The sequence below is a fragment of the Acanthochromis polyacanthus genome, chromosome 8 (genome assembly GCF_021347895.1).
Source record: "Acanthochromis polyacanthus isolate Apoly-LR-REF ecotype Palm Island chromosome 8, KAUST_Apoly_ChrSc, whole genome shotgun sequence".
NCBI lineage: Eukaryota > Metazoa > Chordata > Actinopteri > Pomacentridae > Acanthochromis > Acanthochromis polyacanthus.
The window spans coordinates 21,468,226-21,569,308 of NC_067120.1; the positions used below are offsets into that span (position 1 = coordinate 21,468,226).

The window sequence follows — 101,083 nt, forward strand, 5'->3', positions numbered from 1 at the left end:
GTATCACATAGAGTATAGCTAGATATGTTGTAGTGGGTACTGAAATATTTCAGCATTTTCAGTAGGTTTACTGGGTATGCCTGAGTATCACATAGACTACACCACTAGGGGGCAGCCTACAAACCCAGCACTGTTGGCTTACCTTGTAATCCTCTCTGTATGGCTCCTTGGTCAGCATGGTCTCCCACAGGCCACTGCAGGACTTGTCCTTGAAGTTTTGACTGACCAAGATCTTGTCTGGATGGGATCTGTAGTGACTTTGCACATGCGCGATTCATCTGCCGTCTGGCCGCGGAGTGATGTGTGTCTTCATATCAATGTGTCCATCTCCTCTAATCAGACACTGGGACTGCTGCGGGGTTACTGGACAGGAGCTCACAACAGCACCTGCTGCTTGTTGAGGACAGTAACTGCAGAATGATCCGAGTTTTCCTGTCAGTCTTAAAAACGACAGAAAAAGTCGCTAGATTTGTCGCTAGTTGCTTTTGACAAAAAAAGTCGCTAGGACGCTTTGAAAAGTCGCTAGATTTAGCGAGAAAATCGCTAAGTTGGCAACACTGATCCAATCGACAGTAATGGCGTAGTTGACGTTACCTAGGTGACTGTCGTGAGGGGACCTTGTGTGGCTCAGATGTTAGTGCGTCATTACGTTTTGTAGCGTGCCGATGTGAAAAAAAGTTGTTGAAGAAGAAGGTGTAGGCTATGACCTTTAGTTTGATCCACTTTGTGTGGATTTATTTTAGGAGCAAAATGCGAATGATAGCGTTGACATCTGTACTCGCACGCGTGCTCCCTTTTTATTTTTTCTACTCACACCAATCTATTTTTAGGCGCATATGCGAGTGAAACGCTCGCACTGTACAGCCCTGTCATACAAAGTATGTAACTGTAAGTAAATCAGATTTTTAGTTTTTAAAATTGCAGATTAAGCTTGATTTTACAGTTACTGTTAGAAATACATTTTCATGTGATGTAGGTGTAATCTAAAAATAACTACTTTGGGTCATTTCTATATATACCCTACAAAATATGCTTTTTAAACCTTGATTTAGTTGCAGATATTCCTGGAAAGGATCGAACTGGTGCTATTTACTGCCATAAAGTTTGTTTTTATGTGCTTTTCTTAAAGCAGCCTTTCTTTGAAATGGATTTTTTTGGTTTTCAGGTACAAAAGTTATTGTACCTATTGAATTGTGTATAATAAATAAAAATACACATGAATGTGAAGAGGTGACTGTTATTTAGGGAGGGAGAAGGTGAATGCTGGGGTGGAGGTTGAGAGGAGAGTGGGGGGGTACACACAGACACACTCACATTGTATCTGTAAGACGAGTGCATAACATGTTATTTTGCTAGTTTAAGACATTTTCTTTGTTGCCCATCTTTTTGTAGCCTCCAGTTTCTAATGGCTTGTGGCAATAAGCTGGTATGCCCTAAGCTCCAAAGGGATCAGGAGCTGAATGGAATCCTTATCCATAAGGTGTATAAAACTAAGGTTGATGCTACAGGTACGGACCGTACCAGCCAATCACAAAGCGCGTTCATCAGCCGACTCATTAATATTCATGTGCGTCTCATTAATATTTATGGTAAGGTAAAGTGCCGTATCCGTAGGCCACAGGCTACGAGTACGGGTCCGTATCTGTAGACACTACGTAAAACTAAAGCTCTTTATGTAAGACCATCAAGGATGCTTTTGGTAAGTGTGCCTTTTTATTTGTTATTAGCATTTACAATCTACACACAAACATGCACACACACACACACTTTTTGTAACAGCTGTTGGAATTCTAATTTCCCTAAGGAGTTTTCCAAAGGGATTAATGAAGTACTATCTAATATAATATAATATAATCTAGACACACACACATACATGCACACACATCTGTATGTCATATGTAGGCCTTCTTTTCTGTTTCAGACTGACAGTGAAGACGATAGCCAACATTCATCCAATAGTATCCATTCAACGTCCCAAATGACTAGAAGGGTTAGTGTTTCCATACGCAATGGTGATGAAGATTGCCCTTGCACCAGCCCCAACAGCGAGGAAAGAAATGACTGGAATCCTGACACAAGTGGCCCTGGTGGAGGAGGCCTTGCAGGAAGTGATGGCATTCCTGACACCAGTGGTCCTGACCATGGTCCTGGGACAAGCAGCGCAAGAGGAATAAGTGGTCCTGATGGAAAGTGCTCTGCAGGAAATGATTGTATTCCTGGCACCAGTGGTCCTGATGGTGGTCCTGGCACAACCAGTACAAGAGGCATAAGTGGTCCAGATGAAGTCTGCCTTGCAAGACATAATGGAACAAGCTGTCTTGATGAGAACAACTATTCTTCTTATTTATCGCTCGTTGCAACCATTTCTGATGACAGTTCTGAAGATGAAGGATTACAGCAAGCAATAATTGCCAGTGTGGAGAGTCACATGTGAGTACTGCACACTGATTTGGAAAATAAGGATAAGGTTTGTTCTGATCGTTGACATATAGACTGTTTAGTCATTACATGATGTTATGGTATGGATAATTGAACAATTAATAGCTTAAATGTGGGCTAGTTCTATTACTTTACTGTAGGAGAAATGGGTTTTAAATTAATTGCTTGGTTATAAGCTATAATTTCACAAAATACAGGTTGTTAAAAACTATGTCAAATCTCTGTGTTTGTGATCGTCACTATTTTTTTTTCATAGTGTAAAAGATGTTCCGGTTAAGACGATACTGCTGGAACTGGCCAGCAAAATCGACATAAATCAGCGGTGCAGATTTAATAAATCTGCTGTCTGGGAGGGAGCCATTCGGGGATTCAAGAGATTGTCCTATGAGCCCCACCTGATGATGTCTGTAAAATTCTCAGATGACATGGGAAAAAATGAGGAAGGAGTTGATTGAGGGGGTCCATGGAGAGAATTCTTAAGGCTCCTAATAGAGAGCATTGCAAAGTCCCCCATGTTTGAGGGAAAAGAAAACAGCCAAAACCTTGCACTCAACAGTACTGGTACTAATCTTCTTTTTAATAAATAATAATAATAATAATAATAATAATGCCATTTTCATATTGTGACTTTCACATGCAACTTTTTCATTTTTGGACTGATTTATAATTTAAATTAATACAATAAACTATGATTTCATAATTGACGACCCTTTCAGGTCATCAGGTCATAAATGTCCTCTCCCAAAAGCTGCTAGAAAAACATAACAGATTCATATTTTTTATACTTTTTTTGCTCAAATCATTCAATCAACTTCAGACCTAATGAAAAATATCAAATATTTAATTATAGCTTTTATTTCAACTTTTTAAATACCAATTGATTACAGGGATGTCACTGTTTTTATTAAAAAAATAACTATATGGTTTTTTTCTCATAAAAACAGTAACATCATGTAATCAAATTGGCATGTAAAGGTTAAAATAAAAGACATGATTAAATATTTGATATTTTGGATTAGGACTGAAGTTGTTTGAATGATTTGAGCAAAAACATGTTCAAAAATGTTTTTATTTTTATAGCAGTTTTTGTGGGATGACATTTATGTCCTCTGGTGACCACATAGGGTCGTAAATTAAAGCGACCCACAAGAGTTAATGGTGTGGCATGGCACCTTTACTGATCTTGGAAAGTCTTTCATTGTGAGCTTCCCATAATTGGTTGGGGGACTGAACATTGTAGACCCTCCGCCTTACAGCATGGCAACGTGGAAATGATCGCCCAATGGGATCCACTCGATAAAGGCTTTCTCTGACCCGCCAACGCTGGATCCTTATGTGGCGTGATCTCAGGCTTCCAAGAACATAAGTTTCCCCTGCATTTGGGGTATTCTGTAATATCACAGTCACAAGGGTATCCAGTTCTTGATTTGACATAACTGCATATCTCTGTGGTTCAAATGCCAGTAGTTGTCTGTGTCTGTGCAGAGTTCTTCGACTTATCCCAAAGCAGGATGCAATTCTCTGCCATGTCATGCCAATAGACAGTGAGAAATCTGTTGACTGGTTATGGTGTATCTGGGATGACCAGGTTGACCAGTGAAGGTTGTTGGGGGTAACAAATTTGCATCAGCAGACCTCTGCCTGGCCTCGTGTTCTTGAAGCAAACACCTGTGCAGCGATTCAGTAGGTGACAGATGTCCCTATTTGAAGGATCATATCTGGACACCACCGCATGTCGAGCAGATAAAGTTCTTGTATAGTCATCAAGCACTCTTTTGAAATGTTCTTGGTCAAAATTATTGGGCTCATTTCTCTGAAGCAATTCAATAAACTGCAAAGCACTTGAAAAAAATGTATTACATTCTCTTCATTCCCTTTCACGTCATATAATAAAGTTTGCACTAAAAAACAAAAAAAACTAAAGACTAGATGAAAATTCATTATTAGCACTGTCACTTAACACTCTTCACGGCATTCCCTCCAGTGATTATCCACCATGAGCGTCCCCAGAATGCTTAAAAGAAGAAAAATGGCCTAAACTTCCACTTTTAAGACACCTTCCTGTTACACTGAAACACCTTCCTATTACACTGAAATCTCAGTAGTGTGTGAGAATGTTTCAGTAGAGTGTATGAGAGTGTTTCAGTAGTGTGTGAGAGAGCGTTTCAGTGTGTGTGTGAGAGCGTTTCAGTAGTGTGTGTGGGAGCGTTTCAGTAGTGTATATGAGAGCATTTCAGTGGTGTGTGTGAGAGCGTTTCAGTGGTGTGTGTGAGAGCGTTTCAGTCGTGTATGTGAGAGAATAATTTTTCAGTTGTTTATGTGAGAATGTTTCAGTAATGTATGTAAGAGCATTTCATATGTGTGTGTGACAGGTAATTCCGAATAATGTCCCTGACAGCCCCGCATAACAGCTCCTGGATAGAGGGATTCGAACCTTGACATAAATAAATACATTTACACCATAAACTGATGCAGAAATGGCATAAATGGTTGTATGAAAATGCATCATAATGCAAGAAATGAAGTGCTTGGCCGTCCAAACATTCTCTCTGTGTGTCTACAACAGGCCTGTGTTTGTATTTCACTGTATTATTTCACAAAGGGCTCATCTCTCTCCTTGCAGGCTGCAGTGCTGCAGTGCGCCGCTGTTGCCGCTAGATGGCAGTGATGACGCACTTTCAAACATAAAACTTTATTTAAAAAATTATTTGAAAAAAAAAAACCGTGAAGAAAAAAAGAGAAGGAAGGAAGCCAAACAGAGTGGCGCTGACCGGACATGAACTTTACGGTGTAGCTCACAACTTCAGTCTGAGTTGAACTACAGAAAGGCAGCGGCAGCTTCCTTCAGCTCAGTGGAAACAAGGAAGAGAGCAGCCCGCTGACTCCCTGCTGTCTCCCGCCGGTGAGTCTGTCTCCGTCGCTGGCTGTTATTCTTTGTGTTTTCTCCTCTCGGCGGAGCTTTGAGTCCTGCGGTCGGAAAAAGTGGCATTTTGCGTTTGGTGCGGTATGAACAAAAGTAGACGAACTGTTGAACGTGTGGTAGGCGCAGTGAAAGTGTCAGCAGCAGTGAGGAGTTAGCAGGCCGACGCACTGCTTTATTATGAGCGTCTTTTTGTCCCACAGGAGCCACGTTTTTCTACTAAACCTCCCACTGGTTCATTCATTTCGTTGTGTGGAGACGTGAGACCATAGACTGTATATACAGTCTATGTGTGAGACGCTGGTTGTGGTTTTAAACAGGCTGCTGGACACCTGTAGTGTTTGGTCCAGATGTGGTCTGTGAACCAGCACTTTGTCAATGTAAGAAACCTGAAGTATCACCGCTGACCTCTTAGTGAATGTGACTTCAGTGTTCAGAATATTGCAAAGTAGAGCCTGGCCGAGCAAGATATGTTGATATACGCAGATATGATTGTTGTTGTTTTTTGCCAAACATAATGCAGAAAGCAATGTTTAGGTTGATTCAGAAATGGTGTCATCATAAGGTTTGTCCAGCACAGGGGCTCCACTGTTTACTGTCTGCAGCACATGTAGCAGAGTGTGTATAGTGATGTGGAGTCAAAGGGTGTCTTCAAAGTAAGCTTCTAACTAGTTTATGAAATAAAATGCTGGAAACTAAATAACAGTGACACCATCACTTCCCCTGGTCAGCATTCAACTATACTACACACAGATCAGATATGACATTATAACCACCTGCCTAACACTGTGTTGGTCCCTTTATGATGTTAAAACTCCTTTGACCCAGTGGGGCAATGGAATTCACTGCCAACATCCCAGTGCAGTGAATTCTATTGGTTACAGGGTGGGACCTATCCTGGCACATCCCACAGATGCTCAGTACAATTTGGATGTGGAGAGGGTGGAACCCAGCTGAACACCTTAGCTGTGTTTGTTCCCCAGACCACTCCTGAACAGTTTTTGTGGTGTTTCGGGGTGCATTGTCCTGCTGAGGGTGGCAGCTGGCATCAAGGCCTGCTGTTGTCATGGAGGGTGGAGGGTTGGAGGGTTGCTTGAGCTGTTTAGGAGGGTGGAACATGTCAAACATCCACATGAATGTCAGGACTCAAGGTTTCCCAGCGAAAGGTTGCATTATAACAAGATGATCGATGTTATTCATCTGTTAGTGGCCATGATGTTGTGGCTGACTGGTGTATATACATATGCAAAACAAATATCAGTCAATGTATTATTTTATAATGTGATTTTTTTTTTTACTCTTTAGAAATTAGCATCGTTCCCCAAGCTCCAGTATTAGTCGGGTTCTACTGCAAAGTTAGTGAGACCAACACAACTAATTTGATTAATTGCTTTGCAAAATAGCTCCTTATGGTGAACACGTATTTCACTTTGCCTGTCATTCAGCCCTAATGCAAAAATTAGTAAACATGATTCAGTAATGACTAGCCCTCTTATTAGTAATGAAGGTCCTTAGTGACACCCTTGTGAAGACTCTGAGATGAAATGCGTCTGTTTATCTATGTGTTAATGACGGATTTCTCTATTTAAAACAGTGCTTGGATACTCTTTGGACTTGTGACCAATATTAAGGACATCATTAATAAGAAGTTCACATTTTTACTGAGGACTAGCCTTATCCTTCAAGAGCAACTGACTTTGTATTTTCTGCATTTTTAAACTGCCAACATTATTCTTCCTGACCCAGTACAGCACCACCAATTTATTTGTTCATAATTTATAAACCACTTTTAAAAATAAAAGAGCTGCTGATATGGACTACAGTGAAAGAAAGAAACTATAAGATACTCTGAAAAAAATAGACATTTAGACAGTGTTTCTTTGCCAGAGAACAATAAAAAATAATAATGCTACAACACCATTATAACAGAATGTCATATAAAGTGGTCGAAACGCTCCAGTTGCCGCTTTGCTGTCAAACTGAAGTGATAGAGGACTGAGAGTATAATGAGAGTTAAACAAAAAAGCCAGAACATAAACAACAGTGTGGTCTTATGACAGGAAAATTGAAGAAACCATAAAATGGTTAATAGAGGTTTATTTTATTTTCAGAGTACACATAAACACTATTGTAGTGTCCTAAATCAAATTAACAGACAAAAAGAAAACTATTCTGCATCACCCGTGGGTCTGTTGTTCTTTATTAAATGGGCAAAGATGATGTGAAATTGTCACCTGTGTTCCATTCTTCAATTCCATCTGCTACATTTTACATTACATTTTTTTCCAACTCATCTGTTTATCTTTTGTTGTATTTCTGTGTTTTTGTTGCTGCTGCTCTGATTCTCCAGAGACCCTTATAAAGTTACATTTTATTGTAGCTCTGAAAGCTGTGTACTCGACCAAAGTTATTAATCAGAAGGTCTGGAGTGGGAAAAGAAAGTCTTTTATCTGTCCGCGTTCCATAAATCATCTTATAAACCCTGCATAGCTCTCATCTCCAGCAGTGAGTAATGATTTGGTTGATCACTGAGGACTAATGGGCCTGTTTTGCAGGGCCTGTGGTGCACCAGCAGCCGTTTATGAGCTCTGTTTTCAGTAATGACGGCAGTTTGTAGTTGCAAACAAACCTAATTTCTGAAGCGTTCACTGCATAATGGATTTATGCGTTTGTAGAAGCTGCTGTTCCGCTGGTAGCTGTATCCTGATAACATCACCAGCATGTAATCTGTCCCTCGGCGGTGATATTTTCAGGGCTGATGGTCACCTGCAACTCAGCAGCAGGTTTTATTGGATGTAATAATTCACAGCTTTGTTAATGATTTAGTCATAAATGCTCTCAAGATAACACACTCCTCTCGTGGCTATTCTTTTCTTCATAATGAAGCTGTGCTGCTGGGCTTTACCTTGAAAGTGTCAGTTCAACTTTCTTTTTACTGACAATTGATGTCATTCAGTTCTTCTTTTTCTTGTTCTTCAGTAGCCAACAATCATTAAATCTGTGCACCAGATATAATAGTCCATAACTGACAGATAAACTGCTGCACAGGGCGTCTCCATGTTTTTCATTCAGTATCTTATCAGTGAAGCAGTGATAGTGAATACGAGCTAATGAGCAGCTCCTCTCCATTATACCTGTGACACGGGTTAACTGTGGCAGACAGTCTCAAAGGTTAAAAGCCTTTTATTGGAGTCGTGTTGTTGATCTCCAGCCTGGCTGTGATGACAGAGTTGAGTCATCCTTGGAAAAGGACCCACAGGTTCCAGCTGGGGATGTTTTTAATCCGCCGTAATTTATTCATGGGTGATAGAGGCTTCTATCTTCTGAGGGGAACAATATAACTGACAGATGGGAGACTGTAGCGCTTGTTTGTTTGCTGATTTTTGTCTGGTTCCTCTCTCTGCCTCTTTTGTTTTGTCTTCATTTAAAGGAAATGTGAGTCAATTATGTTTCCAGTAGAACCTGCTGGTGTCAACAAATGACTGCATCTCAATTCAGTCCTGAACGCAGCTTGTGATGGCCTGTAAAGCACAGAAACAAGCTGTACTTTCAGGACTTTCATTACATTAGGTTAAGTGTCGCATTGTACCTGCACTGATGGCAACGTTACATTTGAAAAAAAAATGTCATTTTGATCTAATGTTAACTAGAAAAGCACTCAGAGAGCGCGGTAATCCTCCAAGGCTGTTTATTCCTCCATTTAGCATTGTCAGAAATGCAGCATTTCTTTTTTTAGAAACACAACACTTGTTTATTAGTTACTGATGATTAGAAATTACCGCAACATAGAATGTGGCCTTTTAATTTAGATTTACTCACAAACAAAATGACCTTGCACAGAGCACAGACGTGTGTTATGCATGTGTACGTGATGTACGGATACCGAATCATGCAAATATCTAGCAGGCGGTGGGAATTGATGGGACTCAGAAACCCTCTCTTACAATTTAATCAGTTGTTCTGATGAATAAGTCCTGATAAGTCCACAGTGGTGAATTTGTAGTTGGATCTTAATCATGCAATCATCAGCAGGCAGCTGATGTAGTTTTCAGTTGTTGTCATAGTTACAGTGCCGCTATCTCACAATGATACAGGAATCTTTAACAAATCCGTGGATCTAAACTATAAGTCACATCACTGAAAAATCGAATCACTTGGTCCTTGTGTCATTTCTGACTTTCTCTGAAATTTTCCTCGAAGTCGTTAGTCCGTTTTTGAGTAATGTTGCTAACAGACAGACAGACTAATGCCGGTTGTCACATAACTCCACACCTTTCCTTGGTGAAGTAATGATACACATACTGTAAATAATCCAGCACCAATAACCATGTAGTTGATACTCCAACATAATAATGTGTATTAAATCATAACATTCATTGCCACCTGCCAGATAACAGAAAAGAACAAGATGCAGTTAGATAGTAGTTGCTACAACACTTTGCAGCGGCTGCAGTCATCCAAAACCATGTTGGAGGAGCTGACAGGTAACAGCGAGACACAACTGTGTTCACTAGTTTCTGTCAGTGCCTTTGTTTCAGTTGCCATAGTACTGATGGCAGATTCCTTGTGGATCTTTAGGTCATCAGTTCATCTGGTTGTCTTCTCATTGTCCGTTGTGTGTAGTTGTTCTTCTGTATACTTTTCAAATTTTGTTTAGAGTCGCTCATCACTTTCCTGCATCTGCACTTTGATTGTAATTAATTTCCCCCACAGTACCAAAACACGCAGTGAACAAAATTAAAGATGAAAATGATTTAAAGCCTTGATATTATTTATAAAATTTTCTATAGCTGTTGAAATAATACCCTCATCGGGAATTCTTATCGTTTTGTGACAGCCTCTCATTCGATGCAATAAAACGATATTTTTTTCAGAATATAGAATCGAAACATAGATTTTACTTTTCTTTGGGAAAATAGTTCTTAAAAAATGCTTATGGTGTTAGTGTAGGTATATCAAAGACATAGTGATGCTGTTTGCTTCAGTAAACTAACGTTTAGTTTCAAAGAAGAACTGTGTGGTTAAAAATAAGGCTCAGTTGGGTTACTGGCCTGGCACAGACCTCCGCCAGGCCATCTCTCAATTGTACAGAGTCCTTCAAAAAAATCATGGATCCAGACGGTGATCCGGATCACCTCCAAAATCTAATCAATTGTTACTTTTGCTCTTCTGGACATTCTGTAAAATTTTGGTGAAAATCCGTCCATGACTTTTTGAGTTATGCTGTTAACAGACAAACAGACAGACAAACTCCGGTGATTACATAACCTCCTGACGGAGGTAATAATCAAAACCAGAATCATAATAATATCAGGTTTTGTTATTTTGTTTCATGGATTCCCAAGAAAATATCCTATTTTCAAAATGCCCTACTTTGGCTGTAATACATCTGCCTCTCTATATCTGTAGTCCATCTATGGACTCAAGGAGCATCTCGCCCACATCATTATCTGGGTGCTTGCACGTTTTGACTGGCTGTTAGTCACAACGTGCAACCACCCAGATAATGATGTGGGCGAAATGCTGCTTGAGTCCATAGATGGACTACAGGGGGATGAATGGTAAAAGGTCTCTTTTTAAATAAATACATATAAAACATAAATAAATAAAGGCATTTTGTGTTGGCTTGTTTGTGTTATTTTCTCTTCTGACACCAAGATTCAAATTTTTACTAGAAATATACATTGTTTCCAGATATTGGTTCATATCACTGTAGGCCCTGTGAGAACCATAGGGGTCGACTATTTGTTTAAAATCCTCACCGGCAGTGTATTCTGTTCTTTTGCTAACGTCTCAACCACCTGGGCTCAGGAATCCCTGAAATAAGATGATTTTGACAACCTTACAGGAACCTCCAAGGAAACAAATACTAGTATAACACAGCAGGAGCAGAGCACACCTGAAGGTCAAACCTAACTTTGTTAACAAAAGGTGTAAACAAAAATGATGCATAGGTGTTGCATCACTATCTGAACTGGAAATAGCTCTTTTGATATTCAGGATTTTGAGAGAAAAAACTCACAATGAATAATTAAGACTCGTTTGGATTTTGTCAGAACGTTAACCACCTATGGGAGGTGAGCAGTGACACAACTTGTTTGTGCACCATGGATACCTTCTAGATGCAAATCAGGTGTTACAGGAATTAATTTTCTGGGGAAATGTTGTTTTAGTATTCCGTATACCTGGAAAAATTATAATAGTGGTGTTAATTAATAATGAATGAAACCAATACACCAACTCTTCTCACTTCACGCTTCTTACTTGTAGTTATTTTTATTGGCAGAATAATCGGATCTATTCTGGATGTTCATTAAAATGTGCGTGATTAGAAGCAGCTGGTGTGAAGTCTTTGCATACATGTGTTTCTGCCCATCATGCTGTGTGTTGCTTGTGATGTAGTGGCTCTTTATCTTGCCAGCGCCAGCAGCATGCTAAAGGTCATGTCCTTGTCACAGCTGAATACTCAGAGGCTCAGTGGGAACACTCACAGCAGCTATAGGTATTTATTTACAAGTTTATCTCCGTTAGTGTTCTTCAACCCCGGGCCACAAGAAGAGCTTCCTCTGAGTTTAGTGCAGCTTGTCATCACCTTGGAGGATAGTAATGATGAGTTATCTATGGGTAGCACTGCTGGCCCTTGGCACCCAGCCCCCGTGCCGCGGCTCCACCCCTCAGTTCCTGTCTTGCGGAAGAGGACAGTTATTTCTGGGTACCAAGGTTAGGCTGGATCTGAGGTGAGATTCAGCAGAGGTATGTCCTGGCAGAAAGTCCAGAACAAGGGAAGACAGTGTCTGCTGTTTAGCACACAGAAAATTTCGCGGTGGCAGTAAAGTAATCTGCACTGTATGTGAGTGGAAGTGACTTTAAATAAGGTCCGACAGCCATTTAAAGACTGCATAGAGTGTACAGTTGGATTGTGGGCCATCACTGAGAGGTGATATGATCCACCCGCCTGTTTCTGGAGGCTTTTCCCCTCGAGTCAGCTGTTTGGCATTGGTGGAAGGGTCGGCATGGCGGTGGTGTTTATGCTTATGTGACACATGAACTGGATTTGGCCGTGTGGAGTGTTACAATCATCAGTCGGTTTCTGCTTCTCGCTTGGCTTCGTATCACACATTGCTGAGGGGCTGTGGCTGAGTTACAGGGGAATGACACAACAGCTTTGTTTCTTTATTGTGTGGTGTCAAATCACCTAACAGATGAGCACTGACACCCATCACACCTGCAAATGTTTGATGAATTTTGGCCATTGTTCATAGATAAACAAGTGTTGGATTTCTGGCACAGTGCCCTAAAGAGAAAATGCATCAACTTCTGTTGCTCTAGTGTGTTTGTAAGATATGAAGTGTTAAGTTGTTTCTCTGTTGCTGGAAAATGTTTCAAGGATTGTTGTGCTTACACAAGACAATGTTTGTTAATTAGTTGACTCAAAAAATCTTGCCAAAATCTTCTAACGCTGAGACTTTTCTTGGTATGCTCACAGAAGACAGTGTGCATCTACCACAGATGCATTTTAGGCACCCTCAAAGAGATTTAACCTGCACCAGAGGAATATTGCCAGCAGCCAAATGATAAGAAATGAGATTAAAACATAACATGTCCATTTTTAGACCAGTTTTTATTAGTTGAGATTTAATTTCTTCATGCATAGTACAAAATTTCAGTCCATTATGTTTTAGAAAATAACAGCTAATTGAATATATTTCAGTGGAATAAGGTACACAGACTGATCATGCTGACTGTCATGAGAGTCACAAGGCCTGAATGATGTGGTGCAGATATCTAACTGCGATTTTTCTGGCAGATAGTGCAGCCTGTTTTGCAGTTTCAGTTCAGTATTTACTGTGTAACAGATTTAAAACGTGATGGAGTATTAGCACATGAAATGTCATCAAAAGCATGACTGTCACACCTGAAGGCCTGCATGGATTTAAACAGCTGAGACAACAAATTGCAGATTTGCTAGTTGCACGGAATTTCAAACCATGATGTTGATTTGAAATATACCACTTGCTTAGCCGTGGTAGTCGCCCACCCAAGGCTTGTTCTAAAGCAGGAGAAAGCCTGAAGTGAAAGTAAAAGTATTTTTAAGACAGTGTGACATTTCAGATTTGTCACTTCCCACTTTTTTTCTGTGCTCTTGAGGTTTACTTCTTGTGCTTGCAGTTTGTTTGCATTCAGTGCCTTGTCAATATTTTTTTCTTGACCTAAACTGCCATTCAAAAGTTGTAGGTTGCTTAGAAATGTTCTTATTTTGAAAGAAAACTGTTTTTTCAATGTGTAAATGACTATTACGGGTTCTCACCAGGATTTTTTTTAACAGCGTAACGGCAGGTCCTCCCGCACGCGCATATAGCTTATATATATATACCGGGCTTTGCAAAAGTTCTGTTACACTTGTTGAGACATTCACAAAAATGAACGCAAAGATTTTTTTGGTGCAATAAGATAAAACTTTTGGGTGGCCACATTTCTGATTAATATTATCATTAACACATATATTGAAATATTTGGAAAATAAAAAATTATCTTATTGCACCAAAAAGTCTTTGTGTTCATTTTGCTTGCATTTTGCAAGTGTAACAGAACTTTTGCAAAGCCCGGTGTGTGTATATATATATATACACACACATATATATATATATATATATATATGTATATATATGTGGAAATTGGGGTAAATGACAGCGTAACGGCCCGTTACGACAGCGTAACGGCCTGTTATGCTGAAATGCGCTGGCGAGAACCCTGCTATTGTAGCTGGAAATGGCTGCTTTTTAATGGAATATCTACATAGGGGTATAGAGGAACATTTCTAGCAACACTCCTGCATTCTAATACTACACTGTGTTAGCTAAACATGTTAAAAGACCAATTGATGGTTCAAAAACCCTTATGCTAGCACATGGACAAAAGTATGAGGGTTAGGGTTAGGGTTTCATGGAAAGCATGAGGACTGTCTGAGTGACCCCAAACTTTTGAATGGTAGTCTATGTATTTAAAGTACTAGCTGTATTTGAATGGTGTATTTGCTATTTAAGATGATCAGAATGCTGCTTAATCAGTAGAACAACAAACAGCAGATATCTTTGTTTCCATTTCCCAGAATGCCTCTGTTTAAAAAAAGAAAAACAAAACACGGAAGGGGAAATTTCAAAACAATTGCAGAATCAGCTTCAGTGGTATTTTAGTAAGTAGCGAAGCAGGCTTGTGATGAGCACAACCATTAAATGTATAGAAGAACAGCAAACCAACTCAGGGAAAACTGACAAAATACACTTTTACACAATTCATAAAAGATACATCTGCATTGTGGTTTAACCATCTATGCACATGGTACTGCGCCTACAGTAAAGGTTACAGGTTGAAATCAGTCATATTTTCAAGGAAACTTTTATTAATATTTTAATGGCTTTTGTTCCGCCATTAAAAGCAGTGTTTCCACTTTTACGTATACCATATTTTTTCATAACTATTTTTCATAACTGATTAGCCATTAAGTCATTTTTCAGGGAAAATACCTGCTCATTGCAACTGAAAGTATTTGTATATATCAGTGAGGTTTAGGTGTAGGAATAATTACAGAATGGAGGTTGTGCCTTTTAGCAAGGGCAACAAATGAGCAGAATTTCATTTTATTAGATATATTTTAGGTTAGAAAGCTGCAAAATTTAAAGATGTCCATGTTCAAGTGTTTAAAAAATGTTATGATGTAATAATAATCATAAAAGTAACTGCATCAAGGCTGTTGATAACTGAGCGCATCTGAAAGTGAAATGCAAACCAGAATAAAGCAGTATAAATACACGACACAATAGAGGGACAGTCTAGTTTAGGCTCTGTTGTCATGGCAACAACACACAGCAGCCTGTCTCTTTGGAAAATGAAAGAGTTCACTTGGCTCATGTGGAGTAAATGAGGATTTTGTGAGTGATAAATGTGTAAATGTGTTAGTGGCAGGTGATATTGATTAGGAAATGAAGTGCCATTGATGGAAATGATGCTGATGCTCGTTTCACCCAAAGGAGTCTGGCTGAGTGAAATTTAAATCACCCATGGGGCCATCATGGGCTGATTGAAGCGATGTCTTTGATGTGAGGGAAACAAACAAACAGGCTATTAATTGAATCTGATTTAAACATTTGATACAATATTGGAGTTCCCTTTTTTTTTGTTTACACATTTCTCTGTGGTGTACACAAAAAGAATAAAGCTGGCATTGAATTCAATAACTGCATTATCACTGTGGTATTACATTCTCATTATTATCTCTTTTCGCTGATGTCTCATCTACCAGCACCTGAACTTTAGTTTTGCTTCCAGTTTTATTTCTATATCAACTAATTTCCTATTTATTTACTTTTATGCGTACATTATGCATTTGTCACAATGTTGTGAATTTCACAGTAATTGCTACTTGAGACACTAAGTATTTCACACAAATAAATACTTTTAAAAAAGTAATACTTTTTTGTTTTACAAGATAAGTAATTTTGTTTTACTGAACCTCCCATTCACAAAACAGGAACAATCATTTATCTATTCCTCTACTTCCATTTTAAACCAGGTGATTTACATTTTCTGGTTAATTATTGTGATGTCTCTTTGATGATGCAAAAACCTTAAGTGTCTGTAAATGCCATTTGACTGTGGACCGGGAAAACGATCAGTAAATAAAAACACAGTTATCTCGCAATTAAATATTTCAGTAGTCAACAAAACAGGGATACTTGGTCACAGAATTGGCAAACAGTCAAATATTTCTTGACTCCAGTGCTGCAACACGCCAGTTTCCTCAGGATTCAATGAAATGCTCTCCTGTTGCGTTGCTGATGTTACAGCCTTGACATTTATTTCACAGATGGTGGATGTAGCAACACTGCATTCCCCAGTACTGTAGTTTTTCAGATCAGTTCTTCTAGTTCACTCACATTGCTGTAACTGCCGTCTGCATCTGCAGTTAGTCGTGTTGTTCTGTTTGGTGTTTTACTAGTTTTCACCAAAAAGTTGCTGTTTTGAACTGGTTGCTCGACAAGTATCTCAAATTTCTTTTGTGCCATGTTTCTTCCTAGGGCAAGAACAATGGTGTGCAAATGTGAACCCGTGTGAAGAAGCACTCCTAGGCAGCGACATGTTTTCTCCCAGACCTCCTCTGTCCTGACCACAGGGAGTTTTACAACCAGGATCCTGATTGTCTACCTCAACACACGTGGAGTCCACTCCCTCTTTCCTACCTCCTCTGACAAGCCGCTGCTCTTTTTCTACCTCAGCACGTACTCTGTCGAAAGCTGTTATCAGCCAGCTCAGAAACGCCAACAGGACCCTTCACTTTATCACCAGGCTCTCAGGTGTCAGTCATCTAGCTCCGGTACAACGCTCGACTGGGTTTTTCCTGCTCAACAGCCATCACCGTTATCTGACTCCCTGCTGGGCGGGGCCCCTGAAGCAGCCATGCTACGTCGGGGTCTGTTGATGTCCGAACCCTGTGACGGACCAGGCAAGGGGAAGAACAGGGGGCGGAGTCACAGAGACGTTCCTCTGTTTTGTGGTTGGCTGTGAAGATGACGAACAGGACATGGGCCAAATGGAGGCAGGCATGAAGAACGAGATGTTTCGAGAAGAGGAAATGGAGGATGATGAAGATAGTCGGTGAGTCACAGGGGTACATTCAGGTGTACACGCAGCAGAGAGCCAAGTTCTCCAGTGTACACTTGCACAGTGGCGTGTAGTAGTAATTTGTTATGTTGTCATTTTAAAATTATTTTATGGTGAATCTTTTTCAACAAAAATGAATGATCAACTGCTGAAACAATGTTTGTAACTTCAGATAAACACTCATGAGCAGCATTAGTATTAGCTGCACATATTTACTAATAATTGTTTATTTATGCTGGAAAAGAGGAACAGAAACAAGAAGCCACAGTAATTGTAATTTGTTAGGGCAGTAACGTAAGCAGATCTGGACATTTAAAGAGGAAAGTTTTATTTGAGGTTGTATAGTGGAAAAGAAACAGAGACAAAAATATACAAAGATTGGCAGGAGGAGAGTGCAGTAGATAAACACCGTAAAGCCTCTGGGCTGTTGTGTACTCATGTTGCTATAAAAGGACCTTAGGTAGTGTTGTGTTAGCTGCTTGATTACCAGCCATGATATTGTCTCTGTGTTATGTCTGTCTTTGTTTTACATGCTCATCCGTCTACTGGCTTTGTTTAACAAGACAGTAGCACAGCAAATCTAGTAACAGCGTCTCAATTAATGACAAAAAGCTACATTGTGAAAATAATCTTGTAAACCCATTACATTTCAGATGGTATGAAGGTTTCCTTAGCAATATATATATATATTTTTAGTAATAGTTTTAACATTTGTGAGGTTTCAACACAGTTGCATGAATTGTAATATTTTCAGGTTTTTCAAAAAGGAGCAATTACTGACTTAAAGGTCCTGATAACAGTCCACAGACTGTAGAACCATTAATCATGAAAAACTGAGTTTCTGAAAAGAATGAAAGATTAAAGTCCTTTAAGCCTTTCCAGAAGTTGAAAAGTGATTTGAAGTTTGGCCTGAGGAAAAGGTCACATTGTTAGCTAAATCAGAATGGATAATCTGCGGTGCATTGGTGCTTTGTGGGCCTCTTTTACTGGTCATGCTTGATTGTACATGATTAGACTTCAAGCAGCAGTCTGTACAAATTACAATCTTTGTAACAAATTTAGAATAGCAATTGACTCCAACACAAACTTGGTTTCAGTGGCTTTGTTTATTTTGCTTCTATTTAATTAAAATAGAATATGGGCTTGGGTAACTCAGCGGGTTGAGCCAGTGACCCATGAATAAGGGCTGTAGTCCCAGACACAGCGGCCATGGATTGAGTCTGACCCCTGGCCATTTGCTGCATGTCATTCCCCAACTCTACTCCCCAATTTCCTGTCTCTGTTTCCTGTTTTTATAGTAAGGCTAAAAGCCCTCCCAAAAACCCCCCAAAAACAAATAGAACTTTTCAACATTTGTCCATCAGTGTTTATAGTCTGTTGAAGGTAATATTTTTAATAACAATCTCTTTAGGCCTCTACATTGTCCAGCCACTTTGGCATTTTTCTCCGTTCTTAATGACCCCTCTCATCTCTCTTTATCCTCTCTGTCCACCAGCCGTCGAGCGACAGATTGTGGTTGGCATATGTGCCATGATGAAGAAATCCAAATCCAAGCCCATGACTCAGATCTTGGAGCGCCTTTGTAAGTTTGACTACATTGATGTAGTCATATTTCCTGAGGAGGTGATCCTGGAGAACCCGTGGAGAGATGGCCCCTCTGCGACTGCCTCATCTCCTTCCACTCCAAGGGTAAACTTTACAATTGTTAATAGCATCCTGTTAGGGGAAATGGTGGCAGGAAGGTGGCCTGATGTTTAAGTGGTTTATAGAGGATGGTGCTTTAGGAACTTCACCTACAGGACATGTGGTGTCACCATCCAGGTACATTTCTGCCTGGTTTAAGTTGGATATGGTCTTCCATACTTGGGATTTAATCTTATTTTATATACAGGAACAAATCCCCTGGATGCTTGTGACCACAGACAACCTCAGTGTAAAAGAATAAAGCGACAGTAGAAAGTAAGAACGCAGTCTTGACCTGAAGTGTTTCAATTCGATTTGTGAGAACATTAAATTTAGGGTTAAGTAGTAAGATGCTTTGCTGCTGCAGTAACCAGTTTATCTTCATACTGAGATGGGCATCTGATGCTTGAATGAAATTACATTGCAGTTTCTTTCTGCAGCAGCATATAAATCTGTTCTGTCGAAATAAATATTCCATGTCCTCTTGAGAAATACAAATACAAAAAAGATTTACCATATTTTAGAGAGCATGCCAGGTTTGTGTCAGGCTGACAGCAACCAGTACCAGTTTATGAGAGTGTCTCAGTGGGCAACATGAGAGACTTGTGAGATTGGAAATATCCTTTAAAGGCTTGTAATGAATTTTTGTCCTCAGGCTACCATGTCTGGTCTTCAAAAAAAGCCTTCCTAGACAAATATGATCGATGCACCTCTCCAAGTAGGCATTCTTTATCGTACATGATGTGAACACGTGGCACACACACATTTGCATTTAAGCATTAAGAGTTCAAACATGACGTTACAATGGCACCTGTTGAGATGCGGGCAGCAAATGAGCATTCAGTTCCTTTAGTTAGAAGCAGGAAAAAGGACAAGAAGAGGAAATGAGTGACTTTGACAAGAGACAATTGTGATGTCAGTATTCCCAAAAGAGCATGTGTTTTGTTCCCACTATGCAGCAGTTAGTACTTGCCAAACGTGGTCCAAAGAAGGATAGTTGGTGAATCAGTGACCCAGCAACAGGGTCATAGAGACCTGAGGCTCACTGATGTGTGTGGATGGATTTAAAGCTGGTCTAATGTGGTCTGATCGCACCGAATGTTGCACAAACTGCTGAAAACCTTAATGCTGCTATTATAGAAAGGTTGTCAGAACACACAGTGCATCACAGTGTCTATATACACTGTACCTAGTCGCATGAGTGTTAGTTCGGAGCTATGGAACATGGGGAATTTTCTGTTGGGAAACATTGGGTCCATGTCATTGTTACAGTAACATATAAAGCCTGTTTTTGGCATTTTTGTAGACGATTTACACCCTTCCATGGCAACAATATTCTCTTTCAACAGGATAATGTTCCCTGCCACGCTGCAGCCGTGGTTCAGGAATGTTCTGAGGACATGACGAACAGTTCAAGGTGTCGACTTGGCCTCCAAATTCCCCAGATCTCAATCCCATCAAGTATCTGTAGTATGTGCTGGAAAAACAAGTCTGATCCATTAAGAGCTCACCTCGCAACTTCCAGGACTTAAAGGATCTGCTGCTAAAATCTTGGTGCCAGATACCACAGAACGCATTCAGAAATCTGTAGAGTCCAGGCCTTGACAAGCCTGATTTTTCCTTCTGACACAGTGGGCCTGAGTCAGATCAGTTGGTCACAAGGGGCATGTTTTCCACTCTATTTTTAATTTCATGTAATGTTTGGAGTGTTGCTGTCGGTTAGAGGAATGTATGAATCCCATGTTGTTATTTGAAAGCTAATATTTCTTTAAAAAATTACATAGACATGTGTGTTGTGCTCTCAGTCAGAGCGGTACAGAGAATGTATGACAAACACCTGCAATTAGCTAACTGAACTCAAGACTTTAACATCAAATGGGTTATTTGCTACCGTATGTGACCAAAATCCCCACATTTGGTAACATCCCGTGAAAACATTACATTAAGAGACATTCAATCAATTGCTGACCCTGAATAAATGTTAATTAATTTTAGCCACATCAGGAACAAGTAAAGCACTCAGAGAGCACAGTGCTCCGTCAAGACTGCTCAGTTGTCGTATCGGTAAACAACGGCTGAAATCTTGAGAAAATTGTGCAGAAATCACAGCGCTATAGAAAGTGGTCATTTAGTATAGATGTACCCACAAACAAATTGACCTTGTGCTGAGCACAGGCGAATCCTGAATTGCGTGACCTAAATATGTAGCAGATGGTGGGAATCGATGGGACTTAGAAACATCCCCACTATCGAATCAATTGTTCCTTGTATTATTTCAGATGGATAAGTCCTGATAAGCCTTCAGTGGATTTGGAGTAGGGTCGCAATCGTGATCGTCAGCAGGCAGCTGACGGAGTGTTCACTTGTTGTCATAGTTTACAGTGATGCTGCGTTGCTTCTCGCGATGATACAGAAATCTTTAACAAATCTGTGGATTCAGACTATAAGCTGCAGCACTGCCAAAATCTAATCAGTTGGTCCTTGTGTCATTTCTGACCTTCCTAAAAACACCATCCAAATCCATTAGTCTGTTTTTTGAGTAATGTAGCAGAGAGACAGACAAACGTACACCTATCGCCACATAATTCCGCCGTTCCTTGGTGGAGTAAAAAATAGTGTTCATCGAAGTTTTTCATATGGAGTCTTTGTAGTAAGTATTTTTCTGCTCTTGAAATAAATGTAAGAAAAACTTACAACCAGTCTCAAATGATGATTGAATATGGTGCAGCAAATACAGTTGACTCAGTCTCTGTTGTGTATCAAAAATCATCATCCTCACATCAGTCATGTGTGAAGGCTGGTTGAGCTTGGACTGATGGACATAATGAATGGTTCTGATGCACTTTCTATTTTTCAGGTTTCCCTCTGGACAAAGCTGTGGAATATGCCAAGCTCAGGAATCCACTGCTCATCAATGATCTCAACATGCAGTATTTCATTCAGGACAGGTACGGTTTGAGCAGGCAAACACAGAGTTGGCTGAGAGATTTAAAAATAGGCTTTTTGTTGCTCATTTTTCCAAATGATTGAATCCCATAAGATAGTGGCCACACATACAACTCAAAATAGAACCCTGTGAAGGAATGCTTTATTAATCTCACACCCGGCAAATTTCTGCCTGCTCCAGCAACGTGTGTGTTCACTCCAGCCTGCACCCACAATTCACTCCTATACCATATGAAATTCCAGTGACTTTGTTTCTTCTCCTGTCTCATGGTTAAGACACATTATTTTAACTTGTAAATTTGATAAAGAGGTCTGGACTTTTGGTAATACTGTTGCAAAGTTACAATTTTATGACAATTTGTTACTCTAAGGCAGCAGGTAAACATTTCTTACATTTCTCTGTAGTTGTAGTTCTCTATCTTGTTCAGTCTGTGCAGGAAGAAGTGCTTTATCTTTGAAGGAGAGCTTGCCTTGACTAATGAGAACAGGGCAAATGTTGCCTCAACCAACAGCTGGCAGATTTATAGGAACAGTTTTATAGGAACATTTCGTACACTTGTTGCCACAAAGTCCTATTCTGTTCCATCTGTCAGTAATGAGTTGGAAATTCATTCATTTTGTGTCAACCTCTATCTTTCCGATGGTTTTCTATTCAGGATTCTTTAAGTGGTGAGTCTCTCCTTTATTGTAACTCTGAACGAGTACGATGAGTCTTAGTGGCCAAGAGCCATTTAGACACATCAGGAGCCATTTGTAGACTTTTTGGCAGCCTGAGGATAAAACTGTTCTGTAGAAACCACAGAGATCCCTAGAAATTGTGCTAAAATGATCTGAGTTCCTTTCATCCAAACCAGGATAGGAGTTCCACCTCCCATATTTTTTGTGTCAGTTAACCTGCGACAATTTTATTCTTGCTCTGGTGGCAATCATTTGTGAATATTAGCATCTGTCTGTCATGTTCCTCATGCAAAACACACACCTTCATTGAGTTCACTGTCTCCTGCCAAAAGAAAGGTTGTTGCTAGAGATACGTACCCGTAGCCTGTGGACTACGGATACGGCACTTGCCATTTGCCAATCAGATACGCGAGATCTGGTCACGTGACTCCCGGTAGACGCTAGCAGTACGGACCCGTAGCATCTGTACTACAGGTACGGACCCTAAACCTGACCCTAACACTAACCCTAACCTTAACCTTTGCTTACCTTTCACAGTTTGCAGTGGTTAGCAGCTTCTTGACTCGCAAGACTTGCGTACGGGTCCGTATCTGTCTGGCAAATGGAAAGTGCCGTATCCATAGGCCATAGGCTACGGATACGGGTCCGTATCTGTAGACACTACCAAAAAGAAAATGCAATTGCAAAATTCTTTATTGCGACCAACTTGTTTGCACTTGTAAATTTTTCCTACCTAATCAGACGAGCGAGTGGTGATGTGATGAAAATGACATAATTGCTGTTATCCCTTTAATACTGTATATATGCTGTATTCTATTTTAACATCGTTAAATTATGTTAAACACACACACACACACACACACACACACTACAGCTATTCACATTACCTCAAATAACTTTTTTCTTAGAGGTTATCTATAACAGTCTTTGATTCCCAACCAGGAGGGAAGTGTATCGGATCCTACAGGAAGAGGGTGTTGACCTACCTCGCTATGGTGTGCTAAACCGAGACCCTGACAATCCTGAAGGTGAGCAAGAGTTTTTACTTTGGGTTAAAAAAGGTACTTGTGGAGATCAGCCAAAACAAAAGCCATCATTCCATGACAAATATGTCAGATGAGTCATCTTTCAAAGAACAGTAGCACACAGGACATCAGTAACCTAATAATGAGCGAATCATTTTACTTTCACTGGTCAACACAACAACTAGAAGCTAGTTTGTTTGTGTACCGCTCCTTTTTGTCTCCCAACAGTTACAGACAGCTTTGGTTTGACTGCATACTGATAAATATGTTCAACATACTGATGTGTTTGCCCTGCTTGTATTATCACTGTTGCTTTTCAATATTGTCCTTGTATTTTATGGATCTTAAAGATTTCATGGCAAATTGAATTTAAAACTTAGATCTTGCTGTGTGCAGAGTGTAACCTCGTAGAGGGAGAGGACCATGTTGAGGTGAATGGGGAGGTGTTCCCTAAACCCTTTGTGGAGAAACCTGTTTGTGCAGAGGACCACAACGTCTACATCTATTACCCAACGTCTGCTGGAGGAGGCAGCCAGAGACTCTTCAGAAAGGTAACTGTCTCCTAAACAAAGAGAGAAAAACATCGCTGTCAGACAGCCTCATTTAGAGACTACAAACAAGGAAGCAAGAGTTCAAATTAAGTTAAGACACCAACACTTTTACAGTCACGCCAACACACCGTCCTGCCCACACACATACACACATCCCAAAGGGATCATTTTTACAAATTTGGCAGTATTTACAAAATTGACAGTTCATGTGTGTCCATAGCAGCAGCCAGTGATATAAAGTGCACATCAGTTAAAGTGACCTTGGGAACTGATAAATCATTTGAATACTGAAGCTAGAACTGAAAAGACTAAAATTTGTAATGTGCAGAAGTGTGTGTATATCCTTATCAGCATTCTGACAGCTTGTGGAACGAAGCTGTTGATCAGACTGGTGGTTCTGGCTTTAATGCTCCAGAAACGTTTGCCTGATGCCAGCAGTTCAAAGAGTTCAGGAACACACACAGATGATTTTGATGATGATTTTGAACTTAATAAATTAAAGATTTGCTGTCCCTATATGCCAGTAGGTAACATGCTGATGGCATGTGTTTCTTTCTTTAATGACGTACTAAAACAAGCAGGACTGCACTGGCAGGCTGTATATGCTGCAGGGTTAGCTTTTAGGTAATGAGCCAATCAGAACTGCATACCTGCTGTAAAGGTTGTGTAATGAAGTCAAACAACCTAAACACTTTCTTAATACCCTTCTTTGTCTCTTTGCTGTAGATCGGAAGTCGTAGCAGTGTGTACTCCCCAGAAAGCAGCGTACGAAAGACTGGATCCTACATCTATGAGGAGTTCATGCCAACAGATGGTACTGATGTGAAGGTACTGTGGATGTTAGATCGCTTCTTTTTGGGTGCAGGTTTATACCTTGTTGAGTTGATTTGGCTGCAGTGGCTCATACTGTTGAATCCTGCAAGTTAAGTATAAATATTCTGTATCATCTGCTCTGAGGCATTTTCTGTGTTCTTTGGCCTGTGTGTGTTGCAGGTTTACACAGTGGGCCCCGACTATGCCCACGCTGAGGCCAGGAAGTCTCCGGCGCTGGATGGGAAGGTAGAGAGGGACAGTGAGGGGAAGGAGATCCGTTACCCCGTCATGCTGACTGCCATGGAGAAACTGGTGGCCCGCAAGGTCTGCCTGGCCTTCAAGGTAAAATGAAATTACAAGATTCCCATGTTTTAATATAGTACAATATCACATGGAAACAAGGAAAGATCCATTTTTAAGGTGGTCAATAAACCTGATTTTTATTTTTTATTTTTTTGAAGACTGCATTATTTGTAGACTTGTGGTTCTTTTCTTGTCCCCTTTCACTGCTCCCGTTACCATTAGTGGTCACAAACTAGGTACATTTGAACCTCAATACCTGCTGGCATGTTTGAAAGGCGTGCTTATATTATAATGTTGCACTATTTATAATAGCCAGCAACTGTAAGAGCAGAGAGTATCACTGCTTTTTCCTACAGTCCTTGAACTATTCTGTGACGTGTCGTTCAGGAAACTTAAAGGGGAACTTCAGTTTTTTTCAACCTGGGGTCTGTTTTCATGTCATTTCATACATGTGAGTGATGGAGAAATGAATTTTCAACATAGCTCCAGTATTTAGCCAGGCAGGCAGCTTCGCAGCTCAACTAGCATCTCAGCTAGCGAAAAGTATGGGGCAAGAGGCCCCCCCGCGTCAAAGTCCGCCCTAACGTGCTTTTTTCCCCCACACTGACCGGCTCGGATAGTCTCAATGAGTGTCCCACAACATACTAGAGATGAGAAGTGAACGAAAACCTCCACATTACCTGGCGATCGCTCTTTGTTGTGGTCTGTATCCGAAGCTCAGGATGCTAGAAAGCAAATCTCGTTTCGGAACGAGATTTGCTTTCTAGCGTCCTGAGCTAGCTGCTCCTAGCTGAGCTGCTAAGCTGCCTGCCTGGCTAAATACTGGAGCTATGTTGAAAATTCATTTCTCCATCACTCACATGTATGAAATGACATATGAAAACAGACCCCAGGTTGAAAAAAAACGAAGTTCCCCTTTAACCAAGCCAAGACTGTAATTGACAATTAACCCTTTAAGCTTCAGTCAATTCCAGCCGTTTTCAGTACAAAAAATCGCTAATATTCTATTTTTAAATAAAAAAATTACGAAAAATACGGGGAATATTGGACGCACATCGCGAGGTGCATTTCCTTGAAAACGACCGATTCGTGGATTTTATACCGACTTCAGGACATGTTTTGGATAAAATAGTTTACTGGCTTGTGTTGTCTGGATGTAAAAGGTTGGATTATGGCCGTTTTTTGTGGAATCTTTTTTTTTGTGTGTAATAATAAACCCGGAAATGTGAGTCGCGCTGTGTACGTTGAAGCCGTGTATAGAGAACGGATGGATGAATATTCGTTTTTGTCGGACAAATGTGATTTTCTCACCCGCTGTGGTAATCGCATCTGAAAGTGGTTTATACCGGCGGATTCATGAGAATCTAAGCTTTCCATCGGCGTATAGTGTTTGTATAATCGTGTTTGCAGCCGTCGGACATTCTTGAAATTCCTATGCAAATTAGTAGGTGTACCGCCGGCGGTACACCTACGACGCACTGAAGCGTAAAGGGTTAACTAAATCACTTTATTCCATGTGTGCCATTTAAAACACACTGAAATGAAATCGTTTAGTTTCACCAGATTTTGTTAAAAAAAATAAAAAATTGTGTTTCATGGCACAGCCTTAAACCATTAGTGACACAGCTGTGTCAGCAAACATATAACAGAAATTCAGGGACTTTTTGTATTTTTTCTACTGCACGCTGTGTTTGTGGAGACTCCAAATTAAATATATAATATGATGCAAATACATCAAAACATTACACAAATGTTGTTGTTGAATAGGGGCTGCTGAACGCCTTTTTTTGTCCTGAAACCTATTGTCATCATATGATAATTATTCATGTCACTGTTTTGTACAACATAATACAGTGTAGTAAGCATACAAAACAGTTTGCTGGTGCTGACTCCTTTAACACTTTTAGCTCATTAGGGATGGCTCAGTCAATTAAAAAAAAAATGTCTGAACTCCCAACTAACAAGTAAACAGAGCTACAGCACAAGGCACAGAAATAAATCTATTATTCATGAGTCCTTGTTATTGTAAGTACAGCTCTTTGTTTTGTGATTATATGTGTTCTACATTTTCTCAAAGGCAATTGTTTGATTTTATTATGAGCCAAATGCAAAATGAAAACACTCAAGTTTATTAGTGGTTTCTATTTTGATGTTCAAGTCAAGTCAGTTTTATTTGTCAATTTACTTCACATGCATTAAACATACAAAGGAATCAAAATTGCGTTGCCCGCTGTCCCATACGGACAAGTGTAAAGACAGGACAAACAGTAACGTGCACAGACACAACAAAACACACAAATTAGAGAAAGAAAAAATAAGTAAATAATAAAAATGCTAATAAAGGCACTGTGGTTCTTATAAAAGACAAGATAAGATAAATATATGGTAGTGTACTGTGAGGTAGGTTTGTTGTGCACGGTCAGTGAGTCCAGAATCCAGTTGCAGAATAAGTTGCTGAGTCCCAGTTGACCAGTTTGCTATGGTGCAATGGTGGTGCAAGGTCAGTAATAATTTAGCAGCATGTTGACATGCTTTGTGCCAGATGTTCACTAATTGTGCACGACAAATCATCATTCCAGACAGTCATTTTGTGCTTTTTTTGTTCTGTTCTTATCATCCTTTACATTCAAAGTTCTCTGTTTCCTTCATTGCTTGATCCCTTTTTGTGTGTGATTTTAGCAAACTGTATGTGGGTTCGACCTGCTCAGAGCCAACGGCCATTCCTTTGTCTGCGATGTTAACGGCTTCAGCTTCGTCAAAAACTCAATGAAATACTACGATGACTGTGCCAAAGTCCTGGGGTAGGTGACCACAGTTTACACAGTATTAAACACTAAACTGTCCATAGGCAAGAACACCATGTGAAACAGCCAAAACAGAAAACACGTGCATAGGTACCGTAGTGAGCAAAGACCATTTAATGAAGCTTTAGAAAATACATGTACAATACATTAAAAATACTGTGAAAAGGTAGAGTGACATCAACAGCCAGTCCAGAGCCCACAGAAAACATGAAAAAATGTGTTCATACAGAAAGATCAGAGTAGTGATCAACATGTGTTCCATATCCTGCTGTGTAGTCGTCCCTCTTTGGTTCAGGATTACCTGACACGTCTGGCCCTTGGTAGCATTTTCATGCTGTAGCTCCAAACTAAATATTGCCTTCATGCTGTCATGTTTTCATTTATCAGCGCTCTGGGCAGCTCGGAAGGTCCTGCTGTCAGTTTTGCAGCTTATTTTATTTCTGATTTATCACCTCTCTTCCAGGCAAAATAACTGAAGCTTTATGACTCATAAATTTTCCAAATTGAAGCTGTGAGACAGGAAACGTAGCTTCCTTACAATGATGGATGCTCATGTTGTGGTGGCAAAGCCCTCTCAGGAACTCATCTGATTTGTTTGGCACAAAACAGGCTGGAGCTCTGTGCAAACACAAAGTTAACAGGACAATATTTTGGTTGCTTTATAACGTGCAGTTTCACCAGTGAAATCTGAGCTACAATTTTGAACCGTGAATCAAAATATTAAAATGAATCTGACAGACACAAGGAGAATGAAAATGTATGTATTTGTCTCAGTCCTTTTCCTGTGTAATATTTATCTTTAAACATGATTTCAGTGCTCTTTTTATGTATGTTTTTGCTTTTGTCTGGCTCACCAGGAACATGGTAATGAGGGAGTTAGCCCCCCAGTTCCACATCCCCTGGTCCATCCCCATGGAGGCTGAAGACATCCCCATCGTCCCAACAACCTCAGGAACCATGTACGTACTGAAAAACTAAATACTGCTTGAAAAACTATTTCTTTTTAACTAAATGTTCCAAAATTAAATGTTAAATAAAGGCTGTTCCATTTTAACATATCTGACATTACCATGATCTGTTGACTTAAAACTAGTTTCAGTTGAAAGGTTTCTTGCTGTTTTTGTCATTCTTAGTCAAGTTTACACTGAAAATATGTCTTATTTGGATTATACAAATTTACAAGAGGACACCCATGCTTTTGAGTTGGTTGGACAAATAATGTCACTGGAAAACACCTGTCGCACATTAACAGGCAGGAATTTGGGACCACTCATCCTCTGACCTCTTCTCAAACTTACAAACTCTTCAGTTAGTCTTAAACCTCTTCTGTCACGCTGATATCAGTGACACTCTTCATGAACAGCAGTCTTTGTGTTAGAGCCAGTGAATGATGGTCCAATAGTAATATTTTTGCTGCTTTTTCTTCTCCCTTTAATGTTTTCAGGATGGAGCTGCGCTGTGTTATTGCAATCATCAGACATGGTGATCGCACACCGAAGCAAAAGATGAAAATGGAGGTTCGACATCCTCTGTAAGTCTCCCAGATTTGACCCTAAGATGTCTCTCCTTCTCTCAGTAAATACAACCATTCAACTAAATATTGACTTTGTTGTGAAATGTTTTTGCCAAACAGTGCGTCTACGGGCAGATTTATTTGAAAGTGAATTGTGTGTTAACTGAAATGTGAAAACTTAAGGACTTTAAACCCCTTAAAAGTATTTTTTGGGTGTATTTGCTGAACCTAAAATGTCTTTTGAGCCATGTAGCAAAATTATAATGCCATAACTCTACAAAATCCATAATTTTTTGTTTCATGACTGTTAATTGCAGCTGAGTTAACCCTTTTAGCTTCAGTCAATTCCAGCCGTTTTCAGTACAAAAAATCGCTAATATTCTATTTTTAAATAAAAAAAATTACGAAAAATACAGGGAATATTGGACGGGCATCGCGAGGTGCATTTCCTTGAAAATGACCGATTCGTGGATTTTATACGACTTCAGGACATGTTTTGGACAAAATAGTTTACTGGCTTGTGTCATCTGGATGTAAAAGGTTGGATTATGGCCGTTTTTTGTGGAATCTTTTTTTTTGTGTGTAATAATGAACCCGGAAATGTGAGTCGCGCTGTGTGCGTTGAAGCCGTGTATAGAGAACGGATGGATGAATATTCGTTTTTGTCGGACAAATGTGTTTTTCTCACCCGCTGTGGTAATCGCATCTGAAAGTGGTTTATACCGGCGGATTCATGACAATCTAAGCTTTCCATCGGCGTATAGTGTTTGTATAATCGTGTTTGCAGCCGTCAGACATTCTTGAAATTCCTATGCAAATTAGTAGGTGTACCGCCGGCGGTACACTGAAGCTTAAGGGGGTAATAATGACCTCCTCATTGTGTCAGTTAGCATATTTTCTGCTATCACAATAATGAATGCAAACATGGCATTTTTGGCAAAATTTTCAATGCGACGTGGAGCATAAATTGACAGATGATTAGTTCATCCTGTTGTTTTGCTCTGTTTATCTGACCAGATTCTTTGAATTATTCGAGAAGTACGGAGGATACAAGACGGGAAAGCTAAAGCTCAAAAAGCCCAAACAGCTGCAGGTGAGTGAGGCTGGCTCCAACCTCTTGCTTCTTTTTCTCACGCTCGCTCCCCTCTCCTCTTGTGTCTGTTTGTTGTCACGTTGTGACTGAATCATTTTTAACAATAACAAGGGGTTTGCAGACAGGATATCGAAATGCTCGCATATATTACACTATGTAATTATGATCCCTTATAATTATTACGGATCGCAAACGATTATTGTTTTGTTGTCTAAATATTTATAATGAGCTGTCTGAATCCACTCACACACTGCATTCATCCTGTCATTGCATCAAATGTTTTTAAACTGCCATCTTGCTTGCCTTTCTACTTCTATGATGTTCAGTCAGAACATTCCCGGAGTGTGTGTTTACTCTGGGAGTGAATGTAGTGTAATAAGTTTAGTGTTCATGTTTGGATTTTTATCTCAATTAAATGTTTAAATGAAAGTGTAAAATTTATTCATTCTTCTAATTTTCCATTTTTGCGACTGAAATCTGTTCTATTGTCCTTTTCTGTGTATGACGTTTGAGGCACATTACTATGGTAGCCTACCAACCTTATTCCTCTAGTGGTATCTGTGTGTCTGCTTCTTCCACTGTTCCATCTCAGTAGACTAGGCAGACTCAAAGGTCTGGATCACAGCAGGTCGTCTGCTGTACCTGCATGGTGAATCTCCCTCAGCACATTTTAGAAAATGTGAAATATTATGTCCTTGTGACTGGACCAGACCATTAGCGCCCAGAAGAGCACAGCCAACCACAGACCCAGTAGCACAGCCACATTCTGTATGTATCTGAGCTTGCACTATTTTACCAGCCACTTTATTTTTGGAGCGTTTGGAGACATATGAACATTAGTCATAAACTGGAGCTTCATGCTTCATGACTAACGGCCATCAGCACATGACCATATACATAGTATATAAGTTAGAAAAAAATGATAAAAGTTAAAACCTTTGCACAGCAGATATATCATAAGTACAAAAATATTAATGTAAATAATGAAAAATGCAGACACATTTACTTTTTAATTATTTTATTAATGCCTAACATATATAATACCAGTCAAAAGTTTGGACACAACTTCTCATTCAATGGTTTTTATTCAGTTATTTTCTACAAGACATCCAAACTATAAAAGAATACATATTGAATTATGATGTAAACAAATAAGTCTTAATCTTCAGTATTATTGTAGAATGTAGACAATTATACAAATAAACAAAAAGCACTGAATGAGAAGGTGTGTCCAAACTTCTGACTGGTAGTGTAGGCTAAGGCAATCAATAAAAAATTGCCTGGTCAGATGACCTATATAACAATAACTATTATATGGCTGCACAGCTGGGTCTGTGGTTGGCTGTACGTTACTCCCTTTGGAGCTAATGATGCATTCCAACAACAGCACAAAATGCAGAAATGGAAAATATTAACTTGTTTTTTGTCAAATTCTGAAACAACAATCCAAATGTGAACATTTGAGAATTAAATTGGGAGCCCATTTGTCATTTGGTTAATTTTTATTTTTAAACAAATGCAAAGCGTCAGCTGAACTAGAAAGGCCTCTGTGTTTCCAGGAGGTGCTGGATATTGCTCGCCTGCTCCTCGTTGAACTGCGTCAGCACAACGACTGCGAGATTGAGGAGAAGAAATCCAAATTGGAACAACTGAAGACAGTTCTGGAAATGTGAGTGACATTTCACAGCAAACACACACTCTTACAATAAACACACACCACGAATCATCGCCCTCCTGTTTCCTGCCCTCATCATTCATCAGCAGATTCTGCAGCATCTGCGACTTACGATGCAGAACTAGCTTCATCTTTCAACACTTCAGCAGGGTTCAGTCATCTTTGTCCTACTCACATCCACACACATGTTGACCATGAAAAGGCTCCCTCCCTCTTGTCTTGTCTTTAACTGCTTTATCTTTTCTTCCCTCCTGTATCCCTCTTCTCTCCTGCCCACCCATCCTTCCCTCTTTCTCTCCAAAAGGGAATCCAGCTTGAATGACACTCAGTACGCACCCTCTCCCTTCTCACTTTAAAGGATGAGGTTTTACCACCCTCCTTTTCCTTAGTCAACCTAGACAACGTGTACAAAGTATTAGGAATATTGCAAATCTGTCTCTGCCACAGACCAGCTGGATCAATCTAGGTAAAAGCTGGGATTATTTTTCTCAGTGAATGATGGGTACAATGAGATAAAAAAGACAGCTTAGTCATGGCTTCTACTGCATTGATGTTAATGTTTGGAAAGTATTCCTGATGTTTTGTACACTGACTATCATTTCCATTAAACTCCATTCATTTTTATCCATTAATACTGGACACATACACAGTCAAATGTCTTTGATGATTTCACTGTGGTTCTGTGTGTGTAAATCAGTGTGTGCTGTGTGGATTAGTGTGCATGCTATCCTCACCACATATCAGCTAGACTCGTCTCCTCTTGCCTCTCATCTGCATTTACGCTTATTTTAGCAATTTGCAGATTATCTTTTCCAAAAAGACTTAAAGGATAGAGGATATTAATATAATAATTTAAAACGAACAAGAGAAGAAAAACATTTCTATGCCATGAAGTGAGTGGGATTTGCAAAAGTGAGAACCAGGGAGTAAAGGCTAAAAATCCACTTCAGTGAAACATGGTTAGTTTGTCACTTTATTGCTAGCTTATATTCCACAGTAATGACCCAGCTGAGGGTACGCCTGCCTCACTTTACATGAGTTCAACCCCTATGTCCTGATATTTTTGTGTCAGAACTTCAAAAAATACTTTTTGCGATCACCCCACTGTATGGTCCCCATGCACATCTGAACAGCAACATTGATTCTCTTTAATAAGTTGGCACAAAACTGTGATGTCTCTGGAACACATTTCTGTAAGCATCTACAGCTCTGAGGCTTTTTGACTGCTTTTACTTGTGTCCTCCTTCATTCTCTTTAGACCGTTTTAGACTGAAATAATCCAATAATCCAGTAAGCCCTGCCTGTTTGATTTTATGTGTGGGCTTCTCTCACCGGCTCAGATTGTCTGGCTCTCTGCCACAGTTATTTAACCTGGTTCAGGGTCCATCATCACATGGCTTTTTGATGGGTCTGCTCAGCTGCCTGTCTGTTAGAGAACACTATGCGGTCATTAGTCTGCGGGATGTGCCAAATTCTTACTACAGCTGGACAAGTGGAAGCGCCTGATATGTGTTTGTGTTTGCTTTATCTTTCTTTCTTATGCTCACACACACACACACACACACACACACACACACACACACACACACACACACACACACACACACACACACACACACACACACACACACACACACACACACACACACACACACACACACACACACACACACACATTTGTACTTCTATCTTAGTGAGGACATCCATAGGCGTAATGCATTTCCTAGAGCCTTACCCTAACCTTAACCATCACAACTGATGGCCTAAACTTAATCCTTACCCTAACCTTAACCAAACCTCAATTCATACCTGTTCTCTAAAAACAAGTCTTCACCCTCAAACATGGCTGTTTCAAAGTGAGGACCGGCCAAAATGTCCTCACTTTGTAAAAATGTCCTCACTTTGATAGTTAAATGCAGAAAATGGTTCTCACAATGTAGCAAGTACAAGAACACACACACACACACACACACACACACACACACACACACACACACACACACACACACACACACAGTTACACACTAAAACCATATGCACAGCTCTACAGGAGCTACAAGTCAGTAATGTTAAACTCATTAGTACCCGCTGAGTGACTGAATTATCATTAAACCAACTGCTAATACTGGTTTTTATTTGTGTGTATGACCAGTGTGTCAGATTGACATAAGTCGTTGCCTTGTTCTTTTCTTCTTTTAAGCTTGTGTTGTAATAAACATGGAATGGAGGTCAGATGTGTGTTTGGTGTCAAACTTTAAAACCAAATTCTTGAAGATGGGAAAAATTCTATTTGTCTGTCAGTCTGCATATCAAACTTTGGTGTGTGTGTGTGTGTGTGTTCATGTCCACCAGGTATGGTCATTTCTCAGGTATCAACAGGAAAGTCCAGCTGACCTACTTGCGTAATGGCCAGCCGAAAGCTTCCAGTGAAGAAGAAGGTACAAATAAACACACACTCTAACCCTATTACACGTGAAAAGATGACACACATCTCGCTACAAAATTAAAGGTGACTGCATCTTTTAATTCATATAACGATAACTTCAAATAATTAAAGACTTCAGAAAAATGGAAGGTGCATAATTAGGGAAGCAGAACGAGGCAAGAATCTTCTGTTAAAAAAGAAAAAAAATGATTTATTTTTTAAATCTTTTTAATTGACATCAGAGAAAGGGGCTTCAGTTTCATACCAACAGATCGAAATTCTGTCAATTAAATGGTAGAAAGGGCTGCTGGGCCATGCTGCGCATATGAAATAGAAAGTAGCAAAATAAAACTTAAGAAAGAAATGCAGAACTTTGTATTAATAAATCTGCTGTCACTGAAGAAGCACAATTTCTTTTAAGATGTTCTGGGAACATTTTCACAGGCTCCATGGTAGAAACTCAGCGCAACAAAAGGCAGTACACCTTTCATTACAGAAATTCAGTCTTCCAGCATGGAGAATACCAGTGTTGCATCAGGAGAGATGTTCTGACATTCTTAAGATACTATTTTTTTGTTCTTTCCTGAATGGGTTGTGTTGATTTACCTCACTCTTTAAAATATCCCAAAGGTGTTCTGTTGTGTGATTTTGGCAGTCTGATTTGAATGGTTATCATGCTGGAATATTTCTCCTCTTCTAAGCTTCTGCAGACTGGGAGTCATCTTATCAGTATTCTGGCATGTCCATAGACATTCAAGGTGCCATCTGTAAGTGAAGAGTTAATTTGCAAAAACGGGTAACTCCGTTTTATAAATTTTCAGAAAACTAATTTTTTTATTGTTTACTTGAGATAATAATAATAATAACACTAACAATTTATTTTTTCTCTATTTTGTCATGTATTTTTCTACTGAGTCAAATCCACTCAACTTCAGTTTGATTGATATTATCTCAAGTAAACCAAAAAAAAGTTTTCTGAAAATATATCAAAACGGAGTTACCCGTTTTTGCAAATTAACTCTTCAAATGTCATCTCCAACAACTTTGCACTCATGCGCCTCATATCATCACACTCCTACCTCCGTTCTTCACTGTCACAACTCTGTATTTACGGTGGCAATCTTGACCACGTTTAAACACGCTGGACACGTCTGACTCGTACAATTTTAGGGAGAGGGACGTAAGAAATGGTGGATTTTTCCTGCTCCCATGGCACCTTGACCCCAAATAAGTGGAAGAAGACACATGGATTTACTTTGTCACGGATCTTCCTTTATCATTTTCCATCTTTGTGAAGTTTCAGAGGAGTTTTTTTTTCAGCTCCTCTGACAGTTCCATATGGATCAATAGACACAGCCTGTGGGTCCAAATATTGCATTTTATAAACATGTTCCGGGGTTCTCACCAGGATTTTTTTTCAGCGTAACGGCAGGTCCTCCTGCACGTGCACGCTCATGCACATGCGCATGCGCAATAGACGGGAACGGGTCAATCGACAGGAAAGTACGGCTGAGGTGGGGAAACAAATTAACCTAGATAGGCACCCAGTCGATAAAAACAAACGCACATGGCGTTATCTGTCAAAATAACAGCGCAGCGGCCCTAATCACAGTGTTAACCCTTCCTGTTCGGCCCCCGACCGTGGTCAGGAAGCCCGGGGTTAACCCCCTTCACTTCCTCAGCAGCCGTAGAGGCAAAGACACAGGAGCCCAGCCGTATCGAAGAACACTGCAGCCTTTATTGTCTATCAACAGTGGCTGAACCGCACAGTACCGCCAACCCAGCAACTACACACCTTCTCTCTTCCTCTACCGAACTGACTGCCGTCTCTCTCGCTCGCGCTGCATTCAGGGTCGCTTGGACATCTCACTCTCCCCCTCTCTCTCACACACACACACGCTGCTCTCTCTCTCTCTCTCATGACGGAGCCACACACTCTCATAACAAAAGCGTCATCTTTGAAATGTGCTGGCGAGAACCCTGATCTGTCGAAAAAGCAGCGTAGCGGCCCTAATCACAGCGTAATCTTTTAAACTGACAGCGTAACGGGCCATTATGACAGCGTAACGGGCTGTTACGCTGAAATGCGCCGGCGAGAACCCTGTGTTCATGCAGTTGCAGCTTGTGTGTCAGTGGTCACAGGTGTGCTCTCGTTTGTTGAGTTTCTGCTTCGGGGCCTGTATTTTCTTTATAGACTTTCTAATGTGTTTATTTAGGATTTTTCATTAGGAAACACTCTTCATGTCAACCTATAAATAGTGCAGCTTTTAAAGGGGTGAAATACCAATCTGATTACATTGTGAAGGTACGTTTTGCTGCTGTTTTTCCAGACTCTAAGAAGGATGGACCATCTTTGCTGCTGGTGTTGAAGTGGGGCGGGGAACTGACCCCTGCAGGCCGGGTTCAGGCTGAGGAGCTGGGCCGGGCCTTTCGTTGCATGTACCCTGGAGGTCAAGGTATCAACCGGACACACATTCCACCCAGTATATGTACTGACAGGATCCTACTACTTTCTTGTTTGTTTGGGGTTTTTTGTGCTTTGGATAAAACACCTTTCTAGTGGGAAAAAACACTTCTTTTCACATTATTTATATTTCCAGGTCTTCTCAAGTTAATTAAATTAAAATGTATAATTCATTTAGCACACCTTTAAATTGTTGCACATTACAAGCTGTGCAGGAAAAGTTAATAGCACAGCTGTACTGCTGCACATAAATAGACATGTTTATCCAGTAAAGTGGTCAGTGAGTATAGGTTTAAATTTTGAACAAAGCTTGTTGCAACAACTAGTTTTTTTTTAGTATTTATTTATTATCAGTTGTGATATTTATGAGAATGTTAATTCACCTGTACTCCGGCTTCCTCCCACAGTCCAAAAATATGCTGAGGTTAATTGGTTATTCTAAATTGCCCGTAGGTGTGAATGTGAGTGTGATTGTTTGTCTGTATATGTAGCCCTGCGACAGACTGGCGACCTGTCCCCTGCCTTCGCCCGAGTCAGCTGGGATAGGCTCCAGTACCCCCGCGACCCTAGTGAGGATAAAGCGGTGCTAGAGAATGGATGGATAATTCACCTGTACCCAGCCTGAAAACACTGCTCCCGCTGCCTTCCAGCAGCTCCTGCATGTTTTCTACAGCCTGTGCAGCACTTTCCATTGACCCTTTGTGCAGCAGTTGGGTGTGGACTTGAGAACAGCTGAGCACACCTAACCACAACCGTGCAGTGTGTTGCTCACAGTGCCTGAGACACAAATGCAATTTTATTTCATCTCCATTTAAAATTTAGTTGGCCGTTACTCTAATGTTTGAAAAGATGACACAAAGCAGGTTCACCCTGATTCTCTTAGCCAGACTGAAATACCGTGAGTAAGAAGACAAACCCTGTGACATGTTTCTTTCCACTTAATCTCCTGCAGAGCCTTTAATTGAGCAACACCTCAGTGTCATTCATTTATTCAGGCTTTCCTTCTGAATGGGTTATGTCACTGTGTATGCAAAACACACCCCAAACTGTGCAACCTGAAGAACTAAAAGTATATGCAGCGATTAGATGCAACTTGTCCTTTTGTTGCTTCTTTTTTGTGAAAAGAAGGTGATTTTCCCATTCCACCTACTGTTTTCATACCTTTTTCTCCACCAGAAGTTTTGTCAATTAACTCTGCTCTTCTCTTCTTACCTGTTGTTGCTCTGTGTAAACTACTAGCCGGTAATCGCCGGTCCCTTGGCTGTGAGTCCCCTATTGACTTTGGTAAGAGAAGGGTTTCCTGGATATCACCGCTCTGCCACTCCTCTCTCATTCTGCGCGTTTGTCGCTGCGTCCACTAACGTGCACTGATCTCTCCTCATCTCATCATGATTTTGGTTAATTCACCTGGCGACTAGTCCTGTTTGTCCTGTACTAAGATTGCTGTGGATTGTTTGTGTCGCTGTTGATATGTTCCAGAGGTGATCCACCACAGCAAACATTGTTTTGGTCATTTGGTTATACATCTACAAGCAGCTCAAGTGACTGCAGTATAGTATTCTCAGCTAACGCGGGTCATCTCACACTAATCGTAAGGCATTGTTTTTTTCATGAGTTCCTGAGATGTTGTTTGTTTGATATAGACCAGTCTGTTTTGGCCTGGGTTAGTGTTTAGAACAGAGATAAGTAAGTCCCCAACATGTCCGCTTGTCAAATACGGCATGATAACAGAATGTATCAGTAGGTTAACATGAGGCTTATTGGCTGTTGACTAAAGAGAAATGCATGAAGCATCAGTGTGATTTAATCTGTAGCATTAGTTTGTATCCACAACCCACAACCTACGAGACATTAATTGGTGAATATTGCGCATGTTAAAAGACTTTTATTGTCTCTCTCCAAACAGGTAATCTAAAGTATTTGATCTCATCTGCAAGGGAGCTGTCGTCAGTAATTTTTGGGGTTTACTCAACATCTCTTCACTTCACTTTCACTTCATTTTATTCACAGCTTAAACCACACGATTTGAATTCTCATTTAGGTGAACTGAACCCTGTCCAAATCTTACAAAACATCTTGAAGGCCATGCATTTGAACTGAAAGTGATGTTGCACCTGCACAGGTGCTGTATTGAATATGTTTAATGGAAATCTTTGATACTCTTGGGTGTAATCAGCACATCATGTTTTTCCTCCTCTCTTGCAACTACCTTACCGACTCATCCGCTGCATAAACATTTTTGTACTGTATATCTCAGTGCTGTGACCAGGCCTGTTAACTGTTTTGCTCCACTCTGTGTACAATCTTTCAGGTGACTATGCCGGTTTTCCTGGCTGTGGCCTCCTGCGTCTGCACAGCACTTACCGTCACGACCTGAAGATCTACGCATCTGATGAAGGCAGGGTGCAGATGACAGCAGCTGCTTTTGCCAAGGTAAAAAAAAAACTCTGGTTCCTACCTGGAAAACTAAACTTTGTGCAAATATTTTATTTACGTTAGCACTTGACGCGCTTCTCAGGTCATTGATGAAGCTCCTATAACACAACTCTGTGTATGAGTGTTATATATGGCGATTTTTTTAACTGTTGTGTTTTTGAACAACTTTTTTTTTTTTAAAACATTCTATGAGACATACCTTTTAAAACCACTGGTGTATTTGGAGGCTTGGAAAGTTAAAGTGGTCCTCTCAAAAATTTCCATTTTATTTAATATCTGTTTCTATTGACAAATAACATAACATGATGGCGATTCAGCCCATGACTGCTGGGATCTCTGAAAAATGAGCTTCAGAAACACACCTGCAATTACTGCTTTCTAAAGAGAAGCAAATGAAGATTTGCAAGAATATCGCTATATTAAAATTAAACACAGAATTACTGGGAAACCATGCTCAGGCCACATCCAAGACTTTTGTATTTTTAAAAGCAGGAGATCCACAAAAAGGAAGATTAGTGTTCTTGAATGTTCAACGTCCCTTTCATTTGCCAAAAGACTAAGTTCTCCAAAGTAAACATTGTTCTTTCAGTTTTTTTCTCCTAATATTTCACGATAGCTTTTTAATCTTTAATTTGTATGGGTTCTCTGCAGGGTCTGCTGGCTCTAGAAGGGGAGCTCACCCCCATCCTGGTTCAGATGGTCAAGAGTGCCAACATGAACGGGCTGCTGGACAGCGACAGCGACTCTCTGACCGACTGCCAACAGAAAGTGAAGGCCAGGCTGCATGAGATCATGCAGAAGGACCAGGAGTTTTCACGGGATGACTATCAGAAGGTATTTGTTAAACACAGAATCATGAAAGGAAGGTTTACATTACATAATTTGAGAAGCTGAGTGGCACGATTTCTTTTTTATAAGTTTATCCCCACAAGTTCAGTTTAAACAGTTGGACGTGCTTAAGTCTTCATTCCAGAAAAGATTTAGCTTATCCAAAGAATTGTGAAATTATTGTTATGCAAAAACTACCCATGAATCTAAATCCTTACTGACTTGAGTCTTGGACATGCTTTTGTAGAGAAAATATTAACCGTTTCCCTTTGTTCTGTGTCCATTGTGTCCCAGTTGGCCCCAACAAGCAGTCCATCACTGGTGAACTCAATGGATGTCATAGAGAATCCAGTCAAAACCTGTGACAAGGTGTATGCACTCATCCAGAGCCTCACTTCACAGATCAGGAAGAGATTGGAAGACCCAAAGTCTTCAGGTAGTGTGAACCTGCAGTGACTACGTACAGGTTTAAGTGTGCAGAAGAAAAAAATCAGCTGCAATTGGTTGATCAAAACAGATCGGCATATTTTACTCTTTTAAAGGTGCAATCTTTGTTTTAGTCTGCAGGCTTTTGTCAGCATGAATGAGACAGAAGAAGTTAAAATGTGTCACTGTGGGAGACAATTATCTGTGTGTTTCACCTAAGGTGAAGATGATAAGATTGGTCATCCTGTGCTTTTCCACAGACTTGCAGCTTTACCACAGCGAGACCCTGGAGCTGATGCTGCAGCGCTGGTCCAAGCTGGAGAGAGACTTCCGCACGAAGAACGGACGCTACGACATCAGCAAGATCCCGGACATCTACGACTGCATCAAATACGACTCGCAGCACAACGCCTCGCTTAGCCTGGAGGACACACTGGACCTGTTCAGACTGTCCCGAGCCCTGGCTGACATAGTCATACCTCAGGTTAAAGCAGAACAATGTCACTAATCACTGCCTCTGGCCCTTATAGTCATAGTTCTGGGTGCATTAATACGGAATCTCTTGTTAAAATGTGTATTCCTAACAGGGAAAATTGGTGTTAAATTTTGTAAAGAAGTCTTTTGGAGCTTTTTGTAGATAATTTGTATTACAATCAGATCTGGCTTTCACAACCACTGCAAAAAATACAGTTGGTGAGTCTCACTGTTTAGCTTTTGAGCATTGAATCAAAAATGTATTGATCCAAAAATGTGGCAAGATTTAAGTGTTGCACCAATAAGTGTAAGCAGTGAAACACTATCAGGTGAAATGAAGTTTTCCCCTGTCATTTTGGAAAGTCACAGAAAAGTCAAGAATTCTCATATTAAGCCTTCTATGCATGAATATGTCACTGATATCTGTGTGATTTCTGTTCACTCTGTGGTGCTGAATCTCTGTCTTCTCTCCCATCTTACTCTGAAATAAGCCTCCATATCCCAGTGAAATTAAGTAATTAGAAGTAGATGAAAGTGTGAAACTGACTCTGTTCTCCCACATCAGGAGTATGGCATCAGCAAAGCAGAGAAACTAGACATCGCTCAGGCTTACTGTGTTCCTCTGCTGAAGAAAATCCAGCTGGACCTGCAGAGAACCCATGAGGACGAGGCCGTCAACAAGCTGCACCCCCTGTGAGAGGCTGACACACACATGTATTTGCATGTATATAGGCTACACACATACAGTGTACAGTATATACAGTGTGTGTTTATGCTGTGTAATGTCCCCTGGTGTTCAGGTATTCTCGGGGCGTGATGTCTCCTGGTCGTCATGTCCGCACACGCCTCTACTTCACAAGCGAGAGCCATGTTCACTCCCTGCTCAGCATCTTCCGTTACGGAGGACTGCTGGATGTATGTGCTGGTTTCTTTATGTATTTTCTGATGGTGATTTGCTAGAATGTGGATCTATAGGGGCGTATTAATTTACTTTTACTAATGCAAACATTTTAATAGTTTGCTTTTCAGAGTGTAAACACTTTTTGGGTTTGGTAATTCTGTAAGGAGTCAGCCTGAGTGTAACTTAAACAATACACTTTTAAATAAAGTCTCCTGATGCTTTTTTTTAAAAAATTAAGTATTTCTTTTGACAAATAATATTAATAATAAAAAATACTTTATATACATAGCATCCTTAAGAACACCGTTCACAAAGTGCTTTGACAGTCAAAACATGCAAACACAGAGACAATCAAGCAAGAGATAAGGAGACGAGGCAGAGCAGTCAGTTAAATAAATTGTAAAAATAATAAGTTAAATCAGTAATAAGCTAGATTAGCACTCATATCAAATAAGGGAACTAGGCAGTTTAAAGATAAAAAATGAGATTGAAGGTTAAAAATTAGAAATTAAAAATGACATCACACCAAAGAATTGGACAGCTAAAATTAAAATAAACCAAGAGAGAACATATAAAACAAACAGGACATCATTTAGAATAGAAAACTAAAACTAATTAAAGCTAAAAGTAAGCTTCACAGAAAAGCAAGTCTGTAAAAGTGAATTCCCGTTAAAGTACGGCGGCCCGTGGGCGGGCCGTTTTTTATCGGTATACGCTTTTTTTTAAATAGAAGGACACTGCAAACACGATTATACAAACACTATACACACATAGAAAGCTGAGATTCTCATGAATCCGCCGGTATAAACCACTTTCAGATGTGATTACCACAGCGGGTAATATAAACACATTTATCCAACAAACAACAAGTCAAGTAAACGTGCACAGCTCACCTGTCGACGCAGTTTGGACGCTCGTTTCTGGTCATAAAAGAAGATAATCCACAAAAACCGGCCAGAACCCAAGCTTAGCCATCCAGAGGAAACAATCCAGTATAATACTTTGGCCAAAACATGTCTCGAAATAGGTAAAAAATCCAGAAAACGATCGGCTCCGTGCGCGTGCACGCGGCGCGTGGTGGCGCTGTGCGTTTCATATTCACTGCATCTTTCTATTATAACTTTATCATACACGGTCCTATTTTCTTTGTTCGCGATTCAAAATGGATACTGGAGGCTTCTCGACCGCTTCAAACCGGACTTCAACCAATCAGGTGACTCGTTTCCGCCTACTTCGGCGATTTAGCCAACCATGGCCGAGTCTGACAGATATCGATTACATCACTTGATTGACTTGTTTCTCAGCAAATCACGCCGGAGGAAACGTTAGATTGACAGGCCTGGTAGCCAATGAGCTTGCTGAATGGCTTGCCTATAAATCCCGCCTCTGCCAGCGGCTTTATATGATATTTCATTCGTGAGCTCCGGGGTCCACCTGCTGTTTCTCTGTATTCCTCTCAATCTGTGTGTGTGATCGACACTGAAGCCTATCTGAAGTGATTTTTTGAGTTCTTTATGAGTTTTTGGAATGAAAATGAAGTGGAAAATGAAGTGAAAAGGAATTTATACCATTCTGTAGAGAGTGTGCACAGTGTATAAAGAGTGTATCCAACATTGACAGGGGCGGAGCATATCAGTACAAATACATGTGTGAAACACTCATTTCTTGTAGTATTGCTCTGAAATTTTGACCTGAACTATGTAAGACCCCAGGCTTTTGCAATATTGTGTTTTCAAGCTGTTGCAGTGCTGCCACACTGATTTTCAGGTGCTTTATTAGGGAAAAAATGTAGGCGAGAAAAAAAATTCATCCTAATTCAGTGTGTTCCAACATACATAACTCTGTGCCAGTAGCACCTAGAGTAATTCTGACTGCACTGGGTGAAAATTCAGGTTGTCAGCTTTCAAATGAGACCCCAACCATGCATGTACTCCAAACAGTTCAAGAACAGCATTCAATTTACTTTCTGTAAATCTCAGTAGAAATTTCGGGCGGAAATTGACCAAACCTTAAAGGGTTAGTTACCGACTCTGCAAGCCTTATCTCCTCAAGCAGGTTGTTCCAAAATCGAGGGGTCCTGATGGAGAAAGCTATTTAGACCTCGACTTTGGAAGGACCAGAAGAGATCCACCTGAGGATGTAAGGCTGCGAGCATGCTCATAAGGGATCAACAGATCATAAATGTAGCCTGGAGTGAGACCCTGGTGACCTTTAAAAGTGATCAGTAAAATCTTAAAATCAATTCTAAAACGAACAGGGCGTCGGTGAAGGGAAACCAGGATAGGTGTGATGTGGTGTCACCTGTTAGAACCAGCAAAAAGCCTCGCTGCTGCATTTTGGACAAGTTGGAGGCAAGGGAGGAGCTTTACAGGAATGCCAGAAAGGAGGGAGTTACAATAATCAAGATGGGAACAGATGAGTGCATGTCCAAGTTTTTCCAGGTCTAGATGTGAGAGCGTCGACTTAATCTTGGAGATTGTTCTGATTGTTGTGGATAAGTGTTTTTGATATGGGGAACAAAACTGAGGTCTGGGTCAAATAAAACACCTAGCTTTCTGGCAACAAGCTTTATGTTGGCGGATGATGGGCCAAGGTTGTTGCCAGTGAGACTGCTGTGTAGGTTAGGAGGGTTAAAAGGTAGCAAATGTATCTGGGATCATTTGTCTTTGCACAACATGCATAACTTATGTAATGTTTACAGCAGTAATGATCATAGGTTGGTGATAATCAAAGATAGTTGTATATTACAAATTAGTTTTTGTCTTTATTGTATGTAATATGCAATGCCTTTATAGTTTTGTTCATATAAACAGTATATTACGTCAAATATGTTACTGTTGTTATATTAATTTTCAGCCATATCCACTAGCTTTAGTACTTACTTATATATTGTTTTGTATTCCTGTAAAGCTTGTCAACTGGCCTAACTAAATGAGATTGTAGATTGGTGTTCACGTTGTGCGTGTTGGAATGTGTACACATCCAGACTGTTTCCTGCATGCTTCTGTCACTGTGTTTGTTTGTGTTGCAGTCACGTTTTTCCTTTGCCCTGCTTCCCTCAGGAGGAGAAGGACCAGCAGTGGAAACAGGCGATGGACTATCTGAGTGCTGTGACTGAACTCAACTACATGACGCAGATAGTCATCATGCTGTATGAAGACAACAACAAGGTCAGCCTGCTGAGTGCTGCGTCAATGTAACCTTCTAACCTTCTTGGTTCCATTAATCCTCTGAACTCCAAAATCTTCTTGCTGGTTTGAAAGAGATATCTCAAAAAAATAAAATACAAAATTGCATCATTTATAATAAAAAGAAACTGGGAAAGTAGAAATCGTCATCAGAATCAGAATTTTCTGGTGTCCACAAACTGCTTATCTGTGGCGACCGTTCTGTAAAATCTAAAGTTTATATGCTATTTCATCAAAAATCACTTTGTTCATTATGTCAGTGAGTGTATATTATGATTTATGGCATTCTCAGTGTGTTATGTTGCCAATGTGACAAAGGCAGAAAACGCTGATATACTGCTTGGGGTTCAGAGGGTTAAAGAATCGTTTAAAAGAAAGTCAACCACATTGTTACAGCTTCATTTACAACTTTCATTGTGCGTCCTCCCATTATTATTTCTGTGTTTGTGGTGAGCAGGACCCCTCCTCAGAGGAGCGTTTCCATGTGGAGCTTCACTTCAGTCCAGGGGTCAAAGGATGTGAAGATGAAGAGAACGTTCCTCTTGGCTTTGGCTTCCGACCAGCCTCCTCAGAGGTGTGTGAACATGCTAGTCTGTGATGTTCAGGGTTCTGCACTGTTTGTGGTGCTGGCTGGTCTAAAACTGTGCAACTATACATATATACACTAATATAGAGACATTCCTAAATTACATTCAGTTAACTTTATGTAACTTTATGATTCAGTTGCTCCATTACAAAAGTTTTTTTTTTTTACATCAGAAGATGCATGAAGTTGCAGAACTATATCTGGACTTAGATGAATCAGTTAGTCTGCCTTGTTTGTTGCAGGTGTAGTTGCCTTCCTACCAACTTTCCATAATTTTGTAAAATCTGTAAGGTCTGGTCGTGTCTCCAACCAAGCTAACAGATTGTTCATTTTGAATTGCCAACAACAACGTGCACAAAGTTCAAAGGTGTTCAATAAACTGGATTATATTCCTTCTCATTGGAAGTTACACCAAGTCTCCAGCTGACCAGTTATTTTAAAAAATTTGTGTATTCTTACTGATGGCAAGTATTTGACATATACATATATATGTCAAATATATGTATATGTCAAATATATGTATATGTTAGTTGATTACTCTAAATTGCCCATAGGTGTGAATGTGAGTGATTGTTTGTCTGTATATGTAGCCCTGTGTCAGACTGGTGACCTGTCCAGGGTGTCCCCTGCCTTCACCCGAGTCAGCTGGGATAGGCTCCAGCACCCCCCGCGACCCTAGTGAGGATAAAGTGGTGTATAGAGAATGTATGGATGGATATATACTGTGATTACATTTTATTTTCTGTTGGCTATTATGTTGTGGTGGTGTCTGCCTGTGTGAATACACATTCCTTTGACAATACCTTGCGGAAATTTCACACATGAACTTCTTCTTGTGTAAATTTTAGATTACATAAGGATACATTAAAAGTTCTTGCATTAAAATGTAGAATGGATGATAGTTAGCTAATCTATAACTATATTTGTTGTTGTCTTACTTGTTAAGGTCAAGTTTAGAAATAATCCTTTTTGAATCATGGTTTGGAAATTTGCAATTTACAGCAGCAAAGGGGATAATGAAAAAATGTAGGAACATCAGTAGAGGACAAAAAACAAGAAAACCACACAAGTACTGTCCATGCAGTATAGATTATTCTATATGTAGAAAAACATTGGTAGTGCACGGATTCTGTCATGAATAGAAAATATTGATATTGCATAGGTTCATGTATTTGTAGAAAATATTACATGTTGCAGAGTCTTTAAAATGCACAAAAATAGTCAAAATGCACAAATTGGAATGAATTAATGTTGCTTCATCCTCTCTGACCAATCAGAATCAGGACAAAAAGCCCAATCAGGGCAGTCTGGAGGACCTTTCCCAGGACCAGCCAGACCAGGCACTTCCTGTCTCAGAGCCAATCAACATCCAGCGAAGATCCCCCATGATCCGCAATCGCAAGACAGGCTCTATGGAGGTACAGACTCAGTGTCTCAGCAGCAGGCGGCATGTAAAGATGAGAATGATAAAATGTGGCAGGATTTTTTCTTTCTTTATTACAGTATGTTGCTTTACTAGTGTCACATAAGTTAAGCTGATGTACTTTTTCTTAGCTTTTTTTTTTAACATCTCAAGTGTAATTTATTTACAGTCTAATTTAATTTTAAGTGAATAGGAGACATCGGGTCCATGATTTGTCAGAGTAACCGTCTCAGTCTTAACCCCTGGTCTCCATGGCTTCACTCAGGTCCTCTCTGAGACCTCTCCCACCCATTCCTCCAAAGGCTGCACATCCCATCGACTTTTCCAGTCGTGTTCGCGCCAGTCTCCTGAGATCAAACCAACCACTGGCCTAGGTATGCATCTCATTTTGGTGTGTATGTGTGTGGGAGAGAGTGTGCTTTCTATGTGTGTGTGCGCGCGTGTGTGTTTGTGTGTGTGTGCCAACAGACACTCTGACCTCACGGCACATTTATCTCCAGCTGTCATCTCTGATCCTCCTCCTCATAAGCCCTGGCTGTAACTGTTTCCTGACCCCCCCTCACCTTTCCGTATCTCTTTCAGTCCATCCGTCGTTTCTTTCTGCCTGGTTTTCTGTTCCTCTTTTCTTTCCATCACCACCCCTCAGGTTTCTGATGCTCACATGGCTTTCAGCCCAGCTTAGCTTAGCAGCAGCCAAACAGGATCAGACTCCAAACTATGTAGGCAAGAGGTCAGCAGGGAAGAGTTGCGTTCACAGCCAACTGCAGGATCTCTGGTGTCACATGTCGTTCAAAGATGTACTGATGTTCCCTTTAGGTGATAAGGTGGCAACATAGGGAACATACTGTAGCTGTGTCTGTTTCTTATTTCCCCGGCCTCCACTAACATGAACGAAATTCATTAAACTGAATTATTGCACTCACTAGCTTCCGCTTGTAAAGTAAATAATATTAAATTAGTAAAGCAAATAATAATGAAGAAATGACCTGGGGACATAATGTGTACCAATTCCATGTTAGATGTACAGTGTATCGCGGTGGGGATACAAACATCTTCATAATGGAGTGTCTGGTATGTTGAACCTGTTTTGTAGTACACCCCTCAGACAGCCCTTGAGCCCAGTTGAACATATTTACAAAATAAAACAAGTTTTTTGATCATAGTCTTTTAATTGCTGGAGATGTTATTGAAGAATTGATCCTTTCATAAAAAAATATTGTTCATCATTTAAGCACACTATTGCTAGAGAAGTAATAATATAGTTATTAGTAATATCCTTATGTATTTATCAGCAGCTGTATGGTGCACCATACGCTGACTAGATTTTAAGTGAACCCTTACAATAAAGTTAGATGTTGGCATAGTTCTTCATGGTCTTGGAAAAAACAAAAGTTAAAATATTTTGAGTCAACTACATCCAGGTCTGTTTGGGTTTTAAGCACCACTCTGGGTCTGTCAGTGTGATTTAACCGCTAGCCAAAGGAAGAAATCCTTGAAGGACTCTTGTTTTAGTGTGTATACAGTTCCCAAGGGCATGTAACCTCCAACAACCTGCTAACATGGTGACACTCACAAGCATGAAAGGCGGCCGTCTAAATCAAGATGTGTGGATAAAACCATGAACTTGAGAACACAGAGTGGAATCACTTTGTGCAAAAAGTGTGTTTAACTGGAAGAAGTCATCTGTTGTAACACTTATACATGTTTTTAATTAAATTGCTTGATGTCACTAGATAATAAGCGATGTAATTTTAATTCCTTTTAAAAAAAATCTAATTCTTTAATTATTTTAAATGTCGGTGATTAAATATATTTAACCCTGAAGGTTATGTTTATGCATTTGCAGTGCTACAGTGCTGCAGCATCGTCCTCTTGAAAGAAGTCTAGTTGTCTTCGATGGCTTTGTACTTGGTGCCATAGTTAAGACCTGGCATAACTCAACTTTGCTGGACTAAAAGGAAGCCAGTAATAAGTCCATGAAAAAAGATACAGTTCACCATCTAAACCCCAAAAAAACCCACCTACAGATTTGAAAGACATGTTATCTTTTTAAAAATCGCCCAAATTTCACCATTTATCAGAGTCAGAATTAGCAGATTTCCATATTTCTGTCAGGGTTTGAATTACTCATCATGTTGTTCCACTGGCAAAATTATGTCTAAGCATAAAATTGTCATATTTTATCAAAATCGATTTATTTTATTAACAGTTAGCCACAAATATGCTGTTCGCAGCATCCAGATTCTGTGAAAAACAAACTATAAATTCTGTGCTTCTCAATGCAACTGGTAAGCTGCTGGTAACTGGGTTTAATTCAAGGACCTTCCAGCTGAACTACAGGCTGTGTTTACACACCAGGTTATAGTAGAAAAATATCAAATCAAATTGAAATAAGAAATGTGGGTTGTACGATATGTATAGTCTGGAGAGTCCATATTTTCCTGTATTGGCAAATCCTGTCATCACTTGGAAGTATGTTGTCCATGTTGATTACATTTTTCATAGAGTAAATAATCAAAGAAATTCAGCTTTTTAAAAAATGATTTATGGCATTTTAACTGTGGCCTACTTCCCACAATAAGACACTTTTGAGCTCTCTCTGTTTCTAGCTGTGATGGCTCTGCTTTCACAGAGGTGCAGGACTTTAATTTGAAAAATGACCCACAGTGAGTAAAAATGCGACCGTGTGCTTCTGCAAAAATGCTCTGATCATCATGCCACTCAGTGCTTAATTATCACAAGTCTGAAAGCAGCAGTTGGTTGCGTTCACAAGACATCAAAGCATCTCCATGTAAAGCCTCTCTGAGTGGAGCCTGTCAGTTTGTAATGTGTAGTAAGTGTGTGTCCGCTGACTGATCCCTGTTCAGCACACTGCACAGACAGGTCACAGCCCAGAGCAGCAGGTGTAGATTACAGCCTCTGTCAGCAAGCTGGTTTTCATACCTTTTATCCTGTTTATAGAACAAAGGAATGACACGCAGACTCAGCACTGGCACCTTCAAAATGTTTGTTTTCTTTGGAATTTCACAGATGAAATCTCCCACTTCTGTGGTCTGCAAACTCACAAAATATTGATTTAAAATGTTGGAATGAAAGTTATCATAGAAATATTGACTGTTTTGTATTCTTATCAGTCACTGTAGCTCCAGAGGACTGAAACAATCCCATTTCTACAGTTGGCCTGTTTGTTATGTCTCTGGTACTTTTTTACATCCAAAACACACACGTTCCGTATGCACTAGCTCTTTGTTTACATATGCACACACACACACACACACACACACACACACACACACACACACACAGTCTGACAGTAACTTGCATGTCAGCCTTTCTGGGAATAAATGTCAGCCTTTTTATTAACCCCTTGAATGCCTCAAGCCCTTTTTTACAGTACACAACCATTGCTAAAAGCAGATGCAATGCAGCAGTGTTAAAATGCCATAAATCATAAGAACTAAAGAAACGGAGGTTGAATTTTGTTTATTTTCTAAAAAAAAAAAAAGTGAAAACCTGCAATAAACTTGTACAGTCTTTTCTGTTGGAAAAAATAGCATCACTATTTTATTTCTGACACTTTTAAACTGTTTTCATTCTTGCCTCCTACATCTGTGAAAATACAGCCTGTAGTTTGACTGAAAAGTCACGGAATTTTTCTTATTTGACTGTTGATTGCAGCTGAGTCAGTCCTAGCTCCACAGTTGCACCAAGGAGTATGCATTTCTTTATTAATTTTGTTATTTTTGCAGACACTGTTTATAGCATACAATCTATTGTTGGTAAAGTTTAAATTTGGACATACAGAATAAAGTGATAAGGATTTAATCTCACAATTTTAGACTTGGATATGGGTAAGTTTCACTTCACAGACCTACGGAAAGTTGAAAATCCGATGATTCTTGCTGTTTTTATAGTTTTTCAGTTCTGATAAATGGTGAAATTTTGGAAATTTTCTAAAATGATAACATGTCTTTCAAACACTCTGTTGGATGTTCAAGGTCAGAGGTTACATTGTCTAGAAATTCTCTGGAGACTTTGATCATAAATTTTGTTTTAAATGAGATATTTTTCACAACAGAGAATGATTAAAAATCACCTAAACTGTAGGATTTTCACACAAGTGTACATTTTGTGCAAGACTGATGCCACACACTGCCCATAGCAACAGTTTGTTAGAAGTAATAACAGCATGCTGTGTAATAAAAATACTCACCCTTCACACTTCCACTCCACCCACTCCTCCACCCTGCACTCCCCGGCTCCCCCTCACACAGGCTCGCTCTGCTCTGGCCTCTTCAGTGCCTCTGCCCTCGGGGTGTCCTGTAGCGCCCCCAACCTGCGGGACTACGTCCGCACGCACCATCACCACCACCGAAAACCACCTCTATCCCCCGGCAGTCTGCCGTGCCAGAGTGGCATGTTTGGTATGTTCACCACACTGTCTGTCCTCTCCCATGGGACAGGTCTTTTCATCTCTTTCCTTTATGAAAAAACTCTTCACACCTTATTTTTCTACTTTTTGCTCCTCAAACTTCACTTCATTTGACATTTGGGGAAATTCACTACTGTCAGTTTTAGTTTTTTGTTGAATTACAGCTCCTTTCTTCTCCAACTCTTTCCTAAAACAAACCAGGAGTTTCAGTATGTTGCATCACATTTCTGGAGTGATTTTCTTCACCGTGTGCACCACAAGGGCACTGATTTGACAGCAGAGTGATTGGCTGTGTAGCAAATGCTGAGCATGCTGGCTTACACTGGAATGGGTGATGCTCCGCAGTTATCAACGATCAATATTCTTCTGCATCAGCATGACCATTCACTGATCACACCGCTGCTGCTTGGGTTCAGATGTGCTGCAGTGTTCTCTCTCTGTGCATGTTGTGGTGCAGTTTGAACTATATCCTCTCATGGAATTTCATAATCCACAGTAAAGTCGTTTTTGTGTCTGGAAGCCAGGAGCCTGGCTTTTTTTTTGTTGCTTTTTTTAAAATTATTAATCACAATTTACGGTAATCCTTATATTAAGAAACTCAGCCTGTTATTTGGAACAGATGTTTTTTCAAGACTCAATAATCCACCTTAAATTAATCTCATTTTCCTTCCACACCCTCGGTTGTACACAGCCTCATGCTGCTAATTCTGAATTTAAGCGAGCTGTTTTCACCACCACCAGGGGTCCTTAAAGCAGGTTTAGTTACACCATTTATCTGGATTCTGTATAACTCTCAAAGCTGGACAAAATTTGTGTCGTCCTTCCAAAAGCTAAATATAGTGCATCCTAAGGTTCAGTTCTGTATGTGCATGAGTATCTGAACAGTACGAGAACTGCAGCGATTTACTCCACTGCAAGGATTAAACAGGAAACTGAGCTGTTCAGTTCATCCACTGGGTGTCACTCTGACTGCAAGGCTACACACCTCCAGCAGCAAACAGATGCTTTCCCTTCTCAGTTCTCTTATGTTATGTTGTGTGTTGCTGTCTGAGAGACGGGTAAACATTTGGACTGACGTCAGTGCTGTTCAGTTAAAGAGAGATAGCTATATCACGGCAACAAATTACTCCTGTGCTGCTGGAAAGGTGAACAGTTCAGACCTGAAGCTGCCCTGCAGTGTTGGTGGTAAGTCAGCATTAGAGAGGTGGTTCCCAGACTTCACCGTCTATCAGATACCACTTCTTAAACACCACCTGCCAAGTCATAAATGTGCTCTTTTAAATGGGTTTTCAACTTGATGTAATTGAGCTTTATTTATTATATGAAAGCAGGTTTTCTTACAGTATTTATTTCATACAAGACGCCTGTGTATCCTTGTTCTTTTTTTCCCTACAAGGTGTTGGACCTTGGACAAGCCTGTCTGCATTGTTTCTGCTGACATACACAGTGGCACAAGGCTTTAATTTCAGCTATTTATTTGTTACTATAAAGCTGGGGTAGGCAGAAATTTAAAAAAAAAAAATCTGATGCTGCATCTCTGTGTGTCTTAAGTTCATCTGACCAGACAAAAAGAGACTATGCGTACATGGCATATGTGGACACAACACATGCTTAATCATGAACAGAAACATGGAAGTCAGTAAGGCTACAGTCACAAGCCTTTAGCGTATATGATTACGTTAGTGTTGAAAATGCATCATCATCTGTATTTTTAATCGACACGTTTATTTTTTTCAACATTAGTGCATTATATTGAATTTATTTCTATTGTATTACCAATAGCTGCAAGAGTCACATGTCACATGGCCAGAAACACATCTTCAGCTTGGCATGGGCTGAACAAAGAGAACAATCATGTAAATGAGAGCTTTACAGTTTTTATTAGGCAGATTCTGTTACATTGAGGAAGCCAAAAAGCTATTTAATCATTTCCAATCTCTGTGCTGTGCTGAGTTGTTAGCTAATCGTCTGCTGTTTTTCCCTTCATATTTAATGCACTACCAGTATAAGAGTGGCATCAGTCTTCTTTTCTAATTGTCACCAAATAGGTGCATTCCTGTTTTTTTTCCTTTAAAGGTGAAAAGATACACGAAGCAGTCTGACAAAAGGCAGCAAAGAGAGGTTAATTTCACAGAAGGTTTCTTGTTGGTGAGATCAAGACTCAGCGTCACACTTCCTGCATGTTTACTATTCAGCCATCATTCACTCCATCAACTCCATAGCCTTTCCTTCCACTTTTTCCCCATCTGACTTATTCAGAGATGACTCTTATTGTCACGCATGACCGTTGGCAGGCAAACATTGATGAATCGACAGGCCAACTCTCTTATTGTGTTCTTCCTCTTCTCTTTTTTCCCCTCATGTTAAGAAACTCACAGGCTAACAGGCAGACACAGACACCAGCAGCCCCAGTAATCCCAGTTACCTTTCTTATCTCCTCAGAGCTGTTCTCTATGCCGGCAGTAAAGAGATTTTCTGTGTCGTTTGCCAGGCATCCGACTAATGGTATGTCTGCTTTTATTCAAGTATATTTCGGCACTCCTCTAGTTTTCCTGTTATCTTGCATGACCCTTTTGTGGGAAAACATTTCCTATGTTTTCTATTTCTGGAGGATTGACATTTGGCTATGTTAATTACATTTAATGGCTCCAAGTTTTTCCTCAAGAGTTTCTGTTTCACCGCACATACCTCGGTGTTGGTTGCACCTGGTTTTCGGCCCTCACCTCTAACACCACCTGCTCTGCCTGCACATGTATAATTTACTTCTCTGATCCTGCTGTTTCTTCACAGGATGGTTGTGTGTGTGGAATATATCTCCTTCCTTAGATATATTTCCACGTGTAGATAATCTGTGCACACATCGTAACATATCCTCACTTGCACTTTTTGGTAATTTCAAATCATTTATTCTGTTGATTTCATAATTTGGACAATGGAGTTTAAAGATTAACTTAAAACTAGCCTGCAACGCAGTGTTTTGCTGCCTTTTCTGGTTTCAGTGTTTCACCTTTGACCACATCCTCACTGATCACTGGTGTTATCACAATTGTCAAGTCATGTCCCGGTGTACTGACTACTCCCTGCTTCATCACTGACGTAAGGAGTGACGTCAAACATGGAGAGGTCGGCAAAGATGAGGTTTTCAGGTGTGTTAAGTTGCTCTTTAGCCTGCATGTGAGCTGGATTTCAACATGTAAAAGGGGAACTCCACACAGATTCAGACAAACATGGACTATGCTGTGGGAGGTTCTGTTTCATCTGTTGGGCTGCGGCTCACATGCAGCTTTAAACGTATTGAACTTCTGCACCTGTTAAAAGGCCAAATAAGTGGTAAAGTCAGTGTATTGTACTGTTGGATTTATTCATCAGTGCAAGCCAAAAGAAATCTTCCTAAAATCTTAGAGCCTTAATTCAGAATTTCACACTTTCTGAGATCACTTCTGTTTAGTTTGCTTTGCGGTTATTTTAAAAGCAGCTCTTGTATTTTCTGAGATAATTGAATAGAGCTGAAATTTATATAATTTTAATTATTTAGTAGATCAGCAAAAATGAAATGACAAGTATTTCAGTCACTTCACTCATTTTAATGCAAAACTTTCAAGCAAAATTGCCACTTCTGAGGTGAAATTTTTCTGCTGTTCTGTGCTTTCCATTTTTGTAAACAAAATATCTCCATAAAACTATTTCCTGACGTTCTAATGACCAAATGATTCACTGCTCTACCAAATAAATGTGTGGCAGATTAATCATTTATTACAATGATCATTATTGGCGCTTCTATATTTAAAGGAATGTTGTTGCTGTTTTTAAAAAAAATTGAATTTTTATGAGACACATAGAATGGAGTGATTTTTAAATCAATATTGTGATTTTACGCTGGGATTTGGATTTTTTTCCAATGGGACTGCTTGTCAAACATCATGACTTAAAGAACAATTCAGAAAAGGTTTTTCTGTTTATACAGTTTCTTGCTTTGATAAATTATGTTTTTTTAAAAAAAAAACAAACAAGTTGATTTTGGGATAAAGGGTTTTAAGAGCTACTGCATAGACCACTACTGAATACATGTGCTGTTATTTTATTTGGATGTGACTGAATAGTGTTAAAGATTTTATCCCAATAGCTCAGAAGCGTCTCGTCAGATTCTGGCAGTTGGATCAGTGCTGGCTACACTTTCACAGAAATCACATGTCGTCTGATCGCTGGGATCATCTGATCGTGTTGATTCAGAACCACAAGCAGTGTCGGTGTAGCTTTGGAGTCTGATATGATGCTGACAAGTGTTTGGAAAAACCATTGCAAAACACAGTGATCAATGCATTGCTCTTGTTCGTATTTTTATTGCTAGTAATATAGGAGATTTTCCTTACATGCTTTGGTATTTGAATTTTAGAAGATAAATTACTGTTGTATAAATCAAACACAAACTGTCTGTCTGTGGGAGTAGAGCTCACTGGGAATTGCTAATAGGGTATTTAGCTGCTGGTGGCTTTTTTAAATGTAGAGCATCTTCCGTTCTAGATTTTCTACTAGACTAAGTCGTAAATCTACCTGTTGTCACAAGATCTAAGCAGTATTCTGGAGTGAAACACAGACATTTGGTTGACATCTCTGCAGCATGAAACAAAATGTTATTATCCCCCGCCTCCACGAAGTGGAAAAGGGGGATATAGGTTTGGCGTCCGTCCGTCCGTCCGTCCGTCCGTCCGTCCGTCCGTCCGTCTGTGCTTCCGTCCGTCCGACATGAAGGGGACAGCTTTTCTCGGAAACTATTGCAGCTAGGATTATGAAATTTAGTGTGTAGCTTCACACCATGCACACCTTGATCAAGTTCGAAAATGAGACCTGTGCGATAATATTTAACAGAGTTATGGCCCTTGATCACTATTTTGGATATAGACTCATAGACATCACATGTGGCGGGGGATATTGATGACCATGTCGTCTTGTTAATGTTATTTTTATTCATTCGGAGTCAACTGATTATACTGCCTGGGCTCGAGGAAATCTGCTGTACTCACTGAGAAAATGACCTTTCTTTGCACTAGTGAATTATCAGTTGTGATGCTCAGCGGAGAAAAGAGCAATCACACCAATCCTCTTTTCTGATTCGTAACCTTGTTACTGGGTTTAGATGGTATTGTGCAGAGAAAGCAATATAGATGCCACGTGATTTTATCATCTGTTTGTTTATTGCAGTGTTTGAGCAGCAGCCCCAAATTTGTGATTACTTCATGGTTAGTTAAATAGTATCAGATGGAGGGATGAGCTCATTCAATCCTTTAATGCTTTGATCAGTAAGAGGAAAAATAAACTTATGTTTATCAGGTGTCCAAAAACACAACTTCAGATGAATAGTTGTGCTATACTGTGAATGCTGGATGTGTAAATAGTTCTGTTATTAAAGACCCATGTATTTTATTTTGGAAAAAAATAATCTAAAAATGTTTCTAGCATTGTCCACAGGTGTTACTAGTACTTGGAAAATGCCTGGCTCATTTTGTCAAAAAGGTATGAAGACGACATGCCTCTCAAACACGCAGGTTTTGTCATTCAGAGTGTTTAACAAATGAGCAGTAAATGACCATAAAACAACTGCCACACAGTAAACCTTTGAACTCCCTGAGTGAGCTTTTTCGCTCTGAAGCAGTTGCATAGCTGGTAATTGAGTTCTCGCAGAAAGTCAGACTCTGATGGTACACAATGAAAATACACATTCTCCACCTGAGCGACTGCTCACAGTGCATTGTTATAACCCCACACACAGTTTAATAAAAACCAGCCCTGCAAGGTGTGGGGAGTCACTGATGTTGTGTTTGAGAAGTATTATTGATGACTGAAAGACCCTGGTTCATGTTGTGTGGGGTAGATTTGTGTCTGTGGTGTTTCCTTTCAACTTGTGATGTTATTGACTAGTCTTGCCTACTGTTATGTTTGTTAGACCTCAGGTTATCTATTGTTTGAACTGGAAAATGAAAAGGCAGGATTGACTCTGTTGTTTGTGCACTGTGCTGTGCTCAGGGTTAGTCTGCTTCAGTCATGACTTAAAGCTCTGGAGAAACTTGAATGTGTGGGTATAAAATATTTCCCTGTTCAGACGCCCTAAAGCCACACCGCTCTGTAGCTCTGGGGCTCAGCTCCCGTCACTCCTCTCGTTCCTCTTTTGGCTCCACTCTACTTTCTCTTTCTCCTCTTTTCTCCCTGCTCTGCCTTTCATCCCTCAGAGCCCTCAGACGAGCTCCATGTAGTCCAGCTGCTGGGGGGGCTGCCCGCTGAGCCGGTCCTGCTGGGATTTGCCCCTCTGGCTGTGGATGTGGCCATGGCCCACCACCTTCACCACTGTCCCTACCACCTCCGCCTCCTCAAGACCTGGCTGATGTCTAGTCAGGAGCTCCCAGAATCTTTCCACGGTCAGCCTCTGTAGCCCCTCACACTTCTTGTTGCCTCCTCTTCCTCACTTTAGCCCCGTTCTGCTGGTGCAGGAGCAAGTGGGATGTTGCCAGTGCTAGCTTTCCTGTCTTTTCTTGGTGTCCTGCCTGTGCATTCGTCTTTTGTCCTCTTCTGTATGCCTGTTACAGCTCTGCTCCATTTCAAACTGTAAACACGTTTCTATTTTGCATGTCCGCCCGAAGGTGCAACGCTGTCTGCATATTTAAAGTCACAGTGAAACAACAGTTACAGCGTCTTTTTCATCCGTAAATTGAAGCTGAGCATGTGACTGTGGTGTGTGAGAGGGATTTTATCAGATAGATGGGACTTGATTGGATCGCTCGGTTGAGTAGTGCAGGTTTCTCAATTTCCAGAAGGCTGGCAAAAGAAAATTCCTTTTTTTTTTTCGGTGTTTTCATCAACTACTGTATTTTAAATGTTAGGAGTTGTGTGAGTTAAACAATGGGTGACACTAAGTCTAACTGTCACAGGTCAGGAGGGGATGAGTTCCAATCAAACCACAGATAATAAACACGGTTAGAACATCCTCACCCACACTTGCCCGTTTTATACTTTAACTTGTTTAGTGTTTCTACACTTATAAAACAGGTAGAAATACAGTTGCTAGAAGAAGGTCAGCTACATGCATATATATATATATATATATATATATATATGTATGCGTTCAGTTTATTTGCCATTTGCAGTATAAAACCACATTGTAAAGAGATGCAAGAATCAAAGTGCACTGTCAACATCTAAAAACAACAAATGCAGGAGAAAATAGGACAGTAAAAATAACAGAGAACAAATGACACATAAAATACTTAAGAATAAAGTACTAGGATCCAATAAATAGTTCATAAGAAAATATACAAAAAGCATAGTAGAATCAAGATGCATTATTTCGAGTCATCACAGCTTGTGGGAAGAAGCTCTTAAAATGACGAGACGTGGTACATTTAATTGACCGATATCTTTTCCCTGTGGGAAGGACTTCAAACATGGCCCTGGCAGGATGGCCTGAGGAACCATTTACAATCTGTGAAGCACGATGTAAAAGTCTTGCTATGTGGCCTCCAGGTGCGGCAAAGTGCAGCCGATGGTCCTTCTGAGCGAACCACTTTGTCCAAAACCTTCTTTTCTTTCAGAGTGAGATTACAAACCACACAATAAAAGAGCTGGTTAGCACACTCTCAATTACAAACTGAAGTGACAACCTGATCCTTTGACTCCTACAGATCGGATCCATGGGCTCTGTCATGCTGTAGGAGGAATTTTGTTGTCAGGGTTTGAGTCAACTTGATATTGATACAAAGTTGTGCAGAGTTAATAAAGTCATTGTATTGTACTGATCACCTGTATCCTATGAAGAAACATTTCTGTCCTGATGGGGATGGTCTTTTTATGTCAATGCTGCCATCCATAAAGCACACCTTAATAGTTTGATGTAAATGATGTGAATCATATTTTATGGCCTTTACAGTCACCAGAAGCTCAGCCTAATTCAACACCTACAGTAGGTGAGATTTTAGACAGATGTGTTGGACAGCGCTCTTCATCGCCATCATCATCATAAAACATCAAATGAGGGAATATCTCATTGAAAAATAATGTTCATCCCTCCAGTACAGTTCCAACCAACCATGACCCAACACCTTACTAAGATGCTTCATGTTGAGTTTTCCTTTAATTAGTCTCTCGTCTGTATTTTTGATGGAACAAACAGGGAAATGTACAATTAAAATGCAGGACTTAAAATGTATCTTTGTTTTCACTCTGTCTTTAGTGGTCTTTGAAATCAGTCCTCTCTTGTACATGATTGGACATCTGTTGCTCATTTATGAAATTACTACTTTTTAGTTTTACTATTTTTATTTAAATGATGAAATGAATCTGCACAAGGAGATTTAATTGCTCTGCATGCATGCTGGGGATCAGTGAAACAAACTCTTCTCTAGTGTGGTTTGCCTGACTGCATTGTGTGTGTGCTCCATGCTGAGCAGTGGGTGTGAAGAAAATGAAAACTGTATTTGTTCAGCAGTGAGGCCTGTGTGGACACTAGTGTCGGCTGTTGATGGCACCAGTTTGGCCTTCGTACTGTGATGTCACGACTGGGTGCCACTGTGATTCCTCAGTATTCACATAATATGCTTCTTGGCCAGGTGACAGAGATGGGAGCAGCTGTTGAAAGATTTGGGTCATCATCTCTGTGTTCATTTTAATTGGCTAATTAGGTGATGTTCTGTCTATAAACTGCTGATTTTGTCAAGTGTCTCTGGAGCAGGTCTTGGCACGTTGTATCAGCTTAACAAAGCTACACAATTATTCCTTGCAGTCAGCAGAAATGACTCTATAATGACTTACAGATGTTTTATTTGCCACAGGATCAAGTAGGCTGAGATTATTTTAGCCTCTTCCACAAATAGTTTAATTTCCCTTCTTCCTCTTTAAGTGCCATTGTGCTTTCCTTCCCATCTCCGTGTCTTTGTGTTCACCTATGTGGGGAGTGAATGGTGCAGTGTAGCATCAGTGTTTCCTGCTCCCACTGCATCTGGTGTGTGAGCTGAATTTGATATCCATATGAGAGGCTGCAGCAAAGAAGAGGAAGGGAAGGCAAGAAATGGCATCTTCCTGCAATACATGACAGAGTACAGGGATAATAAATGAACAATGAAGGAAAAGATAAATGGAATCTTCTGTGTGAAAAAGATTTCATGATTTAGCCACAGAACACCAACTGGTTTCTGGGCGTTTCCCATTTTCACTCACTGTGGGTTCTTTATTTACTGCAGCATAAAACCCTGCACATCTATGGAAACAAAACAACCATGTCTGGAAGTAGAGAGAACTCAAAAACAGTGACTCTATATACTGTAGATGTCTTATTACTTCTATTTTTAATTCTCTGCTGTATGCTCCGTGTAACACAGCTGCAGTTTAGCTGATAAGTCCCTGACTTCCCAGTTGCACTCAGAAGCACATACTTTTTTTCTTTGTATTTTTTTTTTTCTTTTTACAGAATTTTCTTAGAGCAAACTGTTAATTTTTGGAGTACTTTTAAATAAGGAATGTATCATAAATTTAGATGAAATAACATGATTTTGAGCTTAGATTTGGTGAATTTTCCTGACAGAACAGCACATTACAGATGATTTGTAGCCTAGCTTAGCTAGACTGTATTCCCGTTATAAGGGATATACGGGAATACGGTCTAGCCCTCCTCCATTGACACATTTTGACAGGTTTTCAAGCTCCGAGCAGATCAGACCGAACCAATCAGAGCACCAGAGGCGGGAGTTAACGATGCGACCGCAACAGAGCGAGGTTTCTCTCGTGCGCTTTCATCTGTTTTGCACGGGCTGAATTTGTCCTTTAAACCTCAACAAGAAGCAGCTCTTAAAGCTTTTCTTTTTAAAAAGGATGTATTTTTAATTCCGGCAGGCTGTACGATAGAATGTGTAATGCTGCCCTCCACTGTTGAAAGGGAGAGCTTAGATTTTCCTCAGGACCCCTGTACGGCGAAGGAAGCTGTTAAAACTACAAAACATCATGGCGGAAAGGCAATTGTTTGGTCGCTTAGTGATTGCGTCACATGTGTTACGCTGATTGGCTCTCTCCAATTCAAGCTGTGATCGGTAGTCCCGCCTCTGGGCTAGATTTGGTTCAATGGAGCAGTTCCAGACTGACTTTATGTGTATTTGTAATACACTATATAAAGGCTGTCTGGTCCCCAGGCAAGATGAGTTGTACACATGGTCTAATTTTGATGATTTTGTAAACCATTAAAACCCAATGTTAGATTTGAGGCTTCAGTGGAGAAGTACACCCTGAAACAAATTGTTCAAACAACAAACCATCTTTCTGGGTTCTCTTTACTCGCCAGTCCCTGTTTGTCTTTGTTTTTTTGTGTAAGTAAAATAACTATCTAAAGACCATAATATAGAGATATTTATATTGTTGATATGAATTAGAATGATAGCAGAAAAAAAAACACTGACTGTGAACATACTTTTCTGTAACTTTCTTGATGTTCATAAATTATTTTACTCACAAACTACGCATTATCCTATGAGTAACAGAAACAGTGAGCAACTCGGATAATTGTCAGCTGGTGAAATTCATTTTTTGGGCCCTCGAGGCCTTGAATGGTTTCTGTCTATTAAACAGCGTCTGCACTTCGTTCTGCTTTGTGCCTCTGTATTGGACAAGTTGTTCTGGGGAATAGCCGTGAGAAATTCTGTGGTTGTTGCACATTAGTCATGGAGAAATGCAAGGCTGACCAGCATGCTGTCGGGGCAGATGGATGAAGTGAAAGCTTCACTTCAACCTTCGTCCTTCCTCCATTTTTTTCACTTTGTGTTCTCTGTGAGGCTGCACTGAATGCCACTTGACTGTATTTTGTTGTGTTTCTGTGTCTATGTCTGCTTGCCATTGAACAATAGTGTTCACATTGTTTTTCACCACATGCTTTTTTCTAATGTAAGGAAAATACATGTATGAATGTAAAATTGATTTCAAAATCCAAATAGATATAAATATGCGGGAGATGAGTATATATCATAAAAATTGTAGTTGCATAAGAATAATCCACATCACGGCAATATAACAATATTTTCTCACTAAATCTACTTCTGTAAACTCAGGGTTGTGATCAGTTCACTTTTCAGTCCATTAATTATCAAAACTCAAAAAGCACTGAAACACAAAGAACTGTTCTTAAATCCTGAAGAGTCACCAGCACAGTGATGGGCAAAGTGAACATTCTGCTGCTATATTTTAAGCAGCATCAGCCCTGATTATGCATCGTTTGAAAACATAAACCCTCAAACTGTGTAAACCTTTTTAACAGTACCACAGCAACAAGAGTTCTTTATAAGAGTTTGTACACAACATAGTGGTGGTTTCAGTACCTTCTCTGCCATCTGTAAGGGCACAATTATACACCGATCAGCCACATCATCATGACTACTGACTGATGAAGTGAATAACATCGATCATTTTGTTATAATGCAATGTTCTGCTGGGAAACCACAGTCCTGACGTTCATGTGGATGTTTGACATGTACCACCCACCTAAACACTGCAGATCGAGCAATCCCCCCATGGCAACAGCAGACCTTGATTCCAGTTTGATTACACCACAGAAACTGCTCAGGAGTGCCCTGGAGAACACAACAGAGCTAAGGTTCCACATTCCCCAGATCCAAAGCTTATTGAGCATCTGTGGGATGTGCCAGGATGAGCCTGATCTAGGTAGGTCCCACCCTGCAACCCACAGGACCCACAGAATTCACAGCCACCATCCCGGTACCACGGGACATCCTCAGAGGTCCTGTGTCCATGTCCTGCTGGGTCAGAGGAGTTTTAGCAGTATAAACACAAACACAACATTAGGCAGGTGGTCATAATGTTATGTCTGATCGGTGTTTGTGCTGCTCACTGTTTTCACCACAAGAGTCCACCAGAAAAAGAGCCTTCAAGCTTTAAGGCTTTTTAGTACAAATGAGGGTGACAGTTATGTTAATGTCGCTGCCCTTTGTAAAGATCATCTTGCAGGTTTGGAGACCTCAGTGAATTACCAAAGGGAAAATATAGCTAGAAATGAGATTTTGCAAAAATCATATCTGTATGTGCACTGCAATAACATTTAGAGTAATTTTTGTTGTGAACTTTCATAGCTGCTTCAAAAAATGCAACTTGGCTCTGTCACAAATTGAAGTTGGATCCATTTTACCAATTAAAAAAAATATGAATCCTGAATGTAACTGTGTTTGGATACTGAGGAGGTTCAAAGTGTATATTCACACACTTATAATGGACCATAGCTTCATAATTCAGAGCTTGTCAGGTGTAAAGGAGACCAGGAACAAGCAAGGATTATGTGAAATAATGCCTAACAAAATGACATTAAGTACTGGTTTGAGGAGAACCTGTGCGAGGCAGTGCAGGTGTCTTAGGGACTGACTAATGTAACGGGTAACATTGTTTCAACATAGGTGACACTACTGTACAGTTTGTTATCATGTCAGGATATCAAAATTTGTACTAGATATTTAAGCACTGATGGAAACTAATGTGCCAGTCATACATCACTTTTCTATCATAGGCTGACTATATTTTACGGTACCACATGAGGGAGAGACGGATCTGAGAGAGTTAACTCATTTAAATGTTTCCAAACATAAAGGAAACTTATTGTTGTAACTGTAACCATTGCTCACGCCGGTGACACTACCAGGATCTGCTGCTGATGGTGGAACTGAAACGACTGTGTGTACCAAAGTAACAACAACAGCTGTCAGTGTCACACATCCTGACCTCAACATCCTGTCCAGAACTCTATTGTATGTCTGGAAACGCATCCTTCCCATCATGAGCGTTCCACACGGTCGCATTTCTCAACACATATAACTCTAACGTCTTACATCACCTGCACAAAACTGACCGAGTACCAAAAGCAGCTCCACTGTTAGTAAAAGTACAGTCTGACTCACAGTATGTAGGCTGTGGGTGCAAGACCAGCATTGGCTGATCATTTCAGCTGCTTTTCTCCCCTTTTTCCCCCACTCTATCTGTGTGTTATTGTTGTCTTTGCTTGGTGAAATAACAACCTCTGGGGAGCAAATTACCATCCTAAAATTTGAAGTTATGCCGAGGATTTGGATCATGCAGTAAGGCAGCCCTGCTAGTTTTTTTTTTCTGTGAATTATCCATTTTAATCACAAGGCTTGTCCCCCTGTTGACTAAAACATTTCCACCCATCACTGTTTCGAGGGTCACCCTGCGATGACTGCGCTAGATTTAAAGTAATACAAGCAAGTCAGAGTGTTTTTCCCCTGTAGCAGAATGATGATGTGGTGCAGTCACACCATTATGTACTACAGACTGCTCTAAGTGAGACTAGGAAAAGTGTGCTCTTAACAGACTGATAGATTTGTGCAACCTCCACAAACATGAAGATAAACATGATTAAAAAGTGTGAAATGCAAAGAAAATAGCAAAAAAAAAACCAGCTTTTTAAATCTCTGTCATCTACTACAGCACAGAGCCAGAGACGGCTCCTTTATGTGGCGTAATATGTTGGAAATGCTTTTTAAAGTGGCACTTTTACATCTGAATTTCTGACTTCATGTCTCATAAAACTGATAAAGTCCTGTGCTAACTTTTCCGCTGATCATTTCCGAGGAAGTAAACCTGAAAGTGGCTCCACTGCAGGTCACTTCAGCAAGTCAGATCATTGTTTTTGTTGGGGCTCGTTTGCTTTCCTTCACCTTCAGTTTTCCTGGATAACCAGCCTGAAAATAACAGAATAACAAAACATTTGCTTTGTAGAAAAACATACACCACCAGTCAAAAGTTTGCATACACCTTCTCATTCAATAGTTATTATTATTTGATTATTTTATACATATACAATTAATACTGAAGACATCAAAACTATAAAACAATACATATGGAATTATGCTGCACACAAAGTATTAATCTTTAGTATTAATCTGCAATGTAGAAAATAATGCAAATAAATAAGAAGCGTTGAATGAGAAGCTGTGTCCAAACTTTTGGCTGGTAGTGTACGTGTGGACACTTCTGTTTTAGTGAAGACATTTTGGCCCTGTACTCTTAAAATTAATCAACAAAGCTGCATTTTTATTTTTCTGCAGAATAAACAAAGTTTTTCATCCTGATGGTCCTTTATTGTTTCTAGCTGTTTGAACAAACATTTTATACATATTATTGAACTTTCTCCTGAAAAAATTGGCTTCATAGCACCAGCTTTGAAATGAACTTGGTAACTGAAAGTATGCCGTGTAGGGTCACGTAAGCCTCTTTTTTTTAACACTTTATACATATTTTTTATTTATGTGATTTTTGCTAAGTGCATATACACATGTTTATAGGACTTTTTTATATATAAATGGACAAGGTCCTTTCATCCAGTTAACATTCTCTTGACGCCAAGATTTTAAGCAGCTTAAAAGACACATCCAAGAATCCCACAACATGCCACTCTGAATGAAAACATTTTCCTGTGCTTTGATTTAGTGAATTGATAGATAACCTCTTGTATAAACATTTTTCCAAATGACTTGAATGTCCTGTTTTCGTTGACGTGGTGTTACTAACTGAAGAAGGAAATTAACACCCACCTGTAATGTTACCAAACATTTTGTGTTTGCATTAATTTTGGCCTGTAAATTTGTCACTACTACCTGACGCCAGACCGTGGGAAAGCTGCACTAGCTGCTGTGGAAGGTAACAAACCATTGAGACGCCTAAAAATTTGTGTTGCTACCTAACAAATGAAAAAGGCGGCTGGATTTTGCTCAGTGTGGCATTGAACAAATGAGCAGAAGTGGAGAGCAGCCAACATGCACAGAGAGCAGTAATGCCCCCACTCCTCTTCCTGCATCTCAAGGAAAAGTGGTACGATCTGCTGTGTGTCTGTCTGTCCTGTGTGTCCTTGCAGGGTTCGAAGGCTGCTCCATGGTGCCCTCTATCTATCCGCTGGAGACGCTGCACAACTCGCTCTCCCTGAAGCAGGTGGACGAGTTTCTCAACGCAGTGTGTGAGAGCAGCAGTGAGGTCCACGCCAAAACCATGAAAGGTTGGTCTGCACAGTAAAGCAGAAGGACTTATTGAAGGTGAAAGCGCTTTCAGGGTGTTTATTTCAGTGCTTAAATGTAGAATTTTGTGTCAAACTCTGTAGTTCAAAGTAAATTGAGTTTTGGTTTATAGCATAAAGAAACGGATCTTTTCTGTCTGCGTTCAGCACTTTCCAGCTTGTTTGACTCCCAGAGCCAGACGTCTCTCTACAGCCCACAGCAGCCTCTGTCTTCCTCCGGATCAGAAGCTTCTCTTCGCCCGCCAAGCCAGCCTCTATGGCGTAAGTGGTTTTCTGTCTGTTTATTTTGGGGGATTTTTGCCTTATTTTAATATGACAGGAGAGAGGCGGAGCAAATTGTCCAGCCTGTCAGGAATCAGACTGGGGATCCCGTTGCTCAGGGTGAATATAACCAAATGCTCTGCCCCCTAACCACTTGGACTATTTGATCAGGCCTAAGTGGAAGGGTTTAGTGATTTTATTGTTCTTATATAATATACAGTTGTGCTCATATGTTAAGATACCCTGACAAAATGCGTGGAACATTGTCCTTTTTTAACAAATAGAAAATCTGTTTTATTGGTGTTTATGGGTGAGGTCTATCGTGTCCAACGCAGTGATCATAGGTCCATTTGCTGCTTGTCTTTCCCCCACTCTTCTCCCCACGTTTCCTTTATATTGCTCCACTGACCCCTACAATAAAGGCTAAAAAAGGCCCAAAAAGATAATACAAAAGGAAATATGTTTGCTCATGGAAAAACTTTTCAACATTTAGGGTTAGTAGTCAGACAAAGTTATTTATTATCACATAATTATATTTGCTCTGATCATTCATGTTTTCATTAAATACTGGTACATATTTTACAAATTCTGCCAGGGTTTTTAAACTCATGAGCACAACTGCATGTCTTGCTTTCTTTCCTTCTGATACATGTCAGTATAGCGTAATTTCCAAAAGATTAGGACCAGAAATATCCATTGTTACTCAGACTGTTGTTCAAGAGTGTAATAAGAGTAGATTAATTCAATCGTTTCTGAGCTGAAATCTGCTGGGTTCTCTCTGTGTGGAGTTTGGTTTCTAAATGTTTGTGTTAGTCCTGTGGTGGACTGTTGACTGTCCAGAGTGGACCCCAGCTGTCCGTCCCAGCAGACCTGGGACAGACCCTGTGATCATTCACAGGATAAAGTGGGTATAGCTGGATGGAAATCAGACATGGATATAAAGGACACTGCTTTTAAATTGCTGCACTGTTTGGCACCTCTAAGGAATTCTAACCTCCCAAAAGTGTTTAAATGCATTTTTCATTCCTATGGCACTGCTTTGTGGCTATTAGTTTCAAATTGTGACTCGAACAAGGTTTCTTCCTCCTCAGTTCTTCCAGTGGAGCTGCTCTGCTGCTGCGCTGAGCAGCTCCCTTGTGTGAAAGTGAGTAACAATATGAATGAGAGGCTGGGAAAGACGATGCATACTCAGCAAAACCTGGATAAACAGCCCGATCTCACGAGGATTCGTGAAACTGTCACGTAAGTTTTAGTTTCGGTTTCGTGCGCACCAACACGATTTCGTCATGTTTTTCGTGCCGCTCACCACGAAATGCGCACCAATGTATTTTAAACGGCGGACTTTTCGTGCCACTCAGAACGTATTTCAAAAGAATGTGTATATTATATTTTTAATGTAAAACCGTGGCGAATCCAACGCTATATTTTGCATGACATCGTCCCTAAACATAACCCTAACCATAACCCTAACCATAAGCCGGTGGTACACTTACCAATTGGCATAGGAATTTCAAGAATGTCCGGTGGCCGGCGGCCGCAAACGCGATCACACAAGCAGTATACGCTGATGGACAGCTTAGATCGTCATGAATCCGCCGGTATAAACCACTTTCAGATGTGATTACCACAGCGAAAAACATGTCGTGGTGAGCGGCACGAAAAACATGATGAAATCGTGTTGGTGCGCACGAAACCGAAACTAAAACTTACGTGACAGTTTCACGAATCCGGATAAAGGATGCCGTTCTACACTTTCCCCTTGTTCAGCATGCCCTACAGATAAGTGGACGCAGATGTGACCTGAAAGATATTCATTTATCTCCAGTGACCTTGTGGTTACAGATGCTGACTGCAATAAATTAATCGTATTCACAAATTCAACCTACAAAAAAAAAACATAGTGCACTTAGGGCTTGATTTGACTCTTCAGGTTTTAGTCAGACTCACCAGATGTAAACTGCGGGTATAATCCTGCTATTTGACGTAGCTTTCTGCTCCCCTTCAGTTATCTGTGTGTTAACATTTTCAAAATCCCCCTCACTATGGGAAACAACATCAACACCAGTTCTGATAAAGAATTGTGCAATAGTGCAGGCCTGCTGGGTTGTTTTGGTAAATTAACTATTTTATTGATATATCTCACCTCACGGTATGGAAATGTTCCATTGAAGCCATTCCTCCAACAATATCATGCAGCGACACCATCACTGCATCCTGGTGTTTTCACCCACAAAGACATTGCAATTGTTGTTAAAAAGATGTTTCAAACCTAAGCTAGATGATAATGACTGTAGTCAGCTGACTTTGTGAGACTAAAATTTACTGTATAGTGCACTAAAGGTTTTTAGATCTGCATCAGGAATCATTGTGTCAATTAACTGATGATCATTTAATTGTTTCAACACGACTCTGAAATGGCACCCAATCACTTTTAAGTGTAGGAGCATCATCTAAAACGTGCATATGAAATAATACATACGACTTGTGCTGTATTTTACAAAACAAACTAAAAAGTGAGTGAAACAACAGCAGATTGTGAATATGTGGCGGACCATCCTGTGGGATCAGCATCGTTTTGATACTTCAGTAAAATGAGGTTCAGAACATCACAGCACCTTCAACAACTCAGCCCAACCCTCTCATCATCCTCCTTTCTTCCTTCCTCCTGTCTTGAGTCAGTTTTTTGTCCTTTTAATCCCCCTGAGTGGTGAGGTGGTTCATTTATCCTCTTGCCAGCTCTGTTGATTGATGAAGCATCTGCTCTTGAAGTTTTCTCTTGTGCATGTCTTCTCTTGTGTTTCCCCTTTCCATCCACCTCTTGTGTGTTTTATTTACCTTGCAGTCGCTCTGGGTGGCTTTTCATCTTTCCGTTGCTCTGTCGGTACCTGCTCCAGATCCGGGTTGCTGTAACTGCAGAGAACTCATTTTGCCTCATTTAACGCACAGTTTACAGGCAGGGATGCCAGAGATTCAAGCTGGTTGAACACTGTTGTGTGGCTCTGTGTGTTCTCCTATTGGCTGTAGTTACAGAGGTGCTGTTTTTAAGTCCAGTGTTTTGTCACCCAGAAGAAGCAGAAAGCAGTCATTCAGTATATTTTTTATTATATATTTTTTTAAGCCAAAACCACTATGAAACATGTGCAGTCATTATGGTAAAAGGAATTCTCATAGTTTTTTTCTGTTGGAGATTAAAATGGTGTAAAATAAGAATGATTTTACCGACTAATAAATGGAGGTAAATCCTAGTTACAGACTATTTTCTAACATTAATATATATACAGATTGATGTACCGGTGGCTGAATTTATTAATCCCCCCAAAAAACTCTTGCATAAAGTTCTCCATGGCAACAGGCGATGAAGTGACGAGGGGATGATGCTGCTGCTTTCCTGTTTTTGTACTCCCTCATGTGTGCTGTGTTCTTCTGTGACGCACATATACCACTACATAGTACTTTCCCAAACTCTGAGTGGAGTAAGGGTCCGGGGTTGGAGGGTAACTAGATACATTTTTTCCACTAAGTAGCGACAGTTTTTTAAAACATGTTGGGTTTGTACCAGAAGATGCCTGTTTTCAGAGAAGTTTGTGACGACTGGGATGTGAGTTGATAAAATAACTGAATTCTGTGTTTTCCTCTTTAGATGGCAGCATCCCCTCCAGTGCTGTATCCAGCGCAGGCCCCTCGTCCCCCATCACAGATGCCTCCGGCCTGAACTTCAGCTTCACTGAATAGACTGTGTGACTGAACAACACAAGGACAGTCTGAGTTTACAGCTGTTAAACTCCGACTGTAAATGTGATCACTCAAATGCTATACATGGACTCTTCTGATGCCTGTCAACACCACAACTTCTGTGCTCCGTACACGCAGAAAGCACTGAACCTCCACTGGGAGAAAATCTCTCATTGCCTCAGCCCTCTCCTTCAGTTTGTCCACGTCCACATTCATAAACCAGATCTGACATGTGTAACAGCGCAGCGAGCCAACCTTCAGACCAGTTGTGCCTTTGCTTTAATTTAGATGCTGCTGACGCGAAATCAACAAGTGCCTACTGTTTGTTTTTCTTTTCAGTCTGAGTACTGTTAAGATATCTCACTCACCAGCTGCCTCTTATTTGACCAGACCTATGGACATTTACAGCTGAAATACAATTTTTTAAATTCACTTGTAATTTAACAGCAGTTTGACTGAGTTTGTGTTTCAGCCTCAGATGTCTGCACCTGGACTGAATGTTTAAGACTAAAGGAATGGTTTGACATTTCGTCCGAGAGTTAAGATGAGATGATATGTCCCATTCTCATATCCATCTGTTAGCCAGTAAGCTCAACACCAGAACTAGGAATGGAAAACAGCCAGTCTGGTTCATTGCTTCTCTGGTATAAACTCAGGGTGCAGGAACTTACTTCACAATTTGTCATTTGTACTCTAAGGTTTTTTTGTTTAAATTTATCAGAAGACATTTAGAATTATTGAGCCGTACCGTTGTCTGTTGTTTTGTTTCTGCGATTTTGTTGCCTTTAGACAAAGTCAAGATTTCCAGTCCTTGAGCTACAGTTAGCAAAATGGCTGCTGGATTTGAGAGTAGAATCTTTCTTTTCATCTTATGCTTTGATTGTTCTCCTTTGCAGATGCATAAATAGACAGTTGGAGCCATCACAGACATACACAACTGTTCAAAAGTTTGGAGTCACCCAGGAATTTAGTGTTTTCCATGAAAACTCAGGCACAAGAGTTTTCTACTCATCAATTAGCCTTTCAACACCATTAGCTAACACAATGTAGCATTAGAACACAGGAGTGATGGTTGCTGGAAATGTTCCTCTGCACCCCTATGGAGATATTCCATTAAAAATCAGCTGTTTCCAGCTTGAATAGTCATTTACCACAATAACAATGTCTGGACTGTATTTGTGATTAATTTAGTTTTATCTTCATTGAAAAAAATGTTTGTCTTTCAAAAATAAGGACTCCAAACTTTTGAATGGTAGTGTATCGTTGTTGTTATTATACTATGTTTCTAGTATGTGGGGGTCTACTCAGAGGACGACAAATCGTATCTATGGAGTCAGCGTGCACCCTCACAGACCCGGAAAGTATGCGGTCCTTATGCTACTTTCAGTCGCTTGGACACTGGCCTCTTGGTGAGCAAAGCATCCCTCTGTAGTAGGTCAAACTGTTCCTTTAAGTCCATGTTAACATTATTTCACAATGAATGTCTAAAAAGGTGGAAGACTTGAAAATCTTGAATCTTATTCATGTAAAACTCAAACCAAAGCAGGTGCAGCCCAGAGATGTTCTACTGTGACAGACAAAGATGGAGGGATATGGGTTGTCATTTAGAAATTGGAGATTTGGACCATATAACAAGATACCTTTAAAATTCAGTTACTTGTTGCTCATGTGGCTTTTAGTTTACTTCATGCTTCAAAACAGCAGAACTTCATTTTGAATCATTTTAAAAATACATGCATTTGCTTAATTTAGCACTCATGCCAGACCGATCAAACTGTGGTCTTTCCTATGTGCGTCTGCTGCTCAATGGAAATGACAGTTTAGCTGTAAATGTGCCTTTAAATGACCTGTGAGATTCATTTGGGGGGGAATTTGCAAATCAAATTTGAGTTTAAGAAAATCTATGGTATAGTTCTATTTTAGAATTAAAGGGAAAAACCACTTGCTTAAGTGTAACTAGCTGGCATGTGTTTCCCAACAGATGCTGCTCGTGTCTGCAGTCTGCTGTCACACCAAATGGCATGTATATTTTTAATGTTAGTGAGTCTGTTTCTCATCAATAATGCTCAGGTAGAGAGGCGTAATGTAGACCTTGAAATGGGTTTTCTTTGCATGTGACTTACCTGGGGGTCAATTCACATTCAATTATCTAACAGAGGAATAAATTCAGTGGTGGATTTACTTCAACTCCAAAGATTTCTTTTATTCCATTGACCAAAACCTATAGAATGCATTAAACCATTATCCAGCATCTTCTGCAGCACCAAAGTATGAATGAAATAAATAAATCCACCCTTCATAGTGTTCAAATTGAAACTGGACTGACCCCCAAAGCTCAGAAACATGTACTGTAGAGCAAATTTATATATTGTAGTTGTCATGGAAAGAGATCTAGATTCAGATGTCAGTAGGAGTAATTAATTTTTACCAAAAAGTGATTTGATGTAGGTAATTTTAACTGTATTTATGTGATTATTTAATGTGCTATTTAATGCCAGGCAAAGAGAGGTGTGTGTTTTATGTTGAGTTTGGCTGCTGGAGAACAAAATCGAGGTTGTAAAATGTGTTTCTGTCTCATGAGGTTCAGGTCGGGCTGTGATGTTGTGGGGGGGGGGAATTAAAAAAAACAACAAATCAATTAAACAGTAAAAGTGTTGTTCATATGTTATCAAGCACAACTAATCATGTGTTCACAGCTGCCACAGGCCTGTTGCTGAGTGGGCTTCAGTCTCTGTGTGTTAATGGCCCCAGTGCAGACACATAAGCCTGTTATTGCTCCATAAACAAAGCTGCTGTCACTGCTCTGCCAACACACCTCTTCCTCTCTTTTTCCTCATCCCTCGTGTTTCATCGCTCCTCTCGTTTCTTCGTTTTTTTTCCATCAACCTCTCCTCCCACACCTGATTTTGTAACACTGTCCTCTCCTTTTATCCTTCTCTCTCTTTTTTTGTCCTGTGATGTCGTGTCCTCCTCCCGTCTTTTTACCTCACCCCATTCTCACCCTTTCCTTTTTTCAGTTTTTTCATTGTTCTAGTCTTTGATTCTTTTCTTTTTCAAATTTCACCTCCTCCCTTCTTGCCTTGCTAAATTTTCCTCCTTGTTTCCACCGCTTTTTCTCCTCTTCTTCATGTTTCCCTTCTCATCTTACTTTCTTTCCTTTCCTCTTCTTATTTTTTCTGTGTGCCATTCTTGTTTCCTTTTCTTTCATTGTCTCCTCTTATTTCATTTCCTTCCCTTGTCTCCTATTCCTGTTCCTTCTTCATTTTGTCTCCTTTTTTGGTTTCCTATCCTTTCCACTGCTTGTTTTCTCTTTTCCTCTCCTGAGTCTTGTTTTTTTCCCACCATATATTTCTAATGAAAGAGAACAGAAGGGAGATGGAGTTTCCTTTCCTTTTTCTCTTCCCTCCTTACATCTCCCCCTCTCCTCTTGTCTTCTTGCCATCCTCTCCTCCCTCTCTTCTCTAAATGGATTTTAAGAATAGTGATGACTCATGCCTCGTCCTGTTGCTCCCTTGTGTTACCATGGCGACACCCCCAGATGTAATTGACTCCTCCTGAGCGACGCTGGGTGAATGAAGAGGGGGAGAGAGACAGACAGACCGCCGACTCACCGGAAGCCAAAAGCTGATGTCATCCAGTCTGTCTGGATGACAAGTCTTTCTCTCCGGCTTTATTTCCTGCATTCACAAACACAAATGCCCATTCATTCAGCTCTCATACGCTCACACACTTCATCTGCGAACACACAGCTTTCCCTGGCTTCAATACAAACTACACAGTAGCTACTTTCATTTACAGCTTTCACAAGTCGACCGCTGTCTGGCTGCCGGTAGTTTTTTGACCTTTACCAAATTACACTCACCCCAGCAGCCGAGTCGAAAACACTTCATTAATGCCTTTGGCTGCAAAAGTATTACAGCTCAGATTTAGGAGATGTTATCAAAAACCGAGCTTTGGGGAAAAAAAATTACCAGTCCACATCCTTCAGGGTGAACATGCACAGTTCAGCAATGAAAACACAGGAAAGGGGTCAGAGGGTTTTTTCAGATGACATTATAAAAGACGGATATCTGAGTTTTACTGTAGTGTTGCCAAAACTGACTGAGAAAAACACTTGTAAGGTGGGAAATGTAGTCTTCACCATCTGTAAATAATTTGCCTCGAGTTTCGGATGATGTGCCTTCAACATCCCACATCCAAACGGAAACAACAACCTGCTTGGTTTAAGTCATGAGAATCTTTGAAAGTCTGCATCATGACTCTACAATAGAAACATTTACCAGAGAGAAAATGGTTTTGAGAAGTCGCAAATATGGAAAAGGTTAGTGGGAGATCTGTTACCAACTAAAAATTAGTAAGAACACAGTTGCAGCTGTAATCAGGAGGAATAGAACCAGTCATAATAGCACTAATCAGAGCCACAGCAGTCAGCTACTGACGTGATTCTTCAGACAGTTTACTACTCACACAAAACAGAAGGAAATGTCTTTAAAATTCGGCTCAGGATTTTTCAATGGAAATCAGAGTTTCTGTGACAAAGCAGGCAGTGTGAAAGATGGTGTCCTAGAAAAAAAAGTCATAGTTGCTCTTCAGAACAAGATGCAAGGTGAAGCTTTGCTGAAGGATATGAGAAAAAGGCTGTTTAATATTGGAAGAAAACTGTTTGGACCAAGATAAATGTTGTTTGGTGTGATCCTGGCCAAGATCACCACAGTGAGTGTACAGTCCTGACAGTGAAGCACAGAAGTGGGAGTGTGATAATACAGGGCTGCATGACATTTGCGCCATGAAGAACTGTGAATAAACCAAAATTCTGGCTGACAAGATGACTCCTGGTCTCCAGAAGATTGAAAAGGACGAATATTCCGGCATGATAACCATCCAAAGCACACAGCTAGAATCACAAACGTTTCTGAAGTCGAATAAAAAGGCTTGACCTGGTGAAGGATGTTATCTGATTTGAATCCAACAGAACACGTTTGGGGTATTTTAAAGAGAAAGATAGAGCATCACAACCCCTCCAGAAAAGGTCAGCTGAAAAAAGTGTCATCAAAAATAATGCGGGATGTAGAAAGTATTGAAAAATGAAAGATTTTAATCCTGATAATTTGCATTGAGCTCCTATTGTTGGGCCTGTATTTTTAAGATAGTAAATATAAACATTGTCATTTGACATACAAACAAATACTCTACAGATCAACTATTTGATATTTAACCACCTTGTGCCTTGCTTCATGTCTGCGCTCACCATATGAATCCGTGTGGAGTCAAAACATGGATGTGGTCATGGTTTTGCACTCAGTTTATTTCTATTTCAAATATCTTCCAACCTGATCTACACCTCCCTTCATTTATTTTGTCAGTAACAGCTTTCTTTCTTCATGTGTATTTCAAACTCAGGAGATGTCCCAAGTTCTGTCCCAGTGTTGAACCTACAGCCTACATCTAACTAATTGCAAAGACAGAAGTGGGAGGAAAGAGAGAGTGGAGAGTAACTATTAGTCGTGCTGATGAAACAATTACCCTCATCAGACAGGAAAGTGTCCAGCTAGACGTTCAGTGCCACCTCCACACCCACACGCCATCCTCGACTCCTCTGCAACCCCCCCCCCCCCCCCCCCCCCCCCCCCCTCCAAAGTCCAAAAGTGTCGTCAAGGTAACCAGGGAGAGATGAGAAGGTAGAGGAGTTGTTTTGCTTGCTGGTGTGGCAGACAGCTGCAGCAGACCCCAACTGCATTTACTAGTGTAGCATCCATGTAAAGCAGGCCAGATTTCTTGTTTTTCTTTCTCTTCCACTCAGTTTTGTTCTCCTGTGAGTGTCTACAGAAAAACAGGGAGACACACCCACCACACAGGATCCATGAAGGAAGACAAAGATGAATTAGGAGCCGTTCATCACTGGCTGAAATGAATGCACTGAGTGAGCTTCAGGTGTGGGTGTGGATCCATAAGGCTTGATTCTGGAGTCCAAATTGATCTGCCTTGTCTTTGCCTCAGGGAGCTTTTTTTTTTTGGGAAGATTATTGAGCTGTACTTTCCCTCATTGCTTAGACAAAGATCTAAAAATACTAAAAGAGAAATCATTAAGTTACTTTGACAAGGGCGGAGTGCAGAATGAGCAGTGCAGCTGGAGCGTTAACTTCGCTTTCGTCTTTCCACCTGACTAATCGAAGCTGATCAATAAACTGACCAAACCCTTTTATTTCCAAAACTGAGGCCAGCAGCTCTTTTCCTCACTTTATATTTAATTTACATATTTACTGCAAATTCAGTTGTTCCTCACTCATAAAGTTCATACTTTCTACCATCAGTGGTTCAAGCGTTCAGCATTAGCTAAAATTTTGACGAATGGGGTTGTTTCAAAAGATACATATTTAGAAGTTTTTATCATGATAATATTCCATCGATGTCAGTTCTGGCTTACATGTATCTCTACACTGTTGCCTCCTTCAGAATGTGCAGTTCCATAAAGTTGCATCCTTTTTCTACGTCGTTCCTGCAACTGGAGCAAACCAGCTCACCTGTTCAGTGTAAAACTACTTTATGCTACACATTAGCACGTTGTAAAATTGAGGTAATTCAAGCATACATGTTGATCCACAAACCCTTTCTGAAGTAATACAGAAAGCCCCGGCCTGCAGGTTGACAAGATTGGTTCCTCGTGTTCGTAATGTATGAAACCCTGGAAGGTTGAAATTGTGTTTTACATCAGTGTGATGCAGTTTCATGGTGGATTCTATCATACAAAAAAGCGCCATAGAGACAAATTAACGAGGTAAAAAAACAAAACTGATTTTCACTGATTTTGGTCTCTAACTTTTATACATACACCCCCTGTCAAAAGTTTTAGGACACTGTCTCATTCAAATAAAGTAGAACCTGTCCTACAACTTTTGACAGGGGGTGTATTTCATCATATGGATGTGATCAGGGCAGGACTCTGATCATATATGTAAAGTTTCAGGCAGATTGGAGCATGTTCAGGGCATTTACACAGCATTTGAAATTTCATGGCGAAGGATCAAAATTCCAGAGGCCGCCACAGACACGCCCTTTGACTTTGGAAAAAGATTTTAATAACTTTGGATCATTAAGGCCTCCTGTATGTACTGGCTGAATTTGAGGTGAATTGGCGTTTCCCCCTAGGAGGAGTTCGCTCTAGAAAAAAATAAAAAATGGGTAAAATCTAACATTCAACGCAAAATAGCTCACTTCCTGTTGGGTTTGGAATGTGGCTGTCACTGACTTTTTTGTTCAGCCTGATGTGCTGCATATGTGTACCAAATTTGGTAGATACACCCCCTGTCAAAAGTTGTAGGACAGGTTCTATTTTATTTGAATGAGAAAGTGTCCTAAAGCTTTTGACAGGGGGTGTACTTAGACATCTTTACAAACATTACAAAACATGCCAACTGCCGTATATTTAGGTGGACAACGTTAAAAACTGGAAAGCATAAAAGTATGTGCATCCATCTAATTGAAAGAGGATCAATGATGAGGAAACACAAAGCAAACTTTACTTTTGCAGCATGTACAATCACAGACCTGGTGCCGCATGAATATGTACCCACAGGGATCCTCACAGACCCTCACAGACTTTGTTATTCATGTCATGTGTAAATTGTAAATTAACCTTAAAGATGAAGTCTGTGATTCTGGAAACACATTGTTCAAATGTAAGTGGTTAGTATATTATAGTTTGCATGTGCCAGATCTATCATTCCTCTTGCCCCATGTCTCCCTCTGTCCCTGACACTAACATGTTTGAGACAAGATGGAATAATGTTGTGAGGATTAGTCGGAGCCACTGTATTTGCTTGCTATTCACACAGCTGCACAAACTCTGATCGTTTCAGCAGACACAGAAAAGACAGCTAGTCGACTGTGAGGAGATATTTGCATAATTTAACAAAAAAGGTGCACTGGATTTCAGTCAGATAGTCCACCTTTAGCTAAATATTTACAGCACAAAACCCCTATTGCATTTCCAGACCAGTGTGGACTCTACATGCCAATTCACAGTACGTCATGGGGACACGTGGCCATGTGGACCTTGATCGAATGATCCAAAAAATGATATCCTACGTCTGTTCCTAAAGATTTTCTGTTGAACACGATGGAAAATGTATTGAGATCGAGCAAAGACGTGAAGGAGAATTTATGAGGACATAGGAAAAAACAACAAGAACCTGACTGCACTTGCACTAAGCTACATAACCACTTAATGGTCGGTGTTGGTCTGGTTTCATAAAGGATCAACCAGGGAGGAGAAAGGAAGCAGAGAAGCATCTGTGATTAGCAGTTAGAGAATTTAGCCAACTGAAATACACCTGTCATTTAGGCTATTCCTTGGCAAAGCAGTCGCAGATCTTCTGTGGGGGCACGGGGGAGCTGTGGCCCCCCTGTGATCTGATTGGAAACCCTGTGTGCCCCCCCAAAATTTTCGTTGGAAATTTACATAACTGATACTCCAATTTATGACGCTCCTGAACGCAACTTCGTTGTCCGACTGCACCTGAATGCACCAATGGCATTAGTTTAATCTTTTGATTGTATTTTGTTTGGATTTGAAGAAGCTTTGAAGAGATTTCCTGAGGAGGAGAAAACTAGAGCTTTGTACCTTTGCAGTAAAAAGACTGTGGCCGTTTCTCAATACCGTAACTGTCCGTACTTGTATAGTGAAACTCATCATCTAGACTGCATCGGACAAGACTAGTGAGCATAGATATGAATTAGTAGATGGGACCATAGATGTGAATAAGTAGATAGGACACACCCCTTTGAGCTGCATGCTAAGGCTAGGCTAAGCTAGCCAAGTTTCAGAGCATTCCGGATGTAGACTGTGTGAAAATGGAAACAACAAGTATGACGTCTCACTGTGTGCAGTTTTCAGTTTAGTAATTCAGTCCTTCGGCTGATTGGACCAACAGACACTGAAGGACTCCAACAGCTGGTCGGTAATAAATGATAATTTACTGATCGGTGCCAGTTTGAATGAACTTTATGTTCAATTCAGAGTCAGACATAATGCGAGCAGTGGACTCCAGGAGTTGGTGGAGTTTCTTTCTCTGCGTGTTGACCAGAAAAGAGAGTTAGCATCCAGTGAATATTAACTTTAATGTGAATTAGCGATGCTAACAAAGCGAGCTGACCAGTCCCGATTAGCAGCTAAATGTAGCATCAAGCTAACATTGTTTGTGTTGTTTCCTGTCAGCAGCTGAAGTGTGTTGTGTTCCTGTAATGTGGTTCATTAAGTTCATAAAACCGTGGCTGTTTGACGTTAATGTAACATTCAGGAAACTTAAATGTGATTAAAACAGTAACGTTAAAGCTCTACTTGTCAGTAATCAGCTTTAATTTGACACTAAAACAGACTCTGATAGTTTTAAATGACATCAGTTTCATGAATTTGTTGATAATGGTCTCATTCGTTGTTGTGATGTTGCTGCTGATTCATTAAAACCATGTTGAAGATACGTTTAGTTCTAGTATCAGGAGTACAAGAAATAAAATGGAAGTTTAGTTCTGCTACGTCAAAGATTTCAGGAATAAAATAACTAAATGAGTCTTTATGCTGCCAACTTTATTTTACAATAATGAAATGATCACAGATAATAAAAATATAAATAGCAGCGAAAACCTGAGAGAATAATTTCCTGTAAAAGTCTATGAAGGAAAAGCAGCTTTTTCTCCTAAAAGATCAGAATCAGCTCCAACATCTGCATCTGACAGCATCAAGTCAACCAGAAAGAAAAGAAAAAAGAAAATGACTTCTTTCTGATCACATTTGTTCTGCTGCTCACATTCTTCACCTTTATAGTCCACTTTTAAAAGTTCAGCAGACAGGTGCTCTGCTTTGGAGTGAGACAATGTCGTCGGTGATGTGGAAAGTGAAGTTTCCGTTTCACCCACAGCGTGCTTTAGGGCAGCCGGGTCAGACGGATGTTTGAAATACTGACCGACAGCTCAGATTTAACTCACTGCAGTTCCGTTTTGATGGATGTTAAATTTTCACTCAAAAACATCAGGAGCTGGGTCTTTAAAATAACAGCCGTCTCGTTACAGAGTGAAAGTAGCAGTTCCTCCTTAAGGTCAGAGATTGCAGCATCTGAGGGCCTCTTCAAAAGAAGACGTAGTTGATGAAGATGTTCTGGAGCAGAAAGACCACGACCAAGCAGCCTTGAGATCTTAGGCAGCGTCTCCCTCAGGTGGGTGTCAACGGTGTTCATGATCAGGTTTGTGGTAATCCTGTCAAAAAAACTAAACAAAAAAATCTAGATTATAAATCAACATGTAACCAAAGCACTAGTATAGGATGCAGTTCAGAAAATGTCAAAGTATAGTATACTTTTCAAGAATAACAGTATGGCCTGTAGTTCATAGTATAGCATGTCGGCAAAAAAACAAAACATAGATTATTATGTGGTTCAAAAACCTCAAAATGATAGGATGTTGCCGAAAATTGTCATGTATGATATGTGGTTCAAAAAATGTCATAGTCCAGTATGTTTTCAAAATAGTATGTCATTCAAGAAAACGTCAGAGTATAATATGTGGTCTAAAAAATGCCATAGAATATTTCTCTACAGAAGTAAAAGTATAGTAATTTTTAAAACTGTTCAAATTCTTATAATATGTTGCTAAAACACAACAAAAAACTGAAACAAAAAACATCATAGTATTATTGCAAATAAAAAGCCTATAGTATAGCAGGTCACTCTAAAAACATCATAGTTTATCCTTTAGTCCACAAAAGGTTGTTCTGTCCCGGCTGTCTGAAGTGGGTGAGGAGCGACACAAGAACAGTTCAAACGCTGGTTTCCAGAGGGTTAGACGAGTATTTATTTGTAAGTTTGTAGTGTAGAGTAAGTTTCCAACAGTACAACATGTGAGGAGATTAAAAGCAAATGATGTTAGTAAAATAAAAATAAATAAACAGAACTAAAAGTGAACTTCACGTTGACATTGATGGGCATTCCAACCAGGAACAAAGTAAAAGATCATCAATAAGAAAAATAACTCTTCCTGTTCACCTCTAAAACCCCAAAACACACCGCAGTAGCACCCTACTGTAAACTTTATAGCTTTCATTTATTCTTATTAGTTTTCGGTGCTCCCCCCAAAAGATCTGTTGTACCTCCCTGTGCCCCCCCCGACTATAATTAATCTGGATCCGCCCCTGCGGCAAGGTTAGTAAGACTTTTGCTTTTCAATATAATTACTTGTGACATTTCTTAAATTTAGCAAGTGATTAAAAATGGCACAAAAGGTCACATGAAGCCAGATTTGAGACAGTTTTAAAAAAAAAAAATCAGAAAATATTTACAGCATTCATCATCCTGCTTGTCAGCATGCAAACAATTGCTAAATAGCAGTAAACACAAAGTGTAGCAGAAGTGCATTTACATGCAAGAAAAATGAATCCTGTGTACATGTACTGCTGCCCGAAGCTCATTTGCATAAAGTAGACTTCTACTTTGTGCAAATTTGGTGCAGAGTGCAGAGGTCTGACACATCGTGAAACTTTTGTCAGATATCTAAAGTAGCCGCCGTTGAACTAAAACAAGGACAGGTTATTTCTCAAATGTTTTCAGAATTACTTTTCGCTGAACTGTTTTCGTAAGAAAAATGAAAGTTTGCGACTAAGCCACCATATTGGTCCAATGCATCTACCGGACTAAAGCTGAAAGTGCTGTCATGGACCACATAGTGGCCAGCCGCCCACCAAGTGGGCAATTCTCAGATGTGGTGCATTTTCATGCAGGAAAACGGATCCAGTGGACATGTACCTTGAGATGTTTGACAAAAGTTCTGTGAGGCACCGGACCTCCGTTCGCCACACCGAATTTGCATAAAGTAGAAGTCAAGTCTATTTTATGCAAATATTGTTACGGTATACATGGGAGAGCTCAGGTGCAGGGAATGAACAGACTTCACGTGAATGCAACACCAAACTTTATTCACAAACCAAAATTAAGAGCTTACAGATCGGGCTATGAATTAAAACGGAAAGTAAAGCGAAAGCACACGGCTTGAAAAACTATAGCGTTTACAGAATAACAAAAACTGGAACCTCTGCAATTCTCCGCGGCTCGGTTGCCGCACTTAGCTTCCAGCAGACAAATTAGACACAGCTGCTCCCTCCTGAGCAATACTACGAGTCACTCTAATTCTGTGGCGGTCTCTAGCAGACCAAACTATGAAAAATTCAGTAACAAACGGCTGCTCTTACGTGAGCAATGCTACGGGTCTCTATGGTTACGGTCTCAACCAGACAAAACTACGATTACGACAATACTAGTCTTTACGGGGGATGCTCGGGATGGGTCACAGCAGGACTGGAAACCGGTGGGAACGGCGTGCCGGGTGCCGGGTGCCGGGTGCCGGGTGCCGGGTGGAAGACGGCGCAATGACTGCCAGGTGGGTGGTCGCCAGACCAGATAGTCCAATTCTGAAACGAACGGAGGACAGCAGCGGTTAGTGGATGACAGGACTCAAACAGAATCTTAAAACATAGGCAGTGAACCCTACGAGCACTGATTACGATCCAGCAAAGGAGGGTGGGTGGTGTCTCCCTTTATGCAGCCACGGTTGCAGGTACGCCACCTGTCTCAGATCCTGCTGATGAAGGAGATGGTGATCACCTGTGACCCGGCCCCAGGAAACACCTAAAAAGGACATGAGGGAAGGGCACTATCCAGGTCTGGCAACAGCCACCCTGACAGTACCCCCCCCTCTACGGGCACCTCCAGGTGCCCTAGCCGGGTGGTCCGGGTGCCGGTGGAAAAATCCGAGACCAGCGTCCTGTCAAGCACCCGTGAACGGGGAACCCAGCTCCTCTCTTCCGGACTGTAGCCCTCCCAGTCGACCAGGAACTGCAGTCCCCGGCCGCGGCGACGAGCATCCAACAGCCGCCTAACCAAATAGGCAGGAGCCCCACCGACGACCCTGGGAGGTGGAGGGGGACGGACAGGGGGGGCCAGAGGACTCTCCACAACAGGCTTCAGCTGGGAGACATGGAAAACGGGATGGATCTTCAGAGACGGAGGAAGACGGAGACGCACAATGCTCGGGTTGATCCTGCGCTCCACCTCGAATGGTCCGATGTAGCGGGGAGCCAGTTTCTTGGATTCCACCCGGAGAGGAATGTCCTTGGCCTTAAGCCAGACTTTCTGTCCGGGCTGGTAGTCAGGCGCTGGTCGCCGGTGACGGTTGGCCTGGACCGTCATCCTTCGGACAGACTGCAGGAGAACCTGACGGACCCGCTTCCATGTACTCCGCATACGGCGGACGAGGATCTGGACAGAAGGAATGTTTATCTCATCCTCCTGTGAGGGGAACTCTGGTGGTTGATATCCTAAAGAACATAGGAATGGGGACAGTCCGGAAGACGAGTTGGACAGAGAGTTATGGGAGTACTCTATCCAGGGAAGCCTCTCGCTCCATGAAGAGGGGTTCTCCGACACCATGCAACGGAGAAATACCTCCATTGACTGATTAGTCCGCTCAGTCTGGCCATTGGACTGGGGATGGAACCCTGAGGTTAGACTAACCTTAGCTCCCAGAGTGTTGCAAAAGGTCCTCCAGACCTCTGAAATAAACTGGGGTCCGCGGTCCGAGACGATATCCTTGGGAATCCCATGGAGGCGGAACACGTGCTGAACCAGCGCCTCAGCGGTCTCCTTAGCCGTGGGGAGCTTGGGTAACGAAACAAAATGAGCTGCCTTAGAAAACCGGTCGACAATGGTGAATATAACTGTGTTACCTCGGGAGACAGGGAGACCGGTGATAAAATCCACAGCAATGTGTGACCAAGGACGTCGAGGAACGGGGAGCGGTTGAAGGAGGCCGGAGCTGGGTTGGTTTGGGACCTTACTTCGTGCACAGGTGGGGCATGCGGCGACGAACTCCTTGGTGTCGGTGGTCATGGTCAGCCACCAGAACCTCCGGCGGAGCACCTCCAGGGTGCGGGTAGCCCCGGGATGACAGGAGATCCGAGAGGCATGTCCCCATTGGAGAACCTGAGGGCGGACAGGCTCTGGAACAAACAATCTTCCATTGGGACAGTTATTCGGAACCATGGTCAGTCTCTGGGCTCTAAGTACATCATTCTCTATCTGCCAAGTGAGAGAGGCGACAAGGCAGGATTCCGGCAGAATAGGGTCGGGGACCTCAGTATCCTCCTCTACCGTGAACTGCCGGGAGAGGGCGTCAGGCTTAACATTTCTCGAACCAGGGCGATAGGAAAGAGTAAAGTTAAAACGATCAAAAAATAGAGCCCACCGAGCCTGGCGGGGGTTCAGTCTCTTAGCTGACCTGACGTATTCCAGATTCTTGTGATCTGTCCATACAATAAATGGCTGCTCTGACCCCTCCAACCAGTGCCGCCACTCCTCCAAGGCCAATTTGACCGCTAGCAGCTCGCGATTACCTACATCGTAGTTGCGCTCTGCTGCCGAGAGCCGCCGAGAGAAGAAGGCACAGGGGTGAAGCTTCTGATCCTCCGAGGAGCGTTGCGAAAGGACCGCCCCTACCTCGGTGTTGGAGGCATCCACCTCCACGATGAACTGGAGAGCAGGGTCAGGCTGTGTGAGTATCGGTGCAGTGGTGAACCGGTGCTTCAACTCCAGGAAGGCTTGTTCGGCCTCCGGGGTCCACTGAAACGGTCTGAGAGTGGATGTTAGTGCCGTGAGTGGGGACGCTACCTTACTGTAGTTCCTGATGAATCTTCGATAGAAGTTCGCGAAGCCAAGGAAACGTTGGAGTTGTTTTCGAGTTGCTGGGACCGGCCACTCCTGCACTGCGGTCAGCTTTCCAGGTTCCATCTGGATCTGCCCGGGAGATATAACATAACCCAGAAAAGAGACCGCTGTAGCATGAAACTCACACTTTTCAGCTTTAACGAAGAGGCGATTCTTCAGGAGCCTCTCCAGGACACAGCGTACATGACCTACATGCTCCTCCAGGGTCTGCGAATAAATCAGAATGTCATCGAGATACACAAATACCCAACGATTAATCATGTCTCTTAGCACATCGTTGATGAAGCTCTGGAACACCGCTGGGGCGTTGGTAAGCCCAAAAGACATCACACGGTACTCAAAATGCCCTAAAGGTGTGTTAAAAGCGGTCTTCCACTCATTCCCCTCCTTAATTCGGACCAAGTGGTAAGCATTTCTGAGATCTAGCTTGGTAAAAACCCTAGCCCCCTGGAGTGGGGTAAAAGCGGAATCCGTCAAAGGTAACGGGTAAGAGTTCTTAACAGTGATCTTGTTTAGCCCTCTAAAGTCTATGCAAGGTCTAGGGGAGCCATCCTTCTTGTTTACAAAGAAAAAACCTGCACCGACAGGGGAGGAAGAAGGCCGTATTATTTCTGCGGCTAGCGAGTCCCGGATGTAGCTCTCCATGGCCGCCTGTTCTGGCTTAGACAGGCTATACAGACGGCTGGAGGGCAATGTAGCGCCATCTAAAAGTTCAATAGAACAGTCATAAGGTCGATGAGGGGGAAGAGACAAGGCTTTCGATTTACTAAAAACCATTGCTAAATCATGGTACTGAGGGGGAACTGCCTCTAAATTAATTGGTTCAGTCTCCTCTAGAGTCACAGCTCAGACCGTCTCATATACGGTTTTCCCCTCACTCCTTCTGATTTCCCCCCAACTCTGGACTTTTGAAGATTTCCTCTCTGGATCCTACTGCTTTTGGACATTATTGGTTTTTCTTTTGTGGACTCAACCCCTTTTAAGACCTGTGTTTTTGGATTTGCCGAAGCTGTTTCCTTCCTTTGGGAGAGGATTATCACTGATTGTGAGTACGTGTCCCTTGTGTTGTTTTCTGCTACTGAACTCTGGATTTTGGTCTAATAAACACTATTTTCACTACTTACACATGTTGCCTGCCTGTTGGTATCTGCGCCTGGGTTCTACCTCCACCGTTTGTGACAAATATACGTGGACACCTCTGGAGAGACGCACCGAATCGCAGCTCGGAGCGCGCCACAACGGAACCAGCATGCAGTGCGGTACGTTTTACATAGACAATGATTGGGATGCGACAAATTGACAGATCCTGTGGACATGTACCAGGAGAGATGATAGTTTCTTGAATTTCCCTCAGGATTAATAAAGTATCCATCTATAATGGCAACAGTCACATTAAAGTCCCCAGAGGCAGACATCCTGCACTTGAATGTGCACAAGACCAGCAGCCAGAGCACAATCAGAAGAAGAATGCTCACCAAAAGAAGTTGGATGATGCTCAACTGACCATGTATCAGGCGCTTCTCGTTTGCGACTCCTCTGATCACGTTAGCTCACACGTAGGTTCTCGTTGGTGCCTCCAGCCTCCAGCATTCCTTGTGCTCATCCTCCTTCTGATGTACCACAATCATCTCCAAATGATCATCTCCAGTCAGGTAGCATTCGGACCCCACTGCTCCCATTCATTGATTGTTTATTCATAAATGTACCTTGTTTTAAGAACAGCTCTCAGTGTTCTGCATTTTGATCCAGGTTTTCTTTAATGAAAATCTAAAGTTACCCTATTTTTATCAATAATAATACCAACAAACAAAATGAGAACATTTTTGATGATCAGTCTCTTGAAAATGTGCATGTATTCCAAACATATAGCTATTACCAGCCTGTAATGTGTGATTACAAGAGAAACCGGCAAAAAGAAAACAGGCCACATGAGGCTTCGTTTCAGGGGTGAAACAAAGGAACTGTGCAGCACCCACAAACACAGATTTTGCCTTGAGCGTGTGACCATTTTGGAGTTCGATCATACGGATGTTCATCAGGGCTTTTTCCACGTCGACTGCAAACAGCTTACCGAGAAGTACTAACATAATTTTCTGGGCTCCAAGCTAGCTACTGTACTGCAATCTGGGAATTGTATCAGTGGTGTAAGTATTATATACTTGTGGGCGAGTTCTAATAAATATAATATTATCTCACAGGCCAGATGCAACTGTGCCACGGTGGCCATTGGGCTTTGAATTTGACGTGCGGTCCTGACAGTGGCACCTCCAGACAGAGCAGTTTCTGTTCCTTTTGCATTTGCTTCGGTCACAGTTTTACTAAATGTTGGGCTCGTTTTTCACTGCATACTAAACTCCTGCACCTCTATGAAAAGAACACAACCCCAGCCAGAAGAAGAGAGAACTCAAAAAGGTATTCTGTGCAAGTTGATGCATTTATATCATAAATCGTACAGAAAAATGAAAAAATTATTTCACAAAAATGAAAAACAACTGGATTCCACTTATATAACATATTTTTAAATGCCGAAATGTGTTCCCAATCCTGGTTTTAACAAAAAGGTGCTTCTATATACGGTAGATAGTTTGAGGTCTAACACCTTTTTATTTATTATTTATTTTCTATTTGTTTTCATACTTCTCTCATCTCCTATGTGCAGCTGAAAAGATCCTGAATATATATATGTGTGTGTGTGTGTGTGTGTGTGGTTTTTTTTAATGGCAAATGCATAATAAAGTAATTTTGATCTAATATTAGGATTCTAGGCTTGGATTTGGTCCATTTTTCCACTGGAATCATAGCCTAGCCCTGCTAGACCCATGTTCTGAAGGCACAAGGGTCTAGGCACGCTTGACAGGGAGCGAGGCGGGCTAAAAGGTTGTCTATCAAATCCCTCTGCAGCAATTGGGTAGGTATACAACCAATCAGCGCAACGAATAGGCTCCTCGAGCGCCGGAATCAGAGGATGCGGTAGTTCGGTGAAGCCTTATTTATACAGTCAATGGGTGAAGCTCAAGTATATTACAGACATGTTAACAGAAAGATTATTCAGAGTCGGTGCTAATGGAGCTCAACGACTGTTGTCGTTTTTGTTGTCGACCCTGGCAGAGAATTAAATTCGTTGCCGTGGGTTGTCTAGCGCGGCTAGGCTAGTTGTTTCCGGTTGTTTCTGTCAGAATTGTCGCGTCTCTGTCGTCACTTAGTTACGCCCGCCTTCTGACTCTACACTTCAAGGTGATTCGTTCGACCAGTTTTAGGAGCATCCAACCTCGAGCCTTATGGAGGGTAACTAGACCCACCCTGGCAGAGAATTAAATTCGTTGCCGTGGGTTGTCTAGCGCGGCTGGGCTATTGGAATCACACATTCTGACATGTTCAAGAACTACGGAAAATTGAAGGTCTGATTGTTCTTTTTTTTTTTTTTACCGTTTCTATCTCTGTTAAATAGTGTAATTTTGATGATGTTTTGCCCCAAAGACAGCATGCCTTTTGAACCTGCCTGCAGACTTTGGGATTCACAGGGTTAAACCATCACTATGCAGGGATGCAAATGACAAAATTGGTTACAATTTCACCTTTCAGTAATTCAATAAGACATAAATACATAGTCACATTCTTGATATATAAAGTGAACTGTAAAGACACAAAAGAAAAAAACACACATGCAGATTTGAATGTACTTTAATTGATGATCACCAGGCTGTTTCCCTTTTACAATGAATCTGCAGTAGTTCTAGTTTTACCAGTTAGATTTAAGAGACAGAGAGATATTGAATATTGCGCTGAGGAAGAAAAACATAATTAAGATTAATACAATGCAAAAAAAGAGAGAGAGAATCAAACAGAACTACCAATACAGCATCTTCTTAACAACATGTTAATAGGGCAAACAAGAAAAGCACAGCCCAGTATTATATTACTGTAGGTCATTTCAGTACCAGTTAAGACAATTAGCTTTTTTTTCAAATATACCTCTTTAAAATAGCATTAGATTTTTATTATTATTTCCATGTTAAACAATTACATTCAGGATTATAACTAAATAAATCACATGCAGAAAGATTAAATGGACAGATGACACCATATGCTCATTGTGATCAAATGATATCTTCATTTTAATGCAGATATGGAGATGAAATTGAACTGAAAGATGCACTTTTTTCATTCTGTATCTTGTCAGTTTTGTGTCATTTTCAAGGAACAGTTAGCAGTTTTGATCATCCTGTCACCAAAATCGGCTAAAATGAACAGATATCACAGGAAGGATAGTTTGTTATATCTTTTAGATTTGTTCTTTCCAGAGCAATATGTACAAATCTGTGTACAGTACGTAAGTGTACATGTAGCATTTGTTTGATTTTATTGATGGTTTGAGTCTGCATGTGTTTCAAGTCGTATTCAGGAAAAGGAAAAAGTTGCAGCTGCAGTTAGTACTATTTCTGTGTTATTGGTAATATGCTTGTTGTGGGTTCTCAGTTGCTTTCTGTGTTTGGAGCAGAACCGCGACTGCACTGACGTTTTGTCCAAACGGAAAAAAGTATCTGCTCGCCTACTGTTCTCCCTTAAATTTATTTCTGTCTAAGTTGGTGTGAATGTTTTTTTTATTTGTTTTTTTTCTCTATTGTTTTGATCCAGCAGCATCCATATGGTAGTACCAACTCTACATTCAGAAAAATAGATCTCCTGTATAGTGCATTCAGCTTCTGTATAGTCATACAGTTTCGTATTGAGTGATTCACAGCATTCTGCTAATGCCTCGAAAATCTCAAGGCCGGGTATTTGGAATCTGCCAACTTAAAAATATTATTCAAAGACAGTACAACAAATCAGACCATCCATAAAATCTGATCCACACATTAAAAAGCTTCTTTCTGCTTTGAACACATCACATACGGCATTGGAGAAGGAGTGAAAGGGCCTTTTTGCTTGATTGGCTGGTTCTCAAACATTCAAACATGAACTGTTTTCAAGAGACTCATTTTAAAACCTTCACTGTGCCCTTCAGATCATCAGCCCCCTCCAGATTCGGGTGTATTAGTACCTGTGTGTACTCCGCTATTTAATGTACTACACACATCAAACTCTGAGATTCTCCCCAAGTGGGATAAAAGAAGCTGGGTCTCTGAAACATCACAATCATGGGATTCATGACGAGGTTTTCGCAGAGCATAACAGACAAGTATTATGATGGAAAGAAAAGGTAAAATCGACATTTAGTGGCAACCTTGTGACTCAGTCATCTTTGATTTAAAACTAAGGGAGAGCAGGCAGAGCAGAGAGGCTTTACATGATGAGGTATAACATAGAGTGTTACGAGCAGGCTTTACAGAAAAAGAAATTGGCACTGGTCCCAGGCTAGAGCAAGGTGACAATATAGACTCGCCTTCTGTGAAGTTTGTCCCATGTTTGAGGTAAAGAACTGATTGAAGTTGTGCAAGCAGAACATCTTTCCTGCTTCTGGCTCCTGACAATCAATCTGTTAGCAACTGCTCAAAGAAAACTCCTGTCTGGAGATCAAAACCTGCCCTTCCTTCCTCAGCCTGGTCCACCCTTAGCTTCAAATCAGTCTTTAAAAACAATCTAAACTAAAAAATGTTTGATGAGCCAAACATTAATCAGAACTGCATTTGCTTCACAGCACAGAGTAGGTTAAAATAGATTAAGTATATATATAAATGAGGAAAGAAAATGTGGCCTAATGTCATTTTAACTGAGAATATGAGTAACTCTTAATCAAGCAGAAAGACCTTTCACACTGAACCCACAGAAAACACCATGCTGCGTTATAAAAACAGCTACTCAGTGTGTATCGTATACTCGCGCACACACAAAACTACTTCTACAACATTCCTACTTTATAACTGCGTCCAGTACAACCATAATCACCACATTCATGCTCATTCTATAAATATTACTCTGGGATTAATATCAGGTAGTTGTTTCGTACTAAGATGTCGTCCCTCACCATCAGCAAGCTCAGGTTTGTGGAACGGCTTGTACACATTTTTAAAATTTCTTTCACTGAAAAGCCATTTCCTGCTACTACACTAACACTCTGTGCTTCAACGACAAACAAAAACCCAGCTTTAACCCGCGCCTCCTCCACCTCAGAAAAGTGCATTCCTATTTGGTGCAAGACTTTGCTTAAAGACATTCATACTGGTTTGAAAGTGGTATTTCAGGATGTGGAATCTATGCTTCATTGGGTTATACAGTTATTTCCTAAGTTTGAGGAATAAACATGTACGATACAGTTTGAAAACTTGTGTATGAACTGATTGGTCCTCTGTTTCAAAGTTGTGTACTTGGTTTTATTTGATTTACCCTGGTTTCTGGCTCCGCTTCAAAATGGCTGACATGTCCTTAAAATATCTCCCCCTCTCTCCAAAACCACAAGCTAAAGGCACATGAAAGAAGCCTCCTGTAACACACTTCATCTTTTTTTTTTCTTGAGAAATAACCCCAATAATAAATATAAATATTGCAGTTCCCACCGGCATATCATTCCCTCCAAGGGGACAAGCAGACAAGCTTTCATTGCTACATTAGTCACAGGTCGCTGCTTGTTTTTTCCTTTGTGATATTGACAGAGACGGTACGATGTGGCTGAACAGGAGGAAATGACTGAAACGTTAATTAAACCTTCCCCTCAAATGCACCGGAAAACACTGCATTTGCCTCAGGACTAGAATTGGTTGCATCATCACAAAATATATCATTTATTCAACATAACCTCCATATTGATATGAAACATTTACCCTATATGTATACTGGAGTACATACAACCAACAAAGACTGTGACCAAGACTTAAAGAAGAACTGTTACACCCAGCAGAGATATGATTAGTGTAGAAACATCGTCCCTTCGCCTGATGCCTACTGGATTCACTTGAGCATAGACAGCCAAACGGTGTAGTAATCTATCTACACGAAACTGCATTCCACACTTGAAGGCTGGCTAAAGAACAGATTAACCCTATGTAGTTCTCTCTGAAAGAGTCCGAGCTAAAACGCAAGCATCATGCACCAGCTAAGCTGTGAAAGCCGAGAAGAAAGAGTGGTAACTTCAGGCACCTCCTAAAACTTCACCACAAATGACAAGAAGGAACTTTTTTCATTACATAACATCAATTCATGTCATTATTGAGTTAATCCAAACACTAGTGCAGCGTGAGCAGAATTGAAACGGATGCATTTTTTTGTGTGCACCGATGAAAAAGAAAGCATCAAATTAAGAAACGTTTCTACTCTTATAAAAACATTGTGCATACAATCTAAACAAATATTTCATCAACTGTCAATTGAGATGTCATTTTGGAGACGTTGGCTGTTTAGAATTCATGTTTCAACAGTGTTTTGGCACTTGTTTTGGCCACTTGGAGTATTAATTTTCTGTCTTAAATGCAATTTGAGCCACCAGTGTAAGAACTCCGACTTACTAATGTCCACTTTAAATGTTGCATTATTCATTTATGGGTATTGACGTCCTTTCATCTGTTAGATAAGAAGCAAACGAAGCTGTCGGGTGTGATTACGTGATTGTAAATGATTCGACTTTTTTTTGTTTGTTTTACCACAGCTGTTGTTAGTGCTAGTATAAGAAATGTGTTAGGGCAGACATGTAACTGACGGAGGAAAACAAACATGAAAATACAGTATTATCTGCGTGATAACCCTACTATCACAAAGCATACACCCAGAATTTCAGCTAACAGAATCTAGTGTATTGAGGGCTGCAGCAAATGCATTTGAGACTGGTACCATGAGAGAATGAGAAGCTTTGAAGAAGCAGAGAGTGCTGTTTGCTCTCGCTCTACCTCCACATGATGAGGAGAGGGAGGACGGGAGGGGCGGTGGTGGCGGAGAAAGCAGAGCGGGAGCTCCTGAAGCTCAGAACTCGATCTTGCAGGCAGGAAAAGACTCGTCCTGCATGACTACGGTGCTGCTGGAGGCCAGAACCATGATGTTCAGGTCCTGTTGCCTCTCGTGGGTCTGCTGGTACCACTCCCGGGTCACCTCTGTGTCATGGGTCGGGATCAGAGTCACCTGACGGGGACACAAAGAGGCTAAGTTAGAGAGGAGGTGGCAGGATTGGAGTGAAAGTCAACATGAATTGCCCATGTACGCTGAAAATAACCTGCTAAATTCATTAACTGTATTGTTAGACAGTTTGAACAACATGCATGTTGACTTTCTTGCAGAGAGACAGATGAGACAATACTCTTCACATATTTGTACACATATCACATATTTGGTGTATCAAGAGCCAGTGGACAGTTCACTCAGCTTTAGGACTGAAAGAGTAGCAAAGGAAAGCCTAGCGCTGGTTAAAGGAAACAAAACACACCAACCAGAGCTCCTAAGCTCATGGTCATCTCCAAAATATTTATTTATATTTTTATAATATATGTTAAGTGGCGACTTGAGTTAGACACAGTAACAAGCAGAACCTCATTTAGCTTTGTAACCAGTCCATATTTTAAAATGTTTAGTTAAATAAGACTCAGTCTAGTAAAGTGTGGGAATCAGTAACAGAGTGTGGAGACATTTTTTAAAAATATATCTGTTGATAGGACTAGGCTGCACAGTGGGCTAGTGGTCAGCACTTTCGCCTTGCAGCTAGAAGTCCCCAAGTTTGCGTCCCGGCCTTCCTCAGATCTTTCTTCATTGGGGCTGCCAAGTTCTCTCTGTGCATGTGTGGGTTTTCTCCAGGTACTCCAGCTTCCTCTCACAGTCCAAAAACATGCTGAGGTTTACTGATTATTCTAAATTGTCTGTAGTTGTGAATGTGAGTGTGATTGTTTGCATATGCAGCCCTGCAACAGACTGGTGACCTGTTCAGGGTGTCTCTGACTTCACCCCAAGTTAGCTTGGATAAGCTCCAGCCCCCTGCAACCCTAATGAGGATTAAGTGGTGTATAGATAATGGATGGATGTTTAAAGGACAGTGGGATGCGTACACAACTACGCCTCTCAGTCTTTCCTGAATCATTTCACAGATGTTTGGCCAGTGCTGACTGGATAGCATTGCATTCCTGCAGATTTTTTGGCAGCACATTTCTGCTGGAACAGATCTGTCTCAACTCTGGCGTCCGTCAAAGTTAGAGAACTTACGACTGTGCAGACAGTTGCAGTAAATTAAAGCCAGTCATTGCAAAAGTATTTGAATGAGAGGTGATGGCCATCAGGGACTGCTCCTGGTTAATTTACTACCCTTCAGGTAAGGGTGACAAAACAGTACAACATGCAGCACTTTAATTCTTTTACTAACCTTGTTAATAATGTGCTCACTTAAGCTTCATTTACTTTCTCCTTAGAGACAGGAGTGAAGATTATTCTGATCTCCTGCTGTAGTAGACCATCCACAAGGTAAAATAAAAGTAGTCAGAGTTGTTTTTATAATGAGCTATATGGGTGCAGAATGATATTTACGTGTCACTGGTACCAGCAGGTTCTGCACAGTGGCTTGGTGGTTAGCACTTTTTGCTTTGTAGCTAGAAGAACCCTGGTTTGTGTCCCCGCCTTCCCGGGATCTTTCTGGATGGAGTTTGTATGTTCTTCCTGTGGGTTTTCTCCAGGTACTCCGGCTTCCTCCCACAGTCCAAAACATGCTGAGGTTAATTGGCGATTCTAAATTGCCCGTAGGTGTGAATGTGAGTGTGATTCCCCTGCCTTCACCCTAAGTTAGCTGGGATAGACTCCAGCCCCACCGTGACCCTAATGAGGATTAAGCGTTGTATAGATAGTGGATTGAAGGATGATGGATGGCATCAACAGATAAAGGCTTTAACATTAAATATCAACATTAGCCCGAAGTAAACATTAACAAGTATAAAACGTAATTGGCCAAAATAAGTTGAAAAATATGTCATCATTACAATGCATTCCTAATACGCAGCCATCTGGGAACTTTATAATTCCCCCATCATCTCTCTAACGAGGAAATGTTCCCTACTGTTTAAGCCAAAGCTGCATGTGTATGATAGACCAAACCGTATGCAGTACCTACAGTATGCTTGCATTGAGAGACGGAGGATAAATACCTGTAAATTGGAGCCCCACTGAGCTTTACCCTCCAGCAGGGCATCCAGGACCCCACGACTGGGCTCTCCGCTGCCCGGGTCATTCCCACTCACTACATAGTACGCTGCCCGCACTCTCTTGAAGAATTCTTGGTCTACGTTCTTGGCACTGCAGTGGTTGGGCACATAGGCCAGGTCAACGTAGACGGGTGGTCCAGGTGGGACAGTTGAAGTAGATTTCTGGGAGTTGCTTCCTTCAAGTGAGCAAGAATATCAACCAGCTTTAGTATAATAACAGTATATATTTACTAAAATTGCAGTGCATAGCAACTGAATTAAGCAGCTTCTTCATCAGCAGGACAAACCGCTTTTAATTTATTTATGCAAGTACATTTTTCTGCAAAACATTGCCACATTATATAATTGCACAGAATTGTGTCTGTGCTGCAAATCCATCATTCTAATGTGCTCCTGCTTCCTTTACAAATTACACTCGTTCTGCTCGTTAATCTTTCACTACACCTAACTGCACAATTTTATCCTACCAGTCTTGTACATCAGGACTAAACTTGATGTTTTTAAGTGCAGGCTAAAATAAACAGTAATCAGTCAACCAGTTTCATGTATGCAAAATATTATCACGTAACCAGCAAATGTACAACTATCAGAAGAGGTATCTACTAATGTGACTTTAACACTTCATAGTTTATGTTAGTGTAGTTAGGTGTATTCTAACTAGAAGCATTAGCAAGTTTATATATTTGGAGTGCATTTTATTTGGATCTCAAATAAGATTCAGTGAACCCTGAAAATAATAATCATCTTTTTGCTTGATCTGCTAATGATGGTATCTGTTCAGGAGATACCACTTCAGTGAGTTTTTTTTTTTTAAAGAATGTATTTTAATTCATTAAATAACCAAACCCAATTTGACAGGAATGATGCAGTTTCTCTATTTTCAATACAGAACTGCAACAAATGTGCTGCACAGAAAGTATATAGTTCCTGCTTATTTTTAACTCTTGCCCCTACTTGAGCTTTTATGTACACAGTATAATTAAAATATACAACGTTCTTTCTCATACTACCTATATAGGGGAGCCATCAACTTCGACTTCACTGTTTTGTGTGCAGCACTCTATGTGCACAGTTCTTAAAGCATGCTCAAAAATGTATAAAAAATACTGTGCTTCCACTAACAGGTTGTGCCTGATATGCTTTTTTTTTTCATTTTAAAAAGGTAATTTACCTCTTTGCATGATTCTTGAAATACCACATTGAAAAATCCAGAATCTGTGAATATCCAAATATTTGATTTCCAAGTTTATTACGGGGTGCAAGCAGTCTCCTACATTAATTTTATGTATGTGAACTAAATGATTGGAGTTTCCACTTGACACTTGTGTAAGCTGCCTATTGGACCAGGACTGTCTTAAAAACAAGCCAGCATGTAACAAATCCTGCCTGTGGAGCTAAAGACTTAACTTTCAGGTGAGTTTAGGTAAACCTTCCATTTTCAGCAGATAAATTTGAAAACTGTCTTTTAGTGTCCAAATCTGAAGATGTGTTATTCTGTCCAGTGATGGTAAAACTTCCAGGAGAAGTAATGATTAATTTTATTGTTTCACAGTTTTAATGTGGTGTGAGCAGATCTTGAATTATCTTTAGTGTGCATTTATGTTATGTGGTGTTGCAGAATTTGAGAATGTTATCACACCTGAAGTGCTCTTGATGCCGTTGACCAAGCCTTTTCCAGGGTTCAGGAGCTCACTCCTTGAGCCTTGGGTCTCAGACATCTTGATGAGCCTGGAGCTTCTGTCCGTGTCCTTCCTCCTGAGGGAGGCTGATCGAGGTGAGGCAGAATCCTTAGCCTGCTTCACTGGAGTAGAAGACCTCTTCCTGGATTCTCCTTTACGAGCAGGAGAGGCTGACTTGGGTTTGCCCTTTCTGAGGCCCTTGGTTGTCTTGTGCTCCTTTTTGAGAAGTTTCTCTGTGCTGCTGTGATCATTGAGAAGCGCTTCTGGATCGACCATGCACACATCTGGGTGGGGAGGATGAGGTAAAGGGTCCTTCATGGGTGTAGGGAGGGGATCGTGAGTCTTCTGAGATGATCGTGGTGAGGGAGGATGGTGGCTCCCACCAGCCCCAGAGGCAGATAATTTGTCCACCGGCAGATGTTCAGCGTCTTCATCTGAGTCCAGATTTCCCTCCGCCGTTATGGATGGACATTCCTCAGTTTCTGGAGGGACATCTGAATCGGACTGTGAAGGCAATGACTCGCTCACAGATGTGGGAGGAGTTTCCTCTCCAGCTAAAGTCACAGCCAAACCAGATGACATTGCTCCAGGTAGCTGGTGTGACCCCTGTGCTGTGTCTCCATGGTGACTCTGAGTGTGGTGACGCCTCTGCTTGTGTGACCTCCTTTTTACAGAGTGTTGCTCTTGATCGTCCTCATCTCCTTCCTGGGAATGGTCACTGCGGCCTTCCTCCTCCCCCTCGTCACTGGAGAGCTGATGAGGACTGGGATTGATGAAGGATGGAGAGAGGTCTCCTTTGCGATGTTTATATTCACAGGAGGAGAAGCCTTGAGGGGAAGCAGAGGACGTTGCTCCGGTGTTCAAGTCAGAGGGACGATCAGTCTTTACGTCTCCTTTGCTTGAGGTCTCTGTGTGAAATGTATCTTTTGAGGAGGACACGGAGGTCATGTGAGAGCTGGACATCCATTCCATTGCTTCTACTGCTTCCTCCTCATCATCGTCACCATACCCTGGAGGTGGGACACTGGGGCAGTCATCCGGCCTTTGTAGTAGTTCCCAATCAGATATACTGCTCTTTCTCCTCATTTCTAATCGCTCTGGTGGCTTTTCCAACAAACTTTTTTCCTCCACTCTTTCAGCCTCTCCTTGTTTCTCAATTTCTACTTTTTCACTCAGCTTGGGATCAGCTGTTGCTTCTTTCTCTTCTGTACTATCTTTACTGGTCTTTTCATCCACTGTCTTGTCTTCTATTTTCTGCTTAACTTCAATCTCTTTCAGTGTCTCTGTCTTTTCATCTTTTTCACTTGTTTCTTTTCCTGACACCTTGACATCTTCCTTCAAAGGTGGAACAGCTCCATTTGTCTTTTCTTCTTTCACCTGCAGTGTTTTCTCTTCACCCTCTCCTGTTTTGGGCAGGCCTGTTATGGCACATGAGGTTTTGGTAGTTCCACTATCACTCAGTGGAGTGGAAGAGGATGCCTGTAGAGATGTATCCATTGCCACATCAGGTTTAGACACAATAGTACTAGAGGTTATGCTGACTGTCTTTGTTTCTGTGGAGTATATGGTACTCTCTACCGCATATGACTCAGTAATTGATGAACAGGTTTCTTTTTGCTCAGCCACTTTGCTTTTTTGACATTCAATGCGGCATGGTAGGGTGCTGTCCTCCATTTCAAGTGTATCAGGCTCCTTGTCTTCAGCTGACCCTGGGGACACCCTGTCAGAGGAGTCAGCCCTTTGGAGTGGAGAGACATCAAAGTGAGCCTCTGACGTGGATGAACTCTCAGACACCTTTGCGCTTTCTGTACTTTGTAGAAATGGTGCTGTGGTGGATGTTGTAGTCTTACTACTTGACTTTGTATCTGATTCTGGCTTTGCAGAACCACCTTGATCTTCAGGCTGCTTGGCAGTGGTTGACAAGCCTGGAGACGATGGTTTGACCTCTTCAGACTGGCTGGGTAAAGACATTTTTGTTGTAGGTGTCATCGTCACTTCCATGTACTCATCTCTCTGAAACCCTCCAAAGCAAGAACTTGTAGATGGTTTTGTGAATGATGGTTCCTCTTTGACTAAAGGTACTTCAGAGCTTGACATTGTTAAAGTTTTAACTTTTTCTCCTGACTGTTGGCTCAAAAGGGCAGATGTTGAGGCTGAAGATGAGTAACTGTATGATGTAGAGGAGTATGTTGAAGTAGAGTACGTTAAGGTGGTGTATGTGCAAGCTGATGAGGTAGTTTCCTCATGTTTTGTGGTAGTATCTTGGGTCTGCCTCTCACCTACTGTATCTTCTTCTTGAACATCTTTCTGGCTAAAATATTTATCATCACTTAGTGTGGATAGCTGGGAGGCATTTGACAATGCAAGTGTTTCTTTCTCATCTTCCTTCAACCTTACTTGACTGTCCTCACTATCAAAACCCTCTGAATAATCTGAAGATCTGCTCGGTCCAATATCGGCATAGCTACCTGTTAGGGGAGGGGATGGACTAGCTGTAGGTTTAGACATGGACTCAGAATGGTCAAGTGGCAAAGAGCTGCCTGTCAGGCTGCTTGTAGAGGTTGGCTGACAAGATTCCTTTGTCAAAAATCTTGACTCTGGCGATAGAGAGACTTTGCCTTCATCTTCTTTTTTTGATTCTAGTACCTCAGAAAAAGTAACTTCCTCTGCTGATGACAACCTCCTCTTTGTGGTTGGTTCAGGAGACAAAAGCTTTTTGTCTGTGTCCCCAACTTTCTTTATTTCAGTATGTTTTGGGGCATCTGGTGGAGCAAAAAGGCTTTCGTCCATTTTGAGTGAACCTGGGACCGTTGATGGAGATGTTTTACTAACATCTTCACTCTTTGTCTCAGACGGCTTGGATGTGGTTGTATCACTAACTGCACCCTCCTCTCTGTGCAGTTTTGATTCAATTGGTTCTTTACTTACATCCTGCTTGTCTGTCTCTGAGATTTTAAATGCCGATGCATCATCAGGTGTTGGTTTACAGACTGTTTCCTCTTTAAGTAAGCTTGATGCAGACAACTGAGACTTTTTATTTGAGTCCTCTAACTCTGCTGACCCAGCACTGTCATCAGAGCCACGTCTGCACATTTCTTTTTCAGACTGCTCTCTGGCACCCTTTTCCATATCTACATCACTTGACTCCTCGTCTTCTTCCTCCTCCTCCTCATCATCGTCATCTTCATCTTCATCATCATCAACATTGAAATCTTCCCCCTCCACAAGTAGCCTTTTATCTATCAGGCTTTCCTTTCCTTCAGGAAAACCTGCGGCTTTACAAGGTGAAGAACTGCTAATTTGACTGTTATCAGAAGCTAATACATTATCATCTATGTCATGTCCTGTGAAGGTGGCACCAGGGACAGTCCTTGAATCCCTTGGTGTTTCGTCTCTCTCTAACAGTGATGCCTGTTGAGGTAAAATGTCTTTTTCTGCAGGTGAGTGTCGGCCAGATGGGGATGCTTCTCTTTTACGATCAGAGGAATCCATTTTGTCTTTGGGTGACTCATCAGATTTTTCTTTCTCTCTTTTTGTTTTTTCCTTGTCTGTGTGTTCTCCGAAAGCAACACTAGTAGTTGGAGCTTGGGCACTGACCTCTGACTGGCTCCAGGAGGGAGAGGGTGTTTCTTGTCTTACTGATACGCTTGCTGCCTGAATGGCAGGACTTGAAGAAACTACATCACTTTCGCCTGTCGCCCGTGTATGAAAAGCTGCTGCAGCGCCTTCCTGGGTATCTTCTTTCTCCTTCTCTGATTTCTCTGGTTTGTCTTCTTTGGGACTGAAAGAATAAGACTCAGCAGCTTTGGA

The 101,083-nt window shown here is 40.8% G+C and overlaps 1 protein-coding gene across 1 annotated transcript; it reads left to right on the plus strand.

Moving 5' to 3' along the window:
* The first annotated feature begins 5,173 nt into the window (after nt 1-5,173).
* ppip5k1b (diphosphoinositol pentakisphosphate kinase 1b) lies at nt 5,174-72,919 on the plus strand. Its single transcript, XM_051952394.1, is given in 33 exon segments — nt 5,174-5,341; nt 16,435-16,903; nt 16,905-17,007; nt 18,513-18,647; nt 18,650-18,706; nt 21,558-21,648; nt 23,267-23,352; nt 23,746-23,900; nt 24,627-24,728; nt 24,894-25,055; nt 27,696-27,817; nt 28,678-28,779; nt 29,265-29,351; nt 30,351-30,426; nt 31,986-32,095; nt 34,454-34,539; nt 36,857-36,982; nt 39,302-39,423; nt 40,078-40,260; nt 40,549-40,690; nt 40,941-41,164; nt 41,720-41,847; nt 41,955-42,069; nt 45,118-45,225; nt 45,701-45,817; nt 47,107-47,247; nt 47,518-47,626; nt 51,527-51,676; nt 54,127-54,189; nt 57,909-58,094; nt 66,584-66,721; nt 66,887-67,000; nt 70,641-72,919. Coding segments are annotated over 32 exon segments (3,822 nt in total). The 5' UTR covers nt 5,174-5,341; nt 16,435-16,813; the 3' UTR covers nt 70,733-72,919.
* The last annotated feature ends 28,164 nt before the right edge of the window (nt 72,920-101,083 follow it).